This window comes from Eptesicus fuscus, chromosome 12 (assembly GCF_027574615.1).
Source record: "Eptesicus fuscus isolate TK198812 chromosome 12, DD_ASM_mEF_20220401, whole genome shotgun sequence".
In the NCBI taxonomy this organism is placed as follows: domain Eukaryota; kingdom Metazoa; phylum Chordata; class Mammalia; order Chiroptera; family Vespertilionidae; genus Eptesicus; species Eptesicus fuscus.
Genome location: NC_072484.1, coordinates 11,832,099 through 11,938,887, shown reverse-complemented (window position 1 = coordinate 11,938,887; position 106,789 = coordinate 11,832,099). Strand labels below are relative to the sequence as shown.

At 47.5% G+C, this 106,789-nt stretch overlaps 2 protein-coding genes, 1 long non-coding RNA gene and 1 pseudogene across 3 annotated transcripts; 2 read left to right on the top strand and 2 right to left on the bottom strand.

Moving 5' to 3' along the window:
* Nucleotides 1–6,546: 6,546 nt before the first annotated feature.
* Nucleotides 6,547–8,058, top strand: LOC103285725 (cytochrome b-c1 complex subunit 2, mitochondrial-like). The gene is given in 2 exon segments (XM_054724243.1): nucleotides 6,547–7,150; nucleotides 7,153–8,058. Coding segments are annotated over 2 exon segments (876 nt in total). The 3' UTR covers nucleotides 7,425–8,058.
* A 20,918-nt stretch (nucleotides 8,059–28,976) lies between these two features.
* ACSS1 (acyl-CoA synthetase short chain family member 1) lies at nucleotides 28,977–86,252 on the bottom strand. Its single transcript, XM_008141307.3, has 14 exons — nucleotides 85,517–86,252; nucleotides 71,961–72,057; nucleotides 49,311–49,510; nucleotides 46,322–46,497; nucleotides 45,792–45,944; nucleotides 42,234–42,381; nucleotides 41,620–41,757; nucleotides 38,341–38,433; nucleotides 37,081–37,193; nucleotides 36,401–36,527; nucleotides 35,579–35,706; nucleotides 35,417–35,480; nucleotides 31,746–31,864; nucleotides 28,977–30,633 (listed from the first exon to the last, which is right to left on the bottom strand). The coding sequence occupies exons 1-14, from the start codon at nucleotides 85,815–85,817 to the stop codon at nucleotides 30,454–30,456; spliced, it is 2,037 nt and encodes a 678-aa protein (XP_008139529.1). The 5' UTR covers nucleotides 85,818–86,252; the 3' UTR covers nucleotides 28,977–30,453.
* LOC103285791 (FMR1-interacting protein NUFIP2-like) lies at nucleotides 50,497–71,159 on the bottom strand (annotated as a pseudogene).
* A 1,488-nt stretch (nucleotides 86,253–87,740) lies between the features above and the next one.
* LOC114231419 (uncharacterized) lies at nucleotides 87,741–89,747 on the top strand. Its single transcript, XR_003617377.2, has 2 exons — nucleotides 87,741–87,917; nucleotides 89,476–89,747. It is a non-coding gene; the product is annotated as an uncharacterized LOC114231419 (long non-coding RNA).
* Nucleotides 89,748–106,789: the final 17,042 nt, after the last annotated feature.

Below are 106,789 nucleotides of genomic sequence, written 5' to 3'. Positions count from 1 at the left end.
ATCCATTGGTGATAGATTAGGGCAGTGATGGCGAACCTCTGACACGCGTGTCAGTGCCATTTCTGATGACACGCGGCCGCTGAGGCGGCCGCATGCCGAGGATGAAACATTTATGTTATTTAAACTATAAATATTGCGAAATAATGTTTTTTCCTCAAAGGGACACACTACCCGAGTTATGCTCAGTTTTTTTGGCAAAGTTTGAAACACCAAGCTCAAAAGGTTGCCCATCACTGGATTAGGGAGAATGGGTGGGGGAACCTCTGAGATTGGATAAAAAGTAAAATGATAGACACACTTCTTTTACATAGGTGGGTACAGGGTAGTTAACAGTCATCAATTAGCATAACCATACAATGAGGGGATTTCTGGTCTCCACTCTGCAGGTTCAGTGCCTGTGCTTTGAGGGGTCCAGCAAAAGGAAAATTACTTTGTTATTGCAAAGGCATATTTATCAGGTATGTTACCCTAGATCCGTGGTCGGCAAACTACGGCTCGAGAGCCACATGCGGCTCTTTGACCCCTTGAGTGTGGCTCTTCCACAAAATACCACGGCCTGGATGAGTCTATTTTGAATAAGTGGCATTAGAAGAAGTTTAAGTTTAAAAAATTTGGCTCTCAAAAGAAATTTCAATTATTGTACTGTTGATATTTGGCTCTGTTGACTAATGAGTTTGCCGACCACTGCCCTAGATACCAAAAGACAATAGGCAGGCTTAGTTAATTGGCCTTTGTTAGGGAAAAATATTGCCTTATGACATGACTACCACCATGAACCTCTTTTAATTAAAAAGTTTTCATTTCAGCCCTAATAAGTTTGGCTCAGTGGGTAGAGCATTGGCCTGTGGACTAAAGTGTCCCAGGTTCGATTCCAGTCAAGGGCATGTACCTTAGTGTCGGGCACATCCCTAGTAGGGGGCGTGCAGGAGGCAGCTGATCGATGTTTCTAACTCTCTATCCCTCTCCCTTCCTCTCTGTAAAATCAATAAAATATATTTTTTTAAAAGAAAGTTTTCCTTTCAGACCATCCTGTGTGGTTACACTAAGGCTCTGAGTTTGTAAGGCTGACACACAGGCCTCCCCTGAGCTTGTCAGGCGTAGTATTTGGCCCCTTTTTTTCATTCATACATCTAACTCCAGGAGTCCCACTTGTTTACGGGAGGGCTTTTCAGACTGCTACCCCCAGCCAATCTACAAGAGCAGACATTTCTTTATTCCATCTCTGCAACTATCCCAGGGCTGGCCCGTTTCACATTCCCCAACTTCACTGCCTGTAACTCATGTGAATTCTTTCATATTACCACTTACTTCTCCCTTCCCCCTACTTGATGTATAAAATGCTTACAAAACTCTGGGACCACCGAGATGCAGTCTTTTCTACCTAGCCATGCTGCTGGTAATTAACCTAGTTATTAATAACAGGAAAGGAGCAAAGAGAAGATAGATGCATGCCCAATAAAGTTCAGGGGACTAGCGAAGTTGCTTACTGCCAATCACACCTGCAAACAGAGGTCATTGTGTTATTGGAGAAATTGGGGTAAACTCTTCCTCACTAGTTGCTGGGGGTGGGGTCCTTATGATACCTTCAGGAAAAGAATGTTCTGAGACTAGCCCAGGAGGATGAGTGATCTTTGTTTGCACAGAATTAAATCTGCATTTCTAATGTCCCATTTCCCTTAGTCCAGTTATAGAAGAAGTGCAGCTGGGTTTCGGTAGAGCTGGAAGCAACGCCAGTGTCCAGAGTTTCCATTCCATGTGGCAGCCAGGTCCAGTTCAGCATCAAGTTGGTTGTAGTCCATTAGTCCAATGTATGTGTGTGTGGGGGGGGGGGGGGGGGGGGGGGCAGGCTGGGAGGTTCACATAGCTCATGGCCACTTGGGAGAATGCCAGGAAGCAGGGGCAAGAGAGCCCTACAAGCCAGGAGTCAAGCACAACGCACCAAGAGCATAAGAGAAAGCAGGAGGGCAAACTCCTTTGTTTAGGGGATTAAATATCCCAAATTTCACACCCTTGCAGTGACCATTCTGGCCAATGACCTGTTCCCAAGTGGGACTGACAGGCAAGTACCTTCCCAAGGTCACCCCAACTTTACTGGGCATGCGTCTATTCTTCTCCCTGTCCAGTCCCTTCCCCCAGGGATCTGTGGGGAATGTACTGATGGTTCCCTGGGGAGTGTAAAACTTTAGCTTCCTGGTGAAGCTGCCTAAATGACATATAACATTTGGCCTCTCCCTTCCTGTTATTAGTAAACTAGAGGCCCGTTGCACTATATTCGTGCAAGAATAGGCCTTCCTTTCCCTGGCTTCACTCCCGGCCACCCAGGAGCCTGCAAGTCCCCACTCCCGGGCCACCCAGGAGCCACCTAGTCCCCGCTCCCAGCCGGAGCACTGCTCCTGTAGTTCCCTCCGCTCCACTCTCCCCCTCATAGCAGGCATCCCGCCCCGCCTGGCCGCTCCACGCCTGCATATGCAAATTAACCCGCCATCTTTGTCATGTTAACTTGCATACTCACTCCTGATTGGCTGTGGACATAGAGGAGGTATGGTCAATTTACATGTTTGTCTATTATTAGGTAAGGTAGGTTAATTACAACAGTATCGGCCAAAATGGGGGTGGCCACTGCAAACGCAATAAGATTTGGGATCTTTAATCCCCTAAACAAAGAAACTCACTCTGTTATGCTCTTGAGCTCCTGTGCTTTCAGGACCTTTGGTACCCTTGTGGCTTGGGGCACACCCTCCTGTATTCTCCTGTGCGGCCTATGGCCATGTGGACCCCTACACCAGTGGTCAGCAAACTCATTAGTCAACAGAGCGGCAAACCTCGGCTCGCGAGCCGCCGCAGTTTGCCGACCACTGCCCTACACACAATGGACTAGTGGACTACAACTAGCTTGATGGTGTCCTGGACCCAGCTTCAACATGGAAAGGAAACTAGACTCTGACTCTGCTTCTCGCTTTACTGAAGGGATGTAATTCCATGGAAATAAAGCTTTCTACCATATCTCATCCTCCCACAGGGGTCTCCAGAAATGCTTATTCCAGCAGTAACCCAAGAACCCCACTTCCACTGCTAACCCTGTTGGTTTAGATTCTATGCCCCAAGACCTATCTTTTGGCTCAATAAAACCTTACTTACAAAAAGACTTTCAGCTGTGGTGTAACAAGGTATAGAATATTTAAAACAACAATAACTCACATTTAATTATCTAACTAGCCAAGAATTAAAAATAAGAATATACTAACAAAAAACTTATAGCCTAGGCCAGTGATGGGCAACCTTTTGAGCTTGGTGTGTCAAACTTCGCCAAAAAACTGAGCATAACTCAGGTAGTGTGTCACTTTGAGGAAAAACCTAACTCCAAGACTCTAGTCGCAAATGTTTCATCCTTGGCATGCAGCCACGTGTCATCAGAAATGGCTACGCTTGTCAGTGCTGACACACGTGTCATAGGTTCGCCATCACTGGCCTAGGCCTTTCAGCCGGTGACCATGGGTCAGAGGAATTTGGGGCCATGAATCTGCTAAGCAGAGCCGGGTCCTTCTCGAGATTTTATTCCCTCAAAGTCGCTCCCAAAGTGAAAGCCACGACTGCCCCTGCAGGAGCGCCTGTACATCCTCCGGACCTTGAGTTTACCAAATTACCAAATGGTGTAGTGATTGAGTCTCTGGAAAACTATGCTCCTGCATCAAGAATTGGTTTGTTCGTTAAAGCTGGCAGTCGGTACAAGGACTTTAACGACTGAGGAACCTCTCATTTCCTTCATCTTGCATCTAGTCTGACTACAAAAGGAGCGTCATCTTTTTTTTTTTTTTTTTTTTTTTTTTAATTTCTTTATTGATTAAGGTGTCACATATTTGTCCTCATCCCCCCATTCCCATCCCACCCCTCTCCCCACGCATGCCCCAATCCCCTGTTGAACTTAACCGTTGGATAGGCTTATATGCATGCATACAGGTCCTTTGGTTGAACTTTCCCCCTCCCCCCACCCTCCCCCTACCCTCCCCTATCCTCCCTCTGAGGCCCGATAGTCCGATCGATGCCTCCTTGCTTCTGGTTCTGTTCTTGTTCCTCAGTCTATGTTGTTCCTCATTTCCTCTAGATGAACGAGATCAAATGTCACTAGATATATACTAATAAGAACTGAATGTGAGACGAGCAATAATATTTATGCTGACAGGCAAATGAATCAATCTGTAGCGAGCTTCCCCCTGGACCAACAGTTCTTTTGAGACCCAATTTCGATGTCCAGTAGTTCCTTATGTGTACATGTCAGCACTGACCCCTCAGCTCTGGATGGTGGACAAATGGTGGTAATGGAGGTCTGACTCCCTCTGGTTTGGTCTCGGCCGAACCCAGGGGCACGGCGTCACCTGGACTAAGGGGCGCGTGGTCTCACCCGGGCCTGGGACCCAGCCTCACCCGGATGGATCCAGGGGCGCACGGCCTCACCCGGACCCAGGATCTGGCTTCACCCGTACCCAAGGACGCTTGGCCTCTCCCAGACCCAGGGGCACGTGGCCTCACCCGGGCTTAGTTGCACAAGGCCTCACCTGGATCCAGGGACACATGGTCTCTCCCGGACCCAGGGACGCTTGGCCTCTCCCAGACCCAGGGCCACTTGGGCTCACCCGGGCCTAGGTGCACGAGGCCTCATCCGGATCCAGGGACGCATGGTCTCACCTGGACCCAGGGACGCTTGGCCTCTCCCAGACCCAGGGGCACGTGGCCTCACCCGGGCCTGGGTTCACGAGGCCTCACTCGGATCCAGGGACACATGGTCTCACCCAGACCCAGGAACGTTTGGCCACTCCCAGACCCAGGGCCACTTGGGCTCACCCGGGCCTAGGTGCACGAGGCCTCATCCGGATCCAGGGACGCATGGTCTCACCCTGACCCAGGGACGCTTGGCCTCTCCCAGACCCAGGGCCACTTGGGCTCACCCGGGCCTAGGTGCACGAGGCCTCACCCAGATCCAGGGACGCATGGTCTCACCCGGACCCAGGGACGCTTGGCCTCTCCCAGACCCAGGGCCACTTGGGCTCACCCGGGCCTAGGTGCACGAGGCCTCACCCGGATCCAGGGACACATGGTCTCACCCGGACCCAGGGACGCTTGGCCTCTCCCAGACCCAGGGCCACTTGGGCTCACCCGGGCCTAGGTGCACGAGGCCTCACCCGGATCCAGGGACACATGGTCTCACCCTGACCCAGGAACGTTTGGCCACTCCCAGACCCAGGGCCACTTGGGCTCACCCGGGCCTAGGTGCACGAGGCCTCACCCAGATCCAGGGACGCATGGTCTCACCCGGACCCAGGGACGCTTGGCCTCTCCCAGACCCAGGGCCACTTGGGCTCACCCGGGCCTAGGTGCGCGAGGCCTCACCCGGATCCAGGGACACATGGTCTCACCCGGACCCAGGGACGCTTGGCCTCTCCCAGACCCAGGGCCACTTGGGCTCACCCGGGCCTAGGTGCACGAGGCCTCACCCGGATCCAGGGACACATGGTCTCACCCAGACCCAGGAACGTTTGGCCACTCCCAGACCCAGGGCCACTTGGGCTCACCTGGGCCTAGGTGCACGAGGCCTCACCCAGATCCAGGGACGCATGGTCTCACCCGGACCCAGGGCCACTTGGGCTCACCCGGGCCTAGGTGCACGAGGCCTCACCCGGATCCTGGGACACATGGTCTCACCCGGACCCAGGGATGCTTGGCCTCTCCCAGACCCAGGGCCACTTGGGCTCACCCGGGCCTAGGTGAACGAGGCCTCACCCGGATCCAGGGATACATGGTCTCACCCGGACCCAGGGACGCTTGGCCTCTCCCCGACCCAGGGCCACTTGGGCTCACCCGGGCCTAGGTGCACGATGCCTCACCCGGATCCAGGGACACATGGTCTCACCCGGACCCAGGGATGCTTGGCCTCTCCCAGACCCAGGGCCACTTGGGCTCACCCGGGCCTAGGTGCACGAGGCCTCACCCGGATCCTGGGACACATGGTCTCACCCGGACCCAGGGATGCTTGGCCTCTCCCAGACCCAGGGCCACTTGGGCTCACCCGGGCATAGGTGCACGAGGCCTCACCCAGATCCAGGGACACATGGTCTCACCCGGACCCAGGGACGCTTGGCCTCTCCCCGACCCAGGGCCACTTGGGCTCACCCGGGCCTAGGTGCACGAGGCCTCACCCAGATCCTGGGACACATGGTCTCACCCGGACCCAGGGACGCTTGGCCTCTCCCCGACCCAGGGCCACTTGGGCTCACCCGGGCCTAGGTGCACGAGGCCTCATCCGGATCCAGGGACACATGGTCTCACCCGGACTCAGGGACGCTTGGCCTCTCCCAGACCCAGGGCCACTTGGGCTCACCCGGGCCTAGGTGCACAAGGCATCACCCGGATCCAGGGACACATGGTCTCACCCGGACCCAGGGGGAGCGTCATCTTTTAAGATAACCCGTGGAATTGAAGCCGTTAGTGGTAAATTAAGTGTGACTTCCACAAGAGAAAACATGGCCTACACTGGAATGCTTGCGGGATGACATGGAAATTCTAATGGAGTTCCTGCTCAGTGTCACCACAGCACCTGAATTTCATCATTGGGAGGTGGCAGCCCTTCAGTCTCAGCTGAGGACTGACAAAGCTGTGGCTCTTCAGAATGCACAGGCTCATATCATTGAAAATCTGCATGCTGCAGCTTACCGAAATGCCTGGGCTAATTCCTTGTATTGTCCTGATTATAGGATTGGAAAAGTGACACCAGATGAGTATCATCGCTATGTTCAGAATCATTTTACAAGTGCAAGAATGGCTTTTGTTGGACTTGGTGTGAGTCATCCTGTTCTGAAGCAAGTTGCTGAATGGTTTCTGAACATGAGGATTGGGCTTGGTTTATCAGGTGCAAAGGCCAGATACCGTGGAGGTGAAATTTGGAAGCAGAATGGAGACAGTCTTGTTCATGCAGCCTTTGTAGCAGAGAGTGCTGCCACAGGAAGTGCAGAAGCAAATGCATTTAGTGTTTTCCAGTATGTCCTTGGCGCCGGACCACATGTCAGGCCGGGCAGCAACACCACCAGCTCTCTGTACCAAGCTGTTGCCAAGCCATGTGACGTTTCTGCTTTTAATGCCAGTAACTCGGATTCTGGGCTCTTGGGATTTATACTATCTCGAAGGCTGCAGCTGCTGGAGATGTTATCAAGGCTGCCTACAACCAAGTCAAAGCAATTGCTCAAGGAAACCTTTCCAGCACAGATGTCCAGGCTGCCAAGAACAAGCTGAAAGCTGGGTACCTAATGTCAGTGGAGTCTTCTTCTGAAGGTTTCCTGGATGAAGTCGGGTCTCAGGCTCTCGTTGCTGGCTCCTACGTGCCACCATCCACAGTCCTTCAGCAGATTAACTCAGTAGCAGACGCTGATGTCTAAATGCTGCAAAGAAGTTTGTTTCTGGCCAGAAGTCAATGGCAGCAAGTGGAAATTTGGGGCATACACCTTTTGTTGATGAGCTGTAAACCTGAAACACATTGTAGGAAAGAGCTGGACATTTTCTCAACCGAGAGCAGCAAACACATGAAAGTTCCACGTCCGTAATGTAACATCTGTCTTGGTTTTCAGTGAGGTGAAATATCTTAAAAAGTATAAATGCAAGAAATTGTTCCCTGCTTACCTAAAGTCAATAAAATATTCTAAGTGTAAAAAAAAAAACTTATAGCCTAAAATATTAATAGTTTCATATGTAAGCATGTTACAGGCAACAGGAGTTCCAGGAGTCCCCTTTTCACTGGCCTCAACCACAGGAGTGTATCAGATGCTGATGGGTGGCCAGGCCTGCAACATCCTATCCCGAGAAATAAAAACTGCCGAGAGAAAAACAAAACAAAACACCAGACACTGACACACATGAAAGAGAATATCAAAAGCACCCAAGAGCTGGAATGTGAAACTGCACATCACCAAAATTCCTTAATTCCCTCTTTCCATGATCCCTCTATACAAGCCCTTTGCCTACCCTGAGATGTTAAGATGGTTGTTAAGGCCTGAGCCTGCCATCTACTCAGGAAGTCAGCACCTGAATAAATCACTTTCCTTCTAGGAGTACCTGTGTCTTGTGTTTGGCTTTATGCGGCAGGCAAAAGAACCTGAGGATCATTGGGGCCGATTTCTGTAGATGTTAAAAAATTTTATTTAGCATATCAAAAGGTTACCCTTGGAATTATAAAGGCAGGGTGTAAATAACAACAAAGTGTAAAAAGCATGACATAATCATCAGTTTGTTCATTAATGCTATTTTAATGAGCCAGTGCTGAGTGCTGGAAGATGATGGTGAGCAAACCACAGACAAACCTGCTCACTTATGGGTATTTAAGAGAGACATCTTTAATCAGCTCACCATAATAAATGTAAATTTTCAAATATATTTTTATTGATTTCAGAGAGGAAGGGAGAGGGAGAGATAGAAACATCAATGATGAGAGAATCATTGATTGGCTGCCTCCTGCACACCTCAAACTAGGGTTCAAGCCCACAACCTAGGCATGTGCCCTAACCTGGAATCAAACTGTGACCTCTTGGTTCATAGGTCAACATTCAACCACTGAGCCACGTGCCAGCTGAGCTAAATTTTTAAATGTAATAATTGCATTAAAGTGGAATAGGATGATCTTGTGAGAACATTTGACAGATAAAAATGCTGAAAGATTAATAGGATTTGGTGAAGGGAAAGAGAAGAGGATTTCCACGCAGAGGAAACCAAGTCCTGTTACTATATATCATCACTAGAAAAGGCATATACAAAATGAAATATTAAGAATTAATTTCCCCATTGCACTCAAAGGCTTTCCTGATGGAAATGTGCCTTTACCTTTCTTAGTGCTAGATGGCACTAGAGTCCCACATGACTATTCCATAAGAAAAGAGATAAAGAACTAGCATGAAGGAAGTAAAAAGTTCTATAAATCCAGGTCTGCAGGGATCCCAGGTTAAAATTCAGGCATTGGTCACATTTTACTACATTCCCTGTTAAATACAACCAGTGTAGCTATTATATCAGGGACACCTTTAATAGTACTGCATGATCTGGCCCTTCCTGCCTGTCTAGATTATTTTTCCTGCCCTGAATCCCATGTTTCAGACACTCAGAATTGCTTGCTAATTCTAATTCCATGCCTCCCTGCCTTTGTCCATATTACTCCTTCTCCCTGTGATAAAGCTTTCCTTCACTTCCACTTCACCAAAACCATTTTTATTATTCAGGACCTACGTCAAGTATCTTTACTGAAAATCATTCCTCTAATTTCTCAAGCAGAACATTTATTTGTTCCTAAGACACTTTGAACATGCCTGAATTAAAGGACTTAGTCCCCTGCATTGGAATTATTTATATTCCATGCCCAGTGTTTAAGCCCTCCAACCAAAAGCAACCAGGATCATATCTGAAAAAAATATTATAATAATACTACTGCCCCCGTGCACGGATTTGTGCACATTGAAAGGAAATTAATTAGAAGGTGGCCAGTGGGGCAGGACTGGGTGAGATGGGCCAGACATGCCCTGGCGCCAACCTCCCACCGCCCCTCCCCTGCCAGCCACATCTGGGGTGGTGCCGTGGCTCGAAGGGCATCTGCAGAGTGAGCAGGGTCCCTCTGGCAGGTGGGGTCCCTCAGCCTGGCCTGCAGGGATTGGGCTGAAACAGGCTCTCCGACATCCCCGAGGAGTCCCAGAGTACAAGAGGGTGGTTCTCGGGTGATGCACCCCTGAATCAGGCTCCCTCCTCTCAGGTTCTGGGATGCATCACCCGAGAACCACTGCTGCCAAGTCACCACAGCTCAGCAGCTCCTGCATTGAGCGTCTGCCCCCTGGTGGTCATTGGGCATCATAGGTGACAGACAGTCGCTTAGCCTTTTATATATATAGATTAGCGTACTGACTGGTTAATAATACTATATTGCTATACTATATTGCAAATTTGAAAGTTTCTATGATAATAAATCTTAGTCTTTATCACAAAAAATAATCTGTAACTATGTATGGTGATGGATGTTAACTGGATTTGTGATCCTCTCACAAATGTTGAACAATTATGTTGTATACCTAACACTAATGTAATGTTAGATGTCAATTATTCCTCAGTTTAAAAAAATAACATGTTAGTTTTATTGAACTTGCTGCAACAAGGAAATGCACCAGAGGCCCCGTGAGGCTCCTCAAAACAGTGGAGTTATGGAAGGTCCTCTTGGAATGTGAGAGCTGATGTAGTCACAGATGGCCTTGTCAGGGATCGGTCAGAATTTGTAAACGAGCAGAGTCACTGGAAGGAGTCAGTCTTGGAGCAGATGGTCTGAATGAGCTAAATGAGTTAAACCCGTGGTCGGCAAACTGCGGCTCGCAAGCCACATGCGGCTCTTTGACCCCTTGAGTGTGGCTCTTCCACAAAATACCACGGCCTGGGCGAGTCTATTTTGAAGAAGTGGCGTTAGAAGAAGTTTAAGTTTAAAAAATTTGGCTCTCAAAAGAAATTTCAATCGTTGTACTGTTGATATTTGGGTCTGTTGACTAATGAGTTTGCCGACCACTGAGTTGAATGATCTGAGCTTAGATCCCTATACCTTGTTTCTATCATTTGTTTGTTTGTGAGTCTTGGTGAGATACACTTTGATAGCTGTGCTTTGTTTCTCAACACTATTGACATTTGGGGCCAGATGATCTTTTGTTGGGGGTTGGGAGTGGGAGAGAAGCTGTCATGTGCATTATAAGATGTATCCCACACTAATTAACAGTCTCTGTGCAATGTCTAGATTCCTGATCTGAGAATCTGATGTTCCCAACTTCAGTGAGGTGCCGGACCCTGGATGACTATCTGTGTTAGAAGACAGGATCCCATGACCCACCATTCCATGGGAACCAGTCTAGACCAGTGGTCACCAACCTTTTGGACCTCACGGACCACCAGTGGTCAGCGGACCACCGGTTGGCGACCACTGGACTAGACAGTGTCAGCATGAGTAGGGTAGAACTGTCACATGGAATTATGTTGGTCCCAGTGAAAAGAAAGCAGGCAGGGGTAGAGGTGAGGACTATAAAGAGGCTAACAGGAGAAAAAGGCCTCAATAGCCCTAATGAGGAAGATTCTTAAGCTCAACACAGACTCGAAAGGAAAAGGTATTCAGTAGGAAAGACGTTCAGCAGTCTTTTGCCATGGGCATGATGTTCATGTTTGCTATCTCTGTTGAAAAGTGAACTCAGCTGTTCCTTGTTCCCGTGGGACGCTTAAACTGACATTTCACGGTTGGCATGAGTCACTCATTACAGCCAGAAGCCATTTCTTGAAAGCAACTAATCATTGCCCTTTGTCCTATTTCTGCTCTGCCTTTTTGAATAAACATATGCATACCTGTAAGCATTAAAGGTTTCCTTGATTCTCAGGAATAAAGGGATGTGTGATTGGGTAAAGTGATGTCCTTTAGGAAAGGAATTGGCCACTGGTGTGTCTGTTCATTCAGAAGGCTGCTAGCAGAAGTTTGGATCTGCCGGAGCAGGAAGACTAGACAACTCAGGATTACCCAGTTAATGGCTCTTACCCAGAAAGTTTTACCCTGTTGCAAGAGAAGTTGGCAAACTGACTATTCCAATGTGTCTTCTGAACTCCTTAGTACTTACTGGTTTGTTAACACTGTACTGGGACAGCCAAAATCCAGCTTTCTTCCCTTTTCTACTTCTGGGTTTATTCAGAGTAGGATTCTTGCCCTCTGGCTTTTCGCCTCTTTAGGGACAACACCAAGCAGATTAGCACTTCTTCCTGCCCTTCCTGCTTGGTAGCCAGTTTGCTTCCTCTTAAGTCAACTATTCCAGGAGGACCATCCCAGTGGTTAGTTACCTTCACAGACGTGCTGTGACCTTCACAGTGGCAATGACTGAACTCAAAGACATTACATCAAAGTAAAACTAAACATGTACACTATGCAACACTGGCAAATACTTCAACTGGTCATCATGATAAGATAGTACTTTGTACATGGGAAGCTATTTAAACTATGATGATGTCAGCACCCTACCCCAGGAATTCTGATGCAATTAGTCTGGGGTGTGGCTTGGGCATCAGAAGCTTAAAGTGCTTCCAGGTACTTTTAAAAGCCAAAGTTGAACATTGCTGCTTACAGAGGAAACAGGAACTAGGGAAGTCTATATAGCAATCCAGTTTGTGGGAGGGATAGAATTTGAATCCAGTGTCCCTAAGATTGGAGACTTGGAGAATCACCCCCACCAACAACCTGAACGACTGACTGCCTATCCACAAGAAACATCTGGGAGATAGCTCTCGGCTGAGAGAGGTGGGGTTGGGGAAGACTTAGGCAAAACCCTGATAAAACAACCCTTCTTTGGACTGGGACCCTGAGGGTCTGTGACCTGGCAGTGGGAGCACAAATTTTGATGAGCAATGGATAGAGGGTAACTTCCAACATGCTGGCAATGTTTCATGTCATGACCTTGGTGAGGGTTACCTGGATTTTTGTTTTATGTTAATTTGTACATTGGTTTTTTGCACACATTTCTATTTGTTTGTTACACTTCACCAAAAATAAAAGAAAAATATTATTGCCTGCCTTGAAAGATCTATCTAGGTCACTTTCTTACATTGAAATAGAAGGAAATACATTTAGTGTTGGGCTTGATCAGTGATCCCCAAAAGCTTGTCACCAGGGCCTGGCTAGCTGTGCAAAACAACTGGAAATTATTAAAATCCTAGATCCCTAGACCCCAACCTCCTGAGAACCAAGCTCGCAATTCTCAGGGAATCACCAGGGCAGAGTGAACAGTGTGAGCCAAGCTAATGGAAACTCAGATATGGCTGCCAGTCGGCTCTATGACGGGGGCAGTCCCAGCACAGGAACAATGACCCCTGCGAGCACCCCTGTCTGGGAGAAAGCCACCCCCAAGTTCTTGCCCTGATGCCAGACAATCCAGTTCCTCCCCGATTGTCTCAAGTTTCTCTCAAGCCACTGCCCCAGCACTGGAGCCCAGAGGAATCGAGTCTGAGTAAGTCCATCTGCCTGGGTCTCCAGCAGCATCTGTGTCAATCAGCCACAATCCCCGCTGGTTTTGACATCCTGAAGTTACGGGGACTTCTCTTCCCAACCCTGGAACCCTAGGCTGGGGATCTGGTGTGGGGCTGGGACCCCTTGCTCCTCATGGGAGGTCTCCACAGCCACGATATCTCTCCATTTAAAAACAAAAACAAAAAAACAAGACATGCCAGACCAGCCCATTCCGTACCTCTGCCCCTTCTACCAGTCTCAATGTGCTTTCTTCTTTACTTCTCTAGTTGTAGGACTTCCATTCAGCCAGATCTCAGGCAATTCTAAATGATGGTTGTTCTGTATTTTAGTTATAACTTTGATGTGGTTGTGGGAGGCGGTGAATACCGACATTTACCTACACTGCCATCTTGGTTCTTCCCAGTTTTGGGGTTTTTTTTTAAATCTGTTGTATTTTTTTTTGTTTTTTTATTTTTTTTTAGTCTCTACTTCATTTATTTCCATTCTGATCTTTATTATTTCCCTCCTTCTGCTTACTCTGGGTTTTTCTTGTTCTCTTTTTTATTCTTTTAGTTGTAGGGTAAGATCATTTATTTGAGATTTTTCTTGTTTCTGGAAGTATGCCTGCAATGCTATCAACTTTCCTTTCTGGACTGATATCATTGTGTGCCACAGATTTGGGGTTGTTGTGTGTTCTTTTTCACTTGTTTCCAGAAAGTTTTTTATTTCTTTTTTTATCTCAATGGTAACTCATTCACTGTTCAATAATATATTTAGCCTCTGTGTGTTTGAATGTTTTTGAGTATTTTTATTGTAGTTGGTTTCTATTTTCATTCCATTGTGATCTTAAGAAGATGCTTGACATGATTTCAATTTTCTTGAACTTTATTAAGACTTATTTTGTCTCCTAACCTGTGGTCTGTCTTTGAAAATGTTCCATAGACACTTGAGAAGAATGTATATTCTGCAGCTCTGGGATTAAATGCTCTGTAATATCAATTAAATCCATCTGATCTATTGTGTGGTTTAAGATCACTCTTTTCCTTGTCTGGATGATCAATCCAGTGATGTCAGTGAGGTGTTAAGTTCCACTACTATGACTGTATTGCTGTCTCCTCTTAAATTCCTTCAGGAATTTTTAAATAGATTTCTGTGCTCCTATTTAGGTGAAGATATGTTCACAAGGGTTATATCCTCTTGTTTAATTAACCCATTTAGTATTATGTAGTGACCTTTTTTGTCTCTTTTATGGCCTTTGTTTTGAAGTCTCTTTTGTCAGATATAAGTATTGCTACTCCAGCTTTTTTTTTGTTTTTCATTTCCATTCACATGGAATATTTTTTCCATTCCTTCACTTACATCCTGTGTGAATATTTTGTTCTGAGATAGGTCACTTGTAGACAGTATATATATATGGATCATGCTTTTGTATTTAGGTACTCTATGCCTTTTGGTTGGAGCATTTAATCCATTTACATTTAAGGTTATTATTGATAGGCATTTATTTATTGGAATATTTATTTTTTAGGCCTATGTTCCTCTCTCTCTCTCTCCATTTCTTCTTCTCACACAGTCCAATTAGCCTTTCCTGCAATGCAGGTTTGGTGGTAATAAACTCCATTAGCCTTCTTAAAAATTCTGAGATGCTCTCTATTTCACCTTCAATTTTGAATGATAGCCTTGCTGGATAAAGTAGTCTTGGTTTCAGATCCTTGCTTTTCATTATTTTGAAAACTTATACATATCATTCCCTTCTGGCCTGTAAGGTTTCTGTTGAGAAATCAGCTGAGTCTTATGGGGGCTTCCTTATAAGTAACTGACTGTCTTTCTCTTGATACCCTTAAGATCCTGTCTTTGTCTTTAATGTTAGCCATTTTAATTATGATGTTTCCTGGTGTCGGTTTCTTTGTGTTCATCTTGATTGGGACTCTCTGTCCTTCCTGAACTTGTGTGACTTTTTCCTTCATCAGATTAAGGAAGTTTTTGGTCATTATTTCTTCATACAGGTTCTTTATGCCTTGCTCAAGTTCCTCTCCATCTGGTACCCTTATGATGCTATGGTTGTTGTTACATTTTATGCTATTTCTTGTCTTCTAAGTCTTTGATTCAACCCTCTGCTTCCTCTAACCTACTGTTTATTCCTTCCATGGTTTTCTTTATTTCTCACCCATGTCATTTTTTTTCATTTCCGACTGGTTCTTGTGCATGGCTTCTATGTGCTTTTTCATACTATTGAGCATTCTAAAAATCATTATTTTATATTCTGTTTCTGATAAATTGCTTGCCTCCATTTCATTTAGCTCTTTTTCTGGGGTTTCCTCCTGTTCTTCTAGCAGAACAAAGTAATCAAGGAGATGGGGGTGAACAGTTCTCTATGTGCAGTCCAGCACACGCCATTCCGATAAGGACCTCAGAACTGGACAAGTGATAGTCTGGTGTGCATCAGTCATCCTGGTTTTATGTCATCCTGGTTCTATGGTTGAAGGTCAGCAAATCTCCCAGAACTGGGATGACTGAAGGTCAGAGTCTGTATCTTCTGAAGTTAGTTCCTAGAATTCTTATACAAACATGCCATTTATCTATAAGCTACATATTCAGAGTCAGCATTTACAGAAACAATGTCAAAAGACTGGTGAGGTGGGTTACAATTTTCCACTGTTACAATACTAGCTTAGCACATGATTACCAGCCATTTACTCACTTTCAGTTAGAAAGTTTTAATTTCAGACTATCCTAGCTGGTGACTTTAGGTCTCTGAGTTGTAAAGCTGCCATACAGGCCTCCCCTGAGCTTATCAGGTTTAGTATGTGGCCCCTTTTTGTCCACATTTTCCCCTTTTGGTCATAAATCAATCCAGAGGATGCATTAATGACAAATTTTGGATTGGATAATGTGGTCCCACTGTGCTAAGAAGGCTCATTCCTAGAAATTATTAGTGTTAGTGTTTGTCTTGCTGAATGATCAACCACTGGGGAAAGGGCAAGACTGTGACCTTGGATAGAAGTCAAGGCCAAATTTTTCTCAAAAGTGAATAGCAGGTATATGGGAGGCAGTTAAGTCTAAGAGCCTTCATTAAGAACAACACTCTGGCCCTGTTTGGTTCAGTGGATAGAGTGTCAGCCTACCGACTCAAGGGTCCCAGGTTCGATTCCGGTCAAGGGCATGTACCTTGGTTGCGGGCACATACCCAGTAGGGGGTGTGCAGGTGGCAGCTGATCGATGTTTCTCTCTCATGAATATTTCTAACTCTCTATCCCTCACCCTTCCTCTCTGTAAAAAAATCAGTAAAATATATATTTTTAAAAAAAGAAAAACACTCTGGATCATTTCTAACCTACTAGCTATCATGATCCAGGTTTTGCTGTCTTCCTTCTCTGTATTTTGCATCTAGCATATTTACTTATAGTTTGAGGGCACACCATATACCTCCAATTTTTACAGTCTGACCATGAGATGGGTTTCCATTTACTATGGCCCATTGGTTTCCCATTGGAAACCCTCAAGTGCTGTCCATTATTAATCTGATTCCTGCTAGTTGTGCAACTGGGAGCTATAACCTAAAGATTTACTCAGGAACCAAGCTGTAAGAACACAACGCTGTAAATTACAATTACCAGCTAAAAATTCCAGAGGCCAGAAGGACAGTAAGTTTCACAAGTAAATTTTCTATGCCTTAGCAGCAGTTATAGAGGGCCATGTTTTTATAGCCACTTTAGCTTCCATTTGAATTAATATAATTAGTAGTTTTTGTTGGGTTAGGGTGTAAGTACATTTTCATAATTAGGTTCTAGAATTTATACATAAAATTTCTTTCTTAATATTTATTTGCCACTAACCTTCTACAACTTGCCTTATTCTTCTTAGTTTTTCTCTTACTCATTCAGAGAAAACCAACTTATTAGGACAAACTACTTACTTTTAACTTCTCTTAAAAACATATATATCCCTTTCCTTCTTTTTGCTATAGCAGTCCTTCTAAATTTCAAAAGAGAAACCATAAAAAGAGCATTATTGATAATAGAAATGTAATCTTATACACCTTTAGCAATTATTAACAGTTGGATTATGTACACAAGGTTTGAGAAAAGCCCAAAGAACAAGTATAATTATTATTATGACTAATATTAACAGACAGGTATAGATAATCAAATTAATAAAGTTCAACATCAATTTGTAGGTATACAGGCCTTGTCAATGTTTTGAGAAAGATGTCTTTCTCTGATGTCAGCAACTTCTCATCCTCAAGAAGTCTTTGATCTCCACTGTAGGTGGAGGCAAGAATCAGAGACCAGGGTAGATGTCCATTTGAAGTTTGGGACCTGATAAGGTCCCATCCAACAAAGGGAAAGAGTCTTTAATCAATGTCCTTTCCAATGGACAAAATCTTCTGGTTGTAAGTCGTGGTCTTTGAAGTCTTCATCTCCCTGAAGCGCACTTGTGAAATGAATGTCACTAATTTATCAGACCCTATAATCTGGTTAATAAGTTCTTGATAATAATGCAGAATGTCTTCTTCTAGGAAGGCTGATTTTATATGTCCCTTCATCCAGATGCATAGGGTGACCAGTGACTATTTAATGAGGATATAAGATGTGTTTACTAAAAGAAGTAAATTTCAGGTTGAGGAGCACCATAAGAAAAGCTTTTGGCCTAGGGCCATTAAAAGCTTCTGAAAATTTACTTAGTTGACTTTTAATTGTACCATATTCATGATCCAGACAACTGGGGTGATAGGCACAAGGAAAATACTGTAGAGTAGGCCAAATATTACAAATGGATTGAATTATTTTCCCAGTGAAATTAATCCCTCAATCACTAACTCAGAGGAAATTCCCCAACTGGGAATAATTTTTGCAAATAATAACTTACCTACTGTTAAGGCTATTGCTATCCTGCAAGCAAATGCATCATCCCAGTGAAAAAATATATATACAAATCATAACTAATACATATTTGTATTCTTTAGATGGTGGCATTGGATAAAATCCAATTACCATACTTCAAATGAATCGAAAGGATGTGGGAAATGGCCTTGGGACACATGGAATGATTTTCCAGGGTTATATTTGGACAGATAGAACATCTGCTATACACTGTACGAGCTACAGCAGAAGGTTTCCAGTAATATTGTTTATTTCATGAAATCTTATTTTCAGGACCCCAATGTGTTAGCGCATGTACATGTTAACGTAAAGCTCATCAATTCCCTATAGGTAAAATTGGCTTCTGATTCATACCATTTCTGAATCAAAGGTTCCTTCTTTTTGTTGCCATATCCTCTTTCCTTCTTCTGCAGCTGTCTATTGGAACTGCAAAAGATAGTCTTTTATTGATAAACAAGAAAGCAAGGAGCATTCTTGGGTCTGGATAATTTGACTGTTTAATGCCACCTGCCTAGCTGCAGCATTGGCTAAATGATTTCTTTTTGCTTCTGTGGTTGTAGCTTTGGAATGTCTTAAAATATTTATAACTGTCAATTATTTTCACTTCTGTATGACATCTAATAATTCTGCAACCTATTTTCCATTTTTTAAGGGCTGCCCTGAGGAAGTTAAAAAGCCTCACTGCTTAATAACATTCCAAAGTCATGAGCTACACCAAATGCATAGTAACTATCAGTGTAAATATTGGCTACTTGATCTTTGCCCAATTGACAAGCCTGAATCAGAGCAATTAGGTCAGCTTGTTGGGCAGGTCTTATTTCAGGTAGATAAAGACTTTCATTATGCACACCACAAAAGTTATTGCATATCCAGTTCGGTAATGTCCCTGTTCATCTTTCAGATAAGATTCATCTATAAACCAAATTAAGTCAGCATTATCAATAGGAGTTTCTTGTAAATCATTCCTAGGTGGTCAATAAGCAAAACACAATTGTGGGTGTCTTCATCCTGTAAAAAGGGTAACAAAATTGTAGGGTTAAGATGATTACATCGAGTTAAAGTAAGATTAGGTGCAGAAAGTAAGAGCCAGTCAGTTGACAGTAGTGTTTAACATGATGAGAATTCAGTGGAGATTCAACAGAAGGAGGAACATAACCAAAGGAGAGCTCATAACTATCTCTTCTGTTTGTTTATACAACATGGCTGTAGCAGAGATGGCCCTCATACAAGGAGGGAGCCTTTTGCTACTGAATCTAGTTGCTGACTAATATCCTATCCTATCTAATATGCTAATTGACCATCATGCCCTCACAAGATGGTGGCGCCCACGGCCACAAGATGGCAGCACCCAGTCCCCTCAGCCCCGCCTCATCCAGCTGGAGTCCCCCAGTCCCCTCAGCCCCACAGAGGAAGGCAGTTGGGGACGATCACGCTGGCAGGGGAGCCGTTAGGCATCAATCAGGCCAGCAGGGGAGCAGTTAGGGGGCTATCAGGCTGGCAGGCAGAGTGGTTAGGGGCAATCAGGCAGGCAGGCAGGCGAGTGGTTAGGAGCCAGCAGTCCCGGATTGTGAGAGGGATGTAGGCTGGGCTGAGGGACACCGCCCCCGTGCACGAATTTCGTGCACCAGGCCTCTAGTAGGTCTATAATAATCTCCATGTTTCTGAGTTAAAACTTCCAAAGCATTTCCTTTACTTTTATTCATAAAAATTTAGAAAGTTTATAATTAGTTGTCCCAGAGCAGGAACTTTAGATAATTCTTTAGAGATTTTACAGCTTGTTTCCCTTCTGGGTTCTACTGAATTGGATCAGGTCCATTTGACGTTAATAGGACATGTAGAGGCTGGGCCGTTAATAAAAAATTTGGAACCCAATTGAGACAAGATCCAGTCAAACACAGGAATCCTCTAAGCTATTTCTTGTTTTTGTAAGAGGAAAAGATAAGATTTCTCTGAGTCTCTCAGGGTTAATCAGTAGCCCATCTTTAGGTATGAGATGGCCAACGTATTTTATTTGAAGTAAGCAAAATTGAAGCTTATCCTTTGAGACCATATGTCCTTTTACAGCTAGCTGTTGTAATAGGCAAATTGTGTCCTTTGGGTAGGCTAGTAATGTCCTAGAGCATAAAAGTAAATCATCCACATGTTAGATTAGAGTAGAATCTCTAGGAAATTTGACATTATTTAAATCAGCCTTTAATATCTGGGAGAAATAGCTGGGGCAATCTGTATATCCCTGGAGCATTATTGTCCAAGTAAATTAGCCATCTTCCCAGGTGAATATAGGAGATATTGACTATATTTTTCTACTGGAATGCAAAAAAGAAAAAAAGACACTACAGAAATCTATTACTGAAAATTATGGCAGTCCACAGGAATGGCTGATAATAAGGAATGTGGATTTGGAACCACAGGATATCTGGGGATAATGATCTTATTTCTAGCTCTGAGCTTCTGTACAAATCTCCATCAGTTCCCATTGACTTTCCTTACTGGAAGGATAGAAGAATTACAGGGGCTTGTACTTGGAATTATAAGACCCTTTTAAAAAGTGATCTTGTATATTGGGCTCAATTCTTGAGCATAAAGAATATCAGTGACTGGAGTCGTATTGGAATATCCTGTAACGAATGTTCAGTCCATCTCAAGATTAGTTTTCTCTTGTAGAAGTTCTTTTAAAATCATTATTTTCCCAATTGGTTCAGTATCTGATTTACTTAGTTCTAAATGCATTTCACCGTTCTTGGAAAAGGATATGCAAGTGTCATGGGTTTCAAGGAAATGTCTCCTTATTAGGTGAATTAAGGCCAATTTGACCAGTAAAAATATATGTTGCCCTATAACATTCCTTAGTTGGAAGGAGACTGGTTCTGATTTAAGAACACTCATTGGTTGATCACATATCCCTACTATTTTCACAGAAGCTTAACTCTGAGGGAGAAGGCAACTTAACTGGGTATGGTTAAGAACAGGTAAAGTAGTCTAAGTATCTACTAGGGCCTTAGTAATTTCCCTTAGTGGTAATTTCAGTTTATCTTAAACTATTGTAAACAGAAGGAAAAATGCCGTTTCATAGTCCTCAGAGCAACCATATTGAAATAGGAATTTTTAGGGGTGAAATAGGCAGGATTAGGGAATTTTTTAAAAAATTAAGGGAGTCCATGGAAAAAGCACAAGCTACAAAGCTGCAAAAGGGTACATTTCCATAAGACAAGGAAGGTGGGAAAGGCAGCAGTTACATTTCCATAAGACAAGGGAGTTGGGAGAGGCAACAATTACATTTCCATAAGACAAGGGAACTGGGAGTAGCAAAAGGTCTATATTTACATAATAAAGGAGGGCCTCACACATCGTCCCATGTGAGGTTTGACCTTTGAGCTCAGGAGTGGCTATAGTGATCAAATCAAAGGGGAATAGTGGCCAATCAGAGGGGATATCGAGGCACAAAAAACTGCAGCCTTTATAAAGGGGGGAGGGGGGGCCCAGGCAGGGGACTCATTGGGACTCTTTCCCCTTCCCCATATGGGAGTCTGTGCTGTGGGACTCTTTCCCCTGCCCCATGTGGGAGTCTGTACTTGTTCTTCAATAAATTTCCACCTTTGCTATAGCACCACCTTTTGTCCGTGGTTTCATTCTTCAACAAGAGCCCAGGAGACCATCCAGCCCAGGGAAACACTGCGTGTTTCCAGTCCAAAATTCCCGTATCAGTACGCTTGCTTCTGTCTCTTTTCTCTTTCTAAATCCCATGTTAGTTTTCTATATCCCTTCTGAAGGTGAACAGATTCCTCAACAGGAGTTTCCCAGCAAACCTTACTTAGTAATTCTGTTGCTTTGCTCCCAGAAACCAGTAGGTATATTAATTAGAATAGGTCAGAATAGCCAGAACCACATGTTCTAACAGGTAAATTAAATTATTTTGTGAACCCATCAGGGTCCCAAAGAAAATCGGAGAAATCTTTAGGTAAATTCCTTAAATCTGTTCTAGTCCAAGGAATACTAGTATATACAATCATTGGTTCCCCCTGCCGGAGGCTGGCTTTTCCCTGAAAGGAACTGATAGAATGTCTGGATTACCCTTGTCAGAATTTCTATTCTCATTTTTCCTTAAGTTAATAGGGAGTGACAGTGGAGGAGATATAGAGAAGATAGAAGGGAAAGAAGTGAGGTGAGGGCAAGACCAAACAAGAAAGCTCTGAAAGCAAAGGATATGATGGAGGAGCTGCAATAGCGGGGAGAATGGGTTGTTGGCATTTATTAGCTTCAGAAGCCTTCCTTACTTCAGAGACTGTCTCTAAAATGTCTTATCAACTTCTTATAGAGAAGAGATTTTATCTGTGCTTCTCCTAGATTCTTCTAATTTCCAATCAAGATATGCTTCCCATTTACTCAGTTTCACTTTAGGGCCAGCTTTTTCTAATTTTGTATGCAAAAAAAAAAATTTTAATTTAGTCATCAAGAGTTCCATTTTGGCCATCTTAAGTTGCTATCACTTCTAGTTAAATAGTCCCATTTCTGTGACTACTTGCAAGTAAAGGCTTCCTATTTATTGTATATCTGTGGGAGTATTAATAGGGACTGGGGCTGGAATTTTTCAGCGTGGAGGCACAACTTCCCACGTTAATTTTAGTTTGCACAATCTGAACAAATTTCTAGGGATAGTGTGTGGTAGGTTGAAGTGTGCTGCTTATGAGTTGAGACCCAAGAGGCTGTAACCTCCCAAGTTGCACCCACCCCTCTTCTGTGTCTCGGCTTCTCTTCTGGCTGTCTAATACAGCTGGAGGACGTGGAGACTAGCTAGCCAACATTTTTGTGTGTGTTTCCAGAATTATTTTATTAAATAATTGAGTTGGAATTTCCTATGGGGCTCCTGCACATCATGAGGGATGCCCTCTGATACCTCCACAGAGATTCTTAGTCACCTAAGACTACCCAAGATTCCAGCTGAAGGGAGGAAGTACCCATTTAATTTCAGAGCTGAAAGAGTTCAGACTCTCATTTATCCAGCAAAAGGTTTTGTTCAAACTCTCAATAAGTAATTCCAATTGAAAAGCCAAAATTGAAATGAGCCACCCATCCCAACTCCAACCTGAGTTTTCAACTCTTATCTTTAGCTTAGGTTCTCTCAACACTTACCCTTTAGCTCCCACCTGAAGAAATCTTTTTAAACAGCTCAAATAAAGTCAGGCCTCTTACCTTAAAACGGGGAAGTCTGGAATTTTGAGAAAAACTCATCCAAGTTCACCTGATGCAAAGCAAGAAGCTAGCATAAGTCGAGGTCTTCAAGCTGGTCCAGCAGGATTCCAGCTGTTGCACTATGCCAAGTAAATGTCAATGTAAGAAACGTTTAAACCTGTGGAGAATTTTTATGAGCTTATTTGAGCCAAACTGAGGACAATTGCCAGGAAGCAAAATCTCAGCAGATTGAGAAAATACTCCAGAGAATGGCTGTTGTGCACCTTATTTTATTACAATCAAAGGAGGAGGCATAAGGGGTTACATGAAATCCACTGGCAATACTTTAGGGAGATGGAAGAAAGCAAAGTGGGGAAATCTCTGGGGTTGGATAAAAAGTAAAGAAATAGACACATACTTCTCTTACATAGGTGGGTATAGGATAGTTAACAGCTAACATGTAGCATGATAACAATAGCAACGAGGGGCTCTGAGTTCTGCTCTGGTGGGAGATTGTGCCCCAAGGGGTCTGGAAAGAGGAAGTTATCCTGACATTCCAAAGGTATGTTACTGTAGATGCAAAACAACAGTAACACTAGACAGGCTCAGTTAAAGTAAAGACTGACCTTTGTCAGGAAAGATACCAGTCTAGGACATAACTACCAGCCATGACTGGCTTTCAGTTAGAAAGTTTTAATTTTAGACCATCCTGTGTGGTTACGTTAGGTCTCTGAGTTGTTGTTTTTAATTTTTTTTAAATTATTGATTTTAGAGAGAGAGAGGAAGGGGTAGAGAATGAGAGGGAGAGAAACATTGATTTGTTTCACTTATTTATGCATTCATTAGTTGGTTCTTGTTTGTGCCCTGATCCGGGATAGAACTCACAACTTTGCTGTGTATCAGGATGATGCTCTAACCAACTGAGCTACTCAGTCAGGGCTAGGTCTCTGAGTTCGTCAGGCCCACCTTGCAGGTTTAGTATGTTGCCCCTTTTTCATCCACACTGCCCTGGAAGGTGTAAGGATGAAATGGATGATGGAATTGAGAACCTGCTCAAAACCTCCTTGCATGTAGCACTCAGTAATGTAAGCACTTCTGTCCTCATTCACAATATTGGGTGTCTTGAGGGTAGTGGTCAAAATCAGCTCTGCAAGGACTAGCACAGCTTATGGTGATTCTGTTGCCGGTGGAAAGGGGGTCCTTTCATGGAGTCATAAAAAAAGCATTTCCGGGGACCCACACATGGGAAATTGAGTTGTGGTAAGGCTAAGGTGACCAGATTTTAACATTGGTAAAGCGGGACACCATTGACCGGGGCGGGGCGGGGGGGGTCTTTTTTTTTTTAATATATTTTATTGATTTTTTACAGAGAGGAAGAGAGAGTTAGAAACATCGATGAGAGAGAAACATCGATCAGCTGCCTCTTGCACACCCCCTACTGGGGATGTGCCCACAACCAAGGTACATGCCCTTGACCGGAATCGAACCTGGGACCCTTGAGTCCGAAGGCCGATGCTCTATCCACTGAGCCAACCCGGTTTTGGCCCGGGGGGGGGGGGGGCGGTTCTTGATTAAAAATTTGGTCTATATTGTAATCGCTTTTTTTTTTAATAAAAGGAAATTCACTTCTTAGATCATCGTTGAATTTGCATCCTCTTTTCTTACTCATTATGTTAAAAATCTAAAAAAAATACTTTAAAATTATATTATAAATTATTATATACATATTGCTTAAAAACACAGTAAGTAGGTACATCATTACATGAACATATTTTATTGTTTATAAATTAAATTAATTTGATTGTAACTATATTTAAAAAATTATTTTAATCCTATATTTCTTTCTAAATAATAACAATACTAACTTGTATTATTTTTCCTCTGAATTTGCTGTAACGTAAGTCGTGTCACTTTCAAGGCCGGCGCTAGACTTTTTGCCGCCACTATAAAATATAAATAATATGAGTACTGTCTGCTAAATTCAAGAACACTTATGTATTTATGAAATAAATAAATAAATTACTTACCTAAATTATCTGAATAGCTGATTTGTAATGACATCACTTGTTTAACTAGCTTACTAGCATGCAGTACGATGTGTATCGTCTGAGAGACAGTTACAAAATGTTTTCGTCGTTGCCAATCCCCAAAAATGCCATTGTTCATTAAGTCCAAACAATGGTGGTTGAATTCTAACAACTGATCAACAATGTGAACTTTGATAAGCAGTTCTCGATAATCAGTTCTCAATAATTATTTGTTATTATTAAAGTTTAACATTATAAAATTAACAAAAATAATATAAAACTCATATCCTGGCTAAATAGCGACATGGCCGCCGAAAACCGTATATTCCCTTCCCGTTCTCCCGCTGTTCCCTAGCTTGTCATGCATTCTTTCCAAAAATTGGGACTTTTTTAAAACGCCGCGGGACGTGGGACAAATTGTTAAAAATCGGGACTGTCCCGCCAAAAGCGGGACATCTGGTCACCTTAGGTAAGGCATATTGAAGCTGGAGCAAACACACAGGACTATCCTGGGCTCAGCTCTGTCCCACTGTGGGAAAAGTCCAGCCTTTCCTTCATCAGACCCAGACATAGGGCCAGTGTCTAGAAATCCTGTGCCATGTGAAGACTTAGTCCAGATTAGTCTCTGTCCCCATCTGGCTAGCTTAGTCTGTTCCAGCTGTGCTTTGGCTGGTGCAGTGCCCAGGTTCATCTTGGAGCCCACACTTCTAGTCTGTGTGGCTGCTGGACCCCAGGTGGCTGCTAGGCCCCCATGGTTGCTACGGAGAGAGTATATGAACAAACCCAGCAAACGCACGTTACCCAGCGAGAGAGAGCTTTGTTAAGTTTGGGAAGGACTAGGCACTCTTTCAAACGAACCAATCAGTTTCTCAATCCTTTACAGGCTTGCATTGGGTCCTTCCCCTAACCAATCCATTTCCTAGATCTTCCAGGGTTCTGTGTCCCTTATCCAATCTGATCCTTTTCCCAGGCTAGGCTCCTCCCCTTTATGGTTGCCATCTTAGTTCCTATTGTGAATGCATTATCGAAGAACCACCTCCCCCTGCACCATCTAGGCTTCCACTGAGCATGCACCCAATAAAGAAATGTCCCCTTTATTGCTTATTCCTCCCCCTGTAGTTTGGAGAAATGGACCAGTTGTACCCTGGAGAGACTGGAAATCCAGTCTTTTCTCCCTACATGGGGAGGGAGGGGTATTAATCCCCCTGTTCCAGCAATACTGCCATCCCTATGTGAGGTGCCTATGAATGCTACAGCTTCCTAGCAAAGCAGGCCCAGTGTTTGATTCAGCTCCCTAGTTTATTAGGCTTAATGTCTGAATCGCTTTGCTCTCTTCATTAATATCTAGCTACCTATGATAACAATGCACAGCCAAATTTCCACTCCTCAATCAAGCTGAGGAAATGGGATGAGAATTCTATTTTCTTCCCCACAAATTAAGCTGCTGTGTGTGAACCTGGGACAAGTGTGTGCCTGAATCACCTTATGACTTAATTTTAGATAAATGTTGTGCAAACCATGAACCTTAGCCATGATTTCTTTTTTCTAATTAATAGGAACATATTTCCCCTTGGGAATTAATCATGTTGAAAGTTGAATTTTCCCTTTGACATGACATTTGTGTTTTTTTTAGCCACTTTAAAAGAGAATTACTCTTTTTTAAAATATATTTTTATTGATTTCAAAGAGGAAGGGAAAGGGAAGAGAGAGAGAAAGATCAGTGATGAGAGAGAATCATTGATTGGCTGCCTCCTGCATGCCCCCCACTGGGGATGGAGCCCACAACCTGGGCATGTGCCCTGATGGGGAATCAAACCATGACCTCCTGGTTCATAGGACAATGCTCAACCACTGAGCCACACCCGCCGGGCAAGAGAGTTATTCTTAACAGGCACTGCCTACTGCTTTTCTGTGTATGAATATAATTTCCCTTGGGAACTTAATGGTTATTATGAATGTAATCTCATGCCACCCTGAGATCTACTTAATGTTCAGATTAGCTGTCTCTAAACTTGGTCTAATACGTCCATCCTCTGTGTGCTTCCACACCATCACATGTCTCCCCATCACATGTCTCACCTCCTTCCTCTCTGTAAAAAAATCAATAAAATATATTTTTAAAAATAAAATAAAATAAAGACAGGTAAACTTAAGTCTAAGGTGGGTGACCTGTTATTGTGTAGTTCCCCTCTGCTTTTGCTACAGCTGTCTGCTCTTCTCTCTGCTTCTCAGTAGCACTGACTTAGGTTTTTGCCAGGATGTTTTAGTTAAGATAGAAAAGCCAAAGTAGAAAGTGAAGTCTGGGGGTAGGGTGGGCCTGGTGCAGCTTGGCCAGGCCTCCGTGCATCTCTCCTGGGCTCCATGTCTTCTGCACTTCCCTGTTCCCAGGCAGGCCCTGCCCTGTGGTGACTAAACGGCTACTGTAGCTCATCTCTGTGTCTTGTCTTGTGTGTACTGCTCCTGTCTTTGTGTCTGCTTCTGAGGGGCCCTGATAGCATTGAATGGTCAGCCATGAACTTGCCACTTAGGCCAGGGACTGAGATTCTGGGAATAACCATCACAAACCCCCTAGCAGCCAGGGTGGATCCCTGAAAATGTAGGGGACAAGTTGGGGCCCAAAATCAAGCAGGATGGCTTTACCAGAGAAGGGCAGTAAGGACAACCTAGCCTGTTAACAGTCTATCTGTAAGCCTCTTACAATGCCCCTCCTGGCAGGGGGTGGATACAGACTATTCCGGAAAAAAGCAGTCCTGCTGTGACTTCCCACAGCACCCAGAGGTGTACAAGTGTGTCTTTCCCAGTGAGTTGCCTTTCTATGGATCCAGACTACCTCAGGTGAGCGCCTGACAATCCCCCCAGCTTCCCTTCCCCCATTCCTGAGGCACAAGAACTATCACCGTCCTGGGGACAGCCACTCGCAGCTCCTGCTTTAGAGGCAACAGTGGGTTCGGGTTTTGGGGGAGCCAAACCAGCCTTTCACATCTCACCTCTCATGGCACCAGTTCAATGTGTCCTTCTGTTTCTCTGTCTAGTGAAGGACACGGGAAACCTCATCCACCCACATCTAGTGTAAAGACAACCTGGGCTATATGGGATGTCTCACCGGCAAGGCTGGGCTTCTCCTGTATGCAGTCTGTGCTGTTGACTCAGCTGCCTAGCGGTCTTTGTGTGTCCTAAATCTCATCTATGTTCTAGATCAGCACTCACTACCAGACACTGCGTGATGACTGGAATGTTCTCATCCACATGTTTGATCTGGCAGCTACTGACCACGTGTGGCTACTAAGCACTTGAACAGTGGCTACTGCCATGGAGGAACTGAATAGCCTATTCTGTTCTGTTTTCTATTCTATTCTATTGTTTTTATTTACATTTAACTAGCCACATGTGACTAGTGTATTGGACAGCACAATCATCTAAAGACAGGTAAACTTGCCGAAACCGGTTTGGCTCAGTGAATAGAGCGTCGGCCTGCGGATTGAAAGGTCCCAGGTTCGATTCCGGTCAAGGGCATGTACCTTGGTTGTGGGCACATCCCCAGTAGGTGTGTGCAGGTGGCAGCTGATCGATGTTTCTCTCTCATCGATGTTTCTAGCTCTCTATCCCTCTCCCTTCCTCTCTGTAAAAAAATCAATAAAATATATTTTAAAAAAAAAATAAAATAAAGACAGGTAAACTTAAGTCTAAGGTGGGTGACCTGTTATTGTGTAGTTCCTCCCTAACAGACGATAGATTGTGTGTGTGTGTGTGTGTGTGTGTGTGTGTGTGTGTGTGTTCTCTTTTGAGTGAATAAGCCCCTTCCAATTTTGTTCTTGGGATTATATTCAGCAACATTATTTGATCTAGAACATCACCACAAACAGAAGAGAATGAACAAAATAGAGCTTTATTAGAGCTGCCCTGCAGATCACTCTGAGGCCCTGGTCACTGTGCAAGCTTACATCTAAGCCATTTCACAAATAGCACCACAACTACAGTCTTCTCAGTGCACCACGCATGTGACAGGTCCAGGTGTATGGTCCTCTGTGGCTAACAGACCGTCACTCGGTATATCTGTGTGCTACAGCCAATGGCCACTCCGTTGGTGCCACAGGTGTACTTGCCTAATCACCCCAGAGGCCAGCACAGCTACAGCCCACAGTAAGTATCCAGTAGCCCAGACACTCCTTGAACACCTACACAGGTGCAAGGTACTATGGACTGTGATGTAAAGACAAGGATAGCCTTTCCTGTCCTCCAGGCCCACCTGCCCCTGTACTCCACACCATCGTCCCTGGCATGCTTGGCTAATAAATAAACACTTTCTGACTTGATGATTACATCATCACGCTAACCTTAGGGGACTTAAGGCACATTGAAAGGGAGAAACTTGATTCAGGGCTCCTGCCCTCATCCCTGGGCCTCTGTGGTTCTTGTGCCCCAACGACAGAATGAAGACAGACAGAGTTCTAGCCAAATTCATGCTCTCAGTTACCTGAGTTTTCGCTGGCTTCCCTGAACCACCCCACAAATTTGGAGCATGCTGACCTCCTACCAAGAGGTATCCAAGGTGGGGAGGGGGAAATCTCCCCAGATCACAGCTTGGAGAAACAGAACGTGTGACTGGAGCAGCTTTAGAACTAAAAGGTGAGCACATCCGTGCCACCGCTTTACAAGTTGAGTTTCATTGTACACAAACCAAGAGAAGTAGAAATTTATACCAAAAAAAAGGATGCTGCAGGCTCGAGCATTCTCAAGAGAGCTGTGTTTAGACTGAGGTACAAACACTTCCAATTCAGATGTCCAACTATGCCAAACCATCATTACAAGTGCACCCCGGCCCGTTCCATGTTTCCCCACGAGCGAAGGCAGACGAGAAGATTTTCATAACTCTAGGTGTTACAAGGAGCATGTACAAGCAAACCCACACATTCCACATGTTTGCATGTTATTCTTCCAAAATATAAAAGTATAAAAATAACACATCCACCTTTTATATCTAGAAACATCTGGAAAAAAACTACCTGCTTCTACTTCTCAGTCATCTGAGCAGGCACACTTCACCAGGTTTGTCACCTTCCTGTGCAGTCTGGCGCGGGCACAGAAACAGAGTCAACAGGGACTTTTCACTAAAGGAAACCAAATTCAGGACAAGGAGAACGGACCCTAACCAATTTTACAGAATCCTCGCACGGGTTCTCCAACACAAAGGAGATGGGATTTTAGCACGAACTTTACACGAGGGGCGGTGTGGGGTATGTGCTGGGAGGACACTACTCTGGGACATCTAAAAACAAGCCAACGGACAGCTATGTCCTAGAAGGACAAGGTAGGGGCTTGGGCGCTGGGGCTTGGTCACAGCCCATCACTGGCGAGCAGCCTTCTTGTCTTTGTGCTCCTGGTAGGCACTCAGTATTTCCGTGATGATGCTGGGGTCCTCCAGGGTGGTGGTGTCCCCCAGATTCTGAGCTTTGTCCGTGATGATCTTCCTCAGGAGCCTCCGCATGACTTTTCCAGACCGAGTTTTTGGAAGACGTTTCACTATCTGGCAAGGAAGGGGTGCACTATTAGAATCTCAGGTGGTGCCCGCATCCCCAGCCAGCGTCCGACGGCATTGAGGGAAGAAGGGCTCTTCCCAGGGGATCGTGAGGCCCACGGTCTCTGGTCTCACCCACCTACAATCTGGACCTGACGCTGTACCAACCCAAAGGGCGGACTCAACTGCGAGTCCTGCCGAAGCCTCCACCAGGCCCGGGTTCCCCTGTACCTGTGTTCGCCGCACTGCTGACACCTGTTTCTCCCACAAGCTACATTAGCGGGGGGCCCCCGGGCAGCAACAGGACCAAACCCGTGCCACAGCAGCTTGTCTCTACCCGCTGGCCTGGGTCTGGGTTGGTTTTGTCTTATGTATGAGGTGAGAGCTACTTAAGAGAAAAAAACGTTGTCTTGCTAGTGTGTAGAAATTTAGCATTTCTCATTTTCCAAAAGCCGCAACCCATTCACGGTCAATGGCAGTACCTTAGGAGCTGTATTTGGGCTCGTTATTAATGACCTATTTTTTGAAAGAGTTCAGTTCCTGCAAGGGGAGTTCAGGTCTCCCTGAAACTCTGGTCCCCAGGCCAACAGCTTGACCTTGTGCCACACCAAGAGGTGCTTCAGAGGGCCACTTCCATGCGAAGGAACACCATGGGGAAAATGTTAACAAAGGAAGGAATGAAACGCTAAAGGGGCTGAGAGGGGGGCCCAATTCTTCCACTAAACTACTCCAACACAGGCTCCCTCAGGCTCTGCGGCATCTCCTTTGCTGGCACTGGGAAAGGTGTTCAGAAACCACCCAGGGGCTGAAAAACTCTGGTACTTTCCACATGTTTCTCCATTTCTCCCTAATTTTCTTCTCCTTGTAACCAGCCCCCAAATGCCAAAGTAAGAGAGCATCTCGTCTTGCTCAGCACTACCCCCTGAACAGGCAAACTGATGCCGCTACATCTCCCTGCCCCTCTCCCTCTCTCTCCGACAATACAGCCATCCGCCACCCTCACCTACCACCCAGGAAACCAATCAGCTGGTGTCAGTTTTGTTGTGATGTTAGTTGTGTGAAGAGGAGAAGAAGGTGTAGATGAACAGTGCAGTCCAACCTGAGGCCATAAGTCCACTCACCAGCATGTCATCGGGCACAGCGTACTTGGCAATCTTGGTGGCCACTGTGGACCTGAGCTCACTCATCACTGCATCCGCGTCACCTGCTTTATCTTTCAACACAATGAAGGCAAATGCAGCTGGAAGGAGAGCAAGATTTTAGGATGTGTTAGCCAAGAGTGTTGTACACAAATCCCCATAAATTCAAAGGATTTCAAATCCTATGTTGATGATCTTGTAGCAGCTGGTTTCTTCAGTTGCATCCCTAAAGATGCATTATCGTTTTCATTAAAAAAGGAATTGATTCTGTCAGTTCCTGTGAATGTCCTAGGTGAGTGGGCATGGTTGGGTGAGAGCTTGGCACCATGGCTCTGGTGTGGACTGGCTGTCTGTGTGACCTTGAACACAGGACTTATCCTCACTGTCCTTGCACCTGTGAAATAGCCTATAACATGGGCTCAAAGGAAGTTTGTTCTCAGCTCCCGTGAGGTAGTACTGCACATGGCACCAACTTTGTGGGTATGTGTCCAACATGGTAAGCACCAGCCACAGTGGATAGCTAAATAAAAATATAAGTAAAAAATGCAGTTCCTTGGTTACCTGAGCCCTATGATGGACAGCTCCATCATGGCAGAGTCTGCTGGGCGGCCACGGCCATCCCATATTTGAGCACAGACACTTTGTCAATATCCTACCACATTCCAGAAAAGCTTTACCGGAGCTCCCACGGCTACTGCAAATACATGCATTCCTTTTTAATTTATCTGGGATAATCTTGTGTATGGTATGATATCGGGATCTAATTCAATATTTTGTCCATTTGATTAGTCACTTGTCCCAGCACCATCTTGGACAGTCTGTCCTTTGCCTCACTGACCGGCAATGTCCTCCTCTCTCATACACAAAGTTTATATATATGTATGTGCAGCCTTCCCTATTGTTTATTTGTATTTTATTCCTATACCAATTCTACCCTATCCTAATGAATTCTCCTTCTGGCACATATCACCTAACATACTATGTAGTTTCCTCATTGATCGTGTTTACTGTTTATGTCTTTCTCTCCCCTCTAATCTCTAACCACTACAGCATGGCAGCTCTAGGGAGCAGGAACTTGTATCTCTTTCACTTTCTGCTGTGTCTCAGTATCTACAGCTGTGCCTGGAATATAGTAGGTGCTCAACAAGTGTTTGTCAAATGCATCAATGAATGACTTTCCTGAATAAGCTACAATCTGTAGAGACTTACAGCCTTTCCCTGAAAGCCTCCTCCCATTTCCACCTGGCAAACTCCTATTCATCCCTCAAGACCCAGTTCAGCTACCTTGCACTCTGGGAAGCTGTTCCTGACTCTGTCCATGAATGCAGCTGTGGCACTTGCTATGTGTGAACAGCTGTTGGTCCCCCATGCCCACCGCACTAGGTTGTGAGATCTTTGAGGGGAAGAGCTGCACTTTTTATCTCCTTTTGGTATTTGAAATTCCAAACAGTCTAGGCCCAAACCACTGGAGCTCAGAGGAAAGGCACAAAGCTAACACCTGAGCTGTCTGGGTAGGCCCACTGAGAGATGTTTATTGTGGATTTAATTAAAATTTTAAAACTACCAAAGCAACACACACTGATTACCAAAATTAAAACACAGTAGAAATATATAAAATAAAACTATACTTCCCCTCCCCTTCACTCTACCCCTTAAAGGCAGAGCAGAATTGTGATTAGGGGAGACTGTTCTTGCTCCACATTCTGGCTCTGCCACTTGCTACCTGTGAGGAAGTCACTTAGCCACGCTATGGCGCAGGTTTCTACCTGGGACTGGGGAGCTAACAGTTCCTGCCTCGTGGCTGCGTCAGGATTAAATGGTGACAAAACACACAAGGAGGAGGTTCTCAGGGGCTCTGGCTGCTGTCCCCAGACACAAATTTTAAAGCTAACTCCTGGGTATATAGTGCCATCTTTTAGACCCTGGTGGGATCACACTGGACATGCTGCCATGTGCCCCCTTGTCTCTAATTGGCACCCTTCCCTGCCAGTCACTTGTATCTGTAACGAGATGGCAATAAACTGAGCCTGGATTGGTGAATTCCGGGCAGAGATGGGTCAGGAAAGCCTGGACATGGGAGGAGGAGTCGGCTGCAAGCCCTGGGAAGGCGTGCAAGGCTGACCTCAGGGACTAGTGAGCCAGGCCGATGGCAGAGGCACGGCACAGTGGTCAGATGAAGCACAGACAGAGAGCATGGGCACAAATAAATGCACAAAAGCTTTCGCAAGAGCAGTTAATGGGTTATGTACTACAAATGGACAGATGCTCAATTTTGTAAGAAATCGGGAAAATTCATATCATCATACTCATTATGTACAATTCTCCCCCACTAGCCTGGCAGACATTAAAAGACTTGGCAATATCCGTCGCTTAGGATGCCAGGGAGCAGTGCTGAGAGCTGCTTACGGGAGCGTGAAGTGCCCGAGGCCTTGAGAGTCACACATGAAGACCTGCTCCCACCTCCACGCCCTCTGGTCCCTAAGAGCTCCCCTCAGCCCAATCTCCTGTTAACAAAGGGAAGACAGCCTCAGGGGCACAGCCTTCTCATGGCAACTGAAACAAATATTAATTTTTACAAAGGGCCAATTTAGAGCAAGTGCTGAGCAAATAACGGAGCAGTGGCACACAGGGAAGGGAGGAGGTGACCTCCGGGACACACGACGCAGACTGTCTCTGACGGCAGGAGGAAGAGCGCCCAGGCCAGACCACTCGGCAGGCAGCTAAGGTCAGTCCACCCAGCAGTGCAGCACGGGGTCAGTGGATCTCCAGGTCACTGTGCCCCTGGCATCACAACACTCAGGTGACCCGGCACCTTCCCACCTGCTTAGAAACCAGCAGACTTTGGGACAAAGTATGTCCACGGTAAAGAAGACAATTCTGGCCCTAACCGGTGTGGCTCAGTGAATAGAGCATCAGGCTGTACACTGAAGGGTTGTGGGTTTGATTCCCGGTCAAGGGCACATACCTCGGTTGCAGGCTCGATCCCCGGCCCTGGTCAGGGCACATATGGGAGGCAATCAATCATTGTGTCTCTCACATGGATAGTTCTCGCTCTGTCTCTCCCCCTCTCTCCCCCGCTCCATTCCACTCTCTCTAAAAATCAATAGAAAAATATCCCCAGATGAGGATTAACAACAACAAAAAGAAGACGTTTCTGATCACTTGTTCTGCATTCCCATCTGCGTGACGCTGTGCAGTGGAGCCACAGGTCAAATTCCTCTAAAAGGAGTCCCAGAGGAGCCCGCTGGGCACAGCCTGGTCGGCAGTGCAGCTGCAGAGCCGGCACTGGGTCTGTGCACCAGCCGGTGCAAGGAGACGCGGTGAGCAAGGCAGGGCGTTTCATCCTAAGTCCTCCGTGATGGTGCTGTCAGTCACCGCGCACAGAGCAGCGAACTCCCCGGCTCAGCTGGAGCCAAAGAGCTCAGGGCTGCTTGCGGATGCGTGTCCTTAAAGGACAGCAGGGCCAGAGCATCTCAGAAACCTGGCCTTAGTCTAACAGGCATACTGCTCAGCCTCCTCACCCCGAATCTGCACTTGAAATAGAAGAAAACAACAGTTTCACCCGTAAACACCCTGCCACCATCCTCCAGAGGCTGTTCTCTTTACAGAGGGGCTGTGATGGGAGCCAGACCAGAGTTCCTCCCGTGTCTCACCTTCTCCTTTGATGTCGTGTGGGTAGCCAATGACAGCGGTCTCCGGCACTGCGGGGTGGCTCGCCTGCACAGAACAGAAGCAAAAGGCAACATATGTGGGAGGGTGAACACCTGGCACCTCAAATTACAGCTCCCAGCCGGGCGAACGTGGCCTGTGCTCACGATGGCATCCTCGACCTCCGCCGTGCCCAGCCTGTGGCCACTGATGTTGATGACGTCGTCCATCCGCCCCGTGATCTGGTAATGGCCTCCCTCGGTTCGGTGAGCTCCGTCTCCCGTGAAGTAGTAGCCTGCAACCCAGTAGGGAATTCAGACCAGCACCTCCCAACCAGGACCCAGCAGAGCTCGCATCCTTCCTTCGCGGACACAGTGGGGCTGTGTTCCAGCCAAGCTCTACAGAAGGAAGCTCTGAAGCCCTGCGCTCTGCCAGCCTCCTGCCTGCTGGCCCTCCCTGCAGGAGGCACTGTCTGGCTGTGCCGTGTGGCTGTGTGCTAGCGAAAGGGCAGATGGCCCCGACACAACTGAATGCAATCAAGACCGCAAACGCCTGGGGAGCAGAAGACATGCGAGGAGTGCACTCAACTTCCCCAAAAGTGAGTCTCGTTTGTAGACTCGAGACTAAAGACCATGGGTTCCAACGGCTATACTATACATGCAAACTTCCAACCAACGACACAAAGCCACCTGTGGGGAAAATAGGCCAGCAGATCCTAACAGCTTCCCTGACAGCCTGCGGAGTCCGCACCATGGGCCATGCGCTCAGGGGTCTGCACGCTCTCCCCCTGCACCCCGGGACGTTCCCGAGGTGGGTCTCTTCCGTTTTAGACATAAAGTCAGGAGGCAGCGGGGGAGGGAGCAGGACTTAAACTCAGGCCTCACAGCCCCTGCTCTGAGCCTGCACTAGGGGTGCTCACAGGCACCGTCCCCTTAGAAACATGTGCTGAGAACAGGGCTCCAGCAGTGTGTGGACAGGCACCCGCTCACCTGGGTAAACCTTGAAATAGGCCTCTAGGAACCGCTGGTGGTCTCCGTAGATGGTCCTGGCCATGCCCGGCCAGGCCTGTGAGAGGCACAGAGCCCCGGAAACATTGTTGCCCTCCACGACGTTCCCCTGCAGACCAGGGAGACATGCATTTGAAAATAAGGACAGATTCTGGTTGAGAAGCAAAGAACTGACAATCAGTATCGTTCTCCTAGCTGCTTGGCTTGAGACAGAAAGATAGCAAGTGTCATGCATGTAAGCCTAACCAATGGACACAGACAACAGGGGGGTGAGGGCATGAGTGGGGGGGATGGGGGGTAATGGGGAGATAAGGACACATATGTAATACCTTAATCAATAAAGCAATTTAAAAAAGAGAGAGAGAGAGAAAAGAAAGATAGCAAGTGTGCCCCAAAGGAACTGTCCAGAGCCTCTTGCTCCGAGAGGAACCCTCTGGAGAGGGCTTCTGCGGGGACCTGGGCTCGCCCCACGTGGTGACTGCACCCGCCGTGTCCACGAGGAGCCTGCAGCACACGCTGCTGAGGACACAGGCTCCTTCCACCCCCTGCCAGGCCCTGGGCATGTGTGACAAGGGCGAGTGGGCAACAGAGGCCAGGAAGGCAGGAAGAAACACCGGGGAGCGCAGTGGGGTGTGCGTGGAGGAGGGGAAGCCCTTACCCACCTTATCATCCATGAGAACCGGGATAATGCCAAAGAAGGGCCTCATCGCCATGGCGGGGAGGATTTCTGCCCCTTCTTCCGAGGGCCGTGGTGCGATGCAGATGCCGCCGGTTTCTATGGGGATGACAGGGAAGAAATGCCGATGGGCCGAGGGGCTAGTGCCACATTTCTCCAGGCCAAGCCATCAGGAATCTGGGACAGACTGGCTGGGACAGAGTGGGTGGGACTGCCGATTTGGGGCAAGGAAACAGCCTCCGCTGTCCCAAGGACTTTTCTCTGAGACGAAACTGGACTTGGATCCTGGTCTCCTCCGCTGTGGATTGGGAGTGGGCCCCGGCAGGGGGCTCCGGCCCAGGTGCTGTGGCTCCACAGCCCCAAGGGTGCTCCTCTCCTCCTCCAGGCCCCGCTGGTCCCGCCCGCACATCAGTGGAAGCGGTGGAGCCCACGTACTCGCACAGGAAGAAGAAGAATCGCTTCTGGACCAGAGCCCCAAACAACAAAGCCAGAAGCCCACAATTCTGTGTCGCTGTTTCTCTTCCCTCTGTCAGCCTGCATGGCAATACCTCACGGGACTCAGCGGTAACCTTAGTCCTGTGCCCTCCCGAACGGACGAGAACTAAGCCACCCGAACGCCCCAGTTTTCTGGCTTCCGGAAAGACGAGCCCTCCGCTACATCAGTGGTGGTCTCCTGCCCCAAACATCCTAATAAGTCAGATACTCCAGAGACGAGGGGGCAAATCTAAACCAAATGCCACAGAAAACGCCTTTCCCCACTACAATTTAGACTTAGAGTCCCTTAAACTGCAGGGCTCATGCTCATCGCTCGCGTGCAGAAAGGGGCCCTCATGAGGAGAGTGAACGTTTAGCTGAGTGCCTATGCATGTCAGGCCTGGGGCAACATGAGAGAATGGTACCCTTTCGTTTCATCCTCATTCAGAGCCTGGAGGGAGCACCCCATTTTACAAATGTGGAAACTGAGTCTCAGAGAAGTCATTACACATCCCAAGTCTTACAGCTGCAAAGCCAGGCTCCACCTCTGAGCTTCAGCCACCAGGTTTTCAACAACCACCCATGTGGAGGGCTGAGGCGTTCGTGGTGTTGATCCCACATTCACACGCCTCACGCCTGAGCCCCCACGGCGCTCGGCCGCGTGCTCTCCGTGCAGTAACAGGAGAGCACAGCTGCTGCAGGAATGGCCCACGTGGCGAGCCCTGCACGGGTTCCCAGGGGCCCTGACGCCCCCCCTGGGAGCCGCTCTCACCTGTCTGCCACCAGGTGTCCACCAGGGTGCATCTGCTGTCCCCCACCACTTTGTGGAGCCAATCCCAGGCCTCACGGTTGATTGGTTCTCCCACTGAAATCACACACAAAAGAAAAAAAGACATTAACAGGCCTCAATAAACCCGAACCCAAAAGGAATAGATTGCTCAGGGGAAAACAGCTCTGTAATTTCCCTCAAGGGCATAAAAAGAAGGTTTAAAAAAGCACTGGGATCTGTCACATTATGGCCATCAAAGGAATAAAAGTTAAATGAGGTGTTTTTACCACTGGAGGGTCAAAAATTAAAAAAAATAATAATAATAACAAGAATGTAGGGGAAGGAATACTCCATGCACACTAGGGGTATAATTTGGTGCAGCAATTTTGGGGAGCAATTTGGGTACTTCTCTCTCTCTCTCTCTCTCTCTCTCTCTCTCTCTCCATATATATATATATATATATATATATATATATATATATATATTCTAAAGTTTTACATAAGTCTCCTTTTTCCCCAATTGACCCCCCCCCCAACTTCTCTTAATATTTAAAACTGCATACATCCTATACACCTTTAGTCAACTGTTTGGGGCAGATTACATTAAAGTTAATATAGGTTTATTCTACTATGTAGAAATGTCACTCCTGACACGCACTCCACAAAAACAGGTGTCTCTGTTCACCAAAAATGGACACAAACAAGAATGTTCACAGTGGCCAAAAACTAAAACACTATCCATCGAGAGTGGAATGGAGAAATAAAATGTGACGGATTCATGCAGTGAAATACCATACCATACAGCATGACACTGAGTAAGCCACCACTACCCCCAACACCAGCAGGGATGAACCCCAGAGTCACGGCCCCAAGCAACTACAGCAGGCACAAGAGTGATGTATGCAGCACAAGCCCATGTATATGAAGTTGAAGAATAAGCAAACCAATCCACGCTGAGAACCGTAAAGTAGTGGTCATATTTGAGGGCTTCTGACTGGGAGGGGGCATAAGGGAGCCTTCTGGGGACTGGAAATATCTATGGATTGATCTGCACATGGTAACATATTTGTACATATATGCAAACAGTTCTGAAGCTGAACACCTGACACTGTGTATTTCCCTATATTGTATACCTCAATAGAAAGGGGGGAAGTGCTTATGCCCTAAGACTCTATTGCTGATTCTCAGTGTCTACCTGCTGGGGTCTGAATTTATGCTCCCAAATTGATGCTGAAATCCTAACGCTAAGACACTACACTAGCGAAACACCCACACCAGACTAGCATTCAGCCAGAACTTGCAGGTTCTGACATACTTTTGCTAAAATACTGAAATACTCTCATGCTGGTTGTCTCTTCCTTGGGACCACCCACGATGCAGCAGCTAACCAAGGCCAGTCCTGACTGGGGTCTTCCCTGCTGGTCACGCAGGGGGCTGGGTTTTGTGTGTATCGCCCCTGCACTCACATGTGCCCACAAGGAGGCAGGAAGATGCCACCTGCAGCACTGGGTGATACTGGGAAACTTGCCAATAACCCCAGTAGCCAACCACGGGGACGTGACTACAAGGACCATGGCAAGCCCCACAGGAGGGTGTGAGCAAGTTTTCAGAGCCGCATGGAAAACTCTGCCTATTGTGGAGTTAAAATAAACGTCACATTATAACAGTACAGTGTGAGGAGACTCATGATAAAGAAGTCATCTCAGAGCCGAGCTGTGTCTTTGCACAGGAATATACCTTTGAGGAACATGCTAGAAGGTATGCAAGCACCAGGGTCCCCTGGGGCAGCACTCACAGAGGACATCAGCTTTCATGGCAAAGTACCGAGTTTTGCTTTTTATAGTAAGATTATTCCTGTGTTACTTATAAAATTTAAAGTAAAAAAATTCTCTTAAGAAATGTAAGTCTTGGGTGAGCTAGATTCTGCTGACTGGTAAGATGAAAAGAAGTCAAAACACCAAAGGCTGAGGTCTGTGAGGGCTAATCCCGCCTACAAGGGGCCTGAGCTATGACCACAGCAGGAGACAGCACCAAGCTGGCCCTGCCCAGGTATGAAACATACACTTTTCCCGAGAGCTGACCGCCCAAGTTCCACAGCAGCCAAGGAAACCCCAGGCGCAGCACAGAGAGGGGCCTTGAGGGAGGGTGGGCATCCTGAGCTTGGTGGGGGCAACAGGACACTGTAGGCAATGGGCGCGGAGTGAACCAGGGCCCTCCGTCCTGTGCCAGCGCCGCTCACCTGCATCAGGGACAAGGAACGTGTGCACACCATCACCGAGCTACCTTTTCCATGGACAAAAGCGGCAGAAAGACACATCCCATGAAAAACCACCAAGCAGATGTGTGTATTCACCAAGGAGCCTGGGGGGCCTCCCACCTGATTTTCCTTCCTGACCACACCTGGCAGCACGTGTAGGGGCATCAGGGAAAAGCAGAGAGAACAGGCAGGGCCTCCGAGCTACCCTCTGAATGAATCCCATATCCTTTCCCAAAAGCTTTCATGTGCCTTGGCAACCTCAGCTAAAACTAAAAATGGAGATAACCTGTACTCTGCAACCACTTGCATGGGAATATCTAGAGTGAGAGCAATGCACAGCACGGAATGACATTTATTACGGGGCTTGGGAACAACCAGCGCCCAGCATCATGGGAATGCTCAGGGAACAGCAGCTGACTTCCACAGGGCAGTCCCACGCAGCCACTGAAGAAACGGCTCAGCCCTTACCTTACAGCGTTGGTAAGGATTCATAGTAAGGATGAAGTCCGCCTGGCTGGGGTAGCTCAGTGGTTGAGCATCGACCCATGCACCAAGAGGTCACTGGTTCAATTCCCGGTCAGGGCACATTCCCAGGTTGCGGGCTCGATTCCCGGTAGGGGGTGTGCATGAGGCAGCCAACCGATGTTTCTCTCTCATAGATGTTTCTATCTCTCTCTCCCTTCCTCTCTCTCTAAACATCAATAAAAATTTTTTTAAAAAAAATATTTCAGCACTGAAACAGATCTCAAAGGTACAGTGGTGATAATAATAATATAATAATAATAATAAAGCCCATAATAAGGATGGGTACAGAAAGTGTCTGGAGTGCTGTGCCCAGATTGTTAACAACTGTGGGCTCTGGGGAGGGGCTGACAGGCCTCTGCTTTCTACTGGATGGGGTCTGACATTGTTTGAATTCACCACGGACATAGACACGTAGCTTTTGTGATTAAAATCATCTAGAAGCCTCCAGTGGCTCTGACAGACAACACCCACACCCTCTCCAGCGACAGAGCAGTGCTCACCTGACCCCAGAGTCCGCAGGGATGAGCGGTCGTACTTCTTCACCCAGGTGTCGCCGTATTTTATCAACAGCCGGACAGCCGTCGGGGCACCATAGAACTGATTGATCTTCAACCTCTGCACCACCTCCCAATACCGACCTACAAAAGGGCCCCAATTCAGTCCATCTGAGAGCCCACCAGACAGGATCTATTTTCACCCAATTTAGAGATCAGTCAGCAATACTGGGTACTGGATACATGCAAGCCTGCATTCAACACCCATCACCGGGATGGGAAGGGAGACCTCTGGGAAAGAGTTCCCTGTGGCAGTCAACCCCTGGCCCACCCCCATCCGCAGGCTGGCCCATTTGTAAAAAGCCTCCACCTGGCTCTGGACAGCTCCACCCCCCACAAGGTACCCCGTATGATATAGTGAGGAATCAGTTAAAAATATGTTTCTGTGAATTTAAAAATCAGCCAGGTAGCATTAATATAGAACTCGTGTTCAGTTGAATTTAAATGGTCTCTAAAGTGGTGGCTGGTGCTTCCCCTGGAATACTGCGGACAGGCCACCAATGCTTGTGTCTCCCAGGGTGCTCCCTCCCAGGGACCCCATTTGGGTTCCCAGTCCTCACCAGGATCAGGGTATACTGGAGTGCTCTCAAAAAGGACACTGGTCGCTCCATTGCAGAGGGGCCCATATAACACGTAGCTGTGCCCAGTGATCCAGCCAATGTCGGCCATGCAGCCGAAGACGTCTCCCGGCCGGTAGTCAAACACATGCTGCAGAAACAGGAGAGGCTGTCAGAGCCCAGGACCCATGTTCCACGCGTCACTGAGACTGTTCTGTAACTACAATGTAGCCACTCCATTGGCCACCGAGAGCAGAGGGGTACGTGAAAAGACAGAGTTACTGGCACAGTACAAGCAACAACACACTGACTCTGGCAGAGGACAGGGAAAGAGGCCAGCCCTCAGCGTGCACACGGTGTAAGCCCCAGCTTGGCCAAGCCAATCGGCATGCAGAGGTCACACTAGAGCTGGTCTTGCTCGGGGACTGCATGGGAGGGGCATGGCAGGGCTTTCCAGGGGCTGAAGGTGCCCCAGGCTTGTGTGTACTCACAGGGAACACTTTACCGAGTGGTATGTATAAGGGCATCTTTCTGCATTGTTATACCACAATTTAAAAAATTATTTTTTAATACATGTAGTTTTGTTAAAATTTGTTTATTTTAGGGAGGGGGGAGAGAGAGAAACATTGATTTGTTGTTCCACTTATTTCTGCATTTATTGATAGACTAGAGGCCTGGTGCACAAAATTCGTGCACGGGGGTGGGGGGTGTTCCTCAGCCCAGCCTGCACCCTCTCCAATCTGGGAGCCCTCGAGGGATGTCCGACTGCCCGTTTAGGCCCGATCTCACAATCCAGGACATCCCTCTCTCAATCCAGGACTGCTGGCTCCCAACTGCTCGCCTGCCTGCCTTCCTGATTGCTCCTCACCGCTTCTGCCTGCCAGCCTGATCACCCCCTAACCACTCCCCTGCCAGCCTAATTGATGCCTAACTGCTCCCCTGCCAGCCTATTGCCCCTAACTGCCCTCCCCTGCAGGCCTGGTCACCCCTAACTGCCCTCCCCTGCAGGTCTGGGTCCCCCCCATCTGCCCTTCCCTGCAGGCCCGGTCGCCCCCAACTTACCTCCTCTGCCGGCCTGTTCACCCCTAACTGCCCTTCCCTGCAGGCTTGATTGCCCCCAACTGCCCTCCCTTGCAGGCCTGGCCTGGTCCCTCCCAACTGCCCTCCACTGCTGGCCATCTTGTGGCAGCCATCTTGTGTCCACATGGGGGCAGCCACCTTGCGTGTTGGAGTGATGGTCAATTTGCATATTACTCTTTTATTAGATAGGATTCTTGTATATGCCTTGACTAGAAATCGAACCCATAACCTTGGGATTGAACCCACAACCTTGGCATATCGGGATGAGCTACCCGGCCAGGGCACGTTATGCCACAATTTTTTGAAACCCTTAAAAACTGCAAAAAATTAAAGTATGAAAGGCCAAGAAATGCCTCAAGCATCATCAGCTTCTAAGACTTTATACTCCCAAAATCAGTTCACATTCCCATCATCCCTTCAGAGCCAGCTGTCCTTTTCCCTGAAGAAACCAACTGCCCTAATATCCTCTGCATGTGCACACAAAAACAGTTGCACACATACATAAGACACATGTACGTACACACACACACACACACACACACACACACACACTCTTATCTACAGATGGTTGAAAGGTTCTATTACTAATACTTCCCCAAAAAATCTCATTGTATTGAAAAAAAAAAATTCAAAAGATGGTGCTTGTCCCTATATCCCCACGCTTCTTTTGTTCATGTAGATAGTTTCCTGGAAATGCAAAACACCTTAAAAATGCAAAAAAAAAAAAAAAAGATGAATCTCTCACCTGAGCTTCCCTAATATTAATCTACATTATAAAAGGCCAGTGGCCATAACACCGTAACGCCAGACAACCAAACAACCGGTCACCAGGAGGTGCATTGCTGGGTCTCACGGTGGTGGGTCTGGGGTCCTGCAGCAGCGCAGCAGGTCTGGGTCTCGCGCGATTTCACAAGCTGGGCCTCTAGTTTTTTTTATAAATTGATGGAAACAATTTGATTCATTCTGTGACTTTCTTGGTATTTTGTCTCTGTGTTTATATTTTCCAAAGTATTTTTACTTACATGATATAACTCCCCTACCAAGAACTGAGAAAGGGTGGGGTTTTTCAGATGAGAACATTAAGGTCTAGAAAGGTTCTGTGACATTCTCAAGGTCACCCAGCAGCCAGAGGCCGATATTTCAATAAGTACTAGTATTTGTATTAAGTATAACACACTGAATGCTCAGCCTGGTTCTGTACCACATCTCTTTCTGCCTCACTTTCATATCCTTACGGTTGGTGTGAGTGGCCACCAGTGGGACCTAGACATTGCCATGTGAAGGCTGTGTGCATGCTGCCCAGCACCTGCTCCTCATCTACTCTCATTCCAGGAAGTTCGCCTCCTCCATAACCCAGCCTGGCCAATCAGCATATTTCACCCCTACCCCCACCCCCAACCTGACCACAGTGACTGGGATTGTGGAGGCTCCCTCTGGCCCCTGGGGAAGCCAAGTTGATAGCCTGTTTGGAAACCTCATGGACCTAGAAGAGGGCTGAGGCAGGGAAGATACCACGACCCAGGACAGTGTCCAAGCCCTGACTGGATGGGCCTGGGCTCTCTAGTCACTTGGCCAGACGCTTCCCTTTGCTGCTGGCACCTGCTGGAGCTGAGTTTGGGTTCTGCAACCGAGAGAGTCCGGTCCACAGATGGTATATCGAAACCCAATCCCACCTGGAAATGTCAGCCACTTCCCAAGGCAACCAGGGATGCCATGTGAAACTGCAATCCTCCGCCAACATTTAAATGAGTACTGATTTCTAAACTGATTTATTGGAATAACAAAGCATGTCCTCAAGTTAGCTTTATAACCCCTAAAGATGGCTCACTGTAATATTATAATTTCCACATACTAAATTTAAGTTTCTTTATCAAAGTAAATTTTTTACTTTTAAAATATGGTCCCAATGGGCAGTGTCTAGACGGGTCACAATAGTTTTAGGGGCCCATGAAAATGTTTTACTTTCTCTTAAAATCAGGAGAAAAATATGATCTTTTAAGTTTAAAAGAAGTTTTAAAATATAATAGTATATATTATATATTTGGACGTTTATTTAATAGAGGAAGGGGCCCAGGAAGGCCAAAGTGTCTTGGGCCTGAGCATCAGAATGTGGCCCCACCAGCGAGTACGTCAGAGCTGGCCAGGGCCCAATTCCTGCAGGCGTTTGAGCCAATGGGCGACACAGGCACAGGTGCAAAGGGCTAAACACCAGCAGTGAGTCCAGGTTTGAGGCCTGGACTCTTTCAGCAAAAACAGAGCATGGCTCCCCCTTCCAACCCACTCCACTGGGCCAGTGCCACGAATTGTAGTAGCCCTGCTCATGAGCACACTCACTGCGGGAACACAGGAGCCCCTCACGCCCATGGGCACTGCTTTATAGCAGGAGGAGTTCTAGCCCTACACCCAGTCCCACCTGGCCCCTGCCCTATCCCACCAGGGAGGCAAGGACCACCCATGCTCTGCCCACCACCAAGGCCGTACCTTGTGCGTCAGGGCGGCAAACAGCAGGTAGCCCGCCTGAGTGTGCACGAGCCCCTTGGGCTTCCCGGTGCTCCCGGAGGTGTACAGCAGGAAGAGCATGTCCTCGCTGCCCATGCTCTCTGGGGCACACACAGGGTCCTCCTTGGCCATGGCCTGTAAGGGGGAGACAAAAACAGCCCCACCCAGGGCAGTTAGCTTCTCCCTCCATTCAGCACCCCTGAGAACACCTCTCCCCGCTGCTGTGAGACTCCGCGGACAGGATCCGAGCTCATCTTCTCTAACCTAGTTCCATTCCAGATACAGAGAAGACGCAAAATAAAAGGATGAATCCAATCATTTCTGTTTAATCAACTGTTTCACTGTTTGTGATGTTTGAGTTCCATCTTCCCAACCAGATGTAAGCCCATCCAATACCACCTGGAACATCTCAGGGGGACCCAGATTCAAAACTACAATCTGACAAGACTCAGACCCAGATAACCCAACAATAACCTCTCCTCATCAAACTGTACAAAGCGAGGTGGACCCACCTCCTCAAGGGGCACATCCAGCTTCCCCATGGGGACCTTGTTGTCCGTCCTATGAGCCACCAGGACATGCTGGACCGTTGGGCAGTGCTTCACGGCTTCATCCACTATCTTCTTCAGCTCCACCACGCGTCCTCCCCTCAGTCCTTGGTTGAAGGTGATAACCACCTTGCACTTTGCTGACAGAGACAACAGACATTTCTCATCAGTTTCCTCTCCACTTTGACCCTCACAGCCCAGACCGGCAGACACACATTCCAGGCACAGGAGGGTGATAAAGTCCAATATCGAGTAAGTGAGTCAGCAACACAGTAAAGGGTGTGCCTGCTTTGCAATCTTTGTGCAGAATATAGAAGCTCCAGGCCTTTTCCCAGCTCTGAGGAGGAGCAGGAAGTCAGTGGAGACAAGTAACTTGGAGGCTGAACTCTCCCAGCCTTCCACCTGCCCGGCAGCTTTCCTAGGCGAGAGGCCATCACATCATCCCCAGCCACAGCCACCGTGAGGCAGAGACCAAGAAAGCTGGGCAGCCAGAGAGCGAGCCCCAATATGCCCTGTGCACTTTCTAGGGCTAAAGTGCCAGAGAACAGAGACCACACCCCAGGTGAATGCCAGGAGCTGCTGGCCCCTACCCTCACCTTCAGGGAAGGCCCTCCAAGCTTACAAGTGCTCTTCAATGACCCAGCCAGGCTCAGCCAGGTCGGTGGCAATGCCGGGACTGACCAGAGCTTCCATGGTTAACCTGGGATGGGGCAGGGGGTGGGGAGGGGGGCGAAGAGGAGAGCAGGGAATCATGTACAAACCAACCAGGCCTCAGGACCACAAATGAACCTTGCACTGCGCCCTTAACTTGGATGACCTGGAGGAATCAGGTTACAGTGGGGTTTTACTTCCCTAAGGAAGAACCTGGAACAACCATCCAGTGTAGGACTGGCTAGTGGGGCCCCAGGCACATCACTTCAACTTTGTAGTCACTCTGCACCAAGGGCTTCTTTGGGAGCCACAAGCAGAACCCTGACTCCAGCAGCCCTCAACAAGTGACTCTCAAAAACCGGAATATAAATACCCCACTCCCTCATCCCTGGGTAGAGGGATTATCCTGACACAGGTGGTTGCATCAAATTACAAGGTTTCCCTGTGGGACTGAGCTCTGGGTATGCAACGTGAAAGTTGCTCTTATTTGATTCCTCTTCCAAGCCTCACTCCCACTGCCCTACAGCACCTTACAGGACCACTTCCCAAATGAACTTGAACTCTCATCTCAGGGTCTGCTTCCAGGGGAGCCCTAACTAAGGCACCAATCTCCCTCAGCTTTTCAGTCTGAAAAGCAATTTCAAGCAATATACCCACATTCTTTCTTCCTCCCAAGAGCCCTAGAAATGACATAGCCTTGAGGGCTACCTGAGAATTCTCTACACAGGCCTTTGCAGCTGGATGACTCAGCAGGGTCTATAGAGGGATCAGAGATCCTGACTCATCGCTCTTCTTTGAACCTTCACAATCAGTCACCTTGTGTAAACAAATTCTGTTGGACAGAACCTGTCAGAGACTCCAAGCCTACGTCCCCCAAATCTGGGACTGGTCCAGGTGAGCTCCCTTCAGGAAAAGAAGGGTGATGACCCAGAAGGTTCAAATGGATCCTTCTCAAATAAGCGCTCTTTCCCCCCACCTCCCCCACCTCAAGAGAAAACATGGACCTGCCCCATCCAACATGTTGCAATCCTGTGATGTGGGTTTTAGCTCCTCCCCAGCCTCCCATGGCCCATGCCTCACTCCTGGAGCTCATTTGTCCAAAGCCTCTACTTGTGTGCAGGGCAGGAGCCTGTGTGCACAGATTTGGTCCCTAGGAGGTGCGTGGGGAGCACATATCACCTTGTGGTTCCCCATAGCTGGGCAACAGGTACTGGGGAGTGCACAGCACAGGGGCTCAGGCAGGATCAGCCTGACGCTTTGAGAGGATTCAATTTACCTTCTTGGGTTTTGAGCAGGTATCAGCATCTGTATTAATTTTCTATGGTTCCCACAGCCAATTACTATAAATTTAGTGGCACAAACACTAATTTTTTAGCTCACAGTTCTACAGTCCAGGTGAGCTCCACAGGGTTCTGTCCTAAGAGTCTCAAGGCCAAAATCAAGGTGTCAGGGTGTTATTGTCATAATTAGCTAGCTAAAATTAAAATAGAAAGAAAGCAATGTGGAGGCCAGACATTGTAAGCATGGTCATCTGGGCAGCTTCACTAGGGAGCTGCAACTTTACACTCCCCGCTCCACCTGCTCACCAGTCCATTCCCTGCAGATCACTGGGGGAAAGGGTCCAACAAAGGGGAAGATGGGCGCATGTGCAGTGAAGTCTGGGTGACGTAGGGAAGGCAGAAACAAAAATGTTGATCCTAAAATGGTTATGAAAATGTAAGAACTCCAATGGCCCCCAGAACATGGCACCGTCCTTGGGGAGCCAGCTCAAGGACTCTCTCTAGAATCTCACTGAAGCAGGGTTCAGACTGCATGGACATGGGCACCATGCAAACACTAGACTCTGACACCAAAAAAGGAAGGAGATGCTATTGTTCTGCACACTGTCCAGGAAATTCTGACTCACCTGCGGACAAAAGCCTTAAAGATACATCACAAGCTCTCATACCTGACTCTAGGCCTCCAGAGAGGGTCCCTCATCATACTTCACATTGGAAGGCTTCCAGCTATTGACCTGTGAGACCTCACCTGTACATCCCCAGCCTCATCTCTTCTCCACTGTACTCCTCTCACCATTCAGCTGGTACCTATGCTGTTCCCTCCACCTGGAATCTTCCCTCCCTTCCTCGCCTGGTTAAATCTATCACACTTGGATCTCAGCTCATAAAACAAATGCTCATTGAGTGGTAGTGTCTGTCAATTGTCTTTGTGACTTTTATTAATGTCTGTCTCTAAGTCCAAGGAACAAGGACCCGGGGGCTCTGGTCTCCTCCCTCACTACCTCCCCAGCCCACATGCTTACCATCATTGATCCTCCCAGCCAAGGACTCTGCACTGAAGCCAGCAAAGACAACATTGTGGACAGCTCCAATCCTGGCACAGGCAAGCATTGCAGCCACAACCTGTGGGGACACAGGCATGTAGATGGCCACACGGTCCCCTCGACGAACTCCATGCCTCTTCAATGTGTTAGCCAGGCGACATGTGGTCTCCAACAGTTCCCTGTGGCACAGAGAAGAGAAGGCCATCAGAGATGGAGGAGACCCAAAACTCAGAAAATTTGGAGTGGAATCATTCTGCAAGTACTGTATACACGCACAGCCAGTGCCTAGAGGATAGCAGACAATCAAATACTTATTGCATGGTGAGGTCGTTTTTAGAAAAGAATGTTTTTAACTTTGTAAACTAGTATTGACAAAGATTCATTATCACACTGCTGAGGTAAAACGACTGACCTTGTGTCCATGTAGGGCATGGATTCTCAAAGACTGTAAGCATCCAAAGCCTAGATCATCCTATCCCTGAGACTTCTTAAAACATTCACCTCCAAAATAAAGATTTCATAAGTAAGACAGTGGTAAAATGCAAGACCCTGTCTTTTTTAAAAAATATATTTCTTTATTGATTTCAGAGAGGGGGAGAGAGATAGAAACATCAATGATGAGAGAGAATCATTGATCGGCTGCCTCCTGCACACCCCCCACTGGGGATCGAGCCCACAACCCAGGCATGTGCCCTTGGCTGGAATTGAACCTGGGACCCTTCAGTCCGCAGGCCGACGCTCTATCCACTGAGCCAAACCAGCCAGGGCAGACCCCGTCTTTTTAATCAACACAGTCCCTGGCATCAAGGAAGGCTCTTGCCAGGCAAGGTCCCAACCCAAACTCATGCAGCAGACCCCAACTCTGTAAACCCACAGTGAGTCAGAAGGAAAGGTAGGACAGTAACCCTCCACGCAGCCCCGAAGCAGTGTTGGTGGGTAGTGAGAGCACCCCATTTCTCCTCATGCTAAGTGCTAAACGGGATGGGGACTGTGCTAGGGGCCCACTAGCCCACACCTCTCTCCTCTTACACATGACCCCACTCTCCACTCCCAGGCTTACTGTGAAGCTCAGCCTGCCAATCAGAACCCTGTATCTCCCTGAACAAACTGATTGGTTTAGGGGTTAGCACATGACCTAAACCAGCCCAATCAGAGTCTATGGCAGTCACAGACTTCCCACTTTTCTGGAGTAGAGCAGGAAATGGGAGAAAAGCAGCAGTGGGTATATACATACACATACACAAGCACATGCATACATACAGGGTGAGGCAAAAGTAGGTTTATAGTTGTCGGAATGGAAAATATTTCAATAAATGATAATACAAGAATAAACTCTGTTTCCCATACTCATCTATATGACTGGGTTCCAAAGATTAGGCTCCACTCTCACTAGTGGTCCCAGATTTTAGAATGCTACCCAGACTTGAGGACTAGTCTACTTTTCCAGCTCAGAAGGCTTGGGAAACACAGGATGCTCAGTTCCTGAGGGGGTTATTTCAGCACCCCATGAAACCAAAGTGGAGGACATTCCCATTGAAATCTCAGCTCTATCACTTATGATCTGATGACTTCCTAGTAACAGTCTCAGGGCCAGCACTGGGCTCATGTATAAGTAATAAACCCCACTGATTCTGGAAGAGATCCCTCAGGTCATGCTGGTCTGTCTGAGAGGATAGATCCACGTGTGCTATGCTCAACAGCACAGTTTGCATATTTGAAGGGTAGATGAGAAGGCTAGACTTAATTTGTTCAACAGCTGCTGAAATTAGACTCCTGTCTTGAAGAACTGAATCAGTCCCAGAAGGGATGGGTGTTAGCATATTAGCAACAGTAGTTAGCAGTGGCTGAAGCCCTGGAGAATACACACTTCATCAGTCCCTGCTAAAACAGAGCTGTTAGAAAAACTGGCCGATGTAACAGATTTCAGCACTGACACAGGGACCTGGGATAACCAACTTGAAGACAGGGTCTGAGTTTTCCTAGTAGAGGATGAAGAGGATGAAGATGAAGGTGGTGACACAGAAGAGTTCTGTACAGTTTTGTTGAGGTTTTCCTTAATTTTACTTGCATAACTTATTTTAGGCACTATTTTAGCACTGCTGTTGTCCACCGGAAAAACTGGGGGAGGTTTAAATAGGGCCCAAGAGTCCTCTTTGGAGGCAACTGCAGAAGCATGCTTTCCTCTGAGCCAATCATCAAACTCTTTCTGCTCACACCAGGTTTAGGATCAGTTTTTCTGCAACATATCACCCACAGCAGGTTTTCCTCCACTTGTTCCTCCAGGCCCAGTTTCATATTTCAAGATGGGCTTCAAACCATCTACTCGATTTCCCTCTTGCTCACTGTAGTCAGGATTGAGAGTTTCAAGTCCCTGTTTTAAGGTTGAGACACTGGTCTTTTGTTGCATTATTTTGTCTTATACTTATACTAATATATATGCAAAGTGTCCCCTCGGGGGACCGACCGCTTGCTCGCTTTAATGAGCGCTGACCACCAGGGTACGGCGCGGAATGAAGGCTTCTATCAACCCTGATCGCCGGCCAGACCTAGGCTACCCGTGCAGAATTTCGTGCACTGGTCCTCTAGTAAATTAAGTTTTTCACAATCCTTGGCACTATTGCGCCTAGCTTTCCTTTTGTTAGGAATGGTATACCCACTCTCAGATCCACTACCACCATTACCTGCTCCTTGGCCCATATAACCATTAGTAATATAGCTGAAATTATTTGTTACAACACCATTTGGAATTACTACAAGATCACTCTTTTCTACAGAGTGGTTCTCTTCAGATTTCTTTTCATAAGTCTTTCCATTCTTTTTTGTCTATACTGTTTTTCTGAATAAAATTCCTGGTTTTCATTCCTGCTTTCCAAAAGGTGCTGGTTTTTACCGTCTGCTTCCGATTAGTGTCTACAACTTGCTGGTCACCACTGAGGACCCTGGCAATAGGGTTGGTAGCTTCATCAGAACCCAGCTTCTTTAAAGGTGTTTCTCTTTCTCCAGCATTACCATTTGGTTCACCACAGCCTGTATTCCTCTTTGGTGTTTCCTGGTGCTACTACAGGGCGTGTTTCTGCTCCTGTTCCAGCTGCTTCGGCTGGGCGTTGGGGCAGCAAGGCTCCATGCTGCAGGTACTAGTGAGGCTGCAGGTGAAGGTGGTGGTGATGGCGGTTGTGGCTGTGGCTGTAGAAATAATAATGGTGGTGGTGGTACAGCCACTTCTGCTGCTGTTGGGCAGATGGTAGTGGCTGTGATGGTGCTGAGGTTGTGGCTGGGACTCCTGACTGAGGCTGTGGGCTGCTGTACCATCAGGATCTGAGCTTGCCTTTCTTGTTTTCTCTGATTCTCCAACATATCCCCTAGTAAGAGCTGACTGAACAAGTCAGGAAAGGGTGGAAATTCCAGGAGGAACTAAGCCTACAGGAAAGAACCACATAAAAGGCCCAAGACCACAGTTAAGAAACTGGTCTGCATGGGAAAGATCCAAGATGGCACTGGCAACCCCTTCCCGAGTGACCTTTTGACAAGCTCCCCTTCATTGGAGTGCTAAAAATCATGCCCAGCGTGGAGACTTAACAGGAATGAGACGTGACGTAGGGCCAGGCATGTTCCCAGCCTGTTTAGAAGCTGTGCCTACTCCCCTGCAATTCCTAGCTCTCTCCACCCTTTTCTCAGAAATCCTCACCCCTGAACCCACCTACCTGCCACCAACCCTGTAAGACTCTCCTAATTTCTTCAAGTCGGAGAGAAGGTGTCGTTAGAGCATAAGCTTGCCCTTCTCTGTGCCTCGATCGAAGAACAAAGCTTCTGCTCTGCTTTACTGAATACAGTCTGATTCTTCATTTGTGAACAACATTGGGCAGAAGGGCCCTGCTGTGGGGTCTCTCACTGACAAGGGTTTGGTGACACTCTCTCTGGCTGGGGCAGGACCACACCCTTGCCCTCTGCGGTGCTCTGAGAGGCCCCGAGCGGCCAGCAGTGGGCCAGAGGTCAGACTCTCCTCCAAGTTCTTTCTGCAAGGCCCCTACAAACATTTTCATAGCTCCCCTCCGTTCACAGGGCCATCGAGGAAAGGGCTACGGAGAAGGATAAAACTCAACAAGAGGCTGCGCAGGAAAGTACAGCAGAAGGAAAATGAAAGGTCCCCACCACGGGCAGGGACCTCCAGGGGCTTTTGCTTCTTCCCACAGCCATCGTACAGGAGACCAGATGAGAACCAGATCCCAAGCGCCCTCCCCGCCGCCACGACCAGCTACTCCTGCCCAGGCGGCTCCAGCATGCCTCTTCTGTGAGATTTCATCTTTTCTCCTTAAAGCTTGAGGAAGGAGGACAAAGGTACCTTTCATTAGCACCCCACCCACCACTTGCCAAATGTTATGATGTAAGAAAGAGAACCCCAACATCTCCCAACACGGAAGTCCCCAGAATCCAGGGGCCAGAGACACGCCAACTACATCCAGGGGAGGAGGCTGGGATGGCCTGCGACAGTGCTGAAGCGGCAACTATGGCCAATGATGCAGAGAGTAACCTCAGGTTCAGGGCAGGGGCCATGGCCATAGCTCTGGGCAGTGCTCGAGGGAGATGGAGCCGGAGTGTGAGTGACAGATCAATGGTGCTGAGATCCAGTCATCCTGCAGGCCAAAGGCAGCAGTTTGCAGTCAAGAAACAAATGTGAACTGTTCCAACAGAGAAGCCTGCGTTAGTTTCTATAGCAACTGCACAAGCACGGGAGCTTACCTTTCTCAACTGAGACGCAGCAGGCGCCACCCACCTTGTGTAACTGTCACAAGCATTAATGAGAAGGATCACCCACCTGGGACCCTGCCAAACCTTCAGTAGGTATTATCTTTCCCATCAGATATCTTTGTTTGAAATCATTTTCTAAAATGACTAAAATCAGCTAACTCACTTTAGTGAACTGCCAAGATGTTAATAATTCCTTTCCAGGAATCATGGGCTGAGTGGGGCATCAGACAAGGAAATGAGAAGGAATGTTTCCTCCAAGAGCACAGTCTGACTGGGGAAATGAAGGTACATGCACGAGAGTGTGACGCGCATTACCATCTCAGTGTGGTGACACACCGCTGAGGCAGCAAGGAGAGCCTTCTGGAAAGCCTGGCTGTAGGGAGGAGGAGCAAGGCAGCCAAGGGGAAATGAAGGAGTGAATGTTCCCTAGAGGGGCACATGCCGCCTGGCTGTCACAGCTGGGCAGTTGACCCATAGCCCTGGAGGAGGGTCTGGAGACCACCCTGAGGGTTAAGGGGACTCAACATGTGCCCAGGGGCTGGAGCTGGAGCTGGGCCTGGGGGAGAGGCACAATCCTGCTGCATCCAGAGGAGAAATTTCTGATCAAGAATTTGATCCAGGTATACCTCTAAGCTCACTCCCCTTCCTATCCACTCTGCCAAAGCCATAAACCTCAAGGTCAAAGGAATCCTTGAAGGTCAGAAGGTGCAGCCTCCCCGGGGTTTAGAAATCTCATTGTAACATTCTTTTTTTGTTTTGTTTTGTTAATCCTCACTGAGAATATTTTTTCCATTGATCTTCAGAGAGAGTGGAAGGGGGAAGGGAGAGAGAGAGAAAGAAACATCAATATGAGAAAGACACATCCATTGGTTGCTTCCCACATGTACCCTGACCAGGGCTGGGGATAGAACCTGCAACACAAGAACATGCCCTTGACCAGGGAATTGAACCCACGACCCTTCGGTGCAAAGGTGGACGCTCCAACTACTGAACCACACTAGCCAGGGCTCACTGTCACATTCTTGATCACAGCAGGCCAGCCTCTGCTTCAACTCCACACTGCTGGGAGTCAGAACCTCAGAGGGCTGCCTCTTTGTCACTTCAGTAGAGAAACAGTCTTCCTAAAATTGGACCAAGATTTGTAGCTGTTCAAATCCCACCCCTTGGTCCTGGCTCAACCCTTTAATACTGCCTGAATAATTCTAATTTGTCATTCAATGATAGCCTTTTAAATTCCTGAATACTCACCATTATCCCATGAAGCCTTCCATCTCCCAGGCTCTCTCATCCAGTCCTCATGACCCCACTTTCACTCTCTAGATACCTCCAAGTTATCATATGTATCCCACATTCCATGGTATATGCCCATGGTACTCAGAATATAGGTACCCAGATCCCTGACCTCAACTCTAACTTAACCACGTAAATTAAGAGCATATTAATATTTTAACACCTGACACAGGTAGCTCAAATTCAATGGGTTCACTAATCCACCCCATCCCCCAATACATGGAACAGCTACTCTTTAACCAGTGCTTTCCTACATTGGTCAGAGAATTCTTTTAAAGCAGACCTTCCAGATTGTCCATTTGTCCCTATATAATTCTATTTCAATTTCTACTCATCTTTCCAGCTAACCCATTATTTTTTGAGCTTGGATTTTCCATTTTTAACTTTTGCTTTTCAATAGCAATCGCCTCCAGACTTAACCCATTGGAAAATATGGTGAGCGAACCTAAGTCTTCAAAACGTTAAAAAATAAATGTTATTAAAATGATCTTGTTATTCCAAGTACTCAAAGATTGTTCAAAGGCATGTTTTTGGATACTCCTGCCTTCTCGAAGACTACCACAAACTGAAATGCTACTGCTTCTGTGTCAGAAGGGTAACACAGCCCAGTGACCAGAGCTTCGGGCTGCTGCTGCAGGAGGCACTGGCTGCCTCCTCGCCTGTGGTCTCTTTCCAAGGACGGTTATGCACAACTTTCTGAGAAATGATCGCACTAAAATGATTTAAAATTATATTTTCAAGTGCAAAGAGAAATATGACACTTATTATCCAGGTACTGAGCAAGATATCTAAACTTGTCTGCCATGTAGACTCCTCGGGGCCAAGGATTCAACCTGGGCATATGCAAATAGTGTCACCAAATACACAAATGTGGCCTTGTGTGCATGGTGCTTAACACCAGTAAAATGCCAACTGGCCTTAGAGGGGAGGAATAAGACCTTGTTTAGCTAACTCTTAAGCATCAACTGGGAATAACATCCTATCCTAAAGACATAATTTGACTATAAGTATTTGTAATCAGTATGATACCTGCCCCAGCTCAGGTGGTATAAAGGCACCCCGGGTCCAGCTCAGTCCAAAGCAAGACACACTGAAGTGGAGTTCAGAAGAAAGAGAAAGAAATACACCAGCATCTATTTATCTGTTTTTAAATAAAGCTTTTTTTTTTTTTCATGGTTACTATTTGAAAGTATCTTTCCTTCCTAGCTCTTTCCTGATGACAGCCTAGGGAATTAAGATAAGCCATGTGTGTGATCTTATATTTAAGGGAAATGCATGATTTGCTCACTTTCTAAAATTACTCTGGCTCTTAGTGGTCATTAAATAAACACCAGTTATCTGATTTACCTCTGATGTACCCACTGAGTACAATTTACTCAGGCAGAGACTGGGGATTTATTGCCTCCTTCCCTGTGTCTAGAACTGAGCCTAGCTCATTCAAGATACTCTATAGGTATTTGCTGAAGTAATGGGAACAGCAGGTAAGCCTGAAACGACAAGAGCCTGGCAGGCCCGGGGTCACTTGAGCTTGTGCTCTAACCATGACCACTGTCCACCTGCAGATGCCTTCCACCTTCCGAACCGAGAACGGGCAGGCGAGGTTTGCCATCACCTCAGTGTCACACGGGCAGGTAAATGTCCTGCCCCTTTCAGAGAGCACAGAGAAAGGACCACCACCACTAGTAAACCAACTCACAGCTACTTTTCTCTTCATTTTCTTCTGCCAATAAGAGAATTAAACCCAGGTCATTGTGTTGATATGTGAATAGAAGGCCTGTGACAGACACAAAACACCTCATGGACAGTTATTTCTCTTCTCTACGCCCGAGTGCTTACAGGGGAAGGGTTAACTCCGTAGTCTAGATGCAAACAATTGAAAGAACGGCTCATCTTCCCCCGGGACACTTCTCTAGAATTTGCTATTCTCTTCAGCAAACCATTTCTGAAAGACAACGGTGGTGAGAGAAGAAAGGACTGGCTTGGGGAAGCAGAACACAGAGGAAGGACCTAATTCACACAGGGAGAACATGGAAGGCCAGGCAGGGCATGGAGGTGGCTCATGAATCACCTCTCAGAACTCCCTGCCTGCTGCAGACTCCTCTGATCCAACATTACTGTGGCCACTAAATCTGATGTAATGGTGATGGAATCTGCTCACTCTGCTGTTTACTCCACTGAGAGAATAGAAGAGGCTCAGGAAATTCAGCTGGATGGGCTCATAAACCAAGTACCAAATTCCTCACACATCATATTTTCACTTCATGACAATGGCCTTTAGTAAACAAAAGTTGCAGTGAAATATAAAGCAGTCGCCACACTTACACACGAAAAGCTCCCAAAGCTGCTATTTTCCAAGGAAGGCCCCAGACATACTTAGGCTTCACAGGACCCAAGATCTAAACTGCCACTGGCGATGCCGGGTCAGCCAGTGAATTGGGGCTCACTAGGGCAACCTGTTTTCTAAATTTCTTAGAAGAAAATAAATGTATTTTCCTTGAGGCTTTGCTATGCTCTGTAGAAAGTACTGGACTCAGAGTTTATCTCTCAGACCAAACAACATCTGACCAGAGATGGGGTCCCCACTCCAGCTCCCCATATTCCTAGGGCCTTAGCTGCCTTATCTACCGAATGGCCTCAGGATAAGGCCCACTTCCAGAGGGATTGTGAGGACTGCTATGGTCTGAATTGCTGTGTCCCCCCAAATTTACATGTGGAAACCTTAACCCCCAAAGATGATGGTACCAGGAGGAGGGGCCTTTGGGAGGCGATTAGGCATGAAGGTGGAGCCCTCAGGAGTGGGATTAGTGCCCCCATAAAAGAGGTCCCCCAGAGCTCCCCTGCCCCTTCCACCGTGCAAGGACGCAGTGAGAAGGTGCTGGCTGTGATTCAGGAGGAGAACCTCAGAATGTCACCATGCTGGCGCCTGAACGTGGACTTCCAGACTCCACTACTGTGAGGAATGAGTTTCTCCTACTTACAGGACCCCAGTCTGTGGTGCTTTGTTATAGCAGCTGGAACCGACTGAAGACAGGGATCAAATATGAGGTCCCCGGCACAATTATTGCAGAGAGCGGCAGAAAAAGAAGCGTAGTGAAAACGGGTGCCTCCTTCATAGAAGGTGGGCACCTCCAGTGCCTGTCCTCAGGAGGAGGATGAAAATGCCCATTTGGTTTTGAGTACATTGCAAGTACTGTATCTGTGCTATTCATTGACTCAGAGTGAATGAGCCTCGCGAGCATGTGAATGCCATGCGTGAAGCCCTCACCTACATGGCCCACCTGCTGTGTCCCTGTGGCAGGGGCTACTGGGAAGTCCTCACCTTGGGGAGGGGGTGGATCTGAAAAGGGTACATCATCCACAGCCTGCAGGTTCCTGGCACTCACTCAGCCTGTGGCCTGTGATTCTGAGAGGCTGGAGGGAAGACAGACAGACCCTCCCCTCCCTGCTCTGTGCACCCCACCCACCCATCACCCACCGCATCACCCCACAGTCTCCATCAGCAACCCCACCTCCTCCAGCCACAGCTGCCACCCACTAAAGCACAAGAAACCTCCTCTCCAGGCCTCCTCAGCATCGAGGGGGCTGGCTCCGTCCCTGGCCCCCAAGTGTTACTATCCAGAGCAGCCTCCTCCTATCTGCCTACCCCCCATCATAATTCCTGCTCATGGAATGACAACAGTGACTGCTATTAAGTGCATGTCCTGTGCCCAGTGCTGCTCTGAATCCTTTGCACATCCATTTAACCCTCACAACAGCCTGTCATCACCCCACCCTCAGTTTCCAGATGAGGCACACAGGCTTTCTCACAGCTCTTCAGCTGAAAGGGTTAGGCCTGGCTCCAAGGATCTTGTCTCAACCAGTTCCTCTATAACCCTCAGCATCAGAACTGCTCACTTTCTATGGCAAAGGTGCTGGACTTCAGGATTTTTGCCATCTGCCACCCCTGTTATATATGTAACATTGTATGTGTGTGGGGGGGACATTTTTAAAATATATTTTTTATTGTTGATAGTATTACAGATATCTCCAATCGCCCCCCCCCCTTTAATATCCTCCTCCCAGTCCCTACCTCCCACCCCCAGGTCTTCCCTACCCTATTGTCCATGTCCATGGGCTATGCATATAAGTATATAAGTTCTTTGTTTTATCTCTTGGGGGGTATTTTTATGTAAATTTATGTTTTAATATGTTTTTATTGATTTCAGAGAGGAAGGGAGAGGGAGAGAAAGATAGAAATATCAATGTTGAGAGAGAATCACTGATCGGCTGCCTCCGGCACGCCCCCTACCCAGGATCAAGCCCGCAACCCGCCACATTCCCTGACCGGGAATCGAACCGTGACCTCCTGGTTCATAGGTCAATGCTCAACCACTAGCCATGCTGGCCGGGCTGTGTAAATTTATTTTCAGAATAAACTAAAGGCTCTGAACCTGAGGCTGACCCATTCAAAACGGAAATTAGGAAGTGTTAAAAGTCTGCTAACTGCAGTTACATCCAGCCTTCCTTGTAATTAGGAGGAAGGAGAACTGGGGTGGGGGTAGCCTTTTCCTTCATAACTCAGTGTTCGGTTCCACACTCAGGACCACCTGTCCTAGGGTTGTCTCCCTGGGCGTGTCCAGGTCATATGCCACACCACACGTCTTTCTCTCCTACTCTGACACAGCCTAGCATGTCACTGGCCTCTGGACAAGCCTTGTGGAATGGAAGTAACCATAAGACTTCAGAAAAGCTCTGTCCTCCTCCCTAATTAATGCCTAATTTCCGGCTGGGCCCATGTCCCCTCTGACCCCAGCAACTGGCCTTCAACCAGAGTCTTGTCCCCTGAAAAGACGTTCTTTCCTTTCTAGAGCAAAGCCCGCTCGTATCACTTGAAGGAGGAGCCAGGTTCCCATGCTCCAGGGGTGCCTGCAGGCTGGCAGCCTGGACAAGAGACACTGGTGGACCTTGGCCTGGAACCCGGCCCGGAAAACAGCTGGTGTCCTGGCCGGACATTCACCCCCTGCCCGGCAGGCTTGTTTACCTTCCAGGAAAGCCACAGACGTGATGGTCTTTCCCGGGCAGAAAATGAGAGAGGATGTTGGTTTTAACTTTATAAATACATGCACTTTTCCCTGTGGTTAAAGGAAAACATGCCACAGAATGTTGTCCGGGTCCCTCTCCTGGTTTACATGCCCACGTGCGATCTGGTGGGTCTCTACTGCTCCACGCAAGTCCACTGGGCCACACCAGCAACGACAAAACAGAGCAAGTGGGCTTGATACCGTTGTAATCAACTAGTTATTAGTAACAGGAAAGGAGCAAAGGGAAGGCCAGACATGGGCAAGTTCCCTGCAAAACACTGGGGGAAGGAGACTGGACAAAAGGAAGACAGACGAATGCCCAGTAAAGTTGGGGGGACTAAAGAAGGTGTTTGCTGTCAATCACACCGGGGGTGTGTGTGTGAAGATTCAGGATCTATAACCCCATCAACAAAGGAGTTTGCTCTCTTGTGCTCTTGGCTCTCTTGGAAGCCATGTGACTCTGGGCTTGTGGGCTCCTTTGCTCCTGTTCACCTACATTGGCCCACACACAATGGACTAACGGACAGCAGCTAGCCTGATGCTGAACTGGACCTGGCTCCCACATGCAAAGGACACTCTGGACAATGGCTTGGCTTCTAGCTTTGTTGAAACCCCAGCTACACTTCTTCTATGATGACCTAAGGGATATGGGTCTTTGGAAATGCAGGGATTTAATTCCACACAAATAAAAATCACTCGTTCTCCCATGCGAGTCCCAGAAAATTCTTTTCTCAGAATATCGTAAGAAGTGCTAGCTCCCCTTCTCCCCCCACCCCCGCTCCCCGCCAACACACAGTGGGGAAGAGGATCCCCCACTTCGTCTAATACCAGGTTCACACGGAAAGTTTCAGACGAGACACAGATGGGGGTGGCTCTATTTCTCAGGCTTTAAGGGGAATGCACAGAGCCTTCGAAGTGAACCCCCGAAGGAGAGTAAGTAGGGCCAGTTTGCTCTGGCAGGCACAGCCACGTGGGTGGGGGTCCAGAGGGCACACTCAGTGTGACCGCCTCTGGCCCAGGTTGTTTTCCTGGCCTTTGGGTCGCAGCCTGGAGAAACACAGCACTGCTAACAGGAATGACTCATGTAGTCCACTGTTGTGCCAGCAAATGTTTAACAACCAACATTCTCAGGGAAGAAAGCCCTGATTTATAGCATTTGCCAATTATCGCCGTGTAAATAGTCCCACCACGTTCGATTTCCAGCTACCAGCATTGACTTCCTGAATGACTGAGCCAGGACTTGGGAAGAGGCGCCTCTGTAACACCAGATCCAATCCTGTGGGCCTTCAGCGCCCCCAACACAGCCTGTGACTCCCCACTGAGGCTGGCCCTAAAGGCCATTGCAACCAATGTCTTCCTTCACAAAAACATGGTTAATTATTTAATTCACTTTATTTAATAATTACTCATTTAATAATAAATACATAATTGCTCATAAAAACGACAGTTGTTTGGGCTTCCAGTCAAAATGGCGAAGTAGGTAAATGCTATACTTGCCTCCTCCCACGACCACATCAAAATTACAACTAAACTACAGAACAACTGTCACTGAGAACTGCCGGAAGTCTAGCTGAACAGAAGCCCTATAACTAAAAACACACAGAAGCAGCCACATAGAGACTGGTAGGAGGGGCAGAGATGTGGAATGGGCAGTTAAAAATAAATCAGGGATATCTCAGCTGTGGAGGTCCCCCCTGAGGATAGAAGAGTCCCAGCCCCACCCCAGGCTCCCCAGCCTAGGGTTTCGGTGCTGAAAAGAGAAGACTCCACAGCTTCTGGCTGTAAAACCAGCAGAGACTGTGGTTGAGTGAGACAGGGGGCTTTCTTTTTTTTTAATCCTCAACCCAGGATATTTTTTTCCATTGATTTTTTTTTTTTTTTTTTTTTTGAGAGAGAGAGAGAGAGTGGAGTGGAGGGAGAAGGGGAAAAGAGAGGGAAACATCGATGTGAAAGAGACACATCGATTGTTTGCATCCCTGCACACGCCCCAACTAGGGCCAGGGATTGAGCCTGCAACTGAGGTAGGTGCCCTTGACCAGGAATCGAACCCACAACCCTTCAGTCCACCGGCTGACGCTCTAACTACTGAGCCAAACCAGCTAGGGCGATACAGAAAACATTTTGATAGCTTCTGGAAAGGAAAGGGTAGAGAGAAGGGTAAAAAGGTGAACGGATTGAGAAGTACAAATTGGTAGTTACAAAATAGACATCGGGATGTAAAGTACAGCATAGAGAATATAGTCAATATGTAATGACTATGTATGATGTCAGATGGATACCAGATTTATCTGAGTGATCACTCATAAATTATATACATGTCTAATCACTATGTTGTATAACTGAAATTAATATAATATTGTATGTCAACTGTAACTCAAAGATAAAAAAATTAGTTAAAAAAAAGACTCATCATTGATGTTTCTCTCTCTCTTCTCTCTCTCTCTCTCTCTCTCTCTCTCTCTCCCCCTCCAGCTTCCTCTCTGAAATCAATAAAAATATATTTAAAAAAGAAAACTGTTCACTTGGAAGCAATGAGAGGAACATAATGCATACCTCTTTTATTCCAGTCCCAGTCACCACCTTTTTTTTTAATTTACTTTTGATTATAGTTGACATACAATATCATATTAGTTTTAGATGTACAAAACTATGATTAGACATTTATATAACAAGTCACCTTCTTTTCCAGGCCACAGACCCCTGTCCCTGGGCTTAAGGCACTGAAATTGGGCTTCCAAGGCTCCACTCCCATCTTCCAGGTCAGAGAGTATACTCTCAGGTACACTCCCTGCCAGGCTGTCACCTGGGCCACTGTAGCTGGCTGTGCAGCTCGGTCAGATCGGTTCCAGGGCACTAGCTCCCCATACGCCAGAGCGCTCCCAGGCCTTGCACCACCCTTTTGCAGTTCCACAAAAGTGCCCTCATTTGCACCAGCTGCTAACATGACCAAGACTTCCTCGTGTGAAACATTAGGCTGGAAAACAATCCATAATTTAGGTGTAAGGGTTAGAAAAATGTGAGGATAAAAAACAATCCTTTTGGAAAACAGCCAATGCACCTACAACAAGTATAAATCGTGGCTGGCCCACCCTGGTGGAAGCACTTAGTTACAGGTGAAGACTGGAGCCTAGTAGTTAGAACAGAACTTGAACAGCTGTGGTGCACAAAGGAGGGGTTCATCACTTGCACTGGGAGGAGGGATGACCAGGCCCCACCCAAGCAGCCTGGGACCGGAGCAGGTACAGGCCCAGTCCCCGCACTGCAACCATCAACCACCCAGGCATCAGCTGGAATTGGGTCCACAAACCCACCCTGCCTGCAACTGCCATGGCCTTCTCTCCACATCCAGGCCAGCCTCCCAGGGGTGCATCCGCCACCTCAGATGCCTCACATCCAGCTGTGCAGGTGCCTCGGGTTGCCCCAGGTAGCTGCATGCAGGAGCAGTTGCATGGTGGGCTGCTGTCTTGCTGCCACCCAGTGTGATCAGGAGAGGCTGGGCTTTGCCTCCTGGAGAGGTTCCACTGGCTGCAAAAGGCAACTGAGCCAGCAATACTCGTGGTTTCCTGACCCTTAGACCAAAGCCATAACAATGTGTTTGAAAGCTCAGCAGTGTCTGTGGGTCTCGTGAGTCCATTCTGATTGCCCCAGAGGCAAGGGCTGGAGTCTGCCAGAGGTTGCTCCTTGGTGGGTTTGTAAGCACCTGGTATAAATGCTGTTTCTGCTTAAAAGAGTGGCAGTGACTTCCCTTTTCTGCAACTAAATCCTGACAAATACTTTCTCGCCATGTGACCAGAGATGCATTTGCACCATGCAAATCCCCAGGCCCCACCAGGAGATCCTGGCTCAGGGCCCAAGCAGGGTCTGGGTGTTGCAGACTCAGGCACACCTGGGCTGGATCACACTGCTTCAGATCCTGCCGAACGGACACGTCACTCAGGCTCTGGCATGTTTGGAGACCACAGGGAACTCCTGAAAACGTTTGCATCAGCAAGACCCTTACACCCTTTTCTAAATTCCATGTCCACACTGCATAAACGGGCAAGGCTTCCCCCCAAGCCGCCTTCCAAGAAGAACCAGCAGGGGGAAAGGGGCTGTGGCAGCCCAGACAGGGAGCATGCGGATCCTCTCATCGGCCAGCGGTCCAGAAACCTCGCTCCAAATTTCTAAGGGGAAGTTTAACTGGGTTTGTTGACAGGAAATTGTCAAGCCTCTCACCCACCCCTGCTGTCACCACAGCAGATGGGATCCAAGACAGCCACAGGGAGGGCCAGGAGAAGGATGGCGAGGAGCGAGAGAGGGACAGCACCTGTCTGAGGAGCATGCAGCACCCACCCACTGTCCCTTCCTCTGGTGCCCACAGCGATGCCCCCTTGCCTCCAAAGCACCCCGAAGTGCAAGGCCACTCGAGCATGTGTGCTTTCTCCCTGTCCCACTATAACACCAGGACTCCACAGCCCAGCCTCCTCCTTACACTATGCCTTGTCCCTCCTCCCAGCGACCTGGAGCCCCTCGTACTGGTGAGTCCCCTCCTCCTGAGCTGGTATTAACACTTCATGTGTGTCTGCTTCTCCGGGGGGGGGGGGGCGGGGGGGAGGGAGAAGGGGGGGGCAACATCTGGAACACATCGCCCTGATCAGTGAAAGGGCATTTTATCTGCACACAGCAGGTTCAGGCTCTGCACACAGGCCTCGGAGCCTGTCACCAAGTTAGTGCTCCTTGGGAGACTCAGGTTCCTCAGCACAGCCAACGAGCCAGGCAAGGCTGAGTTCAAACCCTACCTCTGACCCTTCCAGCTGGGTGAGCTTGAGATTTCCTGAAGCTCATTGGGTGTCAGGTCCTGGGCTTTAAAACCAAGGTCCACCATGAATATGAACTAGGATCATCAGTGTGAGCACCTATCCAGTTGACCAGGGGCTGCCCCCAGGCCAATGGGTCAGCCATGACTACAGGAGGACCAAGGGCTGGGCTGCCCTATTCCCAGCCTGGCTGCGAGGTTTTTACTGCAGCCTTCCCCAGATTCGTTCCCGGTGGCCCTGGTCCCGGGCAGGTCCTGATGGGGACCAGGCACAGGGCATGGTGGTGTGACCCACAGTGAGGCCCACAGCACAGCTAACTCCACTGTCTTGAGCCTCCAGAGCGGAGGGGACACATAAACAGGAACAACAGAGCACCGTCCCGGAAGCCTTAGCTCCCAGTGCCAGCTGCAGCACAGCATGTGCCCTTCCCCACGCACCCCGGAGCACAGGCAATCCTACCCTCAACCCCCTAAAGGCTGGCACCAGCCCCCACCCGCACCCCCAGGGTCTGCGTTCTCCCCTCACCAGGCTGTGCACCTTCACCTCCCACAGCCCAACCAACCCCCAACACCACCGGATGGAAGAAGGGGGTTCACAGAAGCAAGCATCCAGTTCCAAGGGATGTGTGCTCCCCGCAAGTGAGCCTCTCCCCCTGTGCTCAGAAGGTCCCTCGAGGAGGTTTCCCAGGACGTGCAAACAGACTCCCTCGGTGTGGGTCATTCTAAAATAAGAAACTCCAGGGGCCTTAGCTTGCCCAAAAGAGGGACAAAGAAAAATAAGTGGTCATGTTCAGAAAGGTTCAAACACTTCCACTTCAACACCAGGAGCCAAAGTCTTAAGGAAAGTCTTTAAAGCCAGCAGGACCCAAGGAACACCGGTTTCTACGGGATTCTGGTGGTCAGCTTCCTCTCGGGCTAGAAGCTGGGACACCATACGGACGGAAGCCACTGGCCTCTCTGCCCTACCCAGGGGAGCCCAGTGAACACGCCAACTTTGACCTGTGCGACAAGTGACCAATCACCACACCCACCAACCTCATTATGCCAGTTTATGATCCTCCCTTCAATTGCCCCAATATTTTAATAAAGGATCTGCTTACTGAGGTAATTATTTGGGGGTGAGAAGAAGAGCAAGGTGCAAGGGTCAGGCACAGGAGAAGGTGGAGGGGAAGCCTGTTAGCTGGCATGCTTGTTCTCCTGAGTTGAAGTCCTCGCCCTGGAAATGCAGCCCTATCCTCCCAGCTCCAGCAGCCATAGGGCCACCCTGTCCCCTCCCCCAATGTCAAATCTGAAATCCTCTGCTGACCTCCCTTCAACTGGCCCCAACCTACAGCTAAAACGGACCCTCGTCCTCCCAGATACTGTTCTGGGCTTTGAGCCCCCATGTCCTGCTAACACTCAGCCACCTAGTGGAGGAGAAGTGTGTTTCCATTTTCCAGATGAGAAAACTGAGGGTCAAAAAGCTGGAGTGATTTGCTTAAGGTCACACGCACACAGGCAGGGGACGGAGCGCGCGGACACAGGCCTCCCATCTCCACCCACGCTGGCTGCCTCAGCCAACAGTGTGCTCGCCTATCACTACCCACTCTGCCTCCACCGTCACGCCTCCCCTTCCTCTGCCTCCCAAAACCCAGCCCTCCACAGGACTTCCCCAAAGCCTTCTCAATCTGGTGAGACTTCCTGCTTCCTTCCCCTGGCGCCCACAAGGACCGGCCACTTCTGTGACCTTAATCAGTGGCCAAGTTTGAAGACACCCAGGAAGGTCACAAACCAGCCTCTGGGGGAGGTGCTTCTAGGCTGCAAGCCTGTTCACTCCTTCTGCCCATGTGTGCTGGTCTAGCTGCCTCGGACAGAGGGGCGCTCCACAGGGCCAGGCCCCATCTTATATTCCTGGGCCCTCCCCGCACTAAGCCCTGGGCTGCATCAAGTCTCGATGGTGCCCAATGCTTGGCCCAGCACAGCCAGGGAGAAAGCCAGCCCCGGGCACCTGAGCTCTGAGGCAGGCAGGGTGGAGGAGGGCCCGATGCCCCCCAGCTCCTCACTGTGGAGAGGCCCTCCCCAATAAAAGGCCCCGATGGAACAACCACAGAAATCCTCCTCTCCAGGGGCTTGACTTGCAGTGAAAACTACACTCAGCTCTCTACGGGGGGGGGGGGGGGGGGGGGGGGGGGGGGAGGGGGAGGGACTGCGGGGGGAGGGGCAGACACACGAGAGGACGCCTGCCCTGCCCGGAGCAGCACAGATGCCCAGCTCTGCTACTCTGTGTTTTACAACACTGGGCATGACGCTATGCGCTGCCCCACACCCACTAGCATCGGAACGGGACTGGTCTCTAATCCCTGTGTGACAGATGAGGATGCTGTGTTAAAACCGGTTACAGCTTAATTACAAGGGTCACATCTGGACTCGGGTTCAAGTTCAGAGCCCTCTTTAAAGAACCTCAGGCTGCCCTAGCTGGTTTGGCTCAGTGGATAGAGCATTGGCCTGCAGACTGAAGGGTCCCAGGTTCGATTCCGGTCACATGCCTGGGTTGCAGGCTCAATCCCCAGTGGGGGGCATGCAGGAGGCAGCCAATCAATGGTCTCTCTCATCATTGATGTTCCCTCTCCCTTCCTCTCTGAAAACAATAAAAATATATTAAAAAATAAAAATAAAGAACCTCAGGCAAAAGATGAGCTGCTTAAAAGCTTTGGTAAATACTCTCAGCGTGGCACCCACAGACTGCTCTCTCCTGTTTCTGGGCACCCACGCACACCATGGGTCTGAATCTACGTGAGACCCCGCCACCACTGCCCTGAAGAAAACGGATCTGTGTTTCTCCACATCCCCATCCCCCAGGGCCTCTGAAATCTGCCAACCAGAACTACAGGTGAAGGGCAATCGTGTAAAATAGGCGCAGGCTGGAGAGCTCCTGTGGCCAGCCTCGGGCAGTGCAAGAGGGGTTTGCAGTCCTGCTGGTTCAAAGGCCAGAACAGCGTCCTCAGGCCATTTCTGAACAACATCTGAAACGGGCCTGGGTGGCCCTCTGGCCCTGGCTCCAGCCTCAGGTCACAGGCTGCCCTCTTCCCTGGGAGAGGGAGAGATGTGTGCGGACTATCCCAGGCTGATCCCTGCCAAGCAACGCCTTCCTGCCCCTTCACTTCAGAAATGAAGCGAGCACTACACTTCTCCCGGAGGGAGCGCGAAAAACCAACGCCAGAGAGGCTCTCCTACCAGAGGGGGATGGCAGCACAGGCCTACCGCACTGCTGAGGAGCACCCCTCCTGCAGCCTCGGCCCATCGGCAGCGTGTGCCTCGGAACCGGTGCCAGCCGGTGTCCCAGAAAGCAGGGCCTGATGGGCAGGAGGGGTGGGGGCAGGAATAGGACACGGGGCCTCCTGGCAGGTCGGTTCCCAAAGCTGACCTGCCAGGCCTCTCCCACCCGAGGGAGATAAGGTTACAAATACAACCCGTCTTCAGAATAGTAGACAGTTGAAGGCAACAGCTAAGTAATCACAGGCAATACTAACAGAGCAGGAGGCTGTGCCTGAAACCTGGAGAATGTTTCCAGGACAGATCATTCGACACGAAGAGCAGCTTATAAAAACACCTGGAGTCCTGGCCGATGTGGCTCAGTGGTTAGAGCGTCAGCCCAGGCACCAAGGGTCATGGTTCTATTCCCAGTCAAGGGCCTGTACCTGGGTTGCAGGTTCAATCCCCGGCCCCAGTCTGGGTGTGTGCAGGAGGCAATCAATAGATGTCTCTCTCTCTCTCTCTCTCTCTCTCTCCCCCTTCCACTCTCTCTCTAAAAAAAAAAAAGGAAAAATATCCTTGGGTGAGGATTAACAACAACAACAAAAACATACTTGGAGAATGGAGAATGAGCATGTTTAAAATGTATATGTGCAGGTACATGTGGTATGTGTACACACAAACACCCGTGGGCATGTACATGTATGTCTGCCTACACATATGGAAAACAGTGGCAATTCTCGTGAGTGGGAAAAAGGTGTTGCCAATAGTTATTGGGGCAGGAGCTGTTGGTTTGTTAACAAACTCTACAACGATTCTTCAGAAATGTGCCTCGTCCAAAAAATTCAGGAGTGAGAGGCTTTGGGCACCTGAGGAATGAGACATTCGCCCAAGCTTGAGGCCGACAAGTGGGCATGGTCCCCAAGAAGCTGCACTGCCACCAGCAACCCCCACGTGTTTCCTTAAGGGCCCAGGCTATGAATCCAGAACTTGATCTTTGGGCTTGTGGCCATCCTGGGGCATCTGGGTGCCACCACGGGGAGCACTTTATTTTAGTGGCAGTTTTTACACTGGCAGGACAGCCAGCACCAGGGTCTAGGTGGCTTTACTCCGAGGGGACAGAAAGAAAACCTTGTGTCAAAAATGACCAGGAAAACAATAACCCGAGCCTCTCAAAAACTAGCTGCACTTTTAGACAACCTGTACGTACACTTTTTACTCAAACAGTAAATAGTAATAGCCATCTGGTGCTTAGATAGCTAAAGTATATAAAGCTGTTCTGGGCTAATTCTCCGTATTTTTGGAGAGAGAATAGTTGGCCTGCACTTATAAGTTTGCCGCTTGCCCAAGGTTACTTTGGTGAAGTGGAACTAAAGTTATCCTCAGCTTTAACACGCTGGCTGCAGTCCTGAAAATTCCCCGAGGTTTACAATTAAACCACAGATCTCCAAAGGCCAGCCTGAGCCCAGCTCTCAGACTGTCGAACGCTGCTGAACACCCACTCGGTGTGTGCACAGGCGATGCCCAGCAAGGAGATGTGACCCCTCGCCCACCCGCCCCTGCCCCAGGATCCAGGCACGCCTGAGGCAGCGATGGAAGGAATTCAGTCTGTGGCTGAACCACTTTATCTCCAGCATCCAGATGGTAGGCTCCTCCTCCCCCACCCACAGAGCCTTGCTCTTTTTACTAACGAATCGCACATCACTCGAGATGGGCCAATAATGGTAAAGAACAGTGGAGCCAGTCTGTCTATTGGAGCAGCGCTCTCTAATCTCTAGTGTGCACACGTGTCCTGGGACCTGCCTCAGTTGTCCGATGGGGCCTGAGGTTTATCTGTTTAGGCTCTCGGCTCGGCCCGTGGGAGACAGGTCGATGCAGAGGCTGGAAAGGCCATGAGGGGCTGTGGCTGCTGAGGGTCTTGGTAAAAAACAGGAGAGGACCCGTAGGGCAGTGCCCACTGGAAGCTGCAGCAGATTAACAAACGTCAGTTTGCTGCACCCAAAGGTCAACCTGAGTAGTTTTATCATTTTTGGAAAATTTTACCATCTTTGGTGATAAATCCCCAGTTCAAGAAACAAACGGGAAACTAGAGGTACCCAGTGCCTCCCGCCACCCCCCTGCTTAGTCACCCAAGTGGCAGGAGAGGAACTGCTGTTCTCAGGACCCTGGGTCTGGACCTGCTTCTCTGAACCTTCCTCCCATCACATTCCCCCATCCCATCACCCCAGCCACCTTCTTTCTGTTCCCGGGGACCTACGCTGAATAAGGACCCCCAGGGTTCTGAATTGGCCTGGGAAATTCTTACCCCATTCTTCTCATGGCTGCTTCTTCTTTTAAAAAAATATGTTTATTGATTTCAGAGAGGAAGGGAGAGGGAGGGAGAGAGATAGAAACACCAATAATGAGAGAGAATCATCGATTGGCTGCCTCCTGCATGCCCCCGACTGGGGATCGAGCCCGCAACCCGAGCATGTGCCCTGACCAGGAATCAAACCATGACCTCCTGGTTCATGCTGTGACTACTGAGCCATGCAAGTCAGGCATGGCTGCTTCTTCTCATCAACAGACCTCAGCTTAAATGTCACCTCCTCAGACCGCCCAGCCACACCGCTCTGTGCTTGGGAACTGTGTGGTACAGTGGCACACGATGAAACGTGCTGAGTGATTGCACATAAAAAGCCGTAGGACACCCACCAGGAGCATCATCGTGCTCGTGACTCCTTGATGGGGAGTGGGGGCGGCTGTAAAGGACATACAACTTAGATTCATCGTGGGTCTGAGATAATGCTGTACAGGGAACCGGAAGGACCTCGAGACTTTAGTCAAAGGAATTTACCCCCGGGGAAAGGAGACCCAGTGCCCTGCAGTGACGGACAAAGACCCCAGGCAAGGCTGTCCCCACAGGAGGCAGCTCTGTCAGGAGGCCAGTACTCTTCCTAGACAGCGGGTTTGTTCAAACTCCTCAACACACACACAATATCCAGAAGGGTGCTTGGCATTTAGAATATGTGAAGAATTTAAGGAGTCAAAGAATACAAATGTCATGTGTATCCCCTCTTTAAAAGACTTGATTTTATTTTTGGTCCCACTCTTATGAGCGCACTGAGAGTAATTATAATAATTATGTCAGCGTGTATTTCATTCAGCTCGCATTCATGCTTACTTTTCCTGGGATGCGAGAACATGCCCAATGTTCCTTCATATTCAGACAACCAGGACACCTGCCCAGGACCAGACACACACTCACAGAACCGTGCCAACAGCCTCCCCAATGCCCTGAACATTCATCATCGCTGTTCCCCAAGAACCAGTTCCTTCTATGGGAATCTGAAGACAATGAGCATTGCCAAGTGAACAGGAAAGCCAGGCCTCCTCCAAACTGGGCAATTCTGGAAAACAGTTCAGCAGAGGCACCTGGTGCCAGCGTCTACAGCAGACACAGAGGCCCAGGAGACCCGTGGGGGGCGGGGGGCACCGAGATGCCTGCCGTCAGGGAGCACACAGTACCTGTAGGTGATCCTCACTTCAGTTCCGGGTTCGTCTCGCTCCCAGATCAAAGCAACACTCTCCGGGGACTTCTGAACATGCTGATCCAAGCAGTTGACTGCACAAAAACAGGTAAACAAACATCAGATGCGGTGTTCTCAGAGTCTGAATCAGGGGAGGGTCTGGTTTGCTGTGACCTGCACTACTCGCTGATGAGGTGGACCCTTCCCGCATCAAAGGTGAGGTGTCTACTTCCTTGGAAGGAGAAGGGTGATTGTCAGAGCTGGAAAAAACAAGACAATAACTACACAATTCCGTCTCACAGGTTTAGGGTGATCCCCTGTGGACTATCTGAGGCAGGTACTTCACACCAGTAGTCTCAAGCCCAGCCACACTTTGGTGTTACCTGGGCCTCCCCCACCAGGGACCCTGACCCAGTTGACCTTGTGGTTTCAAGGCTCCCTGGGTGGTGCTAATGGGCAGCTGGGGCTGAGCACCACAGCCTGAGCTGTTGGAAAGAATATTTCATGCAAATAGGATGCTCCTGATGCAATACAAGGTTCATGCAAGGGGCTCTCGTGTGTGGTAGAGATGCACACAGTCCAGGCCAAGGAGCCACATTCCTTCTCAGGTGTCCAGCCAGCACCCTAAAACCAGCCTCTGCTCCAAGGAGTGTTGCAATGATGGGGAAAGGCAATGCCGGTTTGCTGGAAGGCTCTGCTCCCCTCCCCCGGCTCTTACTCAAGCTTAGGTCACATGCCTTCCCATAAAGAGAAGAGGTCAGTTCCTCCAGTTTACTGTAAACCTGAAGATTGGTAAAATCATGTTCATTTGCTGACATCCTGTTCAAGGTGAGCTTAGCTGTGGCTGGGAATGCCAGCCTTTGAAGCCAGCCTTTCATTGCTCACCTCCCCAACAGCAGGGGAAATGAACATCACAAATAGCTGTTGGGGGTAGCAGCCATCTGTCCACCTGCTCTTCAGGTCACCCCAATGTCCAGGCATATAAATTTGTGAGTTTTTTCTCTTCGGGGCAGTTACTTATCTTCTTCAAATCAATCTCCTCCTAGTAACTGGGAGCTATTATCTCTAACTCAAGAGGCCGTGACCAGAAACAAATGAAATACTGAATGTTCAAGTACCATTATATAAATATAAGGTACTACGTTGCCAACTGATAAATACCATACTATGAGTTAGAGACTTTTAAATGGGATAACCGTTCTGACAAAAGTTATGGGAGATACAAAAGATCATATGATTCCTATAATTCTTGAGAGGGTGAACTCACTTGAAAATATTACATAGTTTAGTTTTTTGTTGTTGTTTGTTTTTTTGTGTGTGTGTGTGTGTGTGTGTGTGTGTGTGTGTGTATGAATTACATTTCCCCCTCTTGGGCTATTTTATTCTTATAATAAAAAATTTCATTTCAATTTCCTGGCTCCTAACAGGTATACAAATTATATGTCAAAAATTTTAAGTAAGAGGTAGATGTCATGGAAAAAAGTTACTAATACTATTATTGATGCAGAAAAGTTATTTGAATTATTAGAAAAATAGAAGAGAAGAAATGCAAAAAAAAAAAAAAAAAAACAGAAAAGAGGAAAAACAATATGAGAAACTGAGAAGAAGGGGCTTGGTGGTAGAACCTGGATTTATACAATAAGCCCAAATCAATGTGTGTGTGTGTGTGTGAGAGAGAGAGAGAGAGAGAGAGAGAGAGAGAGAGAGAGAGAGAGAATGGTCTGAAGTTGATAAATCAAATTTTCCCACTAAAGCTAGGGATCTCTGACTTCTCTTGAACAATTAGCAGCTGAGGACACACTCTCCCCTGGGAGCTAAGGCGGGAGCCATGCCTCAGAAGGGCGCGTCCTGTCCCCCCTCCACTGCCCGGCCCTGATGGAGTGGGAAGCAGTGACTCTAAGAAGGTCACGACAAGCCTCGGATGCCCAGCTCCTTGACCTGAGGACAGATGCTGAGAAAGGGCTGGAGGAGAAACAGGGTGAGTTAAAGCTGCGCACTGAGCAGGAGTCCGGCAGCAGGGCGTTGCTTCCATGCGTACGAGTGTTTGCTGGACCCTGGCTGCTCCAGGCATCACAGATGCAAACCCTTAACCCCACCCCAGATCAGTGCTGAGAAGACTGCAGGTGACAGGTGTGCACTCTTATCCGAGAAATCTGCTCCAACACACCTTCTCCCGCCCTGAGGTGGACCTTCTGAGTCACCCTGGAAAGTGGCCAGCTCAGGTATAGCTTAGGAAACAGTCTACAGGTGGTCGGTCCAGTGACCTGCCCAAGGCCGAGCCAAGGAAGCAACAGGAAGGGCCTCAAAACACCTTACCCGGGGCTCATCTACCCACATCACCTGCTCCCACGGCAGCCAAGGTTGCCAACACATGACCGTCCAACTTCGAACCTAGACCCTCAGTGCCACGGAGCCAAGAAGGGCATCCTGTGCCTGCTTTATGCCAAGCAGGAGGGCAGAGGTGCAGAAGGTGGAGGGGAAAGACATGCCCCATGATGGACAGCACCCAGAGTGTTGCTGGCTGGCCAGCGAGACCAGCCCTGTGTCCATCTCTTCCCAGGGCTGACAAATGGCAGGAAGGCACTGAGCCCAGGTGCAGTGTCCCTGGGTACCTTCCTGGAATACGGAGGTGCTGGACAAGTGGCCACCAAGACCCTGAGTGATCGGCCTCTCCCTAGGGCAGTGCCGATTCTGGTGAGCACCTTCCAGCCTCGGGACTTTCCCATGGTTCTTCCTTTCTGTGGCACACTGTCCCAGCCTCTCACCTACTGCCCACTCTCCTGCAGGTCCCGACCTACGCGTTCTCACGCTCGCAGTGAGCACTTCACGTCCCTTGGACCTCTAACTCATTGAGGTGTTTGCACTTGCTGACCCTCTGTGGGCAGGGGCCAGATGTCCTCTTCATATTTGCATACATGCAGCCTAAGCCAGAGCACAGAGCAGAGAAGCACCTCAGCTCTGGATGGTGGGCAGACCATTCGAGTCCTTGAGCTAAAGGACAATGATGGAGTCTAAATGGCACGAGGCTGGCCCCATGCCCAGGGGAGGGAACAGACCTCTTCCTGTCTTCATGGCTTTGTTCCTCAAGAAGTTCTCTTGTTGGACTAAGTCAGCACTTCTAAATCCCCCCCAGAACCTCCAAAGGACTTCTTAGCACACAGATTATGAGCCCACAACTACTGGAAGTCTGAGCGAGCAGATCTGGGTGGGCCTGAGATTTCCCCTCGAACAGATCCCAGTGACACCGTTGCTGCTGGTTCAGGCCCAGGCTCCCATAGACAGACATGCGTGGGTACCTCTACACGCATTCTACTTTGTATGTATATTCCCGGTTCCAGGGGGCTTTCTTTTCCCTACGGGGACAGGAGTGATCAAAAACACTGCCAGGGAGATGAAAGGTGGAGACTGCATGCACTTTCTTCCAGCCATGGACCAGATTTACAGCTAAACTACAGAGCAATCAACTTGAAAACCAACTGAAGGGTAGCTGATCTGAAATACTATTTCTAGGTAGCACTGAAGAAGCCACGTAGAGACTGGTAAGAGAAGTGGAGATGCAGAAAGGGAAAGTCCCCCTCGAGCAGGTGTGGCGGCTGACAGGCCGGACAGATATTGCCGCTGAAAAGCTCCCTCCCCCTGGGAGTGTGGAGGCTCAACCCCACACAGAGATCCCCAACCCAGAGCAACAGAGACGGGAAGAGTCTGTGTAGCATTGGGCAGAGGGATTCAGGGGGATCTGTCCACCTGGGAGACTCAGACCGCACCTACTGTTAGCAGCCGCAGCCGGAGAAGTTTGCTCCAGACTCTGACTGCTGGAGAGGTTGTGCGGCTGTGTTTGGGTCCAGCGGAGGGGTCTGTGGGCTGCACCCAGCAATGACTTTGAGGGACCCTCTACTTTCTGGAAAGGCATTGGGCAGAGAGCCCCAGTCAGTGACTAATCTGTGTGTCTTGGGGGGGAAAGGAATGTCTCTCCCACATTGAGCACAGGGCCGGAGCCCCTCACCCACCTGTGGGAGCCACCTGGTCTGCCCCAGCCTGCTGGCTGGCAGCACCCGGGAGCAGTGCAGGTCTGGGATTTTAGGCCCATACTACGGGGTTCACAGCCCAATCAGAGCTGGGGATTTCTGCCCCACTTTGCGGAGACCAGCCGCCCAAAGAGATCAGAGTCCTGCGCAGGGCTGATTTCCTGGCCCCTCCTCCATGGTTTGGTGGCACAGAGGAGCTGGGGTTTTGGGACTGTATCCCCCAAAGGAGGCTTCTGTCAGGGAGACAAAGAGGCGAGTGCTGAGCTCTGTGACTACACTGTGGAGAGGCAGATCTGAGCTTCCTGTGAGTTTCACCTCCAGACCCAGGAAGGAGAGGCAGTGCCCGTCCACTCCTGCAGGCTGCGGACACCACTCCCAACAGGAGGCTGCCTGGTTCAGCCTGTGAAGTTCTGGGTATCCCCGCTGGGTGAAGTTCTGTGGGGGATGGGAGAGCAGCTCACAGCAGGTCATTCAAAGTGTGAGTCCCCACCTGCAGGCTGGGCCCCAGACATCCTCAACAGGAGACTCTTGACCTATTCCGCTGAGCTCAGGGCGGCTGAACCTGGTACTGCAGAGGAGACTGCAGGCTGTAACCAGCCTGAACCTGCAGTGAGACCCCAGAGGGGGGGCTAGAGTTGGAGTCTCTGGCAGAGACTGAGGAGTTTGGCTTTGAATTTATCAGAAACAGAGCTCAAACCACACAAGACGCCAATCCAATTAGCCACACAAATGGCACATCCAAAGGGGAATCCTGGCAGACACCCAGCCCGAAAGGTTAACGACTGTGCCACTGAGCCCATCAAGACACCTCGAGATGGTATCTGCCCAGCAGTGTGCATGCCAGGGGTGGGGTTGAGCCTCATATTCAGCCAGCCTGAAGGTCAATCCCACCCACAAATGGGCCAACATCAATCAAGACCCAATTACAATAGGAGGGCCCAAATAACGCACACAAGAGACATTCCTAGAGCACCCAGCTCAGGAGATCAAGGAGATTGCACCACTGGGTCCCACAGGACACCTACTACAGAAGGCCACCCCACAAAGACTGGGAGTCATAGCAGTCCTATCTAATACACAGAATCAAACACAAAAAGAAAGCCAAAATGGGGAGACAAAGAATCAGGCCCCAAATGAAAAAGCAGGAGGAATCTCCAGTAAAAGAGCTAAATGAAATGGAGGCAAGCAATTTATCAGAAACAGAGCTCAAAGTAATGGTTATAAGGATACTCAAAAGCATAAAAAATGACATAGAAACCATGAAAAATAATAGGTTGAAAATTAAGAATGTCGTATCTGAAATACAGAATACACTGGAAAGAATAACCAGTAGGCTGAACCAAGCAGAGAGTTGGTCAGTGAATTAGAAGACAAGATAGAAAATAAGTCACTCAATCAGAGCAGGAAAAGAAAGAATAATTAAAAAGCAAGAGGACAGTTTAAGGATAGTTTGGCACAATGTGAAATGTAACAACATTGATAGGGATACCAGAGGGAGAAGAAAGTGAGCAAGTGATAGAGAACCTCTTTCCAAAATCCAGCACCCATTTTTGAGAAAAACTCTAAGCAAAGTGGAAACAGAGGGATTATACTTGAACATAATAAAGGCCCCAAATAGCCTTAGCAATCTTGAGAAAGAAGAACAAAATTGGAGGGATCACAATACTAGATATCAAACTATACTACAAGGCCACTGTCATCAATACAGCCTGGTACTGGCACAAGAACAGGCATATAGATTAATGGAACAGAACAGAGACTGTTCAGAAATTGTCCCATGCCATTATGATCATATCTAATAAAAGGGTAATATGCAAATTGACCATCACTCCAACACACAAGATGGCCACGCCCGTGTGGTCAAAGATGGCTGCCCCCATGTGGACACAAGATGGCCGCCACAAGATGGCCCTCAGGGGATGGCAGTTGTGGGCGATTAGGCATGCAGAGGAGGGCATTTGGGGGTGACCAGGCCTACAGGGGAGGGCAATTGTGTGTGATCAGGCCTGCAGGGGAGGGCAATTAGGGGTGACCAGGCCAGCAGGGGAGGGTAGGTGGGAGGGGACAAGGCCTACAGGGGAGGGCAGTTGGGGGGGGACCAGACCTGCAGGGGCAGGCACTTGGGAGCAACCAGGCCTGCAGGAAAGGGCAGTTGGGTGGGACCGGGCCTGCAGGAAAGGGCAGTTAGGAGCTACCAGGCTGGCAAGGGAGAGCAGTTAGGGGTTACCAGGCCAGCAGGGGAGGGCAGTTGGGGATGATGAGGCCTGCAGGGGAGGGCAGTTAGGGGCAACCAGGCCAGCAGGGGAGGGCAGTTAGGGGCTACCAGGCTGGCAGGGGAGGGCAGTTAGGGGCAATCAGGCTGGCAGGGGAGCAGTTAGGCATCGATCAGGCTGGCAGTGGAGTGGTTAGGGGGTGATCAGGCTGGCAGGCAGAAGCGCTTAGGGGCAATCAGGCAGGCAGGCAGGTGAGTGGTTGGGAGCCAGCAGTTCTGGATTGTGAGAGGGAGGTCCGACTGCCAGTTTAGGCCTGATCCCACTGGGATGGGGCCTAAACTGGCAGTCTGACATCCCTTGAGGGGTCCCAGATTGGAGACAGTGCAGACTGGACTGAGGGACACCTCCAGCCCCCTGTGCATGAATTTCGTGCACCGGGCCTCTAGTCAATTAATATTTGACAAAGGAGGCAAGCGCATACAATGGAATAAAGACAGTCTCTTCAATAAATGGTATTGGGAAAACTGGACAGCTACATGCAAAAAAATGAAACCAGACCACCAACTTACACCATATACAAAAATATACTCAAAATGGATAAGCAACTTAAATATACTTCGCAAAAACCATAAAAATCCGAGAAGAAAATAGGCAGCAAAATCTCAGATATCTCATGTAGCAGTATTTTTGCCAATACATCTCCTAGGGCCAGAAAAACAAAGGAAAGAATAAACAAATGGGACTACATCAAACTAAAAATGTTCTGCACAGCAAAAGAAACAATCAACAGATGAAAAGGGAACCCACTGTATGGGATAACATATTTGCCAACAATACACCTGATAAGGGATTAATTTCTAAAATATATAAAGAACTTGTATAACTCAACAATACAATTAAAAAATAGGCAAAGGACCTGAATAGACACTTTTCCAAAGAGGACATACAGATGACCAAGAGACACATGAAAAAATGCTCGACATCACTAATCACCAGGGAGATGTAAATTAAAACTGCAATGAGGTACCACCTCACACCTGTCAGAATGGCCACCAGCAACAAATCAACAAACAACGAGTGCTGGCAAGGATGTGGAGAAAAGGGAAACCTAGTACACTGACCTCTGGTCCATGTTCCCTGGGCCTGTGTAAGTGGTTTAGGACACAGTTCCAGCTGAGCCAGCTGGTGGGAATGCAGACTGTGGAAAACAGTATGGAGTTTCCTCAAAAAATTAAAAACAGAACTGCTATTTGACCCAGTGATCTCATGTCTTGGAATATATCCTAAGAATTCTGAAATAACAATCAGAAAGAATATATGCACCCCTATGTTCATAGAAGCATTATTTATAATACCTAAGATCTGGAAACAGCCCAAGTGCCCATCAGTAGATGAGTGGATAAAAAAAGCTGTGGTACATTTACACAATGGAATACTATACAGCTGTAAAAATGAAGGATCTTTCTGTTATCCTTTGCAACAGCATGGATGGACCTGGAGATGATTATGCTAAGCCAGTGATGGGCAACCTTTTGAGCTTGGTGTGTCAAACTTCGCCAAAAAAATGAGCATAACTCGGGTAGTGTGACACTTTGAGGAAAAATCATTATTTCGCGATATTTATAGTTTAAATAACATAAATGTATAATTGTTACATATAATTGTATTTAATAAACCTCAGTGGCCGTGTGTCATCAGAAATGGCTACGCGTGTCAGTGCTGACACGCGTGTCATAGGTTCGCCATCACTGTGCTAAGCAAAATAAGCCAGTCAGAGAAAGATAAGTATCACATGATCTCACTTATATATGGAATCTAAAGAACAAAATAAACTGATGAACAAAATAGGTTTAGAGGAGGCATGGATACATGAAGCAGACTGACAGATCTCAGAAGGGAGGGTGGGGAAGGAGATGGGAAAAGATTAACCAAAGTACATATATGCATATATGCACAACCCCTGGACACAGACAACAGTGTGATGGAGGCCTGGGTGGGGCAGGGGCTGGGTTGAGAGGGGCAAAGGCAGGGAAAATGGTGGACATCTGTAATACTGCCAACAATAAAAATAATAATAAATTTAAAAAAAAACTTGCCAGCTCTGTAAGACATCTGACCATGCCCTCACTTACATCACAGGTCAAACCCACCCTCCAGAGTCCATCCCTGTCCAAACACTCATCAAGCAGAAAGGACACACTTGTTATTTAATCTAAATGTCACTTTCTTAATCCAAAATGGGGGTAACAGTTCCTAACTCTGGGTGTGACAATAGGAATTAGATGCCATTGGAGTGTTTCCCGTCACAGGGTCAGGTTGTGTGCAGTGTTCCCAGGGATAGGCAATTTCTCAGCTGCCATGTTTTACACTCATTTGACATGGGCACCTAGAGGAAGCACAGTGCAGGGTCTGAGTGACAGTGGCCCTAAAACAGCATGGGATCTGTTGGCATTTAACACATACATATGGTTCCTGCTATTGCTCCAACTTCAGGGAGAAAAGCAAAGAAGGAAAGGAGAGAGCAAGGATAAAAGGAAGAAATTCTTGCTCCTCCACATTTTAAAGAGTCTCCACCCATAGAACTGAGCAGTGGGACAAGAAAATTCCGCTTACAAGCATTGCCAGGAAGAGTTGGGCAAGACCCTAATGCAATTTAAGGCTCAGCTCAAACCCCACCTCCTAACTCAAATTTCCCAGCAATGATCTCTCTTTCTCTCCAGCACCCAGTGGCCCACACCACATAACACTTAGTTATTCTGCCCAGTGATCCCATTCTGGGACACAATGCTGTCTCTGCTAAACTCTCCTCCGTCTAATTCATAAGGTCCCTGAGAGCAGGGACCATGTCCCTAAGATTCACATATCATGGGGGTGTGGATTGGGGGCTGACATCATAATTCTTCCCTTAGCAACTATAAATGCCTTGAGGAAGTTACCCTAGAGTGGATTTGCTCATTTACTGATTTGTGATTCATCTCCTCATCAGAATGCACTCAGTGGCACTGGGGCATTTTCTGCATTGCTCATCACTCTACATGAGTTGGAACCTTTATTTCCACATCTGCACAATGGGACCACCAACCACTTCACACTGGTGTCATGACAATGAGATGAGAAGAGGCTCCATCATGTTCACCTCAAGGCAGGTCTACCATTGAGCCTAACACAGCTCTGCAAATAGTTCAGCAATTACTGCTGATGGTTCATAGGTTTGGGTTTTTGTTTTTTGTTTGTTTGTTTGTTTGTTTGTTTTTTAAATAGGTTATAATATCCATTATAAAGATGGCACACACTTATGCAGGAATTTTCAAGAACTCCTGTCAGTTGTTTAAATACATCCTTCCCCTCCCCAACTTGAAGTGAACCCACATATAGAAATTCTATTTTAATCAAAAGAAACAAGGGAGTTAATATTCACAAAAGGATTCACAATGGGTTTTCCTTAAATAGAAAATCTCCCTGGCATGATGTAAGATATTACATCAGTCACAAAAATGGTACCTGCCAACTTTCCAGAAGCATCTGCCCTTTAAAGTAAGAGAGGCCTCTGAAAACTACGGACAATTCAGTCCCTTCTGGAGGACCTTTCTCCTAAGACCTGGGGTTACATTTTTCATTTCAAGTTCCTTGAAGGATCTTAGGCAAGTTACTTCAATTGCTGAGAAATAAGCAAAGCACAGGACTATAGTGCCTTGCGATTGTCAGTGTATCCTCCTTCTGAATTATTGGAGGCACGTCATAAAGAAAAGAAAGGTACAGCAAAATGGTTCCCATTGCCTCAACGAATGTCCCCAAAAGCATCCAGAAATCTGTGTTCAATGCTTGGTTAAAAATAGTTTCTCTATACCCTTGCTTGAAAGTAAGAATACAGACACTTTAAAAAAAATCAGACTCAGAATTTGGTATTTAGAAAAGAGAGTACGGTTGTGTGTTTTGAAAGCAACATACGCAACATACGTTATTACCCTCCAGTTCTGCATTTGCACCTTCCTGACATCTTGCGTTTATACAGCACAGAGCAAAACATCGGTTGAGCCATATGGAGGACAGAGCCAGATCTCAAAGTCTGGGAGGAATCCTTTTTAGATCTTTGGAGCCCTGTTGACCACCTGCGTACCCTCCTGACCCGTTTCCAGCCTAGTCCAGGCTGATCAGACGCAAGCGCATGTGGTCCTGTTCAGAGGAAACGCAGCACTGCTGAAGGTCAGGCTCAATGTCACAGCCCCCTAGCCACCCCCAGCTCCCTACACCCACAGGATTCATTCATTAATAACAAAGGCCAGTGACTGGGTGTGAGTCAAGACTGTGCAGAGAACTTTGTAAGTGTTTTCTCATTTAATGCTAACAACAGCCCTGGGTGTCCCCAGGCCATCCACTTCGGGCCAGAAGAAACCTAGCAGCTTCTGCTGTAGTGTCTGTGACCTCTGGTCCATGTTCCCTGGGCCTGTGTAAGTGGTTTAGGACACAGTTCCAGCTGAGCCAGCCTGAGTCCTCCCAGTCAAGGCCCCAGACTTGTGATGACAGCCTCAGACACTGATCAATGGGGAGCAGAAGCAAGCCATGCCCATGGGGCCCTGTCCAAAGTCCTGACACACAGACCGGTGAGAGTACTATGACTCCTGGGGGCTGTTTGCTATGCAACAATAGTAACTAGAACACAATTCAGACTGTCTTATTGTGCAGACAAGGAGATCCATGGAGAGAACAGTAAGGGGAAAGCAAGGATGCAGACCCAGGTGGAATTCTCAAGACATACCCAGAACCACTAAGCTGTACTGCACCGCCCATCTGCCATTTCTGTTTGCTTATTAGAGTCATCGCCAGGACACGAATCCCAATTCTGCCCATTTAGAAGTGTCTTGTCTGCCCTAGTTTGGGGCCTATAGGTCAGTGGTTCTCAAACTTGTGTGTGTCCCTCAGGAGCACCCGAAGAGCTTATAAACACAGATGGCAGAGCGCCACCCTCAGGGCTTCAGATTCCGGGGTCTAGGATGAGGCCCGAGAACTTGCATGTCTCGAGAACGAGTGGTACAGATTTTCCTGAAGGGGTAATGGGAGTTTCAAAAGTGATACTCCTTTGGAATAAGCCATCATTACAGTGACTATCATACAGACAGATCAGCCCAAAGCATACCCACCATTCCACAACTTTCTAGGGGGCTCCCAGAGCAGCGATGGCCTGGCCTGGTCTTTTTCATACCATCACCTCTGCGGTTTGCAGACACTGTCAAAAGGCAGAGATATCCCTGACAGATGAAAGGGTGGACATACACATTCAAGGTGAGAATGCTGCTGAAAACCTGTTTTTCCACAAGGCAGTTTCTGAAGCTCAATTTCTGGCAAAATAAGTGAAGGAAAAAGAGGCACGTCTGCTGGCCAACCACATGTTGAGCCTGACTGAGTGAGGCTCAAGAGGCCCTTCCTGCCTGTCCCCTGAGGTCCATCCCCAGTGACTGATCTGGGAGTGAGAGGATACACGTGTGCATGAGCCAACCCTGACCATCCCCAGTGGCCTCGGGCCTCCACAGTCCCAGTCGCTTGCACAAGAGCTGCACGTTACGTGTCCTGCTCTCTCCTGTAAGTGCTCTCCTCCCTGCAAGGGTAACTCTGCAAACCTAAGGGTTTGTTTTGTGCTTCTTTTACCCACTAGTTCAAGGACACTTGCTGCTGACTCAGTTTTAAAGAAAACACTTATCTCGTGATTCATTTTAATTAAACCATCAAAGTAGTATACAAAATGAAAAAAAAAAAAATCTGGCCCAAAGTTCTTCCCTAAGTTTCTTTGTTTGAAAAATAATTGCAAGAGCACTGGCTGGTTTGGCTCAGTGGACAGAGCGTTGGCCTCCGGACCAAAGGGTCCCGGGTTCGATCCTGGTCAAAGGGCACATACCTTAGTTGCAGGCTCCTCCTCAGCCCAGGCCCTGGTCAGGGTGAGTGCAGAAGGCAACCAATCGATGTGTTTCTCTCACATCGATGTTTCCCTCCGTCTTTCCCTCTCTCTTCCACACTCTCTAAAAGATCAATGGAAAAATATCCTCAGGTGAGGATTAACAAAAAAATATATTTAAAAAAAAAGAAAAAGAACTGCAAGACACACTACCTATAATTGTATGGCTATTTCTAAATACGATAAAATTGCTACTACTTACTGATCACCAATAAGTGCTGGGCCTGTTCCACACCTCCAGCACTCTGTCCTCACAATCAACCTTCAGGCAGGCTTACTGCCCCCCGTTTACAAATGAGGCGACAGGCTCAGGGGAGAAGTCACAGGCCCAGTCAATGGTGGAGTTGTGCAAACACCAGACCCTACCATGAAGTTCAGGTCTTGGCCAGGACCTGACCCTGCCATTAAGATCTACATGTCCCCACCTCCCCAACCCCCCACCCCCACCCCCGCCAGAAACATCCCCTAGACCCCACTTCCACCTAATGGGGTACCCCATCCTCCCTCGCCATGCAGCTCCCCTGAGCACTCCACCTGGCTGTAAATCCCCTGCTCCCCAGGCTACCCACACCCCAGTCTACCCTGCCTGGATGGCCACTGCCTCCAGTTCCCGGGCCTTCTCTCCTCCAGGCACAGTGTGCTCATCCCACCACCCAAATCCCAAATCCTAACAGTAGTAGACTCAATCTCAGCAGATACCAAAGGACCCAGTGGCTGGTGGTGCTGGTTTCTGGGACCTCAAACAGAACCAGGTCTAAAGCAAGCCATGGCTAGGTGTTTGGGGGGGCGGGGGGGAGGGGGGTACTTGGGAGGGGCACGGTCATCTGAAACGGAGAGCTGGGAGGCCCCGCGGTTCTTTCCTTCCCTCCCACTGGCACCGCCAGGGAGCAGGGAGATAAGTGATTCCAGCTGCGGGCCCTGGGCTTCCTCCTCCCAGGCTACGCGCCACCGCTCCGTTTGTTTACTTGGGCAGCATATCTCCCGGGCCAGTCGCCGGGCAGGCAGCTGGTGGTAGCACAGAGTACGGGGAAGTCCCCGCTCCTGTGCACCCGGCACCCACCACCCCAGCCCGCCCCAGGTGTCAACTGCTGCTCCCCGTGGTTACACTTGAGAGTCCACCATTGGAGGAGGCAGCAGGGCAGGGCCAGCAGCTGGGCGACCCGAGCTGACACCCGGGCGCGGGCTGAAGCCGGGGAAGTTGGGGGGTAGGGGGGGGAGGGGGACGCAGAGTGACAGCGGATAGGGAGGCTGGGGCCTCTGGGTCCGGAGGTGCCGGCCCACGGGCCAGCGACCCGTCCCTGACGGCTGCGTTCGGAGTCGCCTCTGGACGTCTGAGCTGGGGGCGCCCTGGTCCCCGCAGCCCACTCACCGGACACGTTTAGCTGGCCTCCCAGGAACCAGCCGATCTTGCCGCTGCTCAAGTCACAGTCCCAGACGGTGTGGAAGGGGGTGTCCCACACCAGCGTGTCGCGCGCCAGCGGCCCCCAGAAGGCGTCGGGCTGCCGGTCCGCCAGCGCTCTCAGCGCGGGGTACGAGGCGGGCAGCGGGGGCCCAGAGGCCGCCCTGCGCGGCGCGCAACCTCCGCCGGGCGGCCACCCCCGAGGTCCCGCGCGCCCCTGCAGGACGCTCCGGAGCCGCCGGACGCCGCAGCCCACACTGCGCGCCGCCATCTCCCCTACGCCCCAAGGCCTCTGCACCCCTAGCCAGACTACCAGTCGGTGGGGAGGAGGGGGGTGTCGCTCTCTCCGAGGGCCCGCCCCGTCTCCGCCCTCCCGCCGCCACCCACTCCTTGGACCCCTCCTGGCTCGAAGCTGCCTTCAGAACCCCCCTCCCCGCCTAGAGAAGGGACCGCGAAGGAGGAGGGACAGCGGCCCGAGGAGGGGCGCTGGGGAGTCCCCGCCCCGGCGAGGCTGAGGGCGGGCCCCCTCGCCTGCGCTCCCTGCGCTCCGGCCCGGCGGCGGGGCTTTGGCCGTTTTAGTTTCAGTTTGAGTGTCAGGTTCGGACAGAACTGCAGAGACACGTGCGTCCAGGCTGGGCCCGCGCCCGGGACTTCCGGGTCCCAGGAAAGGAGCCTCGTAGAACAATCGACTAACGCAGCGAAGTGCACAGGTGGGCGTGAGAACCAGAGCCAGGTCGGTTCGTGTCTCAGGCTGAAGTCTACCTGTTAATCTCTGTGCTATTGAGAGAGAACCGCCTCCCCCACGCCCCTCATGCCAGACCGGTCTGTACGTCCGCACACAAACTCAAGTAGCCCCTGTGGGCTAAATGGGCTGATCAGGCGCCCCCCGGCCAGGAGGCTGTGGGGACCTGGGGTCCGTTGCTTTTATCACCCAACTGTCTGGTTTGGAATTGTGTAACTTTGAGGGTTTTCTCCAATGGCCTCAGTCTCCGTGGTCTGGGTTCAAACCCTGGATTTCCTAGCTCTGTGGTCTTGGGCAAGTTCCTGAACTTCTCTGTGTCTCATTTTACTTCTGTAGAAAACGAGAGTAATATCTCCCTCCCCTGCTGCAGTGAAGAATAAACGAGATTGTGTCGGAAGCGTCCAAGGCCAATAGGAATCCCCAGTTTGAGGTTGAGGGAAACTAGTCAATGCAAACAGCTCAATTGTGATAACAGCACAGCTATGCAACAGCAGCACCTCTCCAGCTAGACAGCTCTGCTCCCTCTCCAGAGAGACATCTTTGGTGTTTCAGCTCTGGGGAAAGGAAGTCTCAAGGTGGAAAGGGACAGTGCACTCCCAGAGCTAGAGGAGAGCTGACATATAAACAGAAGCCCCTGCCTCTGGTCCCTGATGCAAATGAGGACTCCAAATCCTCTCAGTTTGATTGGTCCAAGAGGCACTGTCGTTATTGGTCAGAATGGTGCCTCTCTGATTGGTCAGTGAAGATGTTGAGGGAGTTATGCCCCTGCAGATCCCATTGGAAAGGGAAAGTCTCAGTCCTATTGGTTGAAATAGGGTTCCAGGAATTCCTTTATAAATGGCGGACCAGATGGCAGGAACACAGTTCAGTTGAGTGCAGGAGGCAGTAGCTATTTGCAGGCTTCTCCCTGAAGTGCCATTTGCATGAGAGACCCCTGCGTGGAAATGGCTGCTAGGCTCTGTTTTTGTTTGTTTGAATCCAGTTAGCCACCAGGAGCCCATCTTACTGGGTATCTTCTTTCTCAGGTCCACACCTGGAATCAGCACCTGGGAGCTTAATAGCAGAGGTGGTGTTTTTCTTGTCAGCCCAGGAAGGATAGAAGGGAACTCAGAGAAACTTGTCTCAACCAGCTTCCTAAATGTTTCAACACCCAAGAAGTAAGCATCTAATAAAGAAGGCAAGCACATGGGAAAGGGGATTTTTGAAAACTGGTTGGTTGAGTTCTTTGGGTTTAGGCAAGATTCTGCCCTCTTAACTGTGAGATTTGCAGAGGGAATGTCCCTGCCATTCCAAGGAGATTCTGCTGTCCTTTAGCCCCCCCGCCATGTCGAATACCTGCTTCCTGCCACAGAAGAGAGGATTTTAAGGCTGGAAAACCAGTGATAATAGCTAGCACTAGACATGTGCCCTGACCTGTGCCGCGCTTGATCTGCATTTTTTTTACTGTTTAAAGGTATTTAGTGCTGTCAACTCCTGCCCATCATAAACCTCTACCGGAACGAATGAGGAGACTGAGACCAAATGAATCAATCGACTTACTAAAGAACACATGGGCCCTGACCAGTTTGGCTCAGTGGATAGAGCATCAGCCTGCGGACTGAAGGGTCCCGGGTTTGATTCTGGTCAAGGGTATGTGCCTTGGTTGCAGGCGCATCCCCACTGGAGGGAGGGGGGCGGGGGTGCAGGACGCAGCTGATGGATGTTTCTCTCTCATCGATGTTTCTGGCTCTCTATCCCTCTTCCTTCCTCTGGGGCCTTCCAGGAACCTTATATCTCAGACCTGAAGGAACCTTATGTCTCAGACCTGAGGTTTAACTGGAGATGGTGGTACAGGCACAATTGCTGACCCTCACCATCCTTACAGATAGATGCTTTGATCATCACTTTACATATAAGAAAACAAGCACAGAGAGGATAGATGCTCAAGGCCACAGAGCTAGCAAGTGGTAGAGCCTTAGCTTTCTGCCTCCACAGCTTCTAGTTTATTTTGTTCATTTGTTCGTTTGTTTGTTTGTTTGTTTGTTTTTGTTAATCCTCACTGAGGATATTTTTGCCATTGATTTTTAGAGAGAGTGGAAGGAAGAGAGGGAGGGAGGGAGAGAGAAAGAGAGGGAGAAACATCGATCTGAGAGAGACACATCAATTGGTTGTCTCCTGGACCAGTCCTGACTGGGGCTGGGTTCAAATCTGAGACCCAGGTACAAGCCCTTGACCACGGATCAAGCCCACAAACCTTTGGTGCACGGGCTGATGCTTTAACTGTGGAACCAGACCGGCCAGGGCCAAAGCTTCTAGTTGTAATAGCTTTTGCCGTTTGTCTTCATAGGTCCTACAACCAATATTACTTGCAGGGGTCCTCAAACTTTTTAAACAGGGGTCCAGTTCACTGTCCCTCAGACCGTTGGAGGGCCGGACTATAGTTTAAAAAAAACTATGAGCAAATTCCTATGCACACTGCACATATCTTATTTTGAAGTAAAAAAAAACAAAACGGCAAAAACACCCGTGTGTGGCCCGCGGGCCGTACTTTGAGGACGCCTGACTTAGAAAGTTGCAGCACGTGGATGCCAGTCTTTGCTTTAACAGATCCCCTGGGAGACCCACCTGCCCCCAGTCAGCAAGACCTAACATCGAGTCACCAAATCTGTTCACTGTAGTCTGGTGCCTTCAATGCACCTGTAAAGCACTCTGCTTCTTCTTCCCTATATTTTTCCTTTTCCTGTTCTCTTCATTCCCCCATTTCTTCTTGTCAATGACACACAAACAGTATCTGTGGAGCCCATTCTGTGTGCACAGCCCACAAAGGCTGTCGGCTCAACAAGGATGAACCCAACACTGCCCTTGAACTCAAGATGATGATTGGGGGAGGAGTGTGAGGAGGAACAGAGAGACACACACCAGCTCAAATAACAGAGATTCAAAGCAAATCCAAAACAAAAACAAAAAATCCACAAGTAGAGCCTTGAAAGGGTTTGGAGGGAGGAGAGGACACAATTGGCTGGGAGTGTGGGAGTAGTTTCTTCAGAGTGAAGGGCTCACCTTCCCTTCCAGTTCCCATTTCCTGATGTTCCATGAACTCAGTGGTAGCAGTGACATGTGGGAGGCTATGTAATCTGCTTCAGCGGGGCGGGGGGGCGGGGGGGGGGGGTGTTGAGCTGCAGCAAAACCTTTGTCTCTGTCTTGTAAGTTGCAGGCTCGATCCTTGTGGGGCTTACCCCACAATGCATAGCAACTCCAGGATGAGCAGGTTCACCACCAAAGAGCAGGAAGACACAGGAGGTGAAAAGCAGGACCAACGCCAGGTGGTGCCAGGCTGGCAGCTGGGTGTGCTCAGAGGGGCCCCTGGAGCTGGGGGACCCCCATCTGAGGGCAGTGCGACTGTGGAGCAGCCAGACCTCATGGCAGGGTCCATTCCCTGTTAGCTCTAGCAATATGCTAATTAAATTCTATCAAACCAAATCCTGTAAACTCTTAACTTGCTTCCACTTTTGGATTCGCTTGTGGCCTCCATGAAATGCCCTTAGCCAACAATGGTCAAGAGAATGATCAGAGAAGACAACAGCATCTCCTATGACTGCTAGTCACTGACACCTGGAAGAACCCAGTCTCCTAACTGCCAGGTGCACAGGGCCAAGGGGAACCAGGACTCCCAGCCCATATCCCCTCTTCTTGGTCTCCTGAGTAGACACCCTTGCTGGGGAGACAGCACCTCCTATTCCTGCTCTCACTCGAGGCCAGACTGGCATTATTAGTGATGATCACACAGACACAAGTTACCCTAGGCCTGATGTAAGTGGCCACCATCACACATGGATAAAACCCTGTCTTTATAACCTGAGAAAACTGAGTGGACAGAGTGCTGAACAGGGAGCCAGGCGACCTGGACTAGACTCTCGGTTCTGACCCAGCCCACCACAGGGTAAGTCCCTCAATATCTCCAAGCCTCTGTTTTCTCATCTGTATAATGAACAAATGTGAGCCAAATTCTGAATCCTTTAGCTCTAAAATTCCAAGTGGTGCATTCATACCAATAAGGGTATGTCAAACTAAATACCCAAGTCCCTTCTGTTTCCCTAGGTCACAGCTAATGCCAGTGTGAGGGTCCATGGATGTGTTTGAGGAGTGTTTCACTTCAGCTTTGGAGAGCTCAAGCCCAACCCCCTCCCCTATTCCTTGCCTTTCTTTGTTTCCAATTCAGTAGATTGCCCCACCCCACCTGGATGGGTGCAGTCCCCCAGACCAGCCACTGTTTCTCACAGGACTTTTGGGCCCAAGCTCACAACCGAGTGAGGCAGTCAGGAATACCCTCTGTGATTTTCTTTTAAAGCTGGACCAACTAGAACTGACTTCATCCTTCACTTCAATGCAACCAAGAATCAATGGTTTGGCGGAATTCTGGTCCAATGCTTCCAAGAATGTCATACAGTTCTGGCTTGAAAGCTTTGTATTTTGACTTGCATAAAATGAGAAAAATCAAGGGGGATTCAAGAGGCTGTATATTGATTGAGCAGGAGCTCAATAAATAGTGATTGATTCATTGACTGGAAAGATGAGTGATAGCAAAATAAATCTAATATTATTAATCAAATTTCTTACATCACTGAATTTGATCATTTTAAAGCTGGCCAACACTGCCACCTGGTGATGAATTCTACCTTCCTATCATCTGAGGAATTTAATGTTTGTAATCTACAGCAGCAATCGCCAACCTTTCGGACCTCTCAGTCCACCAGTGGTCCGCGGACCACCAGTTGGTGACCGCTGATCTACAGGACATGCCAACTAGAAGAACACAACACATTCCTTGTAATCATGTCAACATCAAAAGAAGTCCAGGAACATTTCCTGAATAACAAGGTTCCTTGGAACAGTCTTTGTCACTTCTTGGTCTTTTTAGTGAACTAATCAACAGTGATTGATTAGCAGTCCTGGACTCAAGGGAGATGAGAAATCTCTTCTAAATGAGAGACTCAATCAAGGTGGTGGACTGGGTATATGAAATAACTGAAAAGATTTATTTTAAAATCTGGTAAGTTGGGAAAAGATAAGGCCCTTGTATTTTAGTTTGGCATAATTATTTTTTTAAAAAAAAGTACCATGAAACTGGACGGCTGAAACACAGAAATTTATTTCTCACAGCTCTGGTGGCTGGAAAGCCCATGATCAAGGCTCTGGCAGCTTCAGAAGACTTACTTTCCAGTGCATAGACAGCAGTCTTCTCATTCTGTCCTCATGTGGCAGAAAGAGTGAGAGACCTCTTTTATAAGGGCACTAACCCCATTCAGGGTACTCCACTCTCAGGATCTAATCGCCTCCTATAGGCCCCACACCAATGTCCCCTAATGCGTGCTCTCTCGCTCTCTCTCTCTTGTCTCTCATTTAGGATTTCAACATATGACTTTTGGGGAACATCCATAATACCTTGGTTGAAGAGAAATCCTGAGGAGGATTTCTGCCAGATGAGAGGCAAACAAGGTGGAATTAAAGGAAGGAATTACAGCCCAAAACATATACAAAAGTTAAACGTGACTTGGGGAAGCCAGATGTGAGCAGCAGGAAGATGCTCTGGGGAAACCATCAGGTGTTCGGTAGGGAGTCAGGAAGAAGTGAGGGTAGAGAAAAGTAAAACCATGCAAAGGTTTGTGTCTGAATGGGGTGTGATATAAGCACTGTGGAACCAGATATTTATAGAAACATATGCTATATATGTTTAAAATGGATGGATAATTTTTAGAAAGCTAAAAATAGAGTGTAACTTCAAAACCATTTGTGAGGGAAATGGAACAAATGTTAATCAATCTACACTAATAAAAGAGTAAGATGCAAATTAACAGTACCTTCATGACACCCACCAGCCAATCAGGAGTGAGTATGCAAATTAACCCAACAAAGGTGGCGGGTTAATTTGCATATGCAGGCGCAAGCGGCTGGGGGTGGGGCAGGATGCTCTGGGCCTCTGGGCAGCGTAGGAAGGGGGAAAGGCGGCTCCAGGCCGGAGCAAAAAGGCGGCTCCGGCTGAAGCAAAGGCAGTGCCAGCAGCCAGGGGAAGGAAGGCCCGTTCTTGCATGAATCTTCATGCACTGAGCCTCTAGTTTTTTATAAAGCTGGAAAGGGTAGGATGAGAAAAGGAGCAAGCAAGGATGGTAAGTTGAAAAATGTAAAATAAGATCAAGGGACATAGCCAAGCATCATATCAGTAATAGCTATGAATTAATCAAATTTCCCCAATAAATACAAATTATAGCTGCGAGTCAAAATGATAGAACATTTGGGAAAGAGGATGCAAGATACGGTGTGAAGGAGAGAGTTCCATGATGTGACTGCGGCCAGGCCCTCAAGCGAGACCCAGGCCAGACAGAGTGCTTCCTGGAAACCCTCTGAGACTGTCTGATGGTGATCGATACTTTCCTTCTGACATAAACCAGAAGCTCTCCCCTGTGTCCCACGGTGTGCTGGTTTCTTTCGGGGGCAAGCATTTCAGGCATTTTCCCATACCTAGGACAGGTCACACCGCAAAACCCTATCCATCTTGCCCTGTTCCATAGAACTCTTTAGTGCCTGTCAAACAGCCCACAGGATAACCACTTTGTCTTGCAGCTGCTCAAGATGCACTTTGGATGTGTTTCCTTTAATGAACTCTGTTCACTGCCAGACTGGAGTGGCCTCCTCTTTCTCCAATCTTTCCCTGCTCTCTGTTTTCAGAGTTCTATTTTCAGTCTCCAGGCTTTCCCCAGGTCCGCGTGTATAGATTGTGGAACACACACACACATTTGGAGGTCCAGAATGAGAGAATGAGAAGAAGCAATATTCAATGAATTAAATCTTTTTCCCATAATTAATGAAAGATAATACTCAGGTTCAGAAAGAACACAAATTCCAAGTCAGCTGGAATGAAATCAGCACCTATATACATCATAGTGAAACTATCAAAACCAAAAGACAAGCAGCAGGTCTGAAAAACAGAAAGAAAAGACAGATCACTGACACAAGAATAGTGATTACATTGACAGCTAGCAGTGGAGGGGTATCTGAAATGCAAGAAGTATGTCAACATAAGAAACATTCAAACCTGTAGAAAATGTTTATGGGTTTACTTGAGCCAAACTGACAATTGCCAGGAAGCAAGAGCTCAAAGGATTGAGAATATGCTCCAGAAAAAATGGCAGTTCTGCACCCCTCTTTATATATTATAATCAAAAGAGAGGACGTAAGCGGGTTCCATGAAATCCATTGGTGATAGATTAGGGAGGTGGGAGAAAGCAAAGAAGGTAGGGGGAGACAGAACTTCTGAGACTGGATAAAAAAGTAAAATAATGGACATAAAGTTCTTTCACATAAGTGGGTACAGGACAGTTAGGCAACAATTAACTCAATAACAATGAGGGAATGTGTGGTCTCCCACTCTGGTATGGTATTTGTGCTTGAGGGGTCCAGAAAAAGGAACTTACTTTGACCTTCCAAAGGTTTGGTATCATAGATGCAAAAAGACAATAGACAGGCTTACCTAAGGCAAAGACTGACTTGTGTCAGGGGAGATTCTAGCCTCAGGCATGACTGCCTGCCATAAACTGCTTATAATTAGTAAGTTTTCATTTCAGATCATCCTCTGCAGTTACGTAGGTCTCTGAGTTTATAAAGCCACCTAGCAGGCCTCCCCTGAGCTTGTCAGGTTTAGTCTGTGGCCGCTTTTTGTCCACAAGAACAATGAGCAAGGAAATGGTTACACTTGTGGCCGAAACTGGTTTGGCTCAGTGGATAGAGCGTCAACCTGTGGACTGAAAGGTCCCAGGTTCGATTCTGGTCAAGGGCATGTACCTTGGTTGCGGGCACATCCCCAGTAGGGGTTGTGCAGGAGGCAGCTGATCGATGTTTCTAACTCTCTATCTCTCTCCCTTCCTCTCTGTAAAAAATCAATAAAATATATTTTTTTAAAAAAAAGGGAAATGGTTACACTTGTGGATAAATAAAAACAAACAGCAACATGAAAATATAACAATAATATCTACATCGTTGCGTTAAAACAAGCAAGATAGGGACAAAATCCTGAGCAACAAGAGCATGGAAGTTGATGAAAAAAATCAAAAGCAGCATCCTACAATCCTTCCAATGCTTGCGAGAGTTTTAAGTTTAATTGAATAGGCATATTAAATGCCCTAGCTCAGTGGTCAGCAAACTGCGGCTCGCAAGCCGCGGCTTGCCGCTCTGTTGACTAATGAGTTTGCCGACCACTGGGATAGGGGCTTAATCACAAGGAACAACAACAGCCTGTAATTATTGGAATTGAGAGTCTAGGTCAGTGGTCGGCAAACTCATCAGTCCACAGAGCGGCAAACCGCGGCTCGGGAGCCGCATGTGGCTCCCAAGCCGCAGTTTGCCGACCACTGCCCTAGCTGGTTTGGCTCAGTAGATAGAGCATCAGCCTGTGGACTGAAGAGTCCCAGGTTCAATTCTGATCAAGGGCACATGCCCCAGTTGTGGGCTCAATCCCTAGTAAGGGGCGTGCAGGGGGCAGCAGATCAATGATTCTCTCTCATAATTGATTTTCTAGCTCTCTCCCTCTCCCTTCCTCTCTGAAATCAACAAAAATATATTTTTTAAATTCTAGATTAACTAAAAACAGAAACAGAAAACATAACTTCTAATCTAGCAGAATATATAACTTCCAATTTAGCAGGAAAAATAGAATAAGAAAAGTCTGAGCAATCTGAGAGATGGAAAAAAAGAGAAACAACTTTTAAAGAAACAGAAAAGAAATGGTGGGAAAAATTTTTAAATATACACAAAAAAATAAATAAATTTCAAAATGTCAATAATTATATTCTAAATAAATGGAGTAAAGAAAAAGGGTGTTGGAATAAATTTTTTAAAGTCTCAGCTAGATACTCCTTCAAGATACATACCTAAACCAAAAATATAAATATTGGGAAATATTATAGTGAAATATCATATTAGTGAATGGAAAATATTTCCCAGATAAATATGAATGAAATATTAGACAAAATAGAAAGTAATTTAAAATGTAAGAGAAGCAATAAAGGGGGAAAATAAAAATGATAAATGGTCACCTGAGAGATCTAGGAATTTTGTAACTTCCATATATCTAGTAATATATCTCCAACAAATAAAAAGCAAAAATAGATGGAAATATAGGGAGAAACTTGCAAATTGATCCTCATAGTATTTTCAGGCCATCTATATATATAAAAGCCTAAGCGACCGAATGACCAGTCGCTATGACGCACACTGACCACCAGGGGGGCAGATGCTCAATGCAGGAGCTTCCCCCTGGTGGTCAGTGCGCTCCAACAGTCAACCTCCTGTGGTCCCTCTCCCCCCACCCCTCCCGCCAGCCAACCTCCCTCAACCCTGATTGGCCCTGATTGCTGGCCAGGCCAGGGACCCCACCCATGCACAGATTTGTGCACCGGGCCTCTAGTGTACTAGTATACATAATCACAAAACTGTCTCATAAAAAATGGAACAGCCCTGGCTGGTGATGCTCAGTGATTAGAGTGTCAGCCTGCAAACTGAAGGGTCCCAGGTTCAATTCCAGTCAGGAGCACATCATACCTGGGTTATGGGTTCTCCACCTCCGTTGGGGCGTGTGCAGGAGGCAACCAATTGCTGTGGCTCTCTCACATTGATGTTTCTCTTTCTCTCCTCTCTCTACCTCCCCCTCCCTTCCACTCTTTCTAAAATCAATGGAAAAAATATCCTCCAGTGAAGATTAACAACACCAACAACAAAAAAATGGAATAGTTACTGGACATCATTTATATTTATAAAAGTGGCAGTTTTATTTAATTCAAGTTTTGTTTTCAAAACCAAATTTAGTAAATTAGTCTGTGTATTCACATGGAATTTTAGATTATAATAGTTCTTTCATGTACAATACTTCTCTCATGGCTGGAATGTTGCCCCACCTCCACCCCCACCTGAGACAAGGGCTTGTGAACAGGCAACCTGGCTGGGAATTGGTCCAGGTGAAGGAGTGGGAGACTGAGGAGCAGGAGACAGAAAAGGAGGAAGCACCAAACTAGGGATCATTCTCCAGTTTGTCCCTCTGTGGGCACCAGAATCTTAAAGATGATGTGTAGGATGCACTTCAGAGTTAGAAGGGAGAGCACAGGAATTCTACCCCCTCCCTGGTCAGGATGTGCCTAGGTTCTGTGAACTTCCCTGCACTCCAGGTCTCACAGAGGAAAGTACAGCACGAGGCAGGTTCCCAGAAGCATCCACAGCTCAGTGTCTGAGAAATTCCAGGCAGAAAGCAAGAGATACCCAACATAGCAGCCAGACTTGCAAAACCGGTTGCTGCAACTGGAATAAAAGATGTTCAAGAAGATGTGACATGGAGCAGAGGAGTGTCCCAATCAGAAATTTCTTGAAGGTCTCTTCATTGTATTATTTGGTAAAAAAAAAAAAATTAAAAAAAAATGATATCTGCCGAAACCGGTTTGGCTCAGTGGATTGAGCGTCGGCCTGCGGACTTAAGGGTCCCAGGTTCGATTCCGGTCAAGGGCATGTACCTTGGTTGCGGGCACATCCCTAGTAGGGGGTGTGCAAGAGGCAGCTGATAGATGTTTCTCTCTCATCGATGTTTCTAACTCTCTATCCCTCTCTCTTCCTCTCTGTAAAAAATCAATAAAATATATTTTTTTAAAAAAAAATGATTTCTATCACCACCACCACCACCATCCCTCCTCTCCCCCGGCCCCACACACACACTCCCTTGCTTGCAATGTTGGGCTTCCATTGGTCACTATTAAGAACACCTGGCCCTCCAGGGGCTCCCTACACAAGGCATTACAAGAGATCCCAGAATCTCCCCACCTCCCGCATCTCTAGTTCCTTGGCTCAAAATTGGATGCAAATTTCGTACAAATCTGACAGGGTATTGAAGAGGGAAAGAGAAAAGAGATAGTGTGGACGGAAGGGGATGAAAGAGAGGTCCTGAAATGGAAATATGAGACTGGCTGGAAGGATGGCTAAGGGGATAATTATGTGAATGGAGACATTTCAAAGATCAGCAGTGAAAGAGGGGGGAAAACCATGGTGTGTGATTAAGAGGTTGAGTTGGAGGAATGAAAAACATAAAAATTCCTCTACATAAAAATGTCCAAGCTGTGGATTTAGATGGCTACTAATCTACAAGTCATGGCAAAAGCACAAATGCAGGCTTGCCAAGAGTTTGCACAAAGATGTTAATTAATTAACTAATTAATTAATGAAAGGGGGGAGAAAAGACAACCAGCTTTGGGTGAGTTTTTAAGAAGGGGAAGGGTCCCTAAAATGTCAGAACAATTCCATAGGTATCTACACTTTCCTCTTGACAAAACTTGTGTAAAAGTTCTTCTAATATGTACCTTTAACAAGTACCTTTAATATGAAGAGGTGTTTCTACATCTGTAACTTGGACCTATATGTCATGAATATGGTTTTACTCTCATCAACTAGGTAACAGATATGAGAAAAAATATACACTTGGGAGATGAGGTTCTAATGTTCTTGAACCCTTTGCATATCAGAGAGCTCTGCAAGTGTGGGAACAGGGATCATCAGTATGACAAAGGGAAATTAGCATGCTTATTTAGGCAGAGCACTGCTTCATGAGCAATTTCCCAGAAGGAGCCAACATTAGAGGGTACCTTTCATATGAAGAGGTGTTTCTACATCTGTAACTTGGACCTATATGTCATGAATATGGTTTTACTCTCATCAACTAGGTAACAGATATAAGAAATATCTGTTATCATGAATTCACCACATCTGAGTAGCTGGAAGATGATTTTCTCTTCTAGACACAAAGGATTCTTTCCTAAATCTTGCACAGACTTTTCAATCTATATGCACTACTCAAAGGACTTAAAAAAAATAATTAACATGCCTGCTTACCTCCAAAATAACTTCCTTCCAAATGTTTCCCTTATTTAAGAAAAAATATCAAATTATTAAAAATTAAAACTCAAGTAATGAGTTTTAACTCATCTTAACCATTAAAAACTCAAATAATGCAGAAGGATAGAGAGAGATAGTGTTAGATAGCACAAGGGTCTTAAGGTCTAGACAGTTCTTATTAAATGCTTTTCTTGCTAAATGTTAGCATAGTATTTTGCAGACCAGCTATAAACAGAATGAGCTTGACAGGAACTCAACCAATTGGTAGAGGTGGACTTTAAGGTTTTTTTGTTTTGTTTTATTTTTTTTATTGATTTTAGAGATGAAGGGAGAGGGAGAGAGAGATAGAAACATCAATGATGAGAGGGCATCATTGATCGGCTGCCTTCTGCATGTCTGCTACTGGGGATCGAACCCACAACCTGGCATGTGCCCTTGACTAGAATGGAACCCGGGACCCTTCAGTCCACAGGCCGACACTCTATCCACTGAGCCAAACCAGCTAGGGCGGACTTTAAGGTTTTTAACAACATGTGAATGGAGACATTTGAAAGATCAGCAGTGAAAGAGTGGGGAAAAACCATGGTGTGTGATTAAGAGGTTGAGTTGGAGGAATGAAAAACATAAAAATTCCTCTACATAAAAATGTCCAAGCTGTGGATTTAGATGGCTACTAATCTACAAGTCAAGGCAAAAGCACAAATGCAGGCTTGCCAAGAGTTGGCACAAAGATGTTAATTAATTAATTAATTAATTAATGAAAGGGGAGAGAAAAGACAAACAGCTTTGGGTGAGTTTTTAAGAAGGGGAAAGGTCCCTAAAATGTCAGAACAATTCCATAGGAAGAAAGAAGGAAGAAGAAAAAGAAAAAGAAAAAAGCCATTTTTCTGGCTGTCACCCTCCAGGCTTCAGGAGAGTTGGGGGTGACAGATTGAAGACCACCTTGGGTGAGTAACCCCAGCCCCCACCATGGGACCAGCCAAAGGCATACAGCAAAGCAGGAGCCTAACCAATGTTCGTATTGCAAGAGAGTGCCCCAGCTGTCCTTAGAGAAGGAGGGACTGGGAAGCTCCTAATTCTTTACAGTTACTCAGATAGAAGATAAGGACTGACAGGCCTGGGGTGTGGGGGCTCCCCTTTTGGCTCTAAAAGATAACCTTTTAATCCCCCATGAGAAGCCCTGGGTTACTCTGAATATAGAAGAGGAGAAAATTTAATTTCTATTAGATACTGAAGCCACTTATTCTGTTTGTACTACCCATTGGGCCCCCTCTCCAAGAGCGCCAGACACCTATGAAAGAATCAACACAGCTCTCACACCCAATCCTCTATGTACCCTAGCATCCAGTTTACTTCTTAGGAAAAACCTACTAAGTAAATTGGGGGCTACTATTTATTTTAAAAAAAGAAATAATAGAAGTACTGATTCCCAAGTATAAAGGAATATGTTTTGTTTTGTTTTAATATATTTTTATTGATTTCAGAGAGGAAGGGAGAAGGAGAGAGAGAAATATCAGTGATGAGAGAGAGTCGTTGATCGGCTGCCTCCTGTACACCCCCTGCTGGGGGTTGAGCCCACAACCCAGGCATGTGCCCTGACCGGGAATCGAACAGTGACCTTCTGGTTCATAGGTTGATGCTCAACCACTGAGCCACGCCGGCCGGGCTAAAGGAATATGTTTTATGGCCCTACTCCATCAGGTCCTGAAACACCAGAGAACTATACCCACAGAAATTTTTTACCATCTTAGTCCAGCTATTTGGATACAAGGAAAAGTCAGAAGTGCAAAGTATTAAAGAACTCTATTAAAGTATTACTCAAACAGTAGACAGCTGCCCAGTAGCCTTGAGATGAGCAGATCACCTGAGGTCTGACATCACTTTGTGGAGGTGGTGTTCTATACCTGAAGGATGGTTTTGAGATCACTGACTCTGGGAAGGTGCACAGTCATGAATTCCCTTCTGTCAGAGCCCAATCTAGTCAAGAAGACTCATGAAGAAGAGAATCCAAGATGGCGGCATAGGTAAACACCTGAACTGCTGCCTCACACAACAATTTCAAAACTACAACTAAAAGACAAAACGGACATCATCCAGAACCACAGGAAGGCTGGCCAAGTGGAAATTCTACAACTAGAAGGAAAGAAAAGCACACTGAGACTCAGAGGAGCTGCGGAAGGCAGAGGTACAGAGGCATGCGCGCGGATAGGGCTGGCATCTGAGTACGTGGCTGGCTTTTTCAATCAGGAGGGAGACAAAAGCTCCTGACTGCTCTGAACTCCAGTCCCGGAAAGACTCTGGGGACCCAGACTCATACGGGAAGAAACTGGACTGTCTGGCAGCAGGCGAAACTCAAGGGTGGCCTTCTCTTAGAGGTGCTTGCAGCGATTACCGCGGGACACTGAGAGCCAGGGGCCTCTTAGGGCAGAGCTGATGGGAAGCCATTGCTGTTTTCTTCGCCCTGAGATCCCGCCCCATGAAGCCAGTGCTGTTTGCTCTGCCCTGAGACTCCGCCTCATCCAAGCTGAGCGCAGAGGCTTTTGCATATGAATGCCCTGGTCCTTTGAATTCTAAACTTACCTAAGAAACTGCAGCTGAGTCAGTGAGACCCAGAACATCCAAAAGAAGGCCCAAGGCCCCGCAACAGCTTGCATTGCTTCACAGCTGGGCCTCATCTGGGCACCTCCAAAACCCAAACAAAGAAGAGGAATCTGCAGATATCTCTGTAGCTCCTGTTGGGTGGCCTCAGGCAGAGGCTAAATTAGCACTTTCTTGGAGATCCAAGAGCCAGTGTACCCAGGGGTCAGAGTGGAACCATCCAGATTACAACTCCTCAGATCCTTAAGGGACACACTCAGGGGGCAGACTCAGTGAGCACCAAAGCCCCACTGAAGCAAGTCTTGCCCCATAAGGGTGTCTCCAGCACAGAAGTTCTCCCATTGTAGACACAGCTGATCCTCACAGCCACCTGGCCTGGAGGTCAATTCCTCCCAATGATACCAACAACAACCAAGGCTTAACTACAACAAGACTGTGCACACAGTCCACAAAGGGGTGCACCAAGAGAGTCCACCTCAGGTAACTGGGGAGGCTGAGCCACTGGGCCCTATAGGACACCTAGCACACAAAGCCACTCTATCAATTCAGGGAAGCAGCCAAAATATGGAGACAAAGAAACAGGTCACAAATGAAAGAAATGGAGGAAAGAAAATGACTGGATATAGAGTTCAAAACTATGGTTATAAGGTTTTTCAAGAATTTTCTAGAAAAGGCCAATAAATTTAGCGAGACCCTCGAGGATATGAAAAAGGACCAACTAGAAATTAAGCATACACTGACTAAAATAAAGAATAATATACAGAGATCCAACAGCAGACTAGATGATCGCAAGAATCAAGTCAAAGATTTGATATACAAAGAAGCAAAAAACACACAACCAGAAAAGCAAAAAGCAAAAAGAATCCAAAAGTATGAAGATAGTGTAAGGAGCCTCTAGGACAACTTCAAGCGTACCAACATCCGAATTATGGGGGTGCCAGAAGAAGAGAGAGAACAAGATACTGAAAACCTATTTGAAGAAATAATGACAGAAAACTTCCCCCACCTGGTGAAAGAAATAGACTTACAAGTCCAGGAAGCGCACAGAACCCCAAACAAAAGGAATCCAAAGAGGACCACACCAAGACACATCATAATTAACATGCCAAGAGCAAAAGACAAAGAGAGAATATTAAAAGCAGCAAGAGAAAAACAATTAGTTACCTACAAGGGAGCACCCATACGACTGTCAGCTGATTTCTCAACAGAAACTATGCAGGCCAGACGGGAGTGGCAAGAAATATTCAAAGTGATGAATAGCAAGAACCTACAACCAAGAGTACTCTACCCAGCAAAGCTATCATTTACAATTGAAGGTCAGATAAAGAGCTTCACAGATAAGAAAAAGCTAAAGGAGTTCATCACCACCAAACCAGTATTATATGAAATGCTGAAAGGTATCCTTTAAGAAGAGGAAGAAGAAAAAGGTAACGATAAAAATTATGAACAACAAACACTTATCTATCACAAGTGAATCTAAAAATCAAGTGAATAAAAAATCTGATGAACAGAATAAACTGGTGAATATAATAGAATCCGGGGCATAGAAAGGGAGTGGACTGACAATTCTCGGGGGGAAAGGGGTGTGGGGCGTGCAGGAAGAGACTGGACAAAAATCGTACACCTATGGATGAGGACAGTGGGGCGGGGGGGGGTAGTAAGGGCAGAGGGTGGGGTGGGAACCGGGTGGAGGGAAGCTATGGGGGGAAAAAAGAGAAACAGTTGTAATAATCTAAAAATAAAGATTTTTTTAAAAAAACAGGCATCCTGAGCCTATCCTCTGTCTCACAGTCCCACCTGTCTGGGACATGGGGAACAAGCCCTGGGGAGGCCTTCTCAGCCCATGTTCTCTAGGAGTCCAGAAGCCAGAGGGCTGAGAGGAGCCAGGACATGTAACTGTGTCACTGGAAAGGGACCAGGACAGGAGCGGATGTGCCTCAGGCCAGCCTGCAGTGTATGGGTTCTTGACTTCATGCAGGGAAGTTCACAATACGAGTCCAGGTGATTTTGAGAGTATGTTTAATGAAGCTGGGGACAGTGAAACAAGGAAGGGCCTCAGATAGAAGAAGCAACAGGAGAGAGCGAGGCAGTGCTGCTTTGGCTCTCCAGAAATATTACAGGAAAGAAGTGAGCCATGCAGAGCTGCGTGGACTCGCTGAGAAGTAAAAGTCACAGTGACAGAAGTGGGCCAAGGCCGGGCTGCTTTTAGTTCACTGAAAAGTCAAAGAAAACAGGCCTTGGAGACAGGCTTAAGGGGTTAGCCCAGGACAAGCTGCTGCTGCCCACTGCTTCCCTGGTTGCAAATCTGGTGGAGACCCATGGAGTTTAGGAGAAAGAAAGTCAAGTTCCCAAGTCTAAGCTCCTGCTAAGTCCTTTGTTATGGGGGTTCTTATCTGTTTTCTAAAGGCCTGAATCCTAGGGGATGCTCTAGGAGAAGGTCTCAGCAGAATATTCATCAGCTTTCCAGGTGTGGTGCTTGAAAACAAGGGAAATAATTGGCTAACAGGAGGGAGAATGATTCAATACCAGGCCATGTTGTTGGATAATTCTAGCATCATTATAAAAAGTTGTTGGGGAATAAAAAAGACCCCAAATAGCCACAGCAATCTTGAGAAAGAAGAACAAAGTTGAAGGATCACAATACCAGATATCAAGCTATATTACAAAGCCACTGTTCTCAAAACTGCCTGGTACTGGTACACAAGAACAGACATATAGGCCAATGGAACAGAACAGAGATCCCAGAAATCGACCATTATGTTCAATTAATATTTGACAAAGGAGGCAAGAGCATATAATGGAGTCAAGACAGTCTCTTCAATAAATGGTGCTGAGAAAATTGGTCAGATACATGCAAAAAAAATGAAATTATATCACCAACTTACACCATACACAAAAATAAACTCAAAATGGATAAAGGACTTAAACATAAGATGGGAAACCATAAAAATCTTAGAAGAATCCATAGACAGCAAAATATCAGACATATGTTATAGCAATATCTTTACCAATACAGCTCCTAGGGCAAAGAAAACTAAGGAGAAAATAAACAAACAGGACTACATCAAAATAAAAAGCTTCTGCCGAAACCGGTTTGGCTCAGTGGATAGAACATCGGCCTGCGGACTCAAGGGTCCCGGGTTTGATTCCGGTCAAGGGCATGTACCTTGGTTGCGGGCACATCCCCAGTAGGGTGTGTGCAAGAGGCGGCTGATCGATGTTTCTCTCTCATCGATGTTTCTAGCTCTCTATCCCTCTCTCTTCCTCTCTGTAAAAAATCAATAAAATATATTTTAAAAATAAAATAAAATAAAAAAATAAAAAGCTTCTGCACAGCAAAACAAAACAACAAGAAAGCCCACTGCATGGGAGAACATATTTGCCAATGTTATATCTGATAAAGGCCTAATCTCCAACATTTACTAGTATAGGGAACTCATACATCTTAACAAAAGGAAGATAAATAATCCAATAAAAAAAATGTGCAAATGACTGAAATAGACATTTTTCTAAAGTGGACATACAGAAGGCCAAGAGACATATGAAAACATGCTCAAAGTCACTAATCATCCGAGAGATGCAAATCAAAACGACAATGAGATACCATCTCACACCTGTCAGAATGGCTATCATCAACAAATCGACAAAGGACAAGTGCTGGCGAGGATGTGCTGAAAAAGGAACCCTCGTGCACTGGTGGTGGGAATGCAGACTGGTGCAGCCACTGTGGAGAACAGTATGGAGTTTCCTTAAAAAATTAAAAAGGGAACTCCCATTGACCCAGTAATCCCACTTCTAGGAATATATCCTAAGACATCAGAAACACCAATCAGAAAGGACATATACACCCCTATGTTCATAGCAGCACAGTTTACAAGAGCTAAGATTTGGAAACAGCCTAAGCGCCCATCAGCAGATGAGTGGATTAAAAACCTATGGTACATCTACACAATGGAATACTACGCTGCTGTAAAAAAAAAGAAAGAACTCTTACCATTCGCAACAGCATGGATGGGCATGGACAGCATTATGCTAAGCAAAATAAGCCAGTCGGAGAAAGATAAATATCACATGATCTCACTCATTTGTGGAATATAATGAACAACATAAACTGATGAACAAAAATAGATCCAGAGACAGAGAAGCATCGATCAGACCATCAAACTTCAGAGAGCAGTCAGGGGAGGGGGAGGGGGTAAGAGCAACTAAAGGACTTGTATGCATGCATATAAGCATAACCAATGGACACAGACATTAGGGGGGTGAGGGCATGTGCCGGGGGTCGGGGTGGCTGGGGAGAGGTCAATGGGGGGAAAAGGAGACATGTAATAATATACATAATACTTTAAACAATAAAATTTTTTTTAAAAAAGTTGTCACACTGCCCTGGCTGGTGTGGTTAAGTGGTTAGAGCATCGGCCTGTGCACCAAAGAGTCACAGGTTTGATTCCTGGTCAAGGGCATGTACCTGGGTTGCAGTTTTGATCCCAGGCCCTGGTCAAGGCAGCCAATCAATGTGTCTCTCTCACATCAATGTTTCTCTCTATCTAAAATCAATAGAAAAATATCCTTGGGTAATAATTAACAAAAATAAAAATAAAAAGTTGTCACACCTTCTATCTTGCTACTTTGTTGCCAACCTCCTTTGAAGCCTCAGGTCATAGCTGTGTTGAAAGGGGTTTAAGGAGACTCCTACATGTAAGGGGTGGATAAATGAACACATAAGGTTTTTTTCCTCAAGAACTAGCTTGGAAAATAGTAAAAGAAGCCCATGATTTCACACATTATGGAAAGGAAGCACTATATACATGGTTTGGGCCCCAAGCATGAGAACAGTCATTAATGGTGTTTCGGCTAGCTGCGCCAAAGAACAATGCATATACCAGACCTCCGTTATCACCTTTAAGTCAGGCAGTCCAGTCCCAAGGAATGTTGCCTAGAGAAGATTGACAGGTAGACTTTGCAGTGATGTCCAGGAAAAGGATTCAAATACTTATTGGTGTTAGTAAATACCTTTACTGAATAGGTTCAAGCATTCAAATGCTGAACTGGAAGGAGCAAAAAGTTGTAAAGTCACTGCTTAAGGAAATAACACCTAGGTTTGGACTCCCCCCGGGGCCTTTCAAAGTGACAATGACCCAGCTTTCGCAGTGGCCCTCGTAAAGGGAGTAGCACAAGCTCTCCAAATGAAGTGAGTCTTATATTCTTCATGGAAACCACAGTCTTCAGGAAAAAATGGAATGATGTAATAAAATACTCAAAAAGACCTTGGTCAGGAAACCCATGAGAACTGGCTTAAATAACCAGCAATTGCCCTGACCCAGATCAGGGCAGTGCCTAAAGGAATGCTTAAAGTAAATCATTTCGAACTTATGTATTGTAGACCCTTTTTGGGTTCCTCTCAAATTTTAGGATACCCAGACCCATTTATAAAACAGGCTGTTAAACATATTCTTCAACTAGGAAAGGTAACAACACAAATAAATATGCTAATCTGATTTTACTCATACCAATTAATATTAGGCTACACCTGTATGATCCAGGGAACTGGGTATATTTTAAAACCTGGAAATCAGGATCCCTGCAAGATCAACCAAACCCAATATAAACAAGTCCTCATTTGGTGTTATTAACAATTCATTCTCCTAAACTACAAGGTATAGCTTCCCGGATACCTCCCTCTAGGGTTACGTCAGCTATATACCACTCAGTGAGAACAAAGAACTAGATCCACACACAATTGAATGTTATTCAGCCATGAGGAAAAAAGGAAATCTTGCCATTTGCAACAATATGGATGGACTTTGAGGGCCTTATGCTAATGAAGTAAGTCAGACAGAAAGACAAATACTGCATGATCTCATTTTCTCTTTACAGTAAGGACAGGTGAAATCCGTTTTCACAATAGTATGGAAGTAAGCCAATGAAGGGAGTCCTTGTTTTCTCACCTGGAGAGATGGGAGAACCAGGCCCCACCTGACAGATGACTGCACCGTTTTCCAGAG

Bases quoted from the DNA above. Each gene is read 5' to 3' on its own strand.
- ACSS1 (XM_008141307.3), bottom strand. From the start codon at position 85,817: ATGGCGGCGCGCAGTGTGGGCTGCGGCGTCCGGCGGCTCCGGAGCGTC. The intron at 41,758-42,233 runs GTGAGGACTGGG...GCCCTTTTGTAG, and splicing joins TCCAGTATACCCTGATCCTG to GTCGGTATTGGGAGGTGGTG. The intron at 38,434-41,619 runs GTGAGCACTGCT...GTGTGATTTCAG, and splicing joins CCTGCGGACTCTGGGGTCAG to TGGGAGAACCAATCAACCGT.